Genomic DNA, 144,179 nt, shown 5'->3' on the forward strand with positions numbered 1-144,179 from the left:
TACTAAAGAATATTTACAAGTAACAAAGAGTCGTCAATGAGGACTGAATCTGAGGCCCACTGGATCTCACATCCAAACTTTAGTGCTGGCTGGCATCAGATACCAGAGAATATGTTAAGACATCTCATACTGGATGTCTTCCTAATGGACATTTAAGACACAAAGCATGATATTTAATACCTTCTTCAAAATTGGTCATTCCTGATCACTCAACAACTGCAAGTTCTTTTGTCTACATTTTCCAACTACATTTGACAATAACTTTAAAAATTGAAGTATATTTTATTATGCCTATGATTTTCCCTTTAAAAATTGCTTGAATCAAGAACCTGTATTATGGAAACATTTATCACAATGTAGTCAAATAATTGATGTAAAAGTACACAAAACAGTCCTAGCAGTCTGGAAGATACACTGCTCTCATAACATTCCTGAAAGTACAATATCCATGTAACTCCTTATTAAAGAAGAAATCTGAGTCAGAATTTCAATTAAAAAAAAAAACAGAACTGGTGCAATGATTTTCCTCATTCTTATAAACTTCCTTCCACTGTTTTCAAAGTAATTTTGCAGTAACAACTTATTTGCAGCAGCAATCATGAGAAAAATATTTAAGCTGATACAACAGAAAGAAAACACTATATTGCATATGACCCGTTATTAGCTCATAGACACTGTGGCCTTGCAAGCTGCTCTTCAGTTATAAGACCTGGTTAACAGTGTGCCCCTTGTGGCCAAGAAGGCCAATGGCATCCTGGGGTGCATCAGGAAGAGTGCTGCCAGCAGGCTGAAGGAAGTGACTCCAGCCCTAGTGAGGCCACATCTGGAGTGCTGTGTCCAGTTCTGGACTGCTCAGGACAAGAGAGACATGGAGCTCCCACAGCAGGTCCAACAGAGGCTACAAAAATGATGAGGGGACTGGAGCATCTCTCTTACAAGGAAAGGCTGAGGGAGCTGGACCTGTTCAGCCTCAAAAACAGATGGTTGAGAGGAGCCTCATCAATGTATAAGAGTATCTGAAGGGGGGGTACCAAGAGGATGGAGCCGGGCTCTTCTTGGTGGTGCAAACAACAGGACAAGAAGCAACGGGCAGAAAAACTGATGCACAGGAAGTTCACCTGAACATGAGGAAGAACTTCATTACTGATTTTTTACTGATTTTTTACCAAGCACTGGAATAGGTTGCCCAGAGAGGCTCAAGAACCCTCTGGATACAATCCTGTGCCATGTGCTCTACAATGACCCTGTTTGATCAGGGAAGTGGGACCAGATGACCCACTGTGGTCCCTTCCAACCTGACCCATTCCATGAGTCTGCAATATGAAAACTAAAAAAAAAAAATAAAAGAAAAATACATTTTTACTTATTTAAAAGAATTCTTTTATCTGGATGCTTATTCATAAAATGAATATTAAATTAAATATTTCTAATTCAATAGTTTTTCTTTAAGCAAGCTGATGTAATAGAACACTTAAAACTGTCACAAAAGAAGCAGGATCTAGTACCTAGTAATATTGGCCATTTAATACCTTGATCTTTGTGTCTCTAGAATTTTAACAAGTCCATTTACTGACCTAAAATAAAACAGAAAAATCATTAGTTAGATGAAAATACAACTGTGATATATTGCTTGAATACGTTAACCATGGACAGCACCATGCAAAATAGCACCCCAACTGTTATCAACTTGTAGGTCAAACCAAGACAATTGGTTTGAGATAACTGGTTTCCCCTCAGAGTTGGAAACTACAAGTTCTGACAAGATACTACCAGTGAGAACAGCATTTTCTTATCCAAGGCTCCTCAGGATACACTGTACTGGGTCTAAGCATTTTTACTTTCAGATTTCAAACAACTATACAGCTGTAAAGTATTTAAAAATTTAAATATTTTATTTGGGTTGTCACAGTATTGATAGAAAAGGGTCATGTCTTTGATCACTAATTTGATTCAGACTGGTTCAGATTGGTTCCTCTGCTCCCATGACAATTGTTTGTGACTTCCTTGACATATATTTGCACTTGCTAGTGAATTCTCATTTACCATCAGTTTTTTTTTCCCTGATGCTAATTCTGAAAAATGGCAACAGATGCCCAGAAATGTAAAAGTATGGACACTTAAGACAAAGGCCTGTACTTAGTAAATAACATCAAATCTTACCTAGAGAGGCAAACTGCTAAGGCTGTATAAGCACACAGAAGTATTGAAATTCCATTAGAAAGAGGCAGTCTCTTTGCCCTTACAAGTTAACAATTTGTGTCAATGTAATCATGATATCTAATTTCTGTACCAACAGCAAGAAGTAACTATGTTTAAATTAAAATAATGTTACAGTTATGCCAAAAGCTTCATACCTCACAGATGTTCTGATTTTATTCAATTCTTCCTCTGAAACCAAATCTGTTTTATTGATAATTATAAGATCAGCTAATGCAACCTGCCTGTGTATTAAGAAAAAAGAGACAATGTGAACAAACACTATATCTGTAAGGCAGAAACATCATCTCTCCCATGGCCCCAAAAAATAATATGAACTTTGTTAGTACAGAAGGGCAAGCATTAATCAAACTAGAACGTCATGGAGCATGATTAAAGTACTACTGGCTTCTCCTTGAGGTGTTATTCTACGTCCTAAGAGACCAAATCAAAGCTTGCTAGATTTTTTGTTTCAGGGTGTTTTTTTCAGGGGTTTTTTTTTGTTTGTTTGCTTAGAGGGGTTTTTTACGTCATCTAATCCAAAGTCCTTACTGATCTAACAACTTCAGAAGTTCCTGTCTCTCTTGCATGCAGTCTTTGTAAAGTGATACTTTAAGTCTCTTTGCTTTATGAGAACTTCAGTTGTTACAATTATACTTAATTATTGTGGCTCCACATCTATCAAAAAATATTCCTCTATCTCCAGTTCTACTTTGAGCATCAGATAGATCCTAACATGAAATTTTTTCTTCCCCCCCCCCCCCCGAGACTTTCCCCTCACTTATGCAAAATCCTATCACTTTTAAAGTAGAAGAGTCAGATCTTGGCAGAAAGATCAAATGGAGCATGAAGTCACTTTTCTATATTCTGCCTCATTACACCATAAACCAACTTTGGTTTAAAGCAAAGGAGGAGAAAAAAACCTTATAAAAGAAAAAGAAGCCAGTTCCGATGAACTTCTATACAGTGCAATTCCTAACTGTGATATATATAATTAATTTCTACATCATACCGAGATGCTTCATTGACAAGGCCTTCTGGCTTCTCCTCTGTCAAGTGCTAGATAAAAAGTAAAACAATTGGATTAATCATATTCTAATTACATTTAAATTAATTTGAAACTAAGGGAGGTCAAACCCAATTCAGCTGAGGTTTTTCAACAAGGTATTGAGGAAGATGGCATCTATAATTTTTCTGAAAATTATGGTGAAATAGTATATTTATACATTCACCAATACAGAAGCTTATAATTACTTTTATGAAAACTATTCCAATTAATTTTATTATTATAATGCAAAAAAGTTGAAAAACTGTATTATATTTTAATTACTTTTCAGCTTTATAATGTAGTAAAAAAGTCACCATAACATAGAGTAGCCATGAAAAAAATAAAAGTTCAGTAGTTTCACAAATGAGTGTGACCTCAATTATCTGTTAAAAATGGGTTAGGCTTGCAGTACAGTATTTCATATGCATAACTTGAATCACACTCCTTTTCTCTGAAAGAGCTGACAAACTTTACTTTGACAGCAAAAACTGGTAACTCTTTTTCCAGGTTTGTATGAATAAATCACTACTCCTTGGCAAGTCTGCCTAATATCAGAAGCTTCTGGTCATGCCGCACGAGTTAAGTATCATCTGCAGTTTTGTGCTCCACTTGTCTGCCCAAGCTAATGTCCTCACAGAAGAATCAGTGAAAGGGAGAAAAATTCCTGCATCTCAAGCAGTAGCCTGAAGTTTAGCAATATAAAGCCTTATTTAATTTAGCCACAGCAACAGACCAAGCTGAAGCAGCAAAGGTTTAGGTTCAAATTATTCTCTGCCCCTTAACGTGGAGGCAGCAATCTACAGGAGAGAAATGTTGCAGACGTGGAGGAAGTAAAACTTTAAACCAACACTGTACCATTAGTAAGAACTCGCCACTTACACCTCTGGAAAGACTACACTCCTTGTGTTCCTTCATCAGCTATAAATACACCAGGAATATTACTTTAAAATTTGACTTTCAAGATACAGAAATACCAAATTAAAGTGGAATTAATTGTCATGGAAAATATAGAGATTAAAAGAAGAAACCCAGAAAACTGGTTGTTTTTTTTTTTCTTCGAGTGGAATTATCTAACAATATTTGACTTGAAAAACAAAAATAGATTATTGAGTGAGTCTGTCACCTTAAAAAAAATTAAAGTGTCTTCTGATTGTGCACAGCCTAAGCAGAGCATAACTACAAGATGTCTGTCAGGAAACCTCTCCTCCGACCTTTTCTTTGTATTCCTCTGTGTATTGATTCTATTGAATTAAATGTTGTCAGATTTGTTGTCCTGAAAAGAACAATGTCCATAGTCGAGATGTCAAGTCCTGGAAGTAGACAAATGCAACTTCAAGTTGTCCAGCTGTTCACCCTCGATTAAAAAACTGAGTATTTCAGATTGCTGGGTGACAAATTCATTACAGTGATAACCCATGATATCAATTACCACTTCAGTTTCAATTCAGCTGACTGGTCACAGGGCTATTCGTCAGCTTTTCTTTTGATGGGTTAGTTCTTCAAAGCATGACAACTTAAATTGCAGCCTATTATCTCAATATCATTACCTGTACAGCTTTCAAAATTCTTTGAATCACAAGCAGCTGTTCAGGTCAAGCTTTGCAACCAGAGGAATTGCTCAAGTTAGCACATCCTTTATACAATGCAAAAGTTGTTTACTTGGTATATAACTGAGAAAATCTGGAATTCCTACTATTCTGAGTAAATGTCAGTGTTTTACAGGCTTCCTGACTAGGTAATGTAAGAGCTTTCAGTGAGCTGTCAAAGATAATAGTACATTGAAAAACGGAATGTTTCTAAACATTTTTGTGTTGTTTCTGATATATTACTTTAAAGTTTAAATATTTTTTAAATTATTTTTCAAACAGTAACAATGTAGTGCTGCTACATGCAACACAATTATATTTGATTCAAGACAAGAAGTCAGCATTGCATGAAAAGAAAGACAAATAGAACAACATTTCTGCAAGTAATAAAACACATCTGAATTAGTATGCGGGCATTCAGCTGAAAAGGGGTTGACCTAAGACACGATATGATTTCTTGTGATGGTTGAGCTGATTTAGAAGATGATTCTTGCTTAAAAGGGCCAATCAGCCCTTTCCCCCATGTAAAATGCAGAAATATTAAAAACACTTCCATAGCATGACGAACTTTTCAAACCATGGAGGCATCTTTTCTTGTGGTTACTTTTATTTTGAATCCTGCAAAATTAATACCCAATCAAGGCAATAATTTCCAAACTTATTATGTTGCTGATAACCATATTAACATGTACCTATTATAAAAAAAAAAGTTGAACTATTTGATTTAATCATAAATTTTGTTGTTAATCAAGTTCACTGTTCTGTATGTCTGCTTTTACACTATACTTTATATAAATTACTCTAATGCCTGCCCTTTTTGTCTGCTTCCATAAAATGAAATAATAATTTCATACAATGCAGTACCAGGACACTGGTGCTCTCATCACCACAACTGCCATTACATCAGCACCCTTCCCAGTCTAAGCCCTAATTCAATTGTTATTACATTGGTATGCCTGTTCTCAGTCCTCTCCTTTCAACTAACATGGACCAAAGACACTCTGCAAGACCAACTTCTTCACTGTTTTTACAGTAAGCCAAATGCCTATTTGGAATAAAAGCAAGATTCCTGAGTGAAGTGATAGAACCAGAAGGAACCAAATACTTAGCAACCTGACAACTCTTGGCAAACATTAGTTGTGTCAGTAAGAATCTAAAGTCCTATGAATATCAGTAATCCCTTGTTCCCATTCAAAACACAGTACTAATGAAACACATCCTCATTCACATTAAGAATCACAGCTCCTGTAAAAATTAATTCATCCACAGGAACATTATCGCAATAGGTGTTCTAATGCTGCAGTTTTAAAACATGTAATAAATCCAGTAACTTACTTGCAGTCCATGCTTTGCGTCAACAACACATAAAATTCCTAAAAGAAAACATTAAAATGGAACAGAAATTTGCTGAAAGCAGGTGACAGTTTTAACAACTTGTAAACAATACCAGCACATTTACAATTGGTTATAATAAAATGGAAGCATTGAAAGTACCTGAACATTAGACTTGTCACCCAAACATTTTTTTATTTGTCACTCATATCTGTGGTAACAAAATGTCTACAAAATCAGGTGAGATAAATTCTCACGAAGTGGATGCCTCTTTTTCCACAACAGCAAATTGGCAAAGGTATGCTTTTACAGGATACTGAAACAAATTAAGAGGGTTGTCTGAGGTATGCAGATATTCTGATTCTAGGTGACCAGGAATTTGCAAGTCTCTGGCAGAATTTTAGGCAGCTCTTTCTTATTCAATTCAGTGTTTCCTTCCTTGGGCAAATGGGTATTTCACAGACTGACCAAAGCATTGGTAGGACACTTGTTTAAGCCAAAAATTAAATATTTTTTCCTACATTAAAAAAATACCCTTTAGCTACATATAGTGATGATTTATATTTCAGTAAATGCAGATTTTTATTGGAACACAGCAAATACTAGAGCTAACAAGAGTCCAGTAGGCAGAGAAAGTGAAAAACAAAAGGCGGAATCATCCAGATGTTGACAAGTCACGAGCTCAGAAAAAAAGGAAACCGCTTAGGAAACATTGCGGGGGGGGGGGGGGGGGGGGGGGGGGGGAAAGAAAGAAAAAGGAAAAAGGCATGCTCTAATATTACTCTTAAATAATGTTTTATAACATCTTGGTAATGAGGATCAAGAGACAATCAAGATCTCTCCATAACTGATTCCCTGGCAAAGCACTACAAAACTTCTATTGGATTTAGCAAACTGAAACATTTTGTCAAGGAGACAAACAAGCATCAGAATAAGCAAGGGTATCTCTGTGGCCAAAAGAGATGATGTGAGAACCAAGTTCATGCATTTCAAACATTGTCTGAAACCCTGCCTTAAATGCTAAGACTATATTACACCAAACGCAGATATGGAATGCAAATACATAGGAAAACAAGCTTGCACTTCTTACCATCAAGGTAGATGTCACTTCCCAGTTCAGAATCAACCCAGAACATGGAGGCCACAGCTCCTAAAAAGTGCAGTATACATACAGTTGCAAAATTGAGATTTTCCAGTTAACTACCACCATGCAGACATTTCACAGAAAAACTGCATTTGTAGTGCTGTACTTGAAATTGCTCTCTTCAAACTCAGAAATCACAGCTGTCAAGTACCCTGTGTCAAGCCACACATTTGACCTAACAAAATCTACCAAAGCATTGCACTGGTGTGCACATCCACAGCTATGACTACAAAAAGCTTTAAAAATCTTTAAAATCTTCCTCATTTCTAAATAGCCTGTACTTCCCCTCTTCATCTTTCAGCCACTGTTTATAGGTCATGGCACAGAGACACACACATCTGCTCCCACCCCACCAGCCAAAAAGGAGATATCCACTGACTTTCCATGAAGATGAGGTGCTTCTGAATAATGAAACACACAGTACTCTGTCTTTTTTTGTACAGTAAAATGTAAAATGGCAAATGTTAAATTGACAAGTCAGGAGAAAAAAAGAAGCAAGTATTTGGACAAGTGGGAGACCACATCCTATCAAAGACCTGGAATCTGTGACCTGACACCTGTTCTACACATGGCCTAGCAGTAGGCTACTCCTGTTTTCTGCTAAAATAGCCCTGTAAAGCAGATTCTAGTTCCAACTCCTCTGCCATGAGCAGGGACACCTTCCATTAGACCAGGTTGCTCAATGTCCTATCAGGCTAAGACTGTTGAACATGTCAGAAGAAAAAAAATAAAATCAGTAACTAAAGTCATTCCAACAACTAAAACTGCCCACCTCAAGTGATAAGATGCAGTCCTTCAAACATCACTCTGTATCAACACCAAATACCTGTCAGTTGTTCACAGTGCTTACTCATGCAAGATATAGCAAGGGCAACAACATGTAATGGTTTTCTGATATCTATTGATTTTTTTCCAAAATGCTTAACAGTCTTCCAATTTCATTCAAACAGAATTTGTGTGTAACAGAGGCCAAATCAATATCCTGTCTTTTGAAGAAAATTACTTTACCATGACAACTATTTAGCTTTGAGCTGAAAGGCATCAGTCTCCTAAAGGGGAAACAATTGGATTTCTGATAAGAATTTCCTTCACTCACCATCAACAACACATTTTTAATTGGGATGGTTTGGATAAAATTGTTTTAGATAGTTATTATTAACATGAGCTTAAGTTTAAACACCTTTTTATAATAAATATCACTAAAGAGTACACAAAGACTTTGTAAAATGTATTACTGCTCTGTAAGAAGAATGTATTGGTCTGTTTCACACTGTATTTTAGGACTTCACAAAATATAAGGCCTATCATAATCAGTGTAACAATACATTAGATGATAATAATTTATACTTTAAAAGGAGCAATGTAGAACATTAAAAGTCTACTGAAAACTACTATTTTCAGAGAGTGCTCCTCTTCTCTAAGACCAGTGTCTTTTCTTGATAGAAATATATTTTAACTGAATTTCTGTTAACCTTTAGAGTCAATTAGGAGCAACTTCAACAAAACAAAACACAACTAAACAACCCATTCACAATCCCACATCTGCCCTTATCCAATTCATTGGAGTCTACACAGCAATCAAAGCATATATGCCTGACAACTCACCATTTTATATTACATTTTGCAAAGTGAACTGACTGGTGAGCAAATAAACATTCCATAAAAACAGAATAATTATCATGGTAATTAAAGTCAGAATGTGAACTACCTGGATCTGCCAAACCAGTTGTTTCTAACAATATATAGTCAAATTTTCCTCTCTTTTGCATCAAGTTCTCAATAGCCTTCACACCATTGTCCCTGTAAGAAGAAACAATTAAACCTCAGAACAGAGAAAACAAGCTAAAATGTGCATTAACATGTATCTTTAGTCTGAAAATAGTATTTGCCTACTCTCATCAGGCATAATAAAGGTGACTCAAATGAAGATTTATTTTCAAACACTGAATACTCTGTAAAGGACAGTAGGGACCTGTGTAGATATGTAATATATTTGGCTTGGCAGCTGAGATTACAGAAAAAAGGGATGAAGTGGAACTGAACCATGTTACTCTTCCCACCTTTCCATCTCACCTACAGCAAAATTAAGATGAGCCATTTACTTAAATTGCAGCTGATGAAGTCAGTCTGAAGCAGAAATGTATAGCATAAGAAACAATGTATATAGAACATAGTAGCAATGGTACCCTTCCTTGCACTCCAGCAGAACACAATGCAATAGGGTCTTCTGTTTTCCACTTATTACCTATTATTAGTTTAGGCACAGGACCAATTCTTCCAAATTTTTAGGGTAAACACGCCATGACCTTTATTATAAGGTTAGCACAAACAATTTAGCATTCAAACAAATAGGGTAAAAAACACGCCAAAGAAACAAATACTCTCCTGCTTTTTAACATAACCATCAGCTTACAATTTTGAATATTGTGTTCCATTAGGTTGCAAAACGTTCTCCATTCACCCCTTCTGATGTATACAATATGCAAGTATTAACCACCATACAGAGAAAGAAACACAGAGTAAGTATTTAACGTGAAAACTGGAAAACCTGAGTCCTAATTCCAGCCTCCTTGAATCTTTAGCTCTCTATATGCAAGCACATAATACCAACAGAAGAGGGACAGCTCTCTACTTTCCAGCACCCCAATAGTGTATGCATCAGTATTTAGAAGACACTAACTCCATATCGGTAGGACAACAAAAGGAAATAAATTTCTATCTCCCTAATTCCAATTCTTGTTTCATCTGACAAAAGTCTCAATCAATACTACCATCGGTTTTAGGATATCTTTTCCTTTCCTCAATTCCCCCCAAGACTCACTGTAAGAACTTGTACAACAGTCATTCCTTACTTTACTGAACAGCACAGACAGCCATTTCTGAGCTCCAGCCATTCTTCATAGAGTTCTCCCCCTTGACTGATTGCCAGAGATTTCTCCAAGGCACTTCCTGAAAATACAAGTAGTACTATATTTTTAATCTACAATCTTGCATGCCAATGCCTGTAAGAGAAAGAAAAAGATTCAAGTTGGTACACATTACTACTCTTGAATTATATTCTTTTCTTCTGAGACCATGTTTCTGACATGTGCTTCAGATATTAGCATTTTCCATTTTATGACAAATTTAAAAGCCAAGGTAAAGTTGGTTCTACAAAGACCAAAACTCACAGGATGATGGTACATCATAAGTGCCACAAACTTTGCTAAAAGAAAGGGAATTTAGCCAGTGCTTCCGTATCAAATAAAGGACCTGTCTCTACATTTTATTTTAGGCTCCAGGACCAAAAAAACAGCATGCATCTTTGCTGATGAAAACAAAGAAACAAAGAGCCCAGCACCAACACAGAGCAAACTAAGCAACTCTGACTACGGCACAGATAGGAAGTTACAGCCATAGCAATTAAAAATCCTGAAAGCAAAGAGTTCAAAGAACCATAGATACCAAGCACACATTTCCCCCCATTTCTTGGTCTAAGATGATTCGTGATCTGTAAATGGCTGAGGGGAAAGTAAATAAAAGAAAATATTATCTACCACCACGTTATTTTAATTTCCATTTGCTTGAAACTGGGTTGGACAAACGGAGGTATAGCACTTCCAACAGGGTGATATATTCATTTACTTTACTCTGAGAGCCTGAATTTAAGTGCAAAACAGATTAACACATAGCACTGTTTTAGGAACACCAGCAAAAGGATTTTCTGCACTTTTGAAGCCTATGGGGTATATCAATAATTTCATTACTGGATTTCAAATTACAATGGTCTTGATTACAGCAATTTTACATACTTATTATTTTGTGGCAAAAAAAAGAGTTTCTGCATGTTCACATACCTTCTCCGAATTCATTCAGGATAACGGCTATTCTTTTATTATGCTGTTCTGTCAGTATGTAATTTAGAAGAGTGGTTTTCCCAGCTCCTAGAACACAGACCATATTTCTATTAAAATGTAAAAAAAAAAAAAAAAAAGGTTTAAATTTTCAAATAAAAAACAAATACTGTTATGCACATGCACACTTCAGGCAAATCTCTTCTGAAATATTAGTTCTCATTCTAGTATCCTACATTCTATTGTAACGATGTAGAAATTAATTCATAGAGATATTTGACCTCATGGACCCCATTAAATCTCAGTCTTAAATCATGCATTGTTTTCCACTCACTAAGTGTCAGTGCTTGATAAACTTAAAAGTCCCCTAAGAGCTTGGCAGTCTTTTCCTAGAAAACTAACTTTTGTGTTTTTTCTTAACAAAAGGCACACTTTATCTTCTCCCTCCTATTGCCTTTTCTGACAAACTCTTCTGTCGTCAGCAACCACAGATGTGTCACTAGCTGCCTTTAAACAGAATACTGTTAAACACACAACCCATAACCTCTGCAATACCACCTTACCAACAGTTCCATCCCATACACAAAATCACAGAATTGTTACGTCTGGAAGGGACCTAGACTAGATCATCTAGTTCAAACTGGATGATCATCACATGTAGGGGAACTTGGTAAGGCAATCTTCTTTCCCTCCCCTTAGGGTTTTCCTGAAGGAGCGCGATGCAGCATCAGAAAAGTGTTGGTGATCCTACATTTAACCAGATCCTTACCGTCCACAACTGTGACTGTGTAGCACACAGTTACCGTGTTGGTCTGAGGGAGGGACGCCGAACCTCACTTTTTCAGACTACAATTCAGTCTGCATTTAACTGAGCCAGACATGTTACACCATCCTGACGTTAAGTGGTCAAAACCCATTTGTCAGTCGTAACCCGAACAAGGCGAACAGTGAACACAAAGTGCTAAAAGCAGCGCTCAAAATCGTCCTGCAAACATACCTGCGGCGGTGGGAGGGCCCCGCGCTGCTCCCCCAGCCCGCGGAGGGGCGGAGGCGGCCGCGGGTCCCTCTCCCTCGCCGCCGCCGCGCCGGCCGCGCTGCAGCCCCGGCCCCGCTCGGGGCTCCCCTGCCCGCACGCGGTCCCTGCCATGCGCCCCTCACGCTGCTCACCCAGGTACCCCGTGATGATCGTCACCGGGATCCTCCTGCCGGGGCCCGGCTCAGTCTCCCCTGCGCCGCCGATCGGCACCAGGTCGGGGCACTCCTCGTCCTCCATGCGAGCGGAGCGGCCCGGCCAGCCCAGAGCGGCCGCGCCAATGATACCACCCGAGTGACGTCACACACCCCTGCGGTGGCCCCGCCCCCGCCGGGCTCTGCCGCGCAGGCGCGGCAGGGGAGGGGGGCGGTGCCAAGAAGAGACATGTCGGCTTAGAGCCACCGAACGGGTCGGAAGGGGCCTTAGTAGGACATTTAGTTCTGCCTCCTTGCTCGAGGACACGGCATGGGATTGCATCCAGACGGTTCTTGGAGATCTCCAGTGAAGGAGAGTCCACAACCTCTCTGTTCAGTGCTCGGTCACCCGCACAGCAGAGTTGTTCTTCCTCATGTTTAGGTGGAACTTCCTGTGCATCAGTTTTTGCCCTGTGACTGCTCTCCTATTGTTTGCACCGCTGAGACGAGCCAGGCTCCATCCTCTTGGCACTATCCCTTCAGATACTTGCATACATTACTATGGTCCGCTCTGAGTCACCTTTTCTCCAGGCTGAACATGCCCAGCTCTCTCAGCCTTTCCCCATAACTGAGGCGCTCCAGTTGCTTAATTATCTTAGTAGGCCTCCACTGGACTTGCTCCAGGAACTCTATGTCTCTCCTGTCCAGAGGAGCCCAGAACTGGACCCAGCACTCCAGATGAGGCCTCACCAGGGCTGAGTAGAGGGGCAGAATCAGCTCCTTCTACCTCATGGCAATGCTCTTCCTAATGCATCCCAGGATACCATTGGCCTTCCAGGCCACAGGGGCACACTGCCGGCTCATGGACAGCTAGTTGAGCCCCAGGACACCCAGGTCCTTCTCTGCAGAGCTACTTTCCGGCAGATCAGCCCCAAGCTTGGTTCAGACACACCAGGAGCACTGAAGGCACCAGCCCCCGTTTGATTAACAATCCTGGTGCAGGTGCATGCACTGTCTTTTATCTGTAATCAAATAAAGATAACCAACAAGTTTGCTGGCTTTCTCTGTTCTCCATTAGGGAACGTGAGGGGGCACATCCATGTATAAGACATAGCTATTGCTAATTTTAACAGTGTTATGCATTCCTCAGGTTTTTGTGGGCCATAGGTTTAGCAAATAGGTCACACATCTTCCATTTCTCGGTGTCAGAAGGTGTAAATTTAACAGTATTGTGGGAGGCACAGAGGAGAGATTGGCCTGAGGCATGCTGATACGTGCATATGCCCCAAAACCCAGGTGGGGTTCTCTGCTCTCAAAATAAGGTCCAATAGCCCTGGTTTGAGCATTGTTACGGTAATGTATGCTGGGCTTCATCGTGTTTGTATGTTTATTGGCTAGTATGGCAGTAAATATACTTAGTATTTATCCTTGACTCTTCATCTACTTGTGTAGGTTAAAATAGTTAATACTGATAATATTTTATGACATTCCACTCCAAATAGTTGACTTCTACTTTAGTCATTCTAATAACAAGCATGTGAAAGTCTGCTTTAAAAAACTGTAAAAATAACTTTTAAAAATTATAAAATAACTTATTTAATCTATTGATTCAGCTTGTCTTTGGAGATACAACTGCATTTATTCCAACAGAAATACCTATAGGTACATGACTGTGCATATAAGTTCAAAAGCAAAGTATTAAAATCTCTATTTGTGGGAGAAATGGGATTTTTTTTTTTTTTTTACGTGGGTTGTGGTTGAAATAACTCATGTTGTCCTGCACTATAAAATCTTCTGCCAGCTCTATGTCAGCAGTGGCACCAAGGTGAAACTTTTGAGTTTAGCAAGCCAACAAGGTTAGGTATCTTTTAGTAAATAACGGTGACTGACAAGAATCAGCTGTGGAGTTCCTGTTCCCTTAACTGGAAGACAGTAAATCTCAATCATTCATTATAGGGTCTAAGTATATAGTCTGTTTAGGTCCAATACATGGTTAAATTTCTCTTTTTGCATTCTTGTTTCAGCCACTCAGGTTATCCTCTTGTATGATACATCCTATTTTAAAGGAAAAATCTGATCAGCTTCTCAAAGCTGTATCTGTTAGAACCCTGCCTGATGGTAGTTTTTCCTGTCTTGGGACTGCACAGCTTTTCATAGTTCTGTTATTAAGGAATTGATTATGGAAAATTAGAAGATTTTCACTGCAAGAAGGCTATGAGGTAAAAGAGGAAAAACTCAAAAAGGCATTGAGAATGTGCAGTTCGGCATTGCAGAGCATATAAAAAGAAGGGTGTAAGTTGTTTTAAAATTGAGACAAGAAATACTGAAATTTCAGTTACATGTCAGTGAGACGTTGCGTATTGGAAAACAAAAAGGTGATGAAACCTTTGTCAGGGTTCTTTCAGCAGTTCTGCTTTTCATCAGCTCACATAGCACTGTTCAGTATTTTTTCTTTTGAACAAAATTACCTAAAATAAATACTGGATTTTTGGGCTTCATTTGGTTTCTTTAAAGTTTATATTCAAATACTAGAATTTTGCTATAAGTATTAACTGTCATTTTATTTCTGCTGAACTGTGCAATGAAATCTACTTTGTAAATATAACTGTAAAACCTGCATATTTTATTGTGGTGGCCGCTAAAATGAGCATAGCAAACTAAAATCTGGATGATACAGCTGAAGTGTTTTATGCCAAGATATTTGAAGACAAGACATACGATATCAAAAAACAGTAAAGTGTTGATGGGTACCAGGAAGTTGTATTTAATTATTACCTTAGATGTCTGCAATTGAAATAATGTAGTCTCTTCCCAAATACTTGAGGTCTCAGTGCAAGCAAAACCATTTGCTTCAGACTAATTTGGATGACAGACAAAAGAATTTAAGACTTTAGAGGAGAATTGAGGAAAATGGCTTTCACAAGAAAATAAGGAAGAGGATGCATTGAACAGCACTGCAACTTGCTCATTCCTGATATGGTAGCAAGGGGAGCACAATCACATCAAAACAGCAGGAGAAGAGAATCACTGGCATTTCAATATTACGTGGAATATGAGTCTTAAAGCATAATGGCTACGTGAGAAGGAGGTTCCTATATAGTACAATGTACAAAATTCAGAGAAATGTTCCTCAGAGAAAGGAATTGCAAATTCATACAATGATACCAGTTAACCTGCAAAACAAGGTGGAAACAGACATGAAGTTAAGTTTTGTGATCTCAAAATATAAGCTGGTAAAGAGACGCATAACTTCAGTATCATTTGCATACTCCTTAGAGTAAATTTACTTCCTCCTTTTCTGTTTTCTGTATTAACTATTCCTATATTAAACTATTTTCTTATCTGTACTTGCATTGACAGTTTCTCCTGACAACTAGACTTTATTTTTCTTTGAAGAATGCAGACAATTCACCTGCCATTTAAGAGAAGAAAGATCTTACTTCAGCCAGTGCACCTGCTTTTTAACACTGCTGCTTTTTAGGACTTATGTGCTCAATATGCTGTTACAATGTGAAACTTAGTAAAACTGACAATATTAGAATAAAAGTATGGCTTACTGTAAAGATTTAAATATCATACATTATTTAGCAAGTTGCCTTGTATTTGAGAAGATGGTGACAGTAAGGGAAAATTTTGTTCTGCTTGAGTTTTGTTCACTGTGAAGGTGAACAAAGAAACATTTCTGTTTGAGAAACTGTCTAATGTGAATCTGGCCAGTAACCTTTTTATTCCTCCAGAATAATTTGCACAGACAAATGGACAGTCACATGGACTGTTTTTCCTCTTTTAGAGCTAAGTGTTTCATAAAAAAATCCCAGAAGCCTGAAAAATGATCTGAGTTCCTTTTCTTCTGTTTCACCAACACAAAAATGAAACTTAAACCTAGGAGGTTTTAAGTCTATTTTTTTAAGGGAAGTTCTGTATTTCATTGTCAATCTATTTAAAACATTAATAGGAATAATGGAAAATTACACTTAGTTTTCTGAGATTTAGCCTACTAAATTTCTTATGATATTTTTTATTTAAAACAGTCTTGAATAAATCACTTAGATTTTACTAGATACGTTATAAAAAATATTGAGAAAACTCCCATGGACCTAACTCAGTTGCTGGTCAAGCATCAAAGGTACCTCCTCTACAAATAAGCAGGTGACTTTTAAAACTGAAGCAGGGCTTTGTTGGGATACAATCCATGAGTATGCTGAGACAGAATGTTGTGTTTAATGATGTGCATGGTGGTTTGATAATCCTCCATGCAGTAGCATTCTTTGCAGGGATACCACCGCTAATTTTCTCTTTTAAGAAAAAAGATGTTTGGAAATGTGTGCCTTAACAGAAAAAAAAAAAAATAAAAATCCCCTGGTAGGTGGCATGTAGACATGCAAGTTATTGTCTCTTCCAGTGTTTCCTCTACCCCAGCCTGCGAATTCCTTCAAAACAATACACAGCAGTAATCTTTCTGCCCAGGTACTCATACCCAACCTGTGCTGTCCTTACGACCACTCAGCTGCTCTTTGTGGCTGAGCCTGCAACTCCTCAGCCTGCCCAGGTACAGCAGCCAACTGGCCATGGAACCACCACCTCCAGGTCAGGTGGCAGAAGGAAGACCAAAGCATGGTGAAAGCAATTGAAGCCCAAGAGGAATTACAGAGAAGTGTAGCTTTATGACCGATTCTAGGGCTGAAGTAATGCAGTAAGTTTGAGACCATCATTTGGGACACATGTGTGTGTGATAGAAGGATGGGGATGAGGAAATGGGGAATGTAAGCATGGTTTCCACTGTATTGTATACAAAACCTACCAATAGCTATTGACATCAAAGCATGCTAATTTGGAAAAACATGGCCTGTTCTGAATTGCACTGTTTTCTTTACTTTTGACTTTTTGCTGCCTTCACTGGAACCTGGTTTGATATAACTTTTAAATCTCCTGACTGGAAAGATCTTGTTCTACTTTTTGTTCTAAACGAGTGTTTAGACTTCATTACCTTGTATTTAGTAGGTTGGTTTGTTGCAGAAATTCAAACAATAGTGTTTGTTGAACAATAAACTGGAGCACTAGTATTGGCGATATTTAATTGAATAAGATAGCTTAAAAAAAATCATTTCACCAACTTCTCATCAGATAGTACTCCAATAAGTTAAAACCATGTAAACTTTCTTGATAAAATTATTTCCTTTTTCTTCTTTTTTTTTTCTCTCTGAAAAAGGCAATGTAATTGCTGACATAATTGATGAAAAGAAGTATTTGATGAGTTTTGCTGCTCATATGTTGAAGTAGGCTTCTGATAATTCGGTTCATCCAAAAAGATGAAAACATAAAATAATCTAAGTGTTTGTTCTGTATTTGCTGAATATATGTGCTGGTTTTGGCTATTTTGGGGGGGATGTTTTGTTTTTGTTTGTTTGTAGAATTAATTTTCTTCATAGTAGCTGGTATAGGGCTGTGTACTGGGTTTATGCTGGAAAAAGTGTTGATAACAAGGTGATGTTTTGTTATAGCTGAGCAGCACTTTTCTACTTCTCACCCCACCCCACCAGTGAGGATGCTGGGGCTGCACAAGGGGTTGGGAGGGGACACAGCAGGGATAGCTGACCCCAACTGACCACAGGGATATCCCAGACCATAAGGCATCATGCTCAGCATACAAAGCTGGGGGAAGAAGAAGGAAGGTGGAGGCTGTTCAGAATGATGGCATTTGTCTTCCCAAGTCACCATTACATGTGATGGAGCCCAGCTTTCCTGGGGATGGCTGAACACCCACCTACCCATGGGAAGCAGAGAATTAAGTCCTTGTTTTGTTTTGCTTGCATGCACACCTTTTGCTTTTCCTATTAAACTGTCTTTATCTCAACCCACAGGTTTTCTCACTTCCGATTCTCTCCTCCCCACCCCACCAGGGCAGAGTGTGCGGGAAGCTGTGTCAGAGTTATTTGCTGGCTGGGGTTAAATCACAACAGTACACTGGCTACATACTAGCCAAAACTATAAAGTTTTGGAAACTACTTTTGTGTGTCTCCTCAGGCATGTTTTCCTGCATGTGGCAATCTTTTTGTCCATGCTTACCAAGAATGCATGAAACTGCAAAATAACAATTTGATCACTCCTAAATGAATGTGTTTGTGCACATTGGTATATTATCTGCATTGCTGCTAGCTCTATTTCTGAGGTAAGATTTAGCAATCAAGGAAAGTCCTATTTCATGCCACATGAGCTGCTGAAATGAAGCCCAAACTCTTTTTTATAGCTTCAATAAAAAATGAGGTAATATCTTGCCACAGCCAACATTTATGACATTCAAAAGTTTTCTTGTCACCAATACACACGTCAAATCACAGCTACTGATTTAGCTACAAATCAGTGATTTGTAACTAAGTGATATTTAAGTTTAAATTACATATAAGTAAGTGGCTTTAGCTTTATCTTGGTGACGTAAAGAAAGGATGGGTGTGGTAGATAAGCTCCATGAAATAAAGTGTCCAATTTATTCTTCCCAAAGCAAATATTTGTTAGTTAACAACATTCTATTAATAGTGCTTTTAATATTTTCTTTCTGAAGTTTCTCTGAAGTATTGTAGGTCTTGTTCTGCTGTAGATCCTTGTGGGGGTTTTCTACAAAAGATACCCATATTTATTTTCATTTTCAACTCTTTTTATTTAATTCTGAGTTTTTGTTAAGTCTTTTACCTCTTATGCCTCTCTACACTTCTCTAAGGGCTGTTAGCTACCGCTCTTCCAAGACTCTAGAGGTCAACATTCATATTTGAGACCACACATACTTAATAGTGCTCTAAAGAATAGTGAATCCTACACAGTAAAAGGTAATTGTTAGTCGCACGATTTTAGGCCTTCACTCCTGGATAAGCTTCTGTTCCTTGCCTCATATACTGCTCTTTTCCTCTAGATACTCTTCAGTTTACAATGGAGATGACTGACTTCCAATAGGTGAATCCTAATGCTGTTGCTACCAAAGCCCAGATGTCAAACTGACAACCTAGAACTGAATTGCTTCTACTACCTCAAAAATCATCTCTAGAAACCATGTTTGGCTTCTGTTTCCCCTTTCAAATGAAGTCTGAGTTCTGCTTATCTGCGGCAGCAGTTAAATCTGGACCATGGCAGAAAGAAAAATACCAGTTAGGAAATGTCACTTGGTAACCCAACCTCAAGAGACTCAATAAAAATGGCCTTTTTAAAAATCTGAACAGAAAGTGCTAGTGAAGGGAGCAGCAGTGAGGCCAGCTTTGTGCCAAGCTGAGCTCGTATCTGATAGTAATACTGTGAGTTTTTCTTACACGCTCAGTTGACGTGTAAGAGAAACATACACCCTGGGTGCACCAGTGCATTGGCAAAATATCGCCCCAAGTAAAGAGCGTCCCTACCTGCCCGAACAACTCCATCCCTGGGCCAGCGCGGCCGAAGGAAGGACCGTAACTATCTCTCCTGCCTGAAGGGCGGTAGACGCGGTTCTGCCCTGCTCCGAGCAGCCCTACTCAGGCCTGCCCTGCCCGATCCTGCTTGGCCCTGCCCGGCGGCCACGCCTGCTCCGCCTGGCAGGACGGGCTGGATCGGCGGCGCCCGGGGGCGGCGCGGGGCCGGTCTGGAGCCCGGCGGTGTCCGCTGCTTCCCCACCTGCCGCGGCAGAGCAGCGCTCGACCCCCGGAGGGGGTGTGTGTGTATGTGTGTGGGGTGGGGTGTGGTGGGGTGGAGGCCGAGGTGTCTGACACCCGCACTGCGTTTTCCAAAAGAAAAAGGGCTGGTGGGATGCGTAGGGATTCCCGCAGCTGTGCGCGTCCAGAAGTACGCGGCGCCTTCCCTTCCTGACCGTGCCTAAGCACTTGCCTTCCTCGCTGCTTCCCTCCAAAATGCCCACGGGCAGTTCGAAGTTCGCCTGTGTTAAAGAGGAAGGGGACGTTCCTGCTCCCTCCCAGTGCCCGTGGGCAGCCGGCAGGAGCCCCCGGGGCACAGGGTGCGCGGGATGCCGAGTGGGCGCTGCGGGCGGCGGGGCAGACGCGCTGGGGCAGAGCCCTCCCACTCCAGCCGATTTCGGTGAGGAAGGTGAAATGCGGAAGTTGACACCCAGAACTGTCAGCAGATCGTCCGGTTTTTAGCCCGGAGCATGCAGTTAAGAAAAATAAATAAATGAAATAAAGCCGTCCTTCGTGCGTACAGCTGGTCTCGGTCCTCATCGGCAGGCGACACCCGCGGCTGCTCGCCCGTATGGCGACGTTACCCGCCGCGGACAGGAGGGCGTTCGCCCTGAAAATCAACAGGTAAGGGGCTTTCACGATTCCTCGCCACGGCAGGTGATCGGGTGGCGGGAGTAGGGGCGGAACGGCTCCTTCCCTGGAGACCCCTGGGGCGGGAAGCCACCTGCCAGCTCCAGACAGCTGGGCTGGCCAGCCCTCGGGCGGCATCGCTCCGCTGCTGGGCTGCTCCTGCGGGGAGTTGCACCCTCGGGGTGCGCTTCTGCAGCAAGGTTTGCTCTGACGAAGCCGGTTGTGGGTCCATGTCCTCCGACAGGGACATGACTTGCAGTCTCACCCAGGAGTTTGTTCCCCATCTGTCCTGCCTGAGCAAGTCCCTGGAGGGGCTGGTCGCTGGCTATGAGGTGGGGCGTTGGCGTTCCCCCTCCTCAAGAAGTGGCAAAATGATGTGGTCTCTAAATTAGCACTCCTGAGCAAATGAGGACTTTATGTATGGCATCAATACTGCAATGACATACATCCCCGGGTTGTTTTTTTTTCTTTTTTTCTTTTCATCCTTTCATCTGTGAAAAGAAAAAAATTCCCTGATGACTGAAAATATATCTATATCCTCCCTTCATTCCCTAAATCAAATAAATTAGAGCTCAGCTGTTGGAACACCATACTCTTGAAACTAAACTTGCTGTCTCATAGACTTTGGTGTCTTTTCCCAGAGAAGTGTTGACTCTCAGTTGGTCTGTGCTCTGTGGTGGCTCTATGAAATCAAGATCATTATTTTGATATTGTTAGGTTAAAGGAAAAAACAGGCATCCTTTTCAAGAGTCTTGTTATCTTGAGACAAAAACTGTGTTTCCAGGGTGTTGATGTAAGTACCAGGTATCTGAGTTTGCTGACACATAAAAGAACAAATAGCATAATGGTAATATAAACTGAAGATAAGTCTCTATGCCAGAGAGAAAAGTATGCAGAGAAACTCCACCTCCTCAGCAATTTGTTGGAAGACATGAGGTTTGCAGTCAGAGAGGATAAAATTAGCTCCGCTGTGATGTGCCTTTCCCATGGCAGAATATGCATCAGTGTACCTTTCTGTATCCTTTGGGAGTTATTTTTAAATTTATGGTGGAATATTCACAAGAGTGAGACCTCATATTTGGGAGCTGTCAGATAAACAGTTCACTACAGTATCCTGCCACAATTCCTGATCATTTGGAGACTTGCTTGAACAAAAAGCATAACTAGCTGATATTTAAAGGGTTTGAGTTATTTTCTTTCTTCCTATTTTTAGGGTCAGCTTTCTGGCAGCTTTCCTGAGCTGTGGTGAGGGTCACAAAGCCTTACAAAGTAGTGGAATCATAACAATTAATCCAGCTTCGTTTCACAGAGGCTCACAAAAGTTTTGGTAGTAAGAACTGTTGTGAAATTAAACTACTGTTATAATTTTTTAAATTTCTTTTTCTTCTGAGTTGATAGTGAAATATTCAGTATTTTTCATGGCAAGTTAAATATTGAAATATATTATCAGTGTGTTCTGAATATTATTCCGATTTAACCATATGCCTGTTTATTTTGCAAGTATGAATATTCTCTTTGACACAGTATAGTAGAAAGTAAATATGTTTGCTAGCAAAACATGTTTCTATTTCTTCAAAAGGAGCAGGACATTTTTACATGACTTTAGTGCAATTTGTTCCGTAGAGTGATAGATCTTCGCAAGACGCATTTTTAATGCGTGGTGGTTTAGATTTTTTTTTTAAGTAATCTTCAGAATCAGGGGAATAATAGGTCAATGTGTTAGCTTTCTTCCTATACACAAAAGACTATTTTACAGCTGTAAAATTTTGTTCCTTTCTCTTCAGAGTTCCTGAATCTCCTTCTTCAAAATGCAACTCTAAGTGAAAATTGAATGTTACTGGCAAGGCATCATTTACAGGAGTTAGTATAATTACTCTGCATTCATTACAGATTCGCATGCAAACTCTCCTGGTTTTTTCCTCACCTTTTCTCTTGCCAGTGACTTAACTAAGCTATATACTGTTTTTATGAGGAACAACAGAATTTTAGGCTCTGTTCTGGTTCCTCAGTACAACATCATCAGCCTGCTAGTTACATAAGTTGTACCCTGTATCTCGGTAAGCTGCGATACATATCTGACCAACCTATGAACTATGCATAACACTGTTCTGTAAAAAATTAGCAATGATGTAATCCATAATGTGTTAATGGTCTCATCATACTTTAAATTTAGTGTGCGTTATTGATCATGAGCACCAGCATTGCAGATGCTTCAAGAACAACTTTAGACGTTTGTCTAAAGCTAGGTCAAACCTTAAAAACAGGCCTTCAGATGCCTTCAAACTTGTGTATGCAGCCTGCCCACGTAACCATGTCTTCCTATCACTTTATTCTTCCTTCCACCCATCTGATGTCTGTTGCCCCAGCCTGTTGCTTCCTGCCTTTTTTAATCCTGCAAAGACTTGCACATATGTTTTTAATGCATGTATGTGAGTAGTTCCTTCTGTTTTAATAGCATAGCTTTTATGAATAATGATGTTCATCTCATATGTAGAAGTGACGGAACAAACCTTTAGTGTCCCTCAAGTTAGGCAGCTAGAAGTCAGCATGGGGCGTGAAAAAACAGATCTTCCTTGCTGAGTTGAGTCCGAGATAATAATTAGGTATCTGCATTGTGTAATGTAAATGTATCTACTTTCCAATCACAGTATTTTTACCCAGCAATCAGGAAAGTTGAAAAATAATTTTATAAACTGCTGAGAAAAAAACCAAATTGCCATTGCTAGAAGTGTGGGCTCTAACATGTACCAGCTGAGCAGTTTGAGAGACCAGAAAAGATGAGTTTTAATCAGTTTGCCTCAGCTATGTGTTGGGATAAACACAGTATTCACGGAAGAGATTTTATATTTATTATTATTTTTATTATTACACTTTAGCTAGTGTAATTTACTATGTTACCGTTTACATAGATTTTGCAGTAGTAGTTATTTGTTTTGACTTCAAGTGAAGAAAATTGTGCCCCCCCCACCTGGGACACTGGTCACCAATGCTGTACATTCAAAACATTTCAACATGCAAATTCCAAAACAGAAAATTATCAAGAACAGCATACAGCTCCCTAACATATTTAACTTCCAGTCATGTGACTCCTGTAGTTAAAAACCCTCCCAACAGACATACTCCTCAACTGTCTCTATGGACAACCATCGCCTGCATTTCACAAGTGTTATAAAACAAGTTTTCAACATTTACTTCTATAATTTCATTTCCTTGTTCCTGAAACTGTCCAGTTACCAAACAAAATTTTCTTTTCCTGTTCTAGTTTTAAGACGTGTACTTAAAGATGAGTTTATATGCATAGATTTATATTAAAAAGAACAATGATCCCACACTACCAATATTAAAGAAAACATTTAGCTAAAGATTTCAAATTTTAAAAAGCTTACATTAAAAGTCAAACTTGTACCAAATTCTCAAATTGTGCCATGAATCCTTCTTTCCATTAATGGTTTAATGGAGCATACATTTAAATTATTTCTACCTGAAATGAAAAGGTGAGCTTAAATATTACATTGTATAAAGTTTCAGGTCTGAAGATTCACAAGAAATTACCCTAAATGATAAAGGCTGTTGCAAAGGAGTTAAGTACAGTGCAAGAATTGTCTCGGTGGCAGAACAGGCCATTTCCTATGTACTCTGATAGCAGATTTCTGTTCAGTGCAACCCCTTTACAGGGCTGAGGCCAGCATCTTTTGCTTGAATTTCAGTAAACCCCTGGTTATGTGGATATAATAAAATGTGAATTACTTATAAGCATTGTCCAGACTCCATTGTATACACCAAGCTATTTCTGTTAATTATTTTTTCTTTTCAAACTTTACATATATTAAATAAGCTGCAGAGAGAACCTCAGTCTTTTGTACATGTAATAAATTTATGTAGTAATATAAAAATCTAGTACACACACATACATGTGTGGAATAGTAGTGGGTTTGTATTTGGTACAAATATTAAATGTAACAGATTAAAGAGAAAAAAGTAAGATGTACATGTTTCATATGTTAGGTATAGCAATCTCTTAGTAATAGTTTATAGTAAATGAGCTTTTTTCTTAGACTTGCACAAAAATAAATGAGATTATTTTTTTAAATCCTTTGGAGAATTACATGAAGTTCATGTGCATGGGATAAAAAGATCAGGTTTACATCTCAGAACCCTAAAAAGGCTTGGGTTGGAAGAGACCTTCAATGATCACGTAGTTCCAAACCCTCTGCTATTGTAAGGGACATCTTTCGCTAAATCAGATTGTTCAAAGCCCCAACAAGCCTAGGGCATCACAACTTCTCTGGGCCACTTGTTCAAGTGCCTACTCACCCTCACAGTAAAGAATTTCTTCTTAGTATCTAATCTAAACCTACCCGCTTTCACTTTAAAGCCTTTCCTCCTTGTGCTATCACTACAGGCCCATGTAAAAAGCCCCTCCCCATATTTCCTGTATTCCCTTGAGATTCTGGAAGGCTGCTACTGGGTCTTCCCAGAGCCTTCACTTTTCCAGGCTGAACAACCCCAGCTCTCTCAGCCCCTCTTCACAGGAGGCGTGCTCCAGCTCTCCTCTGGACTCACCTTACCAGGTCAATTTCCTTTGCTGTTCTGGGGACCCCAAAGCTGGATGCAGCACTCCAGGTGGGGTCTTACAAGAACAAAGTAGAAGGGCAGAATCCCCTCCCTCCGCCTGCTGCCCACACTGCTTTTGATGCAACCCAGGATGCTGTTGGCTTTCCAGGCTGTGAGTGCACAGGGCCAGGTCATGTCCAGCTTTTCATTCACCAGTACCCTCAATTTCTTCTCTGGATAACTGCTCTCAATCTATTCATTGCCTGTCTGTACATGTCTTGGGGATTGACCTGACCCTGTTCAGTGCCTTGCACTTGGCATTGTTGAGCTTCACGAGGTTCGCATGAACCCGCTTCTCAAGTCTGTCAGGGTCCCTCTCTCTGGGCAGTATCTCTTCCATCATGTGAATCAGCTGCTGCACTCAGCTTGATGTGCCGGTTGAAAAGTAAATTGGCAGGAGTAATTAACACAACTCAAGAGAGATTACAAGTCAGAGTTGAAATTTACTAAAAAGATTAAAAAAAATACAATGATACAGAATAAAACTGGTATTAACCCACAAAGACAGATGTATAACCCCGCACCCTGGGATAAGAACAGAACGGTGTTTGTAAACCCCTGTGCTCAGCATCACGTGGCCTCCCTGGGTGTGAAGTAAAAGGAAAGGAAACCTCTTGGTCCAGATGATGGTCACAGTTCTGTTGAAGTAATGATCACAATCTTGTTGAGAGTGGCAGTCGCAGTCCTGTTGGAGTTCCGATCCTCCTCTGGATCTGACAAGTGGTACCAGAAGTCCCAAACCCCTAAGGTTATATATGCTTAGGTTCAGGTGGGAATGCCCAGTACCTCCCCCAGAGGGGGGAGTTGCACAATAGGTGATTTAACTCTGTGAGTTATGGGATATTTTTGGATTCTGATGGTCTAGGTCGTTACAGCTGCCTATTATACCAGTCCAGTAGTGCCCATTAGCAGAGATGACCCCTCAGGCTGAGTGTGAAGGTGCTAACGCCTCTCCAGAGGGAGTTATCACAGCTGAGTCATTAGTGTGAAGACAAAGAAGCACTCCTTGCAGAGTTCTTTAACACCCAACTTGTAGCCTGAGCTGTCAGGTGTGCCCTGGGCAGCTGCTGCAAATTATTAACAGTCCATCAGAAATGACATAGAGGGTGTAGAATACACAGTTTTGGTTATACCCACATAGTGATAAGCCGGGCCCCTCTAACCAGAACATCTGCAGGCAAGTCGATGGTGCATTCAGTCCCGCTATCTATGTCATTAATGAAGATATTAATTAATATTGCTCCCTGTACTTACCCTTGAGGAACACCACTCATTACTGGTTTCCGTTTGGACATTGAACCATTCACTGCAGATGAAGCTGTCAAGCGAGTTCTTTCTATTGCTAAGACTCCATCGATCAAATACATGTCTCTCCAATTTAGAGATAAGAAAGTTATGGGGGATCATACAGAAATTCAGGTGGGTAACATCAGTTGCTCTTCCCATGTCACTCCATTGTAGAAGGTCACTAGGGGAATCCAGTACTATTTGTCCCATTTGTTTGAGAATCTTTTAATTTGGCTATAGAAATACTGGAGTATAATATAATTTTCTTCACCTTTCATTAGCTTTTATATTCAATTTTATCCAGTTTTTCAGCTGAGTTCAACATGTGTTTCTTTCCAATTGCCAGACTGCGTATTTTCCATTTCTGGTTTATAAGGATAGATTATAAACTGACCAAAGTATCTGCTTATTTCTTACACAGATTCATACAATAGTTGAGGTTGGAAGGGATCTCTGGAGGTTATCTTCTTGTCCAGCCCTCTGTTCAAGCAGGGTCACTTAGAGCTGGCTGCCTATGACCACATCCAGTTGGCTTTGAAGACCTCCGAGGAGTCAGACTCCACAGTTTCTATGGACAACTTTTGCCAGGGCTCAGTCACCCTCATGGGGAAAAATGTTTCAGGTGGAACCTCTCATGTCTCAGGTTGTGCCCATTGCCTCTGGTGCTGTCACTGGGAGCCACTGAGAAGAGCTTGGCTCTGTCTTCTTTACTCTGCCCCCTCAGATATTTGTATACATTGATAAGATCCCCCCTGAGCCAAGCCTTCTCTAGGCTGAACAGTCCCAGCTCTCTCAGCCATTCCCCACTGGAGAGATGCTGTGGTCCCTTCATCACCTTCATCACCCTTGACCAGCCTCTGTCCAGCACATCCATGTCTCTCTTGTACTAAGGAGTCCAGACTTGGACACAGAACCTAGGCATGTCTCAGCAGCACTGAGCAGAGGGCGGGGATCATCTCCTTGAACCTGCTGTCAGTACTGTGCCTGCTGCACCCCAGGATAACATTTGGCTTCTTTGCCACCATGGCACATTGCTGGCTCATGCTCAACTTCGATGAAGTTGTGGTCTCCTAGGACCAATGTGGTCATGGTCCTCTAGGATCTCTGGGTCCTTTCCTGCAAAGTGGCTTTCCAGCTGGGTGCCCCTCATCATATATGGGTGCATGGGGATGGTCCTGGTTGCAGGGCTTTGCACTTGTTGAACTTTGCAAAGTTTCCATCGGTCCATTTCTCTAGCCCTTTGAGGTCCCTCTGAATGGCAGCATGACCCCGTGGTGCATCAACCTCTCCTCCCATTTCTGTGTCATCAGCAAACTTTTTGAGGGTACACTCTGCCCCATCATCCAGATCATTAATGAAGATGTTAATCACGATTAGACCCACTATTGACCCCTGGGTTTACTGCTATTTAATGGCCTCCAGCTACACTTCATGCCACTGATCATCACTAATGATTATCAGCTCTTTGTGAAGTTTTCAGTCCAACTCATTGTCTGCTCATGCAGCTCATACTTCACCAGCTTTAAATATGATTCCTTTAGACAAATGAAGGACCCAATCTCCTTCGCAGAAAACGTTACTCCTGTCTTCCTGGCTTACTTCAAGCTGTTTTGTCCTAGCTTGTTACAGCATCACTGTTTTGCTGTCTTCTGGATTTGTATTGAGCAAAGGAATAGATTGTACCTGGCTCTAAAGCAGGTGTAGAGAAGAGGGAGAAGACAGGGAGCTCTGCTCCTTCATATGCTACTCAAAAAGGCCAATCCCCACTGATGCCTCTGCAAGTGGATGCTTTACCGTCCCTCCCACCTCCGTTTGGAATCAAGACAATTTGAGTGAGCAGAAGACATAAGGAGGACTTCATACCATGTTTTCATCCCTGCTGTATCAGTTTACAAGTGCTCACTACATGTGAATGACTAAATAGCCATAAAAAGTCTCAAATGGCTCTTATTAACCTGTCTCTCATCTTTTTGCACATTTTTACAGGTACTCCTCCACTTCAAGGGAGGGATGTAAACTGCAAAAATAACAACTTTCTAAATCTACCACAAAGTCAAGAATATTAAAGCACGCTAGGGATGGATCCAATCTATTCTAATAGAGGAGACTTCTTAATGCCTCTGAGATTATCTTTTTGTTAGCCCTAGAGATAGTTCCGTTTGCCTTTGCTAGAGTGTTTCCAGTGAGCAGTCAAATTAGACTAAATCTATGTCAGTGCAACACTTCTAAATATGTTTTACATGTTTTGAGCAAACGACAAACTAATGCAATATACATTCGCTGGTCACTGTGTATAATTGAAACCAGTATCAAAGCCTGTCTGCATCCTCACAGCCTGTTGAATGGTACCTGAGAGCAAGCTGTGCTGTAGGCCATATGAGCTTGAATGTGTCTAGAAGCCACAAGAGAGACAATTACATGAAAGGAGGAACACTGCTGCAGTATTTCTTGTGGCCTAGGCTCGGGTTGCAAGCTGTCTTGTTTTACACAAGCACAAAAATAATAAAAAGAAAAGCAGATAATGTGCAAAGCCATGTTAGTCTGTGCAAGACTGTCCTAATTCTGACTGGAAACTTCCTTCTCTATCAGAGTGAGTTGTAAATCAGTTAAAGGAGTAAGCTGAAAAAGAAAGCAATATCATATATCAAGATTATGCCATAGATTATTACTTCACACTGTTGTTAGAGATTCCTGTATCTCCTCATTTTTCAAAGATAAGGTTATCCAAGATGCTCTTACTACATTTGACATTGTAGTGTCCATCATGAAGATTTAATACACAGACCTTTCCTTTGGCACACTCTGCAAAAGATTGTAACACTTCCTGCCTAAAATACAACTAACTTTTAGGAAGTAGAAAAGAAACGGCAAGAAAATGCCCTCTTAATTACTTTTCAGAGGATACTAGTGCCTTTGGTTATTCACAGGGACTTACTTTTGGTTTGTATTGCTTACCCCAAATTTTATGATTACCCTTTCTGGAGTGGTCTGCCTGCTACACAATCAAGGTGGTAGTAGTCACATTTTTAAATAACGAGTCGAAGACAAACAGAGGCCCACCCAAGCATATCTGTGAAAAATTACAAGTGCAGGAAAGATAGGCTCCATAATACAAGTGTACACTTTATCGGCTGGTAGGCAGCTGTAGAAACAGTCTTTAGAGAACAGTTGGTCATGGTTTACTGTTGTTAAAAGTGAGACAGATGTCACTGACAGCTAGGAAGCTCTCTGACTACATACTGCGTACTTACATAGTGTTCAAAATATAACCATCTATTTTCTATTACAGTTGTTAAAGATTGGTGTTCTATAGTATTTGCTTTCTGTGCAGTCACTGGAATCAGACCTGATACATGATTAGAGTAATAACATTTTTACTTTGGAAGATGGTTGGTGAGCAGGAAATAGACTTTAGGCTGCATTCTAAAATCATTTTATAAGACATTACGTCCCTCCTAGACTTCAGATATGTATATACATGGTAAAGGTTAGGCCACAATATAAGATTGTGAAGTTTTATTTTTTTAGGGTTTTTTTGGCATGTGAAACCCGAAGCTTACCAAAGGAAAATGTAGATGCGAATGAGAACCATTTTTATGTCCACCAGGTTCTGTGTATGGACATCTCTTATTTGTCATTCCAAACAGTTTCAATTTTTGACTATGAAGGGAAAAGTAGCAAGAAAGAAATATTTAATGTTGTATTTTATATCTTCTACTATTTTCAGGTTTTATGGTCATTAAAAATTACAGTTCATGAGCATAGGTCAGTATAGTTGTCCTTTTTTTCTGTTCTGACTTGATTTTTTTTAAATTTGATTTGAAAAACACATACCAGACTATACAGTGGTCTGTAGCAGTAAAAAAAAGGATAGCCTGTGGAAGTGCTTACTGATAACATAATTACACTAAATGCTTGCCATCCATGAATTCAGTTACAGAAAAATAATTTCTGTAATTTCTAGACTGATCCAGGCCTAGATCAGCTTTTGGGCCAAGTTCATGCAAAAAGTCCACAATACTTTTCCTCATGACTTTTGTAGAATAATACTTGCATATGATGAATTACAGTTTTCTGAGCTTCAGTAATAATGGCCTGGAGACTTCTTATAAGGGAGTCAGCACACCTGGACTTAATATTAGTATTTTTCCCCAAAGTCAAGCAAACTGGATTAGGTAAGAGCGCATATTATTTCAGTTGTGACATGATCTGAGCTTTACAATCAGTATAGAACCAAAACATCATGTTTATAAGATTTAGTAAAATGTAGCTTTTCTCCAAGCTTGAAATTTTCCAGATAAATCATTAAGTGAAATTCAGTTTATAACTTATGATGTAAAATGTTTTACATCATCCAAATGTTTGTGAGGGTATGTAATATAATTTCTATGAAATATTTGTCGTTGTAGTGATAGCCAGCAGATACAAAAATACATTCTTTTAAACAGTATAATTGTTAGCATATGCCAGATTCTTTAGACATTCTTATTTTTCAAAGTGTGAGCAAAAGATCCAGCTTTCAAATGTGTCTTAGTTATTGCTCAGGCTCTCACTGAAGTTGAATCAAAATTCCCTGTCCTAGAATCATAAAATCATAGAATCAACTGGGTTGGAAAAGACCTTCAAAATCATCAAATCCAACCCTTGACCCAACACGATTGTGGTTACTAGAAAACAGCAGTATATCTTGACATAGTAGCAACTGGGCTAATTTTTCTTCAGGTATAATGCCTTAGTAAATGATTCTACTTTTGCTAGTTAAACTTACATCTCTTAATAAAAAAAAATGTTATTCTAAGAAGTAACTGGAAAAAAAAAAGAAAACAACCCTCATGAATTTCCCTTCACAGAAAGGTCACACTGAAGCTCCGCAAATTTGTGTTCTTAGGAAATGAGGGGCCAAATATGAACAGAAATTAGTTTTCTACTTCTGTCCCATTTACATTATCTCTTTCTCTGGCTCTTCAAGTACTCAGTATTAAAGACCCATTTATACATTTATTGTGAATTTCTTTGAAGTTGACAGCCATGAAAGAGACAAAATAGACTTTTTTTTGATTGATAAAAATACCAACCTTAACCTTGATAAAAAAAATAAAAACGGTCTTTTAGGGACAAAAAGAAAATTTCCTTAGAATAACAGTTACATGGTCTTTATTTTGGTATTTTTTATTGTTGTTATTAATGAAGGCTTTTTTCACTTATTAATAGTTGTTTCTTATGAAAATAAGGCACAAGAACTATTAAACTTATTATGGGTTTTACAAAATTATCAGCATTACAGTAGCATTTTCTTAGTGAAGCCCTTTGAAGCTCAGATAATACATGTGAGCTGTAAGATAAGTCCTTACACTTATTTAGTAATCACCATGTTGTGAATTGGTGGAATAATGCAGACAAAACAAAAATCTAAAAGACCAAATTGTTTTTTAAACTGTCTATTACTTTCAAACCACGTTATAAAAGGAGGATGGCACATGTATTCAGTGATGGTTTTGAAACTGCCATTATCGTTGTTGTAGAGAATCTAAGCTTTTGGAAGACTTTTAAACAGTTTAGCAAGGAACAAGGGGAAGGGGAAAAAAAAGGAGGGAGGGGGAAAGCAAAGTTTTGCAATAGAACATAAACTGTAGAATCATCTAGAGACTTTAGTGGCACATTTGTTAGAAAGCCTTTCTTCAGACATCTTGGTTGAAAGAAAATAATGAGGCACTAATACTTCAAGCAGAGAGTGTTCTGACGAACCACAGAAAATTATCCTCAGATAAACTGAGGTTAATCCCTTCAGAATGAAAGATTTGCGTACATATTGCTGTATGCTGATAGATTTTAAGGCAGCAGGGACAACAAAAGAATTCTGATGTTTTCACACATTTATCTTCTGTTAGGATGGTTAATTAGCACATGTGAGATATTAATTAGAAAGTTTGTATTGCATATCAGTTTAAGTCTGTAATAGCATGACAGATAAGCTTGATTTATACTCTCTGATTTCCAGAGGTCCCACTAAACTATCATATGAAACATTACACCTAAAATCACTTCCATTGCAACAGCCAACCAGTCACCTGTGCATACGCAGTGTCTTCTCAAATAGCTTTTCCATCGTTTCCATATAGTGAATAAAAAGTGCATAAAAGCATTGTTCATCAGTACCAAATCATAAGTCGTCAGTTTCTCTGCATAGCTAGGATTTAAAAATTATTTTTATGTGTGCTTATGTCTCTTCCTGAGGGAGAAACAGCAAAACTGAAAGGCATAGAAAACCAGTCACTTAATAAATGTCGTACATGACCTGGGACAAAAATAAAAATTGACCTCTTGCCCATTTTACTTTATAGCAAGTTGTAGACAGCATGATGAACTCAACTATTTCCTCTTCTAGATTTCTTTCTTTGTTCCCGCACCATTTCTTGTAGTAAGATTGTTGTTAAATTTCAACCATCTCAAATAGGATCTTTATTGCTTTAGCTGATACAGTCTTAATGTGGTAGACCCCGAAGTAGGTGTGTGCCTGAGGTCGTACAGCCTGCTGGAGCCATCAAGGAAACAGCAGCGAGTTCAGATCGACCACTGCTGTAAACAGTGACTAACAAAGCAGAGCTCTGGTGCTTTAAGGACTAATTAGAAACTTACAAGAAAAACAGGCAGTTCCACTGGCGGTAAGAAAAGGACTTCTAAACAACATTCCCATATTTGCTAGTTAAAGATCTGGATCATTGCCCAAAACTTTGTGTGTGTTTGCATGTGGGAGTGAAGGAGAGCAGTAGGTAGTTGTTGTATTTTTCTCTTCCAGAGCTTTTTTAGTTGCTTGTTTTCAGCTGTAACTGGAGCAGTTTCATCCTAGGGTCAGAAAAAACCAAAAGTTAGTTGTGAATTTTGTGTGTCGGTGTCAGATGAAAGGGATTGTTCCTCAGGGTAGCCAAGACTGAATATTTTACCTGTTAAGTAAAAGTTTTCACTATTTTGGTTTATGATCCCGCCATCTGTGTACATTTAAATGTGAATGTTTCTCCATCTTTGGGGATAGTTCTTGTACTCTCTTTTTATTCGTTTTTTTTCATCTTTCCTTGCTGTCTAATTGTGTATGCAGCTTTTGCAGAAGACAACTCACTGTTCCTCAGTCTGCTGGAAGGGATTGTAAGGTTGTTAAGGATTACACTTCCTGCCTCCCTTCTAATAGTAAGTAACTTTGGAGAATTTAATCCAATAGGCATGTGAAGCCTACTTTTAAAATTATTTTTTTTCTTATGAAGTTTGTGATTTGCAGTTAATGGTGATCTTTAAAGCTGTTCTCTTTCTCTTTTATTTCTAAATTGCTGCTCTCTGTTTAAATTTTCATATTATATATATATTAACAAAATACCCATTGTGCCTGCTTTTAAACTACATATTTCAAAGACCTATATCATTGAGCAGAATTTCAATGAAACTGCAGAACCAGCTTATGCATTATAAGCATTTATATAATTTTAATTATAGAACCAGCAGTATTCGGCCACAGATCTAACATATGTTAAAGGGAGAAAATAAATGGCTGTTTTATTTTCCCTTCCTGATACCTCATCTAGGCCCAACTAATAACCCAAATCTCCAAATTCCCAATCCTTCAATGAGCTCTACCCTGAGAAACATCCCAGAATTTGACCTACAAGATGAATTTAATTTTAAGTACCTCCAGGTGTAGTCTGTTATTTTGGTTATACTGTTGTTTTAATATGTTATGCAAACTCTACACTTTGCATTGGAGAGTATTTGTGAAATACAGATTCTGTTTCAACTTTTTGTTAGCAGTTACTGAAGTTTTACATCTACATGTGGGACAGACACTGGTGAAATTTGGATTAAGCAGCACCAGTTTTGGTTTTGGGTTTTGTTTTGGTTGGTTGAGGTTTTTTGGGTGGATCAGGAAGTCTGGTGAGTTCCAGCTTTTTCAATATTTGCATCAGAGAAGTATGTCATCATCATTCGGGTAGGGTCATGACATCACAGAGTGGAACAATGAATTTGAGTTGATGTTATTTTGCTCCAACACCGTGGTTCAGCCAAGGACCTAAAACCTCCAGAAGATCCATAGGTTGCTATCATCTCCCATCTTTCTACAGGCTTACACTACTTTTCAATATGCCATGTGAATGGTCATGAACTGTGAATTCAGCAATGACCTTTGTGAAAAAATCTTCACCAAATCTACACCTTTTTAGTTTCAGCTAGTGAAAAGGGACAGCTGTCAGTATAGGTGGTCTGTAGAGCTATTGACACTGCTGAGTCCCATTGCTGGTCTTAGAAAGGGTTGCAGTTGCCCAGATGCTATTGCTCCAGGTAGTTCAGAGACATGATTTACAACACCACTGTGCTCTTGTCACTGTGCATTCTTACTTAGCTACTTACTTGGCTACTTAGTATTACAGAATTGTTTGGGCTGGAAAGTACCATAAAGATCATCTAGATCCAACCCTCCCCTTCATTGTAGGGATGCCACCAACTAGATCAGGTCGCTCAGAGCCCCATCCAATCTGGCCTTGAACACTTCCAGGGATGGGGGCATCCACAACTTCTCTGAGCAGCCTGTCCAGTGCATCCCCATCTTCACAGTAAAGAATTTCTTCCTAACATCTAATCTATATCTCTCCTCTATCAGTTTCAAACTGTTCCCCCTTTGTCCTATCACTATTTGCCTGTGTGAAAAGTTGCTCTCCCTTCTTTAAACGTGCTTCCTTTAGGTACTGGAAGGCCGCAATGAGGTCTCCCCGGAGATTTCTCCAGGCTGAACAATACCCGCTCTCTCAACCTGTCTTTGGCTAGAGAGGTGCTCCAGCCCTCTGATCACCTCCATTGCCCTCCTTTGGACCTGCTTCAACAGATCCATGTCTTTATTGTACTAAGGACGCCAGACCTGGATGCAGTAGTATAGGCAGGTCTCACAAGGGCATAGTAGATACAAAATCCCCTCCCTCAACTTGCTGACCATTTACCTTTTGATGCAGCCCAGGATGTGGTTGGCATTCTGGGCTGTGAACACACAGCCAGCTCATGTCCAGGTTTTCATCCATGAGAATCCCCAATTCTTTCTCTATAGGACTGCTTAGTGAGTTCTTCTATCAGTTTGTACTTGTGACTGGAATTGTCCTGACCCAGGGGCAGCACTTTGCACTTGGACTCGTTGAACTTCATGGGGTTCTTGTGGGCCCACTTCTCAAGCTTGTCTGGGTCCATCTGGATGGCATCCCTTCCTTTTGTTCTGTAAACTGCACCACGCAGCTTCATGTTATCTGCAAGCCTCCTGTTGATGTCCTTGATGAAGATATTGAAGAGAACCAGTCTGAGCCCTGAAAGACACCAGTCCTCACTCGCCTCTGCCTGGAGGCTCCACAACAGCCATCGACTGCAACTCTTTGGCGGTGTCCCTCCAACCAATTTCTTATCCACTGGATAGTCTATCCATCATAGCCATGTCTTTCCAATTTGGAGATAAGATGTCATGTGGGACCACATCGAAGGCCTTACACAAACAAAGGTATATGCCAACCATAGCTCTTTAGTTGTGGACCACTGCAGATACTCCATCATAGAAGGCTGCCGGATTGGCTAGGTACAGTTTGCCCTTAGTAAAGCTGTGTTGGCAGCCCTGGATCACCTCCTTGTCTTGCATGTGCCTTAACATTGCTTTCATGAGGATCTACTCCATGATCTTCCTGGGCACAGAGATGAGGCTTGCCAGTGTGCAGTTCCCCAGATCTTCCTTTCTCCCCTTTTTAAAAAAAGAGAACAATGTTTCCCTTTTTCCAGATAGCTGGGACTTCACCTGACCACCATGACTTTTCAAATATGATGGAAAATGGCTTGGCATCAACAACAGCCAGTTCCTTCCTGTTGCAGTAGGAACTTTTTTCCTAGTAACTTATTAGCACTTTCTTGCTTCAATTTAAGCACATTACTTTTTCTCTCCATGGATATGAATTACTCACTGTTTTCTTTACACGTTGCTACCTTTCACATAGTCAAGGACAACTGCTGTCTCCCATCATCTGTTTTATGACACATCTGTTTTTTCAGTCTTTCCTTGTGGGTCATCCTTCCCAAGAGTTTTAGCATTCTGACTGCTGTCTTTTGAAGCCTTTTAGATTTTATTGTACCTCACTCTGCGGTGTTATAGGAGTGTAAATCAGCCTAAGCACTGTCTCATTGGCTTAAATTAACAGAAATAACATCACTTTTTCATCACTTGTGGTACTTTGTTAGTAAGTATCCCCATATACTTCCCAGTAAATGGCATGCTATTTTTTTAGACAGTTAATTTTCCTTTCTGTATTTCTGCATTTGATTTTTTTTTCCTTCCTAAGTTTAGGGGTTTACATTTATTGTTATTGAATTTAGCTTTGCTGATTTCAGACTGTTTCTACAATACTTTACAGAGTATTTTAGTGTAATGTGATCCCTAGCTTTTAGTCCTGTGTTATCTACATTATCATCCATGTTGTAAAATAAAGTATGTACTGGAACTAGACTGAGGAAAAATTAACTTGCTTCTCACAGTAAAATTTCTTTGTAATCTTCTTTTGAGCTATTGATGACTATGCCTTGAATATGTTTTATTAACTAGTTCTGGAGCCAGCTGTGATGATTCCATCTAGCCACTGTCTCTTTACTTTGCTTATAGGAATGTCATGAGGGACAGTATCAAGAGCCTTACTGAACCAGTTAAATTATCACAGAAAAGCATTATTTGGCTTTATGTGACTGCCCTTTGATAAATCCATATTGGCTGTTCATCATCTCCTAATAATTGCCAATAATACACCAATAATTGCCAAACTTTTTGGACCATAGTTTTCTACAGTCCACATTTTCTAGTTGCACACCATGCACTTCATCATCAGACTATTAATAAACAGGCATGTCTAAGGTAATGTGCATTTTAATGTTTAGTGAAATTTCATGCTCCCCTTGCTGTGGATGGAGACCACAGGGTTTTTCTCAGATTTTTCAGTGACTTGTCTTCATTTCTTATTGCCTTTTTTTCTTATGGCTTTTTAGCACATAGATAGACCTTGTTGCATGTAAGGGTGACTGTAAAGCTCTCCTCAGAATCAGACAGGGCTCCTGTACAGACAAGGAGGGTAAAAGTATAGCCATGGCATAGATAGTCTGCAGCCTCCAAAAAAGCTAGGGCGTGACATGCACTAGGTTAATATGAACCACCATTTTCCTGAAGGTACAAGGGACAGTGTCTAAGATAGTTGTTTGGTCAGAAAACAGGTGTGTCACAGACAACAACCATTCTGGCATTATCAAAGAACCATCTAGAAGGACCTCTGTTTACACCTCACTTCTCAAGTTTTCAAAAGTTTCTATGCTTGTCTCTGGCTGTTACATCCACCTTTTCTCCATGTCAGTGTACCTAACTTGTACTTGTGGTTTAGTGTCTTTTAGCAGCTGTGTCTTTCAGTTGTATAATCCTAGCAGATCTAGCCACTCATTTCTGAATTGGTTCAAACAAATTTTACTGTCTTCTTATTGTATTTTGCTGTTATTCTTACTGTATTTCTTCTCCCTTTCTTCCTTCAGTCACAGGAAAACTATGAAATCAATCAACTGAACTATTCTTATCTGAAAGTCACCATTACAGATTACAAAATTTGTTGTCCCTTGGACTGATTTAGTTTGCAGGTTATTTCTACTAATGAGACAGTGGAACTGATGTCAGTGCTCCTGAGAAATGTATTTGCTCTCAATTAGCTGGCCTTGCACAAGCTTTTACCAGACAGCAAATTTGGCACTTCATCAATATTTGTACTTCCTCTTGTGTAGCTGAAAATTCATACAGTTTTCTCTTCAAAGGGTCTGATGACCCCATATCTGGTGTAATTCAGGGATGACTTATATAATTGTTTACAGCAGCAACTTCTGCAATAGACTTTTTTACATACATTAAGCCAACATCTGCTAGTACATCTGTTATTTTCATCAGTAACAGATACTTCTACACAAGGTAGAAACTGACTCTGTTTGCAGGAAATTAATAATTTTGAATAATTTGAGTTTTGTACATACGTTCATTATCAGAGATTATTTGCAGTGGGAAAATGAGTAACAGTACCCCTAATATACAAGCAGGTTTGTTTGGTTTGGGTTTTTTTTAATAGGTCAAAGATAATCTAAGGAGTGCACAGAATTTGTTACTTTCCCTACATGGCTTGTTGCTTATATAATTATTGAATACCCTTTAAAAAAATCCCATTTTTGATTTTTGGTATGTCAGTGATGAGTAGAAAATTCTCTTCCAAATGGACCTCTTCTCTTTGTAGCTCTGGCTTTATTCTGTCTGCAATTACTGCTGCCTTCAGGTTGGAGCGATGTCCTGCTCACACCTGGCATGGTCTTTTGGCCTACAAGGAACTACTCTCATTTATGAAACTTTTGTTTTCTCAGTCAGGCCTAACACCTCTAATACCTTTAATACAATACCTTCTGTAAAGTACCTGTCTCTTAACATGAGCAGAAATGCATTGAGCCAAGTTTAGATTTTTGTCATGTTTGCTAAGAAAAGCAGTAGTAAGTGTCACAGAATAGGTACATGAGTCATAGGAATCAGGAGGCCACAGAGGAGAGAAAGTGCAGACCAAGCAGGCAGACTGTCCAGTGGTATCTGGTGCTTCTAAGATGTCTGGTAATGCTTCCTGGAGTTGGAAGAGTCTCATATGATAGGGAATGTCTTTTTACCTCTCTATTTTCCTGTCTCCCATTTGACTGCCCTGGTGGGCTATTATTTTTAATTGAAATCTGCTTAACTGCATTTTGTGTTAAAAGTCTTATCCTGAACACTCATGGTGAAATATATTGTAGATGTTTTACCATTTCATATCTGATTATTCTTAAACTGATTATTCTAAACTAAATAAATATTAATTTATTAGTTTTCATGAAAAATGACCAAGCTACTCTGATTACTGAATTTTCAGACTGGGTACATTATCATCAACCTGGGATTACTGAAGAATTCTGTACCGGCCTCTTTCTGCTTCCAGTAAGATTGGTTAATTAACACTTAAGAAGACTTTCTCTCAAGTCTTCAGCTGATAAAGTGTAGGCTGATTTTTAAATTCATGCTTGGGTTTGTCTTGGGCTTTTCACAGCAAGCTGCATTATTTGCGTAAGTCTGGGCTTACACTGTTCAGTGAGTGGTCTTGTCTTGTTTTTATCCCTTGATCAATTAAAATATTTGCCTCTGTGATGTTCATTTTCCTTTCTCTGCTTTATTATCCTGTATTTCTGCTTTGCAGAAGTGAATCTTGCAAGTATTGCTATCCGGGTTGCAGTCACACTTCACTTAAGGGCAAGGTTGTTCTTTCTTGCATAGCTTTTCCCAGTTGTGAGGGTTGCAATATAGTGATAGAAATCTGTTGGAACAGTGACAGAATCTTAATTATACAGAACTGCAAATGTTTTTTAAGGTTTGCATCAACTACAAGACGAGTCTAGACCATCACCAAAATACGCTTCTAAACACTGGGACAGGAGACCAGATTGACTAAACTCTGGCGTTTGGTATTTGTATGGGAATAATTATAATTACAGGGATTTTTTTCTGCTTAATTAAAGGCACTCCTCTGCAGAAATAAGAAAACAATTTACTCTCCAACCAGGCTTTACACAGTTCTGTCAACGAAGTTTAAGCACCCCTGGCTTTACTGCACTTCATCTGGTAAGTTTTGCGTTTATCTTCTTTACACCGGTTTGGCATCTACATTGCTTGATGGTTTTAGGGTAAATAAAGTGATTTTCTGAAGTCGTCTTGCTTTCCACTGTCTTCTCTCTGAAACTGGTAAAAAGTACTCTCAGGTGAGCTGAGGAAATTATGCATTTGAAAAAACTGAGAATGTTCCTTGGAGCCTGACATAGATAGTCTTTTTGTATATTACTATAAATCAAAGTTAATTAGTAAATGTTGGAGTATATTACATTCTTTCCTTGGTGGAAACATTCAGGTTCATCAAATAAATGCTTTTTGTGGTGATCATAGGTCATTTGCAAAGGGAGGTTGTGTTGCCAGGCAGCAGGTAAGCTTCAATACAGCCTCTCACTCACACCACCGCTCTCCTCCTGGTGCGATCGGGGAGAGAATAGGAAGAGTAAAAGTGAGAAAACTCATAGGTTGAGGAAAAGACAGCTTAATAGGTAAAGCAAAAGCCTTGTGCACAAGCAAAACAAAACAAGGAATTCAGTCACCACTTCCCACAGGCAGGCAGGTGTTTAGCCATCTCCAGGAGAGCAGGGCTCCAGCATGCATAATGGTGACTTGGGAAGATAAATGCTATTATTCTGAACATTCCCCCCTTCCTCCTTCTTCCCCTTGTTTTATATACTGAGCATGATTCCATATGGTCTGAAATATCCCTGTGGTCAGTTGGGGTCAACTGTCCCGGCTGTGTCCCCTCCCAGCTTCTTGTACATCTCTACACTGACAGGATGGTGTGAGGAGCAGAAGTCTTGGCTCTTTGTAAGCACTGCTCAGCAATAATGAAAACATCACTGTGTTATCAAACTGTTTTCAGCATAAATCCAAAACACAGCCCCATAATATTTACTGTGAAGAAAATTATCTGTACCCTTGCCAAAACCCACACAGAGAGAAAAAAGAAAGGTGGAGGCTCAATTATCTTGACTTAATACACCGTTTGCAGGGCTAGCAGAAGGGACAGCACACTGACTGTTCTTCAGTGCTGTAGAGGAATCATGTTAAGTGAGAAATGCCCTGATTGGCATAGATATAATTGAGTCAACTGTTACATGTCTCCAAATCATCTCCAGCCCTATGACACTGCCCTTATGACAAAGGGGAAAAATCCCAGATCTTTTTATTGCCTTTCAGTAGTATAAGTATTCTACAAACATACTATGGCATAAATGAAACTAACTACAATTTTGGTACTCTTCCTCTTCCTACCCTTTTAATTTTTATTTCTTTTTGTGAGACCTGGTAAGTAGAAGCAGGAAAAGTCTTTGTGCACCAGTGAATGTGAAAGATGTAGAACACTAGATGTAAGCAGTTGCTTCCTGTGTGTTGGGGCCTCCCGCCACTACTCACTTCCTTAATCTGAAATGCTGTGGTGTCTAACTTGTTCCTTGCGGTTAGAGGCTGGGTTCCTTCTTCTGCATGCAGACAACTGCTTTTGCTCCTGAGAAACTTGGTAACGTTGCATTTACCAAGTATTACACCGTAGCCGCCATTTTGTGTGCTGTCACAATCTACAAGCCTCTAATTCATCATCCTTAAAAAGGTATGTTTGCAGTAATGATTTATGGCATTTTCTGTATAAAATTGTTTTGCACACTTCTATGGTGTGTGAACAGGAGTGTTGGCTTCTTAGTTAAACCATTATCTCTGTTTCCTTTGAAAATTTGCACCGATTGTTAGGGAGACCATTACCCTCCACCTGCATTTACTTTTTACACTATCTTTTTTACATTTGTGTCTAATTTACAATAGTCAAAAGCACATATTACTAATGATTAAAGATTATTGTTAACACTTGAACTAGAAAAAGAAGACAATGAAATGCGATGGATTTGACTCATCAGAATGGAAAAGTGTGATTTCTGAAAGCGAGTGCAATGCTTAATTGAAAATTAGATTGAATTAAGCAAAAATATTTTGCATATAAAACATTACATCTTCAGCAACTGAAAAGATGTAGTATATGTACATTTTAAGCAGTTTTGCTTTAACCTTTTGGGATTTACTTTTTTAGTAGATCTAAATATATAAGATATATTTATTTTTAGTATACTTTACTTATATATTTTTTAATATATTTAGATCTATAAATCTCTACATCTCTAATCTGTACATGTATATACACTAACATGTAATGTTTTATCCACTGGCAGTACAGTAGGAGAGCTTCAGGGATATTATGATGATAATTAATAAAAAAAATCGCAGTAGCCACAATATCGTTGAATATAAAGGCAATTTTGATATCAGGGACTTCTTTTTCTCACTCCTCATCAACAGCACCACAGAGGTATTTTTTGCTACCAGCTTCAGAAGACAGCCTTGTGAAAAGTATTTGGGCTAATCGAAGTGCAAGTGCAATGCAACCCTTGCTCTTTACAGACAAGGATGATTTGATAGCTAGTGTTTGCTAGAATTCTTCCTCCTAGTATAAAAGTTATTCCAGTGCTATTATTCAAATGCTGTAACTAATTTTCTGCGCTCTTACTATGCTGAGGTTTCATCAGCCTTTCTGGAACTCACAGAACATTAACTATAAGTTTTCTAAAGCTGTAGTTTTTAGATCTGTTTTTGACTTGTCAAGAAAATCAACTATAAGAGATTTTAGTCTCTGTACTCAACTGGACAGATGTTTTATTTCCTAAAGAGATACACGGTATTTTTATTGACTATATAGCAAGAAAAATAATTTTCAGTTTTATCTGAACACAGAATAACATACACTTATATGAAGTCACATTTATGTGTATATGAAACAACTCCAGGTACCAAATCAAACAAGATTTTCTGCCTCTGTTTTTGACACTAAACAGATGAAAAGAACCAGACAGCTTAATAGCATGTGTGGTAGAGCTTGTACTTGTTGAACAGTTGTACTTGTTCTGATCAGACATTCTGTGTAAAAATTGCTAATTAAATGTAATGAGATACAACAATGCCATGTGGTGTAGAAATGGTGAATATCTCAGGTTTGCAGTAACAACTTTAGTAGTTCCATGTAATATTTTGCACAAGTACCGCACAAACCCTTGACAAATATGATAAAATTAGAACTCCAATAATATACAAATCAGTAACATTCTTACTGAAATAGTTAGAAAAAAAAATAGAAATAATAATTTTTTCTGATTTTGAGTATAGTCCTCAACTTTGTTGGCAGTTGAAAGCACACAGTCTTTAGCTGGTCCTTAACTCTGAAGAGTTAACTTTCTTGTTATTCACAGTGTGTTTTGTCTCCTCTCTCCTGTCCATCGGCAGCTCCCTGCCAGATAGTGCTACCTGTCACTGTCATTTTGGTCACCTTCCCTTATCCTTTTTTATTCCTAGGTGAGAAGGTTAGAAGTTTGTTTCTGATGTTTAATACATAATGGGACAATCACAATAATTAAATAAATAAGCCTAAATTACACTATCAGGAAAAGCCATCTGTTGCTAAAATAAATGCCTCTTTATTTCTCATTAGCCTTCCTTTTATGACGCAGTAGACCCAGTAGATTTTGAAGGCTTCCTAATGACACAGCTGAACAACTTGGATTCAGAACTAGCACAAGAACTTGGGGATTTTCCTGAAGATGACCTAGATGTTCTCTTTACACCCAAAGAGTGCAGGACTTTGCAACCTTCTGTGCCAGAAGATGGGTAAGGAGAGTTTTTCTCCCTCTGAAATGCAGCAGGTGTAAAAATAGTTTTGAAGATGTTGATCCAAACACCTCACTCTACCATCCATCCATCCACTACACAGTTGATGAATGTTTGAACTTTGCCATTCATTCTGTTAGGCCTCTTTGCACGCTTAAAATTATGCAAGTGTTTACACAACTTCCTAAGCTTGCTGGTAGTGGCAGAAATGAGATAGATGTAAACCAGAAATAAGAGTAAAGAAGGGCAGGAGAATAGTATGAAAAGTAATTTTTGCAGCTGTGATGCCAGAGATGGAAGTTGATTCTGATCATGTAGTAAGCACAAGATTAAAGGTTTTTACTATTTTTATTTCTTTTTTTCAGCTTTGTGTTACATGACATTGATCAGATCACTAAGACTCTTTCTCAGTAACTGTCTTGCTTAAATGGGGTGAAATAGTTCATACTTCTCAAGGTTTGGAGAGAAAAAAAAGTGTTAATTTCTAGTGTGGAAGTCACTTTTGGTTTCAGGCTGACACTGATAAAATAATTCCACTGCTTTCAACAGCTTAAATTAAATAGGTAGCATGTGCTGACAGTAGCGCTCAACAGTCCTGCAAATATTTAAACTGGTTTGATAAACAGGCACATCATCGGCAAGAGAATTTTTCAGAATAAGAAAATCCATAAGAGAGTTTTCTGATGTGGTTTAAGCGAGTCTATCGTTTGTATACAAAATACTCTTCAAGGACTGTTTCACTGTAAATGGTACCTTTAAGTAGAACCTCAAAGACCTATTGAATTTTGCAAGCAGTAACCATGAGATAAACTTGAAGTCAGCACCAGTTTAGCCCCAAACTGTTATGTCTGCAAAGATGGCTAAGTGTGCAGTGTGTTTGGGATGGGGAGTGTGCTCCTACCAGTTTATTCAGGAAATGAACAGCACAGTCTATATTCTCTGCTGTGTTGAGCCTGAACAATGAAGGGACAAACAGACTTAGTTTATGGTGTCTTGGCTCACAGGGTAGACCTGCATTCCCCTCTGTTCCTGCAAATGCTACAGGCTGCTCTAATTCACCAGCTGGCTGTATAAATTAGAGACCTATACAACAGTAGTACTTGTTCGGTATTTTCTGCCCAATGTACCAAATGCAATGAGGCTAAGCAGGAAACAAAGTTTGTATGATTTTTGCCAGCTGTATGTAAACTAGCTGAGAATCCCTCTCTAAACAAGGTCTCAGTCTGCAAGTCTCTTCTTGGCCTGGTGCATCTCTCAGTAAGTTCAGGAGAGCAAAGGCAGTAGAGATGAGGTGTCACACTAGGTCACCTGAGAATCATACAGTTCCTAGGGGATTGTCTAACCTTTGCAGAAAAGGTGATTTTCGCCTGAATTTACTCACAGGAAAAGTTCCAATCTTTATAATGAATTCTTGTCTTCCTGTGCATTGGAGAGAGAGAACTGATGTGGGAGACAGTGAATATTTTGCTGCTTGAAGTTCCCATTTATTTAAATGATGAACAAAAATATTTTGAAAAGTATCCATCTTCTGAAATTAGATCTGAAATATTTTTCCCTATTTCCAAGGTTACTTCCCAACATGCCTGATGTTTGAAACAGCAATTATCTGTTTGTTTTTCCAATAGGAGAACGTGTAGACTCATGCTGTACAATCAGTTTTAAGCTTGATTTACACCACAGAGACATCAAGGGCTTTTTTTTTTACACAGCGGCTTGCCATTTAGCTGTTCACATTGCTATCACTGATATTAGTGTTTTCACAGAAAATCCTGATCAAGGATGCGAGGACATGTTAGGGAAGATGAGAACACAGAAGGAGCATGCACCGAAGATTGGCCTGCAGGCAGTGCAGTCTTTGATGTCTTTGTGCACCAAGAGCAGGAAGCAGATACCACTGACTGAACTGGGTTAACATGCTGCCTGCTTGCAAACATACCTCCCACCCAAACCAGATACAGGAACCACGGTGGCAGGGGCACAGAGCAGCCTGGCATCAGCCAAGGCTCCGTCCTGCACACATAAACTCACATCAGTTGTTACCCGGTCTTGGTAATCAGTTGCAAATCTATTACATGGTCTGTATGGAAAGTGTATTTTGCAGCAACATCAATATTATATTTATGAAATAAATAGTGTGGCACATGGTTACCTCTATTAATGTGTGTTTGTAAATTTATGAACACAGTAACAAAAACATGCATCGGGGAATTCATGCAGTACACAGAATTTTTTGAACGTCAAACAATAGTTTAGCAGTAAAATAAATACACAGAAGAGGACTAATAGAGAGTCCTTTTTCTGAATAGCATGTTTATATAAATTTCTTTGTCCTGAAAGTATGACTTAGGTGCTAAAATATTTACAATATGTTGCTTTTTCCACAGGGTTGAACTGGACTCACATGTCAAAGACTGTGTTCAGACATATATCCGTGAGTGGCTGATTGTGAATCGAAAGTAAGCTACATATAATTAAATAAAATCAAAAATACATTCCATCTTATTTATCAGAGAAGAGATCTTGCTGTTATAAGTAATCCTAAAGACTAATGATTTTAATCAGTGGTTGAAGACAAGAACTGACTTTTCATTGAGCTATTGCATCTGCTTCTTAATTATCAGGCACTCTGGGAATTAAGTAGGAAGAAATTCACATCAACTTATATAATGCTGATTTATCTAAATCAGGAATACTGGTACTAGGCGATCCCACTAAAAGAAAAGATAACAGCGATAAAGATTACATTTGCATGCTTTTCTCCTATCCATGCCCTGAAAATTCAACACAATCTGATTTCTAATGGTGTCTGAAAACTCAAGGACTATGGGCTTTCCCAGCAGTGACTGAGTGTATTCATGGGATTATTAGTGTTATAGCCTATTTTACTATTTTATGTAAGTAAAAAAAATTATTTCTGCATTTGAGGTCAGTGTAATTCAACACACAGAACTGCATCTGTAGTCTTTCTAAGTGACTTAATTTCCTTTCATTTACCACATTATATTATATTATATTATATTTTCCATTACATATGTTAAATGTGAAAGGCACTCTCAGTCAGTGTTTTCTATGCAAGGTTGCCTGTCCCCAGACTCTTAGGGGAGTCTGAGGAATGGGGATATCTTACCTCCTTCCCTGTCACCCCATCGTGTTCTTCAGAAAGAGGGGTTTGGAGCTCTATTTTTCTGTAACACTTCCATTCATCCCCTCATGCACTCGTACCCTGTTCTAAAGAAGCAGTAGGAGCCAGTGATAGTGGAGTGCTGGCACATTTGCTGCCATTGTGTTGTACCTCTTCACCCGCCCTTGCTGCTCTCTGCTTTTCTAACATAACGTACATCAGCAATCAGTGCTGTATGGGTTGACTCCTGGTTATTGTAAAGGAATTGCATTGTTTAACTGCGCAGCTCGTGCTCCTCAGCGGAGCAGCTGCTGAGGGTTATCAAGATACTTCCTCGGGGGTGCTGATGAAATTGATTGAATTCTCAGAACTGTTTCACAGTGAGTCACCAAAAATAGGCTCATGGGTTTTGCGGGCTCTCCATCTGTGCTGCTCTTTCACACAGCATTGTTCTGAGCACACTGTAAAGAGCAAGTGTGCAGCTTTGTTTGTGCACTTTGTTGAGTGAACAGTAAAGTAGGTAAGGTGAAAAATAGAACATAGCTGTTTCTGCATTTAGGTGTACTGGTAGAAGTGTGAATAGAGCCATAGAAATACACATATGAGAAAAGTTTTGTTGCGTGTTTTAGTATTTCATTCATTCAGATAAGGAAAATTTGCATTCAGAAACTTTTTTTGCAGTGGACTCTGTGGTAAACATGATGATGGACTATGCCAGAGAGCTGAGCTTTGATGGCTGTGGCTAACAATGCAAGCAAGTTATTAAAAATTGGAAAGAACAAGGCGGTGTCAAATATACTGCAGTGTCACATAAAAAAATTATAGATTGTTATAGGTAATCTCATGTTAGTGCTTGGACACTATTCTCAGAACAGGAAGGAGAAGAAAAGATATCAAGAGAGGAGTGAGAAAAAAGTAATTGTAGAAGGCTTTCCATTGTTTTGAGAAAGGCTGGAAAAACTGGAGTTGCCTACATAGGAAGCAGGTTCATAGGATAGGTTGCTGATTGGTGGAGCTATGGATGAGAGGAGTGCGTAAGTGACTTTCATGCATTCGTGAATGTGAAGGTTCAGAACAGGAGACTGAGGAGTCTTCGGTGAGAGGCGTGAGCAGAGGTGGTCCTTGTGCCTGAGAGCAGAGGTATGTGGCAGAGAAGCTGGACACAGGTGGAGTCCATGTGTTTTTGCCAGAGGCTGCATGGGAGGCTTGTTCCTGTGCCTGTCTGTTTCTCCTTTCAGTTGTCCTTTGTTCCTTTTCCTCATTCCATTTACTTAATTCAATGTGTGGCCATTAAATTGACATGTGTGGTAAAAGCATGGTTTGCCACTTGGTGAGTTCTAATTGCTACCATGCTTTTCAAAATAAATAAACAATATAAATAAATTTTCCAGGAGTACTTTAGGGGAAAGGCATCTCTATTGTAGCTTGTAAACCAGAGGCAAAGTGTGAACTCAGGTACATAAATTTCTTGATTAATCGTTTGCCACTGGAGGTAGCGAGAAAATTATCTACGCAACCTCTTTTGGATGCTTAAATATCTTAAAGTCATGCAGAATTCCTGTCTTCCATTCTGGAGTATTATGGTGGCTCCAAAACAAGGTCACATCCAAGGAGAGCTGGGATTGTCTCTTTTATGACTTCAGTTTTCATTGCAGTGAACTGGTAAATTATTAAAATGCAAACAATTAAAACTAAAACACATCAGAGCATATAATTCAGTTACTCCCAAAATGTAATAAAAAATTGCTTATTGTGGCTTCTTTATGAAAGTACTCAAATGTTTAGCCGTCGCCTTGGGAGTGTTATGGAAAGGCAGATGAACAAAGCAGGATCATGTAACTAAGGTGGCTGATTGCAAAAAGGCTATCAAAGGATTTAGCAAATTGTATACTAAAGTGAAAGAAGCAGAGCTCTGGGTGCATCTGGTATCTTTTTTTTCAGGATTTTCCATCTGCCTCAAAAATGGAACTTGAAATTGGTACCTTGCTGCAAAACTTTGCAAAGTTGCCCGCAGAGAGCATTACATTGTGCCATAGCAATAGCCCTCTTCAAAAATGGGCATTGTTTGAAAGGTGTAGATTGTTGCCTGTGTTTAACTTGGGATGCTAGGTAGGTCCAGGATAAGAGCACTAAGCTTTTGGATGTATAATTGCAGAAGCAGATCCAGCTAAAAGATAAGTGATCCAAATCCACGTTCTTAAGGTCACTGAAGTAATCACTGTGTCTAATGAGGAGATCAGGGCTGAATTTGTACCTAGGTCTGGTTTTGGTGCTGTCTCAGGCTCATGGTCTTTGCAAAAGTGATCTGAATGAATCTTCTTCCTTTTAAGACTGTTCTTAATATACATGATAGAGTTGCAGTGGTGTGTTAAAAGAAATTAAAGTTGTAAAATGTCACATTTTTGCATAAAAGCTGTGCCGTGCTGCTCTTTTGCAGAACAATGTTTACAGTTCTTTAATATTTTTTTATTTGTCTTTTCTGTTTTATTTTCCCTTAACTCCTCCTCATGCTATCCTGACTTTCTTGGGCTTGTCCGAGAAAGGAACCAAGGGAATTCAGATACATGTAGCCTGAAAAATAGGGGATCCCGAAAAGATTTTCACAAGACGCTTCAAAAACAAACCTTTGAATCAGAAACACTGGATTCTGGCGATGCAAGTTTCCAGGTACATTTTCTTAACTTTGGGAGAAGTAACCAAATACTGCAGCTTCCCTCAAAAGAATCATCCCAGGATCTCTGTAATGGCATCAAGCGGAGCACCATGCTCGCCATTAGGCTTCATGGCAGAGGCGGCGTTAAGATCCCCTCTGCCAGACCACCAAGAGTCGTTCCCTGGCACCCTGGTGCTCAAGCCACAGCTTGCCATTTTGCTGCTTTCCAACAGGTGGGACCCCAACACGTCCATGCTCTCCCTGAGGAGGCCTCCAGGACGACCCTTGCCTCCTCTTACTTCGAGCTCCGCAGCCTGCAGCCAGACCCCCGCTTGGAGAATCTGCTGCGGCACGTCAGCGCTGAGGAGTTTGAGAGGCAGAATGAGGAGGCACGGCGCACCAACAGGCACCCTGAGCTCCTCGCCCTCTACCCCTCTGTGGATGAGGTGAGCTGGGAGGCTGGCTGTCCTATTGGTTTTCCCCAGCTGACTGTCCTGGCATTAGTCAGGTTAAAGCTGCACCACAGTTCAAACACAGGGTTTATGGCCTGGATAGGTGTCTCCCTTGGATAATAACAGGGTGAAGGCATGTCATCATGAGCTCCTGTCAGCTGTCTTCAGTTTTCGTGGGGGGTTTGAACTTGGACTCGCACTGTTGCCTGAGGCCCTGTTGTACCCCTCTCAGTGTGAGTCAAGCCACATGCTGGTGATAGGGCTATGTGAGGGTGTTACCCTTCCCTGTAACTCTCACTGGGGGTCCAGAAATGTAAATATTTGGTGTAAATGCCAGATAGGGGTCAGGAATGTAAATATTTAGAAATAGTAAATCAATTATTTTTCATCTCTGGAGAGATTAAATGCCCACTGAGTGGGGGAAGGTGCTAGTCTGTAGCAGCAGCCCAGCTATCATTACATAAAGGTTTTATCCAAGTATGTAAATTTACAGTTGTTTTGATTGAGTATTACAATAATTACTGTGTAATTATAGGAAGATGCAGTGGAAATACGACCAGTGCCGGATTGCCCGAAGGAACATCTGGGCAACAGGATTTTGGTGAAGCTGCAGACTCTGAAGTAAGTATCCTTCACAAGCTTCAGTCACCATTTGTCAGAAATTCTCTTCCGACTGCGATACCACTGAAGGTGTCCTGTACAGCAATTCACACGCTCACGTGTTCTTCCTTAGGGTAGCAGAGGACTATTTCTGTTCCTCTTTACAGAACTCTTTAACTTGTTAGGGTGAAAAGGAGTTCGGAGTGAACCCAAATTATATATTTCACACAAACCAGATTGGTTCCTACGCGCTACTGGACTTTTGTCATGGTTTCACCCCTGCTGGCAACCAAGCCCTACGTGGCCACTCACTCACTCCCCCACCAGTGATACTGGGGAGAGAATCAAAAAGCTAGAAAACTCATCGGTTAAGACACAGACAGCTTAATGGGAAAAGCAAAAGCTGCATATGCAAGCAGAGCAAAAAGAAAGGAATTAACGCACTACTTCCTGTGTGGGCAGGCATATCCAGGAGAGCAGGGACCCATCACATGTAACAGTTATGTGGGAAGACAAACACCATCACTCCAAACATCCCCTCCTTTCCTCCTTCTTCTCCCCACTTTTTATACTGAGCATGATGTCATACCTGGAATATGGTGTGGAATATCCTTTTCATCAGTTGGGGTCATCCGTCCAGGCTGCGTCTCCTCCCAGCCTCCCATGCACCCTAGTCTCCTCACCATCATGGCAGTATGAAAAGCTGAAAAAACCTTGGCTCTGTGCAAGCACTGCTCAACAATAACAAAAACTTTTTGGTTTTGTTATTATATATTATATATATACATATATATAATATATATAACATCCCTATATTATCAACTCTGTATTCAGCACAAATCCAAAACACAGCCCCACATCAGGCACTGTGAAGAAAATTAATTCTACCCCAGCCAAAACCAGCACAACTTCATACACAGAAAAAAAAAAAGCAAGAAAGATACAATAATTTTAATTGATATCTGAGATCAGTTTCTGTCAAATTTAGAAAATACGTAGAATGCAGTTTACTTCCATTCTTTTCCTCTTGAAATCTTATAATATAATGCACTAATAAAAAAATCCTCCACACTTGGAGAGAACTGAGGTCTGGAACTAAGTATTTCTCCTTATTTTCTAACAAAAGTGCCAGTCAAAATAAAGCCCTTTTATTTTTTTTTGTTATACATAGCCGCAGGAGTGCAGTATCAATCAGTGTCTTGTGTGTCTGTCCCTAACAGGTTTGATATAGAGATCGAACCTTTATTTGCATGCATAGCTCTCTATGACATAAAGGAAAGAAAAAAGGTAAGTGTGCATACAATATTCTTGTGGAGTTGGCTTGGGTTTTTATCTCTGGAGTAGTAATTTAGGAAACCTTACAAAAAAATCTGCAACTGTTTCACACATGTAGTCTGATCCACGATTCCTTTTATTTAGTCAAGGTCACATGCTTGCAGTTGTTTGTTTTGTAGTTCTGCTTTTGTACTGCTTTTGACTTGTTTTACAATAAAATTTGAAGCATTTTTTCTCTGCAATGTATTTTAATCCTTTTTCTTTTCAAGATCTCAGAAAATTTTCATTGTGACCTCAACTCTGACTCATTAAGAGGATTCTTGCGTTCTCATACACCCTCCATTGACTTGTCTACTCAGGCAAGATCGGCAGTATTTTCTGTCACATATCCTTCATCAGATATATATCTGGTAATAAAGGTATGTTACAGCGCTGCTTCAACACCCTTCTTCCAGTTTTCAGCTGCACCTGTTGTCTGAGTTCATGAAGCCGACAAACACGGGTTTCCTCTAGATGAGATGAATTCTAGTAGTTTTTAATAGTATCTGTGGTGGTGTCCATTTGGTATATCTTACTTTAAAGCTTAGAAGTTATATCGATACCCTGTCTTCTAGTTATACAAAATACTTAGAATTTCCTATCTTTGCCAAAAGGAAATTAAAAGTATAGTGAAATAAGGCACTTTTAAAAATTTTATTTACATTCTGTGGAAGTTTTTTGGCTCTGATTTATTTCTCTTTGCATAATTTTGTGTGTTTAATTCTGAAACTGATTTAACCTGAACCACTTAATTTGGAATGTGTTAATTTTCCTGATTTCAGTGAAAATGCAGTAGTAACTGATTGATTCAGTGTTGTCACATATATGTTTTGTGTTGTCACATATATGTTGTCACATATATGTTTTCTGCCCTCCAATGGATGGAAGACTAAGAGGTCTAGTATCAGTCACTCCATAAACATTTTGTGTTGTACATTTAGGCAGGCTCTTTCATACTGCTAGAGAAACAGTATGTTACTATTTGGGTGATATTTTTTATTTGTGAGTGTCTTATTTTCCTGGTTTTTGTAGATAGAAAAAGTGCTTCAGCAAGGAGAAATTGGAGACTGTGCAGAACCCTATATGGTTCTTAAAGAAAGTGAGGCTGGCAAGGTAAGTAAATAACCATAAAGAATGTTTGGATGAAAAAATGCATGATCAAGGTGAAAAAAAAAAAAACAAAACAGATAAAGATCAGACCCTTTGGAATAGGACAGAATATCAGAAACACTGGAGGGGAAGCCAGTTAGTGCATCCATGGTTTGGTGTCTGTGACCAACAGAAGTCAGGAGAAGGGAAGGTGCATTTTCATTACTGACCCCTTTGGAAATTAATGCTGACAAAGTCTTGAGTTATGAAGCAGGTAGGGGTGAGCAAAAGAGATGACTAGAACGTAGAATTCACAGAAATATTTGTACCTCAGAGACATGTTACTGGTTTGGATGGGCAGACAATCTGTTGTGGTGTGTAGTGGCTAGTTCAGTACTGTCATTCATAGATAACATGAGCTCTATTCAAGGAATTCATGGTCACTTACCTCCATGGAACAGGCTGAAACTGTTTGTTGGACTTCCATACGTCTCACCTTTAGAATATTGCTTTCAATAGCAATAGAATATTTTTTCAATATCTGATGAAAGACACAGAACCTGCTAACGTTTCATGGTGATTGTTCATACTGGACTTGTGGGTCACTCCAAAAAGATCAGATGCAAATGAACTCATTGAAAAGAAATCTAATTGAATGTACAAATCAAAACAGCTACAATTCTGACAGTGATGTATCAAGAAAACATGAGAGATAGCTGCAAATTATTTACTAAACTGTAAATACGTAATTTACATTTTTATCTATGGTAACATTACAATAACTGATGGCGCTTTTTTTAACAGTCATTATTTTATTTGTCTTAGACAAAAGAAAAGATTGAAAAACTGAAAGCACAAGCTGAATCCTTTTGTCAGCGTTTGGGGAAATACAGAATGCCATTCGCCTGGATTCCCATAAGCCTAACTAATTTCTTCAACCTTTCAACACTTGAACGAGAAATACCTGACACTGAAGGTTTAAACGGTAATTGTCCAACTTTTCTAAGTAATGCAAAATTACTCTTCAGTAGGACTGAATATAGGAAACAATGTCATTCACTCTAGCATCAAGAGTGAATAACAAAGTCACATCTTCTCAATCTTCCTTGTCAGTGCTACAACCACTTACAAGTCAATGTCCTCACTGTTTCATCTCTGCATATTAATTTTTATGTCTGCTAAATATTCTTTATTGGTTTAGACCTGATTTTCATTGAACACTGGCTTTGTAGTAGTAAAACTCCCTTTACCACATGGAGTTCATTAGCTATACTGGGCAATCAAAATACCTATCATCTTAGTTTCTAGGGTATTCAGGACCATTGTTCGACACCGTTGACTAATGTGCTTCATAACCCATGAATTAAAAATTTGAGTAAACTTGTGCTCTGCAGCAGAAATAATGTCACTTCTCTAGGTGTGTCCTGACATTCCACTATTTCACATAGTCTGAAATAAAAGTTCAATGTTTTAGGTACTCTATCCTCTGATGTTGCTGGGAAGTTGTGGTTTTCTAGGTATTCTTGTAATCTTTGTACTGCAGCAAAAGCGAAAAGCAAGATGATGTTTCATTTAATTTCCATTTGAAGGGAAGGGATCCACTAGTGACAAGAGGGCAACACTGCTGCAGGCAAGAAGGCCTTCTGAGAGAAGTCTCAGCTCAGAGGACAGCTATCCAGCATCCAATTTCAAAACAATCTCTCTTACCCTTGGCACCTTCTTTAAACAGGTACTGGATTCTCTTTCTGTTTTTCTTAGAAATTTTTCATCTATGTAATGTGAATTGTGTTGGGAAAAATTACCAATTGTATTTGTGTGGAGACAGAGGATAACTAATGTCTAGTACACAGTAATGCACTTGCTTTGCATGCCTCAGGAACACGGTTCACTTACAAACCTTTTCTCAGTGTTATGGAGTATTGTTATAAATGTACTGATTTTTGTCTTTCTCCTGGTAGGAGGGAGACAGGCTCAGTGATGAAGATCTGTTCAAATTTTTAGCTGATTTCAAAAGATCATCTTCCTTGCAAAGACGAATTAAGACTTTACCAGGTATGTAGTTAATTGTGGATGGAAAGGGTTATGTGTATTTTTCTCCCCTAAATTGTTCTGTAAATTCCAACCCCAAAATATAATTAACTTGGGTTTAAAGCCTATAATGGGTACCATTTAGGAACTTCCTGGGTTCCCAGTGTCAACCTGAACACAGATGATTTTGAATTTTTTTTTTCCTGCGTGAATTAGTATGCAGAGTTATATTTAGCTTGATATTCTAAATTATTTGCTTTCCTTGCTAATTTACAGTGTATCTACTGGATGTCTTTTCTTATTGTTCAAACTGTTTGAAGACAGTACTTTAAAGCAAATTTCTAAGATCCTTGTCATTTCCCTTCAATACTTTGAAATGGCTCCTATTTTGTAGAGAGAGATTAAAATATATACACTGTTCATCTCAGTTTGGTATTTGAGTCAGTGTTAGTTAGCAAAGGAGAGAGGCAGAGACAGTGTTTGGCTGCTGTCAAACCCCTGACGAGCTTAATTTTTCGTTTTATATAAATTACAGCTCAGGCACTTCTGGGTCACAGAGGAACCTTAAAAAATATGAACTGAGGGCAGAGCTGCTTTTCCTTTCTAACTGATTGCCAGAAATGGCAAGTCTGAGCTCCACAAACGGTTTTCAGTTATCACAGCACAGAATTTAAACAGACAGTCTGTTGATACTTGGGTAAATGTTATCAGTATTAACTGTTTAACTGCTGACCACTACAAGCCTGGCTGTCCTGGTGGGTGGTGTCTAATTTGGCAGAGATTAATCAGAGCAGAATCTGAGGGGAATGATTAGAGTGAGAGAGAACTGTATTAGACAGCAACCCTTTTATCTTTATTTGTCTCCCAGACAAATGTTGTATTATTTGTGTGTGAAAGATACTAGAATGTCAACCCAGCATACAGTATTCCTTCCTTTTTTCTATTTACTTGAAATAGTACAGGGTAGGCATAAAAAGCCATATTTTGTCCTGATGTAAAGGGATGTGTATAGGCTACTTCCTCTGTAGTCTTTCTACACTTATGCTTTCCTTCTCATGCAGCCCAAGATCCACTTCTTATTCCTGCACTGTTGCTATGTAACCTCATATATTGTTTTCATCTTTCCTTTATTATACATTGATTATTTTTTATATTTTTACTGAGATTTTGTGGTTTAATTTTAAAGGAACACTTAAACTGGAGATTTCCCCAGCTCCAGAAAACCTTAGTTATTGTCTGACACCAGAACTTCTGCCAGTGAAGCCATTTCCAGAAAACCGTAATCGTCCCCACAAAGAGATTTTGGAATTCCCGGTTAGAGAAGTGTATGTTCCCCATACCATTTATAGGTAAGAAAGAATGTATATTTTTTACATTTTTAAAGATCTATTTTAAAAAATAATTGTGACTTAGATTTTTTTTCAGAAATAGAAACTAAATATATATATATAAAAGAAAGACTATGCATTAGGCTGACAACTTAATCGTATTAGCTATTTCAAGATAAAATACCTGCAGGATATTCTATAATGTATTTATTAATCTAATTGTGTTGTCCTTTGAAAATTTTTCTCTTTCTCTTTTTCTCTCTTTGTCTTTTTCTCTCTTTCTCTCTTGGAGTCTGAGATTAAACTACGCAAAGTAACTCTGAATTTGAATAGAGCCACATATGAAGTGTTTTTCTTATTTTATTCCCTTTCCTCTAATCTGAAAAGTAGAATCATCCTGTCTTATTTAAGCAATTTAGTCATAACTGATTCTCATGGCCTCGTAGTGTGATACAGCTGATTTAATGTTTCCTAATTTTTTGATTGTAAGTTCTGCAAACCATTGCTATGCATGCAGACATTAAAAAGAATGAAAAATGAATAAAATAATTACCTGTTTTCTATCAACATTACCATGAATATAGAAATGTACTTGAATACCAAATAAATGAAAACCTATAAAAATACAAACTGGCATAACTATACCTATGCAAATGTCCAGACAAATACTAGTGAAACACCTATCTTCAGTTTTTCTCCTGAATCTTTAGAAAAAATGAAAAGGTTGTGTTTACTTCTTTGTTGGTTTTTTTTTTGCCAAAGTAAGGTATTTCAGAGGAAAAAAGTCTCCTTTTTTTCTAATAATAGCTTTTTCCTTTGTGATAGGAGAAGTGGAGTCTTCTGTTATAGTCTTTGAACTCAGCTCTTGCTAGCTTTTTTTGCTGGTGTAATGCCATTATTTTAAGTTATGCTATTTCTGATTTATGCCAGAGAGATCAGCCAGCCCACTGTCTTTGTGCTCTGTGAAATTGAGCACTTATTTTTGTTGTGTACTTATATTTCTTTAATAAAAATACTTCCCTGAAAATGTCAAAACATTCCAAGATTTATTTCTTTCATACCCTTCTATTTTTAATAGGAAAAATCATATAATTTAAAGGTTGTTTGTCATTTTATTTTTTCATTAAGTATAAATGAAAATTATGCTGTTTACTGCCGCTATGAAATGTTGGTGCTGAGGAAGAGGGATTTGTCACATCGCTTCAGCAGTAACTCAGCTTAACCAGCACAGGAAGTCCTCTCTTTAATGGGGAAGTGGCTAACATTTCAGGGATTTTTAGAAGGGGGAAAAAACCCTTTCCTTTGCTGTTTTGTTTCATTTAATTGCAGACCACTCAGTGCTGCGCTCAGACTTACTGTAGTCTGCAATGTGAGCTGGAGGCCTTCTGCTTTGGTGGTAGTCATTCTACCCCATTCTTGACTAGTTTGGGATGAGGAAAGACTATTGGTGTATAATGGTCTCTCATTCCTGTTACTGCTGTCACAGCATTATCTACTGTTTTCTGCCTCTCTGCCCGTGGACTCCAGAGATAGCACAGTAGCCCTATGAGTCTTCTACAGGCCCATTGGTCATCTCTTCAGGTGATTCAAAATTTTAGCAGCATGAGAAAAATTATTCAGGTGCTTATCCAAATTATCTATGGTAAGATACAGAATATATGACACATACTCACCCTCTTGAATGTGACAAGTTGAAGTTCTGTCATTGTGCTGACTAGAGCAGGTTTCTATATTCAGTTAACTATTTATGATGTGCATTTTAACTTTCAATATTTTTTTTCCCTGAAGATTCCTCACCAAAACTGTAGAGGAATCAGCGAATACTGAAAATTGTAACTAATGGATGTATCAGTTTTTGTTTCTAATACCATAAGTTTTACATGTCACTGTTAACCCATCCATCATTGTTCACCTGCAGAACATTCTGGTTTGTTTCAATAGGGACTACTTGCACATATGTTGTATTTTGCTATGTATGGAATTCTTGTCACAGTCATCAATGAACATTCCTACTATTCATTGGAAGTTTGAGATGCGCTTGTTGATACCTCAAACAAGGTGTAATCTAGCAAGGGGAAGGATTTTGTTATGTCACACGTATGAACAAGCAATATTTACAAATAGGAATATTCAGAGAATATTCACAGAATGTTCACAAGAATATTCACAAACTTGAAACTCTGAATAGATTTTATTTTGGCAGAAGATAGGTCTGCATTGCTTTGCCCATAGGAAGTGATCAAATCCCATGAAAGTGTAGGAAGGTCAGCAAATTTGAATGAGAATTGCTGCATGGTGTCCTGTACGAGGCTGGGTGGGCCCTTAGCTTTCTCCGCAAGTAACTGATTCCGAAATAGCCTCTTCTCTATCATACATCTGCTGGGTCAGTCTCCAACCCAGAGAAGCTGTCTGGATCTGTGTCTCACCCAGGACTCTGCTGGCCTTTGGAACTCTGTTCTCAGTGATGTTGGGTACTCTGCCATGGCTTTTGTAGACTCATGCTGACGCCTGAATGGCTCTTTTGCCTTTTAAGCACATCTGACTGTATCTGGAGGTAGAGCTCTGCGCTTTCTGTATGGGGAGTGAGGGGAGAAATTTAATCACGCTGAACAAAAGTAATTTCTGTGTCATGTTGTTTGAATATTTCTGCTCAGTGAAGAACCTCAAGGGAAATACAATGCCTCCTGGAGCTCACTACATTCTTATGGGTATCCTAGCTGTCCTGTTATTTAAAAGACAGCAGTATTTGCTGCCCCAATGCCCCTGCTAACTGCCATGTGAAATTCTCCTTGTCTTTGCTTCCTCTCACGCCTTTGGAGTTTATGGATGCTGGCAGGCAGTAGGACTTAGACAGTCGTCAGCAGTAGATCTACAATTCATGCCTGTGTCAGGGAACCTCTTTTGATCATCTCCTCACCTTTCTGCTTTAGAAGTCAGCCATCACTTTCATCTCTTCAGAATATCCAGTCAGCATTTATCTCTATTCTTCTTCAGTGCTGATGTGTTTAATACACATGTAAGCAAAATCTTTAAAACTGCTTGAGCATAAATGGCACCAGCTTTAGCTTTTCAGTAGAGTACTTACTGGAATAATGCTTCCTTGGTTGTGTAGTCAGCAGAGAGCTCTCTATGTTTTTACATATCTTTAATCTCAAGCCACGTCTAAAGGTAAAATCCAGTGCTCAGGTACATTATATGGATTTGTGACATCGTGTCCCAGGCTACAGATTAATGAAGCAATGCCTGGATTATTCAGCCTCCCCTACATGTATTTCTTCACCTCTGGCAGATATAATATTGACAATATCCTTCATTTAATATGTCATTCCCCCGAGTATAATTCAGTGGAGGTTACCGATATATTTCTCTCTTTCACTTAGCTTTCCTTAACATCATATTGGAGAGAGTTTGACAAAGCAGAAATTGCACTTAAGATGGTAAGGAAGAAAGTGCATTAGTGTGACAGGCAGGAGTACCATTCTGAAAGAAGGGAAAGGCAAGTTATATGCTATTTTTTTTGTGCTAAGGCATGCCATGGACCATATAAGGTATGTTGGTTAAAAGAAGTAGCTTGGACTGTGTAGTATCTGTTGTGACACATTGCAATAAGGAGAATCAACAAGAGTTTTCCAGGTCTTGGGATACAATAAATGGAAAATGGACTGTCTGACTTAAGGGCAATATTCTCCAAAGCTGCTCACCCTTGTCAGCTGACAATGGTGCTGAGGAGATGTCTGGGATAAGAACAGAGCGATTCTGTGTGCAGCTTCTGACTGTCACAAACAAAGAGAAAGCATGAAAACCCATGAGAGGTCCTCATTGTTTCTCACTGAAAGTGAGCATGCTTCCACCAACACTAGTCTTATTCCTAACACTTGGCAGATGAACAGTGAAAACCCTATACCAGACTGGGAAAACAAGACACTAAATAGACATAATCATGATTCCAGAATGTATGCGTAATCCCGACTTACCTGAAATCCCATATTTGCCATAAACTTTACTGGAGAAAAATCTTTCTATTAGCATTTTGACTCTTCTACTAGAATTGTTGGGTTTTGAACTTGGAAGACTATCTACGCTGCCAAATTCCTCATAGAAATTTGAAGTGTAGTGATGTATTCATGTACAGAAGCTAGTAAACAGCAAAGTATGCTGTGTTTCAAAGCATTATTCATATACATTACTTTAAAAAGGAAGTTTATAGAATTACAGTTCAAAATTTCTTATTTGTATTTGCTCAGGTTCATTGATACTGCTTTTTGATTTGTATAATCTAGAAATATATGCCTTTTTTTCTGCTATAAGCTACAAATGTATGAACTTCGGTTGTTGTTTTCCTTGTTTTTATCACCTCTGAGTGATTCCTTCCCCCTTCCAAAATCTTATTGTTCACATCTCAGAAAGGAGCTGCTTTCTCAAGAGGTTCCTACTTTTCATTACATGAAGCAAAGACAATAGTTCATTTGTAACAGGGAATTACATGTTAAAAAATAAAAAAAAGAGGCAGAGAGGAAGACTGCCTTCTCAAAGACATAGCTTACTGCATGAGAAATCTTAAACATAGAATGTTCTGTGTGTCACAGCAAGAAGTTAGCTTTTCCTTGTGAACTTTTGAAATGAAATTCTGGCAAATCTCTCACTATGTAGGTGGAATTGAAGGACAGGGAGAGAAGTCAGCAAGATGCTAGTTTGTGCACTTAATTTTCAAACAGAAATGCTTGCCATTTACCCATTCTATTCTTCCTTATCTTTCTTTCAGAAATCTCCTGTATGTTTACCCTCAGAGGCTGAATTTTGCTAACCGCCTGGCGTCTGCAAGAAACATTACCATCAAGATACAGTTTATGTGTGGTGAAGAGCCTTCCTGTGCAATGCCGGTAATAAGTGCTGACATTTCTTAGCAGACTTTTGTTTACATGTATTCCTGAGGAACCTCTGAAGAGAGGAATCATCATTCACCACAGTTTCTCGTGGGACCCTAGGAAACCTAACATCAGAGAGCTTGTGAAGCTTTCCATTCTCATCAGAAAGCAGGGCTGTACTCCTTACCCACAACAAGAAAAACTTGTCATTCTAGTGGAACCAGAGGCCTCTCTTTCTTAGATAAGTCTTCTTACCTTTTGACATCATATTGCATCAATATTCTGTTGGAAACTCCAATGGTAAAATTCACAGAGCTTCAGAGATCTTTTAAGAATAGGTGCACAATCATGCAGTGTAGATAAAGTTTTCCATGTTTGGAACACACTGTGTTTGAAGGCATATATATACACTACTAGCAGAGCAGGCAGTACTGTCTGTATTTAGGTTATGCAACATCTCTTATTGTAACATCCTCCATTCAAATTTACCAAGCTGGAGATCTTCAGTTTTAAGTGTTTAAACCCAGATGTCTCTTCAGCCTGAATTTTTGGGGACGTTTTCTGACAGTGTTGTTGACTATTTGAGAATGACATTGAGAAAAAAGTCTTCTGTGATTTTATGTGTTAAAGAAGGAAAAAATGAGTGGAAATATTACTTTGAGGTCCAACAATTTGTTGGACCAAGGACTATCACGCAACCAGCCTTTATCAGTGTGCTGATGTTGCTTCACAGCCTTACTCCACATGACCTGTGGAACTGAAATCAGTGTTTTCCCAAGCCACACTTATTCCAGAGCTGGAGCTGTGCCTTTTGAGTGTCACACCTTTTACACAATACTGCATTATTAGTTTCCTTAGACTCTGCCCATGCTATGATTAGGTTTTTAACAAATGCTTGGGACAGACACAGTTCATCTGGCTTCCCTCTCCACTGTGAGCTTCATCTCAATACATATGGATACGCACTGTACAGAGATTCTTGTATAAGCTCATCTCTCAGGGCTCCCTTTAGAGTCACTGGGTTCCAGGACCTTACCATGGGCCTGAGTCTGAAATGAGGGAAGCAAATCTAGCACCAGAAATGCCTATTTCTCCTCATTGATTGTAAAGGAACTTTAGACCTCTAAGGTAAGATGACATGTGTCTCACCCTAAATAAACAGACTACAGCTGAAAAACAAAACTTTAAAAATTATACTTTAAATTTTAACACTTAGTTAAAGGCAGTGTGACAATGTATAAGTGGCTTACCATAACTTTTTTCCTGCAATTTCTAACTTTTTAGTGCATGACTGGAGAATGATGTGAGGGAGTCAATGACTCTGAAGATAACTGCTCCATTTTTCTGGTGTTTTACCCTGAATGGTGTGTGGGGAAGGTGCTTGGTAATAAGATATTTGTGCTAGTGAACTAAGATAAAATTGAGGAGTCATTTTAAGTCTTCAGATACTGTCTTAAAATTTACAGAAGATGATGGTGATTAAATGCTTTAGTTCTGATTGCTGTTACTTTCTTTTCTTCATAATGTAGGTAATTTTTGGGAAATCTTCAGGTCCAGAATTTGTCCAAGAAATATACACGGCTATCACATATCATAATAAGTAAGTATTGTTACTATTCCTAGGACTTGAGAAGTATTAATCATTATCTCTTTACATAATTGTTAGCCTACATAGTTCATCAAGGAATGCTGTTACTAATCCATTTTAAACAGTTACATTTTATGCGATTTATCATATCTAATTAGATTTTGCTACATGTATTTGCATAAGCAACCATGGCTTTTTTTGTTTGAAGCTTTTCAGTAGTTGAGAATATTCTTAATAAGAAGATTAATGAGCAGGAGCAGAAAGCAGTACAACTTTTAACATAATTCACTTCAATGAATTCACAGATCTAAAAGAGCTGATGGGACATTGTTGTTCTCATTCTCATTAATGTGAACTTGGGATTTAGGATTTGCACAGCAGTAATTCTGGAATCCAAAATTAAGATTGCATGTTTTTGAAAGTATAGAGAAGGGGGTGAAACTAAAACAGACCAGCTGATACTATCTGTTCTCTTCCTGATTCAAAGCTGTACATAGTTCACACCTGCTGGCAAATTTGCCTCTTGTTCCGTCTCATGCTTACATAGGAAACATGTTTGGCATTTTTTTAAACAGGTCCCCTGACTTTTACGAAGAAGTGAAAATTAAGCTGCCAGCAAAACTCACAGAGAAACACCATCTATTGTTCACATTTTATCACATCAGCTGCCAACCAAAGCAAGGAGCATCTGTGGAAACCCTCCTAGGGTACTCAGTAAGTTCCATGTGATGCGTAAGTGTGTGTATGTGTGTGTGCATATCTACATCCCATGCAAACAGACTCTTTGCTTGTGAGGAATTTTGTCATTTATTCTCTTTCTGGTTATGGCAATACATCAAAGCAAATGGAAGGTCTTAATGTGAATTCATAGAAACTAGATGCAACCTGAGCTAGATAATATCCTCATCCCGTAATTTTACAATGTTAAATGCTTAGAACTTAATGAATTCACCTGAATCAACTGAAGCATGTACCGAAACATTTGCGACAGCAATGCTTTATAGCATATAATCTAATTCTGTTAGATTCCATTTACTGCAAAAAAAAATACCTTAAAACATATGCAATTACATTTATTACTGTTATGTTCATACATGAGGCAATAGCTAACAGAATACTCTAATGAGGTTTTATACGGTGCATAATTTCTGTTCTAAATTGTCTTTTATCCACATAAAAATTAAAAACCCAGGAAGAATCTAAAAACTAAAATGTAATTCCTTTGCATTCTTTATCTTCATGTTGAGACTAGCATGTTTTAGGTTTAGAAGTACATATTATAGCATAGTCTCTTTGACCTTTTTCTTTATCAATCAATATTTCTAACTGGAGAGAATATAAAAGGAAAGCATAGAAGATGATAATACTTCAGATTTGAAAGTGTCCTAGAGCTGTGGTCAGCAATTGAGCTGTAGGGCCAGAGAAGCACTTTCCATGTGTTCCCACAATGAAGTTTGGGTGGTTTTTGTTTTTGTGGATTTTGTTTGGTTGTTGTTGGCTTTTGGGTTTTTTTAATCCCAGTACTGAAAATCCTTTCAAATTGGCTTTATTTTATGGACAGTTATAGTCCCACCAGTGTCAGTGGAATTGTTAAGAAATAAATTAGGTTGTAGCTCAGGAGCAAGGCTTGACATAGGCGAGGACTTAATTTTCAAGTTTCTGTTAACCTAAATACAAAATGTTTCTTCCCTGTGATATTCAAATGCACAGCTTCTTTCAGGCTTGACTAAGACAAAAATTAAATGCATCCAAATATGAATGCAGGGTCATATGAATATGAATGATAAGTCAATCTGGCTTTAATCCTCATAGTGACCACACTGAAGATGTTCAATTCATGATAAGCAAAACTTCAAATATGTTGCTTTGCTTCAAAACCAAGGATCAGTGTATTCAAGATACACAACTTTTTATATAAAAACATGAACTCTGCTAAATCCTTCTGGTAGGATTTATTAGAAAAATATGTGTCACACATGAGAAGCTCTGTGTTTGTTTTCTTCAAAAGAGATGGTTTGTAAAGCAGCCTTTAACATTTTTGCGCAGTAGCTATCAGTGAATTTAAAATACAAAGAAATTACTGTGGAATACATTAGAGCAGTGAAACTTGGGTCAATATCTCATTTGTTGTTCTGTTGACTGTACCTAACAAATTAGATAAATAGCTCTTACCATATATCATGCTGAATATTGCTGTGTTTTCTCTTCATTTGTTTCAGTGGCTGCCGATTCTATTAAATGATCGTCTTCAAACTGGACATTATAGTCTTCCTGTTGCATTGGATAAGCTGCCATTACACTATTCAATTCACTCCCCTGAGGTAACAAACAAAATTATTAAAAGATAATATTTTCCTAATGTAAGTGTTTTACAAACTAACATTGCTGTCTGCTTGTAGGCAATGCCTGCTGTTTGTCCTTTAAAAGGAGGAAGGTCTGGAGAAAAATGTTGTTGTTATTATTGTCACTGGTGTTATTATTTTATGTTGTTATATTTTTTTTTAAAGTTAGTTATTCAAGCAAATTCTCGTAAATTGTCTAATCAGGGATACATTTGTTTAGAGACTGTCAGGTCAATAATTTGATTTCTTCCATATAAGCATGATTTGCTCAGGTTTCATTGCGGCTGTGTGGGAGAGGGAATCAGGTACTGCTACTGGAGGAGAAAACTGTGCCCTCTGAGTAAACATAGCAAGTAGGAAACTGTCCAGAGGGTTTAAACTGCACCGCAGCACCATGGACTGCCTTTGACAGTGCGTTAACTGGGAAATTTTAGCCTTAAAAATATCCTATCAGAAGATGTATATTCACACAGTCTGCGCTAGGCATCCCACTAAAATTCTTAAAATTTCCCTGATCAATGCATCAACTTCTCTCTAACTACTGTATCAGAACAAGGTGATGCCTAGCTGTGGACCTCTGTGTGGCACTGAATTTGGACATCTAAAGTGAAGTGAATAGTGTGAATAGACTATAGAACCCCATGTAAACAGACTTTCTGTTTCGTTAAAAGGAAGATGACTCCCATATTTCTTTTCCATCACAGAAGATGCCATCTCAGACACCACCTATTAAGTGGGTTGAAGGACACAAAGGTGTTTTCATTGTTGAAGTGCAAGCTGTTTCGTCTGTTCATACTCAGGTAATCCATCAGAAGCAACACATAGCTGTAGTTTCATTTCACAGAAAATTCAAATATCCTAGGTCAACTTTGTAGGTTTATGAAATGAAGATGTTTAAGCTCACACAGGTTTAAAAAAAACTTAAGAGCTTTGGAAATAACCGGATATCCTTGGTGAATGAAATCCTTTGGTGAAATGAAAGAGATACTAAGCAAGTTTAGAGATGACACAAAACTGGGAGGAGCTGTTGACTCCCTCGAAGGCAAGGAGGCCCTGCAGAGAGACTAAGACAAATTAGAGGACTGGGCAATCACCAACCATATGAAGTTAAACAGGGGAAAGTGCTGGATTCTGCACATGGGATGAGGCAACCCTGGATATACATACCGATTGGGGAATGAGATGCTGGAAAGCAGTGCTGTGGAAAGGGACCTGGGAGTGCTGGTTGATGGCAAGTTGAATCTGAGTCAGCAGTGCCCTGGCAGCCAGGAGGGCCAACCCTGTCCTGGGAGGCATCAGGCAAAGCATCACCAGCCAGTCAAAGGAGGGGATTGTCCCGCTCTGCTCTGCACTGGGGCGGCCTCACCTTGGATATTGTGTGCAGTTTTGGACACCATAATGTAAGAAAGATATTGAGCTATTAGAGAATGTCCAAAGGAGGACAACAGAGATGGTGAAGGGCCTTGAGAGGAAGGCTGAGGTTACTTGATCTGTTCAGCTTGGAGAAGAGGAGACTGAGGGGAGACCTCATTGCAGTCTCCAACTTCCTCATGAGGGGAAGAGGAGGAGCAGGCACTGATCTCTTCTCTGCAGTGACCAGAGACAGGACGCCAGGAAATGGCCTGAAGTTGTGTCAGGGAAGCTATAGATTGGATATCAGGAAGAGGTTCTTCACCCAGAGGGTGGTTGGGCACTGGAACAGGCTCCCCAGAGATGTGGTCACAGCACCAAGCCTGAGAGAGTTTGAGAAGTGTTTGGATGATACTCTCAGGCATATGGTGTGATTCTTGGGGAATGGTCTGATGCAGGGCTAAAGGTTGGACTTGATAATCCTTAGGGGTCCCTTCCAACTCAGCAAATTCTGTGATTCTGTGAAATCTATTGATAGAAGTGAACAAATGAGCACTCTCAGCAGCAAGTCACATCAAACAACAGGGTATCCTGGTGTCCTCTCAGCTTAGCAGGACTGAGAGCTTAAGCTGTGTTTGAAAGACATTGGCAGGGCACAGTGCTAGTTTCTTCAGTCTGTGTCTTCTATTCTGCAAGGCTGATTCAGATACTGTGTCCGCATCTCCAGAGACAGAGCACCTCCCTGCCTCCATGGACAGGTTCTACACTGCCAGCATGCATTAGGCAGCTCACTTGTGAAAGCCACGTCGTGTGGTAACACAAGCTTAGTTCTGGATGAGAACTCAATGATTCTGGTCATTCAGGACATTGGATCTTTGCCCATCTTATTGAAATACTGGTTTGAGGCAGAGCAGCCTTATTTTATTTCTGCTGCTTTTCAGTCTCTTATCCATCATGACATTCTAGTTAATCCCGATAGCTAGTCCTATCAGCTAGAGCCTTGTGTCTGATGCAGGTCCATCACCTCTTTGCAGCATGCTTTTTAAATACATACAAGTAGGGCATACTCATAGGGCACATAAATTATATGCAGCTGGAACTTAGATGTGAGTTGCAGGGGGACTATAGACGTATGATGACAGAGTTTTATCTGATAGAAGGAACAGTCTTTTCGATAAATGAAGCAATCACTTTAGTAAGGGCTTTAACTTTTCTGCCTTTAAGTTGGTCTAACCACAGCCTGCAGCTGAGCCAGATGAAAAAGAGCAAACAAAAGGCTGTGACAGCTGCTTTACAAATTGATCACAAAGAGCAGCCACCACTGAAAGCCAGGTTGAAAATCTTTTCTTTCACTCATCAGATGGTACAATAAGGCTTTGCTTAGCTACCAGTAGCCTGAACTGTATCAACTTTGTTAACTGTGAGTGCACTGTATTTGCAGGACAACCACCTGGAGAAGTTCTTCACTTTGTGCCATTCTCTGGAAAGTCAAGTGACGTTCCCCATTCGACTGATGGATCAGAAGATTACAGAGGCTTCACTGGAACATGAATTGAAACTCAGCATTATTTGTTTGAATTCTTCACGCCTTGAACCTCTTGTCTTGTTTTTGCATTTGGTACTAGATAAACTTTTCCAGCTGGCTGTGCAGCCCATGGTTATAGCTGGCCAGACAGGTATTTACTGGTTCATGGCCTTCAAGTGGCAGTGCAAGCAACCTAGAAATGTGGGGGAAATGATTGCTAAATATCCAGGCTCAGATTTAATATTTGGGGTGGTCCACTGCAGAAAGAGTCGTGCTTCTCAAGACACAGTTTCGCTGCACAATTTAATCAGGTTTAGCTGAGTTCCTGCCTTCTCTCCTTTTCCCCTACATATAAGACTCTCAGACTCTGACTGGGAGATACATTAAACTGTAGTAGTTTACTTACCTGAAAATACAGATCAGAAAGTGGTTGCGGTTCAACTTTGTATGGAATTCAGTTGTTTTGCAAGCGAAATCATTATCGTACAGCTGACACTTGCTGTCTGCACCATATCTTCTGTCCAAATATCTTTAGAGAGTGTTGAATGAGCACAAAACCAGAAGCTATAGTAGTGCACACTGATTTTTCTGTTACTGAGGGTGCCAATTACCTATCACACATGTTAACTCTGGAGGGGAGGCATACTTGGAGACACTGGTGCAGTTCGTTTCCTATCTTATTTTGGTAATCAATGCTTGTCATCTACTACAATATTTGTGCAAAAGCTTGCTACCTTGTATTTGTCGGCTGGAGAACAATGAGTCTTAATGTTCTTCAGGTAGGTAGTTTTTAGGAAATGTGTGAAGGCTGCTAGAAATTATGATTAACAGGTAGAATCTGCTTTTATGTAGCACAGAGTGACAGAATAGCAGTGATTGTGTTGAAAGTCAGTGGATCTGCTGAAGAGTATTTATTGGCCTATGTAGACTTTGGGTCTGGTCAGGTACAGCACTTACTGTCCAGAGCTCTGAATTTTTAAAGGATTGAATTGAAGCTTATAGGATTAGTTGTTGCTGCAAAGAATGCCCTCACTTAATTACATTATAGCCTTCAGCGCTGACACTAATTCTTGTCTTTGTTTCGCAGCCAACTTCTCACAGTTTGCTTTTGAATCTGTGGTTGCAATAGTGAACAGTCTTCACAACAGCAAAGAGCTGAGCAAAGATCAGCATGGGAGGAATTGCCTCCTGGCATCTTATGTGTACTACATATTTCGTCTGCCAGAACCTCAAAGGGAAGTGATCAAACCAGGTATTATTGGTGCAAGGGTTGCAAAAGTATTCTTTTTTCTTGATACATGCTATTCAGCATGATACTTGTAAGAGGAGGACCTAAGGAACTGATCTATAAGATAGCAAACAACTTTTCAGACCCTAACTGCATACTGTTTAAGCACTGTACTGTTCTGATGTATCATTTTTCTCAGAGGTAGCTCAGGAATATCAGCGCTGCAAAGAGCAACATGGACTTGCCGCTCATAATCTCCATCTCTCAGTTGTTCATTTAAGATGCAGGGTTGAGGTGAGAAAACTCCACAGCTTCAGGCAATGTTGTAGCTTAATGAAGATGAAACCAAGAGATGTTGCCTAAACTGAAGCTTTTTCTAGAGGAATTTCCTTCATAAATTAAAATGACCATAAGATTTCAATTCATTGGTAAATTACTTTCTGTGCAAACTAACTTACTGCCAAGTGGTATAGGGCCAAGCTCAACCAATTTCTCCGTTGTATTAAGGATGTCATGAGAGGATAAAATGCTGTATGCTGGCCAGCTGGTTGAGACAGATGATCCTTCTCCTCTTCTCAGCCCTGCTGAGGCCGTACCTAGGGTGCTGTGTACAGTTCTGGACTCCCCAGTACAAGAGACACATGATCATGTTGGACAGAGACCAGCCAAGGGTGACAAAGGTGACAAAGGGACTGGAGTGTCTCTTCAATGAAGAAAGGCTAAGAGCGCTGGGACTGTTCAGCCTGGAGAAGAGAATGGTCAGGAAGGATCTTCAGTGTACACAAGATGCTGAAGGGAGAGTGCAAAAAAGACAGAACGTGGCTGTTTCCAGTGACACCTAGTGACAAAATCAGAGGCAATGGGCACACACTGAAACACAGTGAACATGAGGAAGCACTTCTTTCCTGTGAGGATGTCTGAGTGCTGGCACAGGTTGCCCAGAGAGATTGCCCAAGTCTCTCATCTTGGAGATAGCAGAAAGCAGTTCATGGTCTGGGCAGCTGACTGAAGGTGACCTTGCTAGAGCAGAGGGTTTGGACCAGATGGCCTTCAGAGGGCCCTTCCAACCTCAACCACTCTGTTATTCTGCTGCAGTCATTGTCCTAAAGCCTACAGGATTCATTTAATCAATTGGTATATATTAAATGACTTACCACCAGGCAGCTGTGCCGTGGGAGCTAAAGATATGTATGCCTTTTTCTCTTGCAAGTATTCATTTAAATCCCCCTTGAGGGACAGTTAGGCTGATGTTAGGATGTGCTAAAATCTCTGAGCTTGCATACACTTGGAAATTCTTTATCCTGGGAAAATAAGGTCCATAGTAAAACTGAAAATTAGATAATCATTTAGTCAAATTCCTGATGGCAGTGCTCTCTGCCTCCTTGGACACTTTGCATGTAAAGTTGAAGGTGGTATGTTGAAGGCGGTATTTTGTGTTTAGGCCTGTGAATATTGTCTTAATCTACAGCAAATTAAAAGGATCTGAAGGGAAGAAAGCTATTGTAATAGTGCTGCTGCTCAGGTAGCCATATTAATCTTTTGTTACTACTTGTGCAATCACCCTGTGAGCTGTCAACTACGATGATATCTGCACCTTGTCATTCAATGCCTGTGTAATTTGTTAATGAAGCAGTTGGTGGTGGGATTTTCAGGAGCTTTCATCTTTCCAAAATGCTATAACAGCACTGAGGAAAACTGGCTTGAATCTCATGTTTGTCTAACATATATGTCCTTTAGTCTTAATTCAAACATCTCCCTCTGGGCAGGTGCAGGCAGCAGTACCATTTCGACCGAGTCTCGTTATTACACATTTGGACGCACTTCCGCAATGTCTGTTGGAAGTAAACTCCTGCAGAGCCGAGTGATCAGCTGCAGCAATCCTGACATCACTGTTACACAAACTGCTACTGATGAGGAGGTCAAAAACATCATGTCATCCAAGGTAAGAGAACAAAGTCAAGTATCAGGAGAGTGGTACAGTCCAAAATTTAATAATCTAGATTTTGTCTTTGAGGGTTGGATTTGCGTTTTGTAAATGCACTGTATGTATCACCAGAAGCATTTGCTGTTTATCTGATGTGTCATAGACCCATGTTAAATCTCAATGCTAAATTCTGATGTCTCTTATCAGTGAAGAGCAAGAGGTAGGAACTCTGTCTCTTGTTTGTGGCTCAGACCTCCCACTGAGGGATTTGGGTTTTTGACATGCCTCACTCTCCTGTTATTCCAGACATTTAGGTTCTGTTCATATCTGCTGACCTGGTCTGCTTCAAGTTGCACAGAGTCAGTGCAGCCACAGACCTTCTTTCTTTTTTTTTTTTTCTTTTTTTCCTTCTTCCATTTTTTTATTAACATATTTATTTTTATGTTTGGTATTAAATAGTTTCCTGTTTAAAAAAAAAAAGTAGGCAATTATATGACACTGGCCCTATAATTTTATATTGGCTATAGTACAGGTGCTATGTGCATAGTTTGTAACTGGTCTTTTCAAACTACTTCACTCAACCACAGAATGAAACACAAGTTTCTTCTGGCTTTCTCATCTGCAACTACATATGCCACCAACAGTTTGCAGGACGGAAAGGTTGATGACATCTGAGAAACGGGATTTTGCTTCCCTGTTTGGTACCTGGTGCTTCCTGGTCTGCAGCTTCCCAGGCTCATCTCAGAGCTTTATGAAGAGGGTTATGCTCAGCTCTCTGGGGAACCAAAATCTAGAGTTTCCCATTCAGCTGGATCTGGGAAGCTGTGCCTCTGACAAAAGCAGGATTTTTTTGACCTGTACAGGGAGCCTGCTGTTAGCTGCAGCCCTGGCAGTGCTCTACAGCAGCAGGTCTGATGAGCTCTGAACCCTACCCCACCTCGCTTTTCTTTGAGTTACATTTGTAAAATACTGCTTCTCAAGTAGGTTATTTTCAGAAACATTTTGAAGTCTTTTCTCCATTGAATGACCATGTGTCTTTCTGGTTAAAGTGAGTGAGTGCCTGTCTTTGGCAAATGAAACCAGAACTAGTATGATGCACAGGCTTTGACAGTTTATTTGGTTTGTTCATATGGGCATATGTATTCACCCATAGCAACTTTTAATAACATAGACTTGAATTTAATAACCTTATGACTTTTACTCTAATGTACTCTGTCCTGGGGGGGGGAGGGAAGGGGGGCAAAACCCCCAGAGCTCAAGGCATGCTTCCAAATTAACACAAAATTAAAATGTTTCATATTACAGCTCCATCACATTGATAAATGTGGCAATTTACAATTGGCTACTGCTGTTTCACTGCCTTTTTAATTTGCATTGCTTTTAATGGAAGGAAGACTAATTAATTTCAGATGTAGCACCAGAGGATAAATTTACACCCTTTTCAAGGGTGAATTGTATCTTCATAAGTACAGCTGCAGTGCTGCAATTGGGCACGCGATGGCAGTGCTGGCATTTGCACCCTCCTGTGGCTCATGCTTTCAGGGGGTCTTCAGCCTCCAGTGGGAAGAGGGACGGGGAGAAGGAAAGAAAAGAACTGTTTAGGTGAACATCTGTGCATACCTTAAAAAAAAATCCAACAAACTACAAACAAAAAAACCAAAACCAAACAAAAACCCTCAAAAAAACCCCAAAACCAAAACCCAAAACAAAACAAAAAAAAAAAAGAAAAAACCAACCAACAAACAACCCGCTGCTGCTGATTTCTTCTCTGTTAATGAGCTTAAGTCATTTATTAACTTACTATTATGTTTTTCTTCTAACTGTGTCCCCCAGCCTGTGGATCACAGTTCCAGTCGGATGTCTTACTATGTTGAAGGGACAAATGACATGTCAAGTATTTGTGCAAACCCAAGACCATCCAATAAAAAGGTAGGCTAAAAAGGTACCATTATGTGTGAGGGAACTCATTAACAGAACATGGAACATCCTGTGGCAGTGCTGGCAATTGGCATTTCTAAATGAGGAGAGGGGAGAAACAGAACAGAATGACAACCAGTTTTATCAAACAAGGCATTTGTGGTGGAATATTGAATCATTGGGTAAATATTTCTCAAACTTTTCTGCTTCTGCTCCAGAGTCTTTAGACTGTTTTTCCAGGACAGATTTAGACAAGTAGCAGCCTGTTTGGATCCTACTTTGCTCTCTTTCTCAAGATCTTAGAGCTTTTCCACTGCTGTTTACCCTTGGATACTTGCCTTTACATGTTACAGTAAACTCCATTCAGAAGTATTTGCCACCTCTTTCTTCTGTAGAGTGCTCTTCTTAGTCCCTTTTTGTAGCTTTTAGAACCAAGAAATTCCATCCTGACCTCTATACAAGGTCTGCTGTGGTTATTGCTGTATCCTTCCCTCCCACCACAGACTCAATCTTACTTCTACCTCCTCTCAAAAACACATGGATGTGCTAAATGAAAACACTTAGTGGGTAGTGGGAAACATGACTGCTCTCTGTCATACACACAGCCAATGGCCTGAGGATAGACCAAAGGCATTTCCCTGTTCAGTTATTCGGAGTTCTGGATCAACAGAAAAATGGGTCCCAAAGTCTGTGTGTCACCAACATTCTTTAAATGTCGTTTTGGTCAAATCTACCTTCTTATCCTACATCCACACATCCCCATCCAGCTGTAGACTCCCCAGTATGGAGGAGTTTCCCACAGGGAAGATGGGGAAATGTTGAAAATGGAAGACGAGCTGATTGAGAAGCCATTTTCCAACAGTCTGTGTTTATTATCTAGCATTTCCATGAGGAGCTGGCACTGCAGATGGTGGTCAGCACAGGCATGGTGAGAGAATCTGTCTTCAAGTATGCCTGGTTCTTCTTTGAGCTCCTGGTAAGATTTGACAGTGATATTTCACAGTTAGTTAATGGTGAAATGCAGTAGGTACTTCAGGCACAGATTTAGTTGGGTGGTGACCTCTTTAGTTATTCAGCCACACTGCATAAAGGAAGGTCTCAAATAATGGAAGTACAACTAAAGAATTCTTCATATTCACCCCCATTCCACACTGATGGCTGTGGTGCCAAAGTTCTGCATGAACTACATGAGCAGTGGTCCACAGCTTCCAAAAGACTGAGACACTCATCAAACCAAGCCCTTCCTTTTCTGTGAATACCTGTTCCTGTCTTTTCCATTTTGTTAATAACATAGGAGCAGTGACAAAGCTCCACAAACATACAGTTTTACAGAGCCCTGAGGTGATGTATGTCAGTGGAAATTGCATACTGATTTCCACTGGCAGCATATATGTAACCCAACATCAGGTCAAAAAATAAGAATTCCACACATGTCACTCCCTGTCCATCATGGAGGGAAAAAGATGCAAACAGCAGCATTTCAGAACTGCAGATGTAAGGGTCTGGGGGAGGGTGATTCTGATTTCAGGTGCTGAGAGTAGCCAACTGCATGAATATGGACAGAAATCAATGTCTGTCTGTGAGTCTTAAGCTCTCTGTTGTCATTGCCGCTACAAGTAGGATTTATCACAACAGCTCTGAGAAGACAAGTGATTACATTCAGGGAAAAAGAAGTAGGAAATCTTACTTCCATGAACAAACTTAAAGCAGCATTTTACCCCCCGTTTGGGCATTTTTTAAGTATTTTTTTCTGCTTCACAGATAAAAAGTATGGCTCAGTATGTTCATAACATAGAGAAGCAAGACAACCCACGAAGAACTCGGTTCTCCGATCGCTTCAAAGATGATATTACCACTATAGTTAGTGTGATTACTTCAGAGATTGCTGCACTTTTAGTCAAACCACCAAAAGTAAGTGCATGGAATAATCAGCATGGATCCTTGCTACTGACCTTGTGTAACCCTGAGCTATATTTAATCCCATTTAAACTTCAGGAGTCTTGCTAGAATTAGGCCAATACTGAGGCAATATTTTCACATGGATCTTACGCTAGAGTTGTGGCAAGGCAAAGGTCAGCCTTGCACTCCTTTGGCAGATCATTTTTCTTCAGCTCAGTTCCCCAGCTTGCTTATCAGTGTGGCTGAAACGTACAGGGAGAGAACTCCCTTTCCCATTGACAGGAAAGGCTGAGCATCGATTTTCAGTGGCAGTGATGCTTTATGCCAGGTTAGCCAGAGCATCAGACTGCAGCCCAAGCAGGGCTTCTTGCTCTTATCCCCCTTTACAGTCACCCTCATTCCTACTGCGTTGTGTTTTATTCCTCGTTTGAGTTCTCTGTAGCAGTGGACTCTGCAGTATTAAGGCAGAGTTCCTCATGAGGGTTGCAAAAGCAAGTGATCTAACCCCTGATCTCTGTAAAGAGGCACTGGCTACTTGAAAATTAAAGACAAAAAATAAGACCTAAGTCCCATGAAATTCTTTCTCTTTTTAACAAGTTGCACTGATATAACAGATTATAAAGTGGAAGGGATCAGAAATTGCAATTTATGTTTTAACATTGCTACTGTCAGCTACTACTGATACCACTCCACACTGGCCTGTAGACAAAATTTAGGCTACAGATAGGCATTGTGTCACTGTTTGTTTAGTTGTTGCAACCAGCTTGTTTTCATGCCCCAGAGCTGCCAAATGCACTGTGCTCGCCCAGCAGAGTGCTCTGCCACAGAACAGAGCAGGCTGGAGAGCTGACCTGCCACATCACTTATCAACCAGCTCAGTTTCCTGATCCACTTTCTGCAAGTGTGTGCTGCCGTGCTGTTGAGGAGCAGAAACTGGGAAAAGGCAAGACCAGACAAATGGAAGCAGAGAATGGCAGAAGGGGTTGTCACTGTCCACCAAAAAGTTGTTCCTAAAGCTTTAGCCTTTGCTCAGTCATTTGGTGTGCTTCCATGATAGCCACGTGCAGACAAATCATTTCCACATAAATGTTTACTTAAGGCACCAGTGGCTTTTTTTTTTAAATATGTTATGAAATAAAAATTTGTTACATTAAAAATATTTTAACAGAACTGTAGTCTCTGCCAACACACTAGTATTTATTGCTTCCTTACAAGAAATACACCAGTTTTTGTGGCCTGTTAGTTCAATTTTTTTGATAGAGTGAGTTTGATAGAACCTGCTTATGTGTGAAAATCCCACTGCAGTCTTTTCAGAATTAGGGCCATTGGTTAGTTGTACAAGCAGTAGGTAATGGGTGTTTGATTTTTAAATCCAAGCAGTAATAATAAATGTTATGATACGTGGTTGAGCATGTCAGATTGCCCTGGATTTCTACAGTTATATGTCTGGCATATGCTAGCCTATCCAATAAGGTAATGGAAACTAGTTTTTTCTTCACACAGAAAAATATTTTGCTGTGTAAATTCCGTACTGTGTATTCCTGAAGAGCAACAAAAAGGTTGAAAAATGAAGAACTAAATTGTGGCCACCCTGAGGTGAGGCACGCCTGTTCTCACTAGTCAGAGGTGCCAGTAGGGGCAATATTTTTCTCAGTCATCTCCTCTGTCAGTTTTGAGTGAGCTCACCTGAAGGCTCTGACATTAAATGAGTGCAGATCCCTCAGGCATCTCCATTAATTCCTCTTGGGAAACTACATATGCTACTGAGATTTTATGATTTAAATTGATATGTTTGAAGTAACTGTAGCCTCATTTTAGAGACCACATTAAGTTCTGTGTGATTGTTATTTGAGGCTGTGTATCTCTGGTAATCAGGCCAATTCTAAGCATGCAACAGCTTAGCTGCTGAATGATAAACCTCTCAAGATTTATCTTAGAAGTGTTTTGTTACTGTAAGTTTTACACTTAGAATTTCTAAACAAAATACTTGGCATTCCATCAGCAAAGACAGCGCAGGTTTTTATTAATATTTTCAAGCAATATTTTATGTTTTAAGTACCTAAACCGGCATTCTCTGAGACTCAATAGGCAAAAAAAAAAAAAAAAAAAAAAAGTCATATGCAGGATTGCAGCCAATAGGGAATTCAGAACAGTCTCACATTCCATTTCATTGTTGTCACCCCAAAGGTTTACATAGATGAACTTGTTCATTCATCCCATGATATTGCTCTATGAAAGCTACAAGACTTGAAATAATTTACAGAAGTGATTCTGTGCAATTTTAATAAGATTATGTGAACTGGAGAGCTGAAACAATCTTGTTCTTTATGTCCCATGAGATAAGGGGAGCTGGCCGCTATGCTACTTTTTCATGACTCTAAAAAGTCTTCCACCTTTATGTAAGTTTTATACATCATAACTGATTTTTTTTCTTCTTTTTTTCTCAAGGAAAGCGAACAAGCAGAAAAAATTAATATCAGCCTGGCATTTTTCTTGTATGATCTTCTTTCTTTAATGGACCGAGGATTTGTGTTCAATCTCATCAAACATTACTGCAATCAGGTAGGCACCATGCATGATTGGGATTGCATTTGGCTTATGACCAGTCCTGTATTCTGTTCTGTTTGATTAATTTATCCATCAAGATCCTTTGAGTTGTGTTAAAGGTCCAGGTAAATTTCCTATTTCCTATTGCATATGCAGTGAGTTTAAACCTCTTTTGATTTGTAGTCTGCAGGAAAAACAATTGAGTGGAGGTGAAGACTCTTTTAGAAATGTCATACTTTGCACTGCTGCAGAGCATCCATGGAGCCACTTTTCATCCCTTACTCTTTTACATCCCTTAGCAGTAGGGTCTGCAGGCCGTACAGATCAACTTTTAGTCTCTGACTCCTCTATTACAGTGAGGACAGTATTTAGATTTGGGGTAGTCAACCAAAATGATACATCTCTGTCTTCTCCAAAAAATTAGAAATAGATGATGATGCAAGATGTTGTGACGAGATTATCTGTTGTATTTGAAGGGGAATGTTTCCTTCTATTTTGTGAACTCTTACACATGCTGTAGTTTTCTGCCAATGGAAGGCCCTCTGTCTGCTGATGGTAGGAGAATGCAAGGTGGCTACCATCCCATTTTCTGTAGTATGTGCAATACTTCACTGATGTCACTGCTGATATGAAGAGACATGACAAGACCACTGATGCCCTGTGTTGCTTAGCAGGACTTTTTATGAGTTTGCCACAGACTCAGAAAAGTTTAGTTTGTTTTTCATTTTTGTGTTAGGCAAAAGAGAAAAATATTGTCTGTTTTTCTTTTGGGACGAAAAAGGAAAGAAACAATTTATTATCTCTTGGGAACTTGGGAAGTCAGCTGGGGAGCGGGGAGAGAGACACCATCACTGTGAAACAAAGAGCAGCTAATATATGGAAGCTAGTTAGGTACAGTGAACGTTTTAATGTATGCTGGGCTATATGTCTGTTTCCTTTTCAGGGAGCAGGATATTTAACTGCATGGTAATTGCATGTAAATGCTCATCGCTTTACACTTTTTTGTTTGTTTTTCTAGCTTTCAAACAAGCTGAATTCACTCTCCACCCTGATTTCCATGAGACTTGAGTTCCTGAGAATTCTCTGCAGCCATGAGCATTACCTCAATCTGAACTTCTTCTTCATGACATCTGCATCTGCTCCAGCATCTCCTTCTCCCTCCTTATCCTCCCAGGTAGTCATCCATTTGATCATATTGTATGAATGTCACATGAAGCACACATGTAGAGAAAGACTTCTGTTGCTCTGCATTCAAATATTCAGTTTCAAATTAGGCGCTGTTGGATCAGGGAGAAAAACTTCCCTCTTGAAAGAAGGAGGAGGAATAGGAGTACTACTGCAAAACTGCATCTACACAAGTTAAAACTTAACATGACCCAGATATGTGCTCTTCTAGAAACATGCACACAGAAAATGACTGTTAAGGTAGACATAGCAGGTCGAAAAGGAACATAGCTCTGAAGGCTAATTTACAAGCACACCTTTATCCCATCCATACACAACCACAAGTTTGGTTACAGCGTGGTGCTAATAACACCAAGATTGGGGGTTTGAATCCTGTATGGGCCATTTAGTTAAGAATTGGACTCGATGATCCATGTTGGTCCCTTCCAACTTTGAATATTCTCTGAATTTTGTGAATTTCATTATCTGTTTTGGAGAATTATGGCATGCAGCAGTGCACAGAAAACTTTCTGTGTGTTTGCCTTCTGACTGATCTTCTTATTCTCCAAGTGGATGTGGATGTTACCACTTTTAAGTTAGTGACTAATACACTGCATTTTTCAATATCCTGGAATAGTGAATTTCTGTTGCACCTTCCTGTTGCTTAGAGCAGGATTATCATACTTTCTTTTTCCAGTAGCAGCATTCTTTGTTCTGGGTTCCTCCCCCCTGCAGCAGTACACATGATGCTATGACTTTGTCCATGATTTCTCTGTGTTTGGACAGTGTTTTCCTTTTTATTTTTAACTTTATGATTTTCTGTGTGGAAACACTCAGGTATCCTGAGTAGATCTCTCCAAGCAGTATCCATCATTTCTCATTTCTCCCAGGATGTCATCCCCAGTACATGCAGATTTTTCCAGACTTGGCCTGATACTGACACAACTCTAGATTTCCTGAATATCAGGACCTCCCATCCATCTTGCTGATCATGGAGTTCATGAACACATTCAAAAGAGAAATTGTTGACTGGCATGCCACACACTATTTTGCCAGTCTTGTGCTCTTCTCCTCTACATTTTACTTAGATGGTATCTTGCTTTTTTACTATGGGACAAACCCTCTATCGAAGGGTGCTAGCCTGTCTGTTTTCCACGTCAGTGGTTTTGCAGGGATCAGGACTGGGATGAAGCAATTCAGTGTAATGCTCCATAACTGCCATAACCCTGGAGACAGGGGAATAGAATTGAAACTAAAAACAATGGGAAGTACAAAAACACTCAGAGTAATGGAGCAGTTAAAATTCATGGTTTCTTTTTCAAGTATCATTGCCAAAGAATTGGTTGGATGCTACATCTCATACCTTAAGGGTTCTCACAGGTCAATAATAGTATACAGTATTTTCTTGAAGTTTTTCCTGGTCTTAAAAGTAAAGCTTGAAGGTCTTAGAGTTGAAGTTTCCCAATACATTTGGTTAATGCTAATCCCAGATGCCAAAGAACTAGAAATGTGACTCTTCTGCTTATGAGGCAATAAAAGGTCAGCATAGCTTTTATAACTAGTTCTAGCAAGTTAGAGCTGGGAAGACACCAGTTTAATCAATCTTTCCTTCAGGCAACATCCTCAACTTTTTTTCTCCTTTAGGAGTAACCTATTTTTTTGGCCCTTGGATGATTTAATATGTTAGCTGACCACCCTTGCAGTAATTTTGATCTGTCAGCAGGAGTGCTGCCTACCTAGAGTGAGATTTTAAGTAGAAATATGGCCTTGTGAATAAATCTTTTTAAATTCTTGGAGAGAAGCCAAATGCACTTAATGGGTGCTCTACACTTTAGTGTTATTCCACACAAACATAGTGCAGCCATAGTACAGTCTGCTTGAGGTTGAATTTGAGTGGGTTGAAGCACAAATATGGGGCTGCTCAGAGACATGCATCTTATTTGACCCCATATGCTGGATGACAGCTGCCGCTGTATGGTATACTGATACTTTATGTGTTTGTGTTTTGGGACTATTCTTAGGTGACTGGCAGAAATATTGGGGAAGAATACTGAAGAGTATAAATTAAAAGCTAAATCTGGACTCTTACAACCAAGAAGTTGCAGTGGGAAATAGAGTTTAAGACTTCTACTCACCTGATCAGGGTCACAAAAACATTCCAGGTGACCTGTGGCACACACCGGTGATTGGAGAAGCTAAGAAGTTCACAATACATATATAGCAGCAACTTTCCGTTCCTGGGCTGGCTGTATATCAGTCAAAGCTCTAAGTTACAGCAGTTTGAAGGCTGTTCTAAATTATGCCAGCTGCCAGCAAGCTCAGCCAAGGATTTCCAGGCTGAAAGGAAACACTGTTAACATCTTTCCTGGCCTTACTTCCATGCTAGGCATCATGGATGCTGAAGACACCAAAGTCCCACTTAATGTATAGGCAGCCTCTTGCTGTATGATACACAATGGCTGCTCTGCAATATTAAGAGCAATATTAAGAATTGTAAACATGGAGAAAATTTTCACTTTGCATCCTTTCAAAATGAGTGAATACAGACAGGGTAGGAATTTTACATCTCAAAAATGTCAAGTACTTGAGTTGCTGGTACAGAATGAAAAGGATGAGATTGCATCCTAGCAAGAGACTCATTTGAAATTAGATAGTTTTTATTTCACACGCAGTTGTTTTCCTCCAAAATGTCCAACCTTCCTTCAAGTCTGTGGTTTTCCTCTGGTAGAGATTTTCTGTTAGCTACATAGACTGTGACTAAAACCTCTTTAAGAAGCCTTGATTTCGGTGATCATACTTTAACACTTCTAATATACTTCTGCAGAACTCCAGCTCCTGCTCTAGTTTCCAGGACCAGAAAATCACTGGTATGTTTGACCTCTCTGCCGAATATCGCCAGCAACACTTTCTGACTGGCTTACTTTTCACTGAATTGGCAGCAGCGCTGGACGCAGACAGTGAGGGGTGTGTATCTCAATTTGCAGATTTTAGAATGGAATCGAGTCACATTGTTACTCTTGGCAAGGTCATACTTTGATTCCAGTGCAGTCTTGTTTCCCGCACTCTTTTCAATGAGTCACTCTGTAACACAGCAATGACCCAGTCATTGTTTTATCTGCTCACAGTGAATAAAAATATGCTATTTGTTGTGATTGTATTGGCTAAGTACGTGAATTGAGGACACAAAATTTCGGTTGCTCTTCTCTCTGAAACACTTATGCCTTTGTCTGAGCTTAAGAGTTTAACCAAACCTTCACCAGAGTTTGATGCTTTTCTTTAAGCACCTCTCTTCACCATACTGAATTTTTATGGGAAGTTTGAAAGACTTAGGTACTCCTTGATTGTAGTAAAGGAGCTTGGAGATTTAAGATACCTGTCTTTTGAAGGAAACATGAATCTCTGATCAGAATGGAAGGGATTATCCAATGAATATTGGTGTATTAATTTGTTTCTTTAATCTCCACTGTTTATTACATCTTTGATTTATAAGTGAGTTGTGCATAATCCATAAATGGAGCTCATGGATGGTTTTTGTGTTAACAGGATTAACAAGGTGCAAAGAAAAGCTGTCAGTGCTATCCTTAGCCTGCTGAGTTCCCATGACCTAGATCCACGTTGCTCCAAAAAAGAGGTGAAGATTAAAATTGCAGCTCTTTACCTCCCTTTGGTTGGTATAATTTTGGATTCACTACCACAACTCCATGATTTTACAAGTAAGACCTTTTTCCCTTTGGATTTTTTAGCTTTTTAGTGCGACTTGTCTAAGCAGTTTATCAAACACAAAAGAGATCACGCTAAGTGCAGATATTCCCTACAGTCTAGTAAAGCTGAATATTTATTTACTTAGAAGTAAACTGGATTTTTACAGACAGGAAAAGCTTTGGTGTCCTCACTTCATGAGTAAATGATAGACCAGAGATGAATCTGTAAGTACTCCTACATATCTCTTGGTGTAAATTTTATGATCTTGCAAATAAAGCCTACAGAGTCTGCATAAAATATTGAGATCTAGGTAGGCTTAACAGACAGTAGGGAAGAAAACAGGAGTGATACTGACATCCTGTTATATCGCAATTAAAGAAATTGGATTGTATTCTTTCTTTTTCTATTGCTCCTTAGTGCTATTAACATGATACAAAAATTAATTAATTAAAGGTATAAACTCTGAAGAATATATTTTTGTCACTGTCCTGAAAATATTTTGTGTTTAGACATCTGAACAAAAAACTTACTAATGTGAAAGTATTATTTAGCACTTTCAGTTTGATAAGGTCAAAGTATTTAGTCTACACTATCTAATTGGATCTCACATCATTCATCAAATCTAAGTATTATCCTCATACCATAGACGAAAAGAGATATTATGAGGAAGCCCAGGTGCACCCATATGGCTAAGTTTTAGAGTGTCCTTCTTTTTGAGTATCTGTTACAAGAGGGTGCTGATCTCATTCTGAACATGCAGGGTCCAACTGGTCACTCAGTTTCACTGAAACACAGGACTTGCAAAACACAAAATGGATGTCAGAGGAGATTTTTACAAAACTTAGGTATAAGTAACTTTATTTGCTGATAGTGATGTCAAGACTAGTAGGGAATAGAAGCAGCTAGACGCTTGAAATTAAACTTTTTCTTTAGTCATCAAGCAATACTGGCTCTGTCACCTCTTAGTACTGACTTACGTACTTTGTTGAGTATCACCAAATCCATGTATGGCTTCTATGTTTATTCTTTTCTTGGAACTGAGTGGTTCCAAGTCTTACAAAGCACTGGCTTAGCTTTGAATTTCAGAGACAACCTCACATTTGCTACCACCTTTTATTTATTTGAATAATTTGGCAGTCTTTGCAGATAGCTGCAATCTGTCTTGCTAATGCTGTGCCTCTTTTACGGGTTGGTACATCAGCCAAACACTCTCAGGGATGGAGGTACTAATTGTTTTGTTAGGTTACAGACCAATGGAAAACTGTGACGTGAGCAGCAACTGGATTGCTCCTGAAGTTCCAATGGGATATTTGAAATCTAGTTTCAGATATCCGCAGTGGAAAGGGACGCACAGGAAGCCCAGAAGAGGAACAAGAGTCTGCAGGTGCAATCAACCAAAATGTGGCCCTTGCCATTGCAGGGAATCAGTTCAACATCAGGAACTCTGGAATACCTCTGGTGTCCCTGGTATGTCCACTGCTCTACCAGTCTCCTTTCTTGTATCTGTTTTCCTTTCTTTTTTTTCTCCTTTTATCCTTTCTTGTCACTAATAACTACAGTCATGAGAAACTGCTTTTTTTTTTCCTCCAGCCCCAAAGAATCCCTCATATTCCACCTGTCATCTTCTCCTCTTCTCTTCTAGTCATTTAATTACTGCTTTACCACACAAAGTTCTCTTTTTCTCCCACATTTGTTTTGATTTCCACACCCAGCCTAGACTCATTTCCAGATCAGCAAATGAGTGCCACACTGCTTCCCAGTTCCAGCCTCAGCTGAATACATGGATCTAGGACTCAGATCCTTCTTTTTCTCTCTCTATCTCTTTCCTCATTGTTTTTTTAATCTACTGTGCAATTTGACACAACTAGATGGCAGGAGGAAACCAAACAGTTAAAGAATCTTCTTCTACATTATTCCAGGGAAATTAAAATACAAATGTCTAGCAAACAATGCTCTTGTGCCTCTCTCAGTCTTTCAAATGCATTCAACTGCTCCTTTCACTAAGATACATACATTCAAAAAATACAATAATTATAACCTGGAAGAGGTCAAACTTACTGAAGTCCAGTTCTGAGATTTTATTTGACTATCATTTAAATAACATTATTTCACCTGACCTTCTTCTCCTTTTTCTTCTTTCAACTGACATTTATCTGCTTCTAGCCCTACAGACAGAGCGCCACATTAAGTCCTGAAACTACTCGCAATCTTTTGATCTGTTTCCTCTGGATCATGAAGAATGCTGATCAGAATCTAATACAGAAATGGATTGCAGACCTTCCACCCATGCAGTTGAACAGAATTTTAGACCTTCTCTTCATTTGTGTCTCATGCTTTGAGTACAAGGTGAGTGAAACATGGCGTGGTTTTGTGGTCCTGCTTTGGTTCGGGTTTTTTTCCATAAATTCCAGCTGTTTGGGGTAAATTTGTTATCAGCAGTGGTTAGATTAGCACTTTTCTAATCTATACTGCAAATGGACAAATTAATTGAGATAAAATAACTGACGCTAGCCTTCAAGCAAAATACAGCCAAAACCTTCAAGAAGTCCTATGACTTTGGCTTAAGCTGTTTTATTATTTTCCTTTACCTGGGTATTTGAGGGCTATTTTTGGTGGGAAGTATATTGACAGTTCCTGTAAGTAGTGGACAGGACACTAAGGATGACTCTAATTAAGAGCTGGGACTTGATTTCAGGACTCTCTGAGAGGGTCTGTCTGAAACTGATCAAATAACCTTCTCTCTGATTTCTCTCTCTGTAGTACTGAGCTACATCTTTGTGTCTCTTAGCAGTACATATGCTACCTCTTTCCTTATTTGCAACATTTATTAGCCTTTGTATGTTAGTCAGTCATATTCGTTGCTTTCTGCCCTTTCTACAGATCTCTCCTCTTGTGTCTCATTCTGGAGATGTAGTTTGGACTCAGGTCCAAAGATGGAGGCATTGGTAGCGACTGGTTTGACTTTACTTTCAGGGCAAGCAAACCTCAGATAAAGTTAGCACCCAAGCACTCCAGAAGTCCCGAGATGTTAAAGCCCGACTAGAAGAGGCTTTACTGAGAGGTGAAGGAGCCAGAGGAGAAATGATGAAGCGCTGCAGAATACCAGCTGGTACTTCATACCCCTCTTTCCCCGTGTCTTTTGAGAGGAACTCAAATGGTTGTAGACATAAATGAGTTTGTTGGGTTTTATGCACACTACTCATTTTCATCCTTATATTTTTTACCCACAGTCCTTTCTCTTGCAAACCATTGTTGGTTTTGCGTGGATAAAAATGTCTTTAACTTTCAGCTATCCAAGGTGTAGCTAGGACTGAACTCTTTTCATGTGAAGAATATGATCCAAGAAAGAAGTTTTAAGATGTTCTGAAAAATTGTGGTGGTGTCTAATCAAGAGCCAAGAAATGGTGTCAAAATTATCAGTAAGAACAAACTGTTCATAGCAAAAAAGGTTGTTTCATTTAATAAATGGAATAATCTGTGGTTTGATTTTTGAAGACATTAAGCAAGCTAATGTTCTAAAAATCCTCAATGAAATAAGTGATGGGGTCCTGTCTTTTTACTAGAGCCTTGAAGCTGTAAAGTTGAATGGTTTTAATTCTGACAGAATGCTACAGAAATATATCTCCTTCTCTTGCTGAGTTATCAGACTTTAGGTGTTGCTTTTTGCTTTAATCTCACTGACATATGTTGCACTCTTAGGGAATGACAGATCAGCGGGGCTAAATGAAAACCTGCGCTGGAGAAAGGAGCAGACTCAGTGGCGGCAGGCAAATGAGAGGCAAGATAAGTAAGTAATTTAATAAAGACATATTGCTTTTATTAGAGCCAAGCTGTTTGGGGATTTTATGTTTTATTCTTTCTCTTAGGATATTTTATTACAAAATCAGCAGTTTCAATCCTTTCCCTCTTCTGTCAAAGAGGACAAAATAGAAAATGTTAATGTAGCTGTTGCTATAACACAACAAAGAGGTCACAAATACGTGAATGAGAAGTTTATATAGCTATCTATGCATTTTTTTCCTTCTTCTTAACAGTGTGGAAAACACTAGTTAGTGATACAGGTTGTATCAAGTACTCCACAGAGGCTTGGTATGACATTTATTTTGGTGTTGCTGTGGGTTCTTCACTATATACAGTACTGTAGTATATGCTTTGCCACATGAAATCAGCTAAGCTGGGTTTGACATGCTGTGTTAATATCAAGAAGCACTGTTAGCAGGAGTCAGGGAGGATAATGTTTTGGGATTGTAGTAGCGGCTGTAAACTATGTGTCATGTCAGGGAAGATCTATTCAGCATGGTCAATGTGCAAGGCTCCGTGGTTGCTGGAAATGGTTCAAACAGCTATACTGTTCGCTCAATTTGTTCAGTTCTTGCTCATGTTTAGTGATCTCTGGCTTGATTAGAGCACCATCCTTTTGGCAGATCCTTCTGTTCTTTGTTGCTTTGAGTCAGTCATTGTAAATAGTAACCATATTACTACCCTGATTTCCTTTCCTAGCCGTCAGCAGAATTATCTGTTTGTGCCCTAAAGGATGGCTCTACTTTTCTGGTTTTTTTTTTGGGTAAATGAACGTAGCAGAGCTGCTACAGATTTTGAAGTCTCTCAGAAGTGTGATTGTAAGAGCATTGCTCCAACCACAGAAATGCACCTTAGGAAATTTGTCCCAAGTCAGAGATCTCTATTCTCAAGCTATAGGCATCCTCTGGCCAGGCAACATTTTTTGAGCAGTTTAGGAGAAAGTACAAAGCCTCCTCCTCTTTGCGTTTCTGGCATAAAAGAGATGTCTGAAAATGCACTTTTGTTAGGAGCTTCACCTATGCTTAGAATATTCAGCTGCACAGGAGCTATGTTCCAGACATTGTCCTTAAGTCTCAATGAAGAAGGTATTACGCATTGCCTTAACCACCATTTTCTATATCTTTTATACATATTTCAGTTCTCTTTTAAATGGCCTGAGGTACTGCTGTATTGACCCCAGTGGACCTGCTGTCTCAAGAATCAACATTTTAAATTGCCTACATTAAACACTGCTTCTGTGGCACTGAAGCAATTTCCACTTTGTCCTAGTCTGCCATTTTTACTTTTTTTCTTCTGAAATTGTCAGAGCAGTTACCCTTATTCCATTTCGGGTTTTTGTGTCCTGCTACAGGCAATTATTTCTGAATACTACAGGTATTCAGAAATTACAGTGCAGTTTATTGAACAATTGAACGTGATATTGCGTAGCCATTACCCAGAGGACAATTAAGGAAGCAAAAGGATCTATTTGAGCTATCTAGAGGCCTAGTTTTGGATGTCCCCGTTGAGACTTTCCTTCTACAATATCAGCTATCCTCAGCTGACTCTATAGTTTTGAAGAAACACTGTTGAACACTATTGTCATTGTTTGCTCTTACAGGATCATTCAGAATGGTATCATTTCTATTTTGGCTTTGTTTAAACAGCTATCTGTCTGCAGGGTACTGTCTGCATGCTTAAATTAGGACATCTTTTTGCAGGACCAAAGCTGAGCTAGATCAAGAAGCCCTGATCAGTGGAAACCTGGCAACTGAAGCTAACCTGATCATTCTCGATATGCAAGAGAACATCATCCAGGTGAGAAACGGCAGAGCTGGCTTGGTACCAGTCCCTGCTCCCTCAGAAGGCAGTGGAAGCAAGATTCATTTCTTCTTTTGTTTCTTAGACAATGCAAAATATTTTAATTCAAGAACTTCTGTAAACTTGTATAGTGTTGCAGAGAAAAAAAAAGAAGATAAGAAAAATATGAATAAGAATGAATCCAAAGATTAAATTGCTACCTGTCTTATGCTGTCGCTACAAGGCCTTTCTGCTATAGGTATTGCACTACTGTGAATAAAAGGGAAATCTACCACCTTGTCTTCAGCAGATGTTTTTGAAAGCCTTTTCCACTGTCTTACTATGATCCTGGAGTTTGGAGAGGATGAGAGAAGAAAAACCTTCATTTATGCTAGGAATGTAGCTGAAGATATTAGAAATCTAGAACTGTAGTGCTGGATGGCCTTTGGTCGTACTCACATGTATGATCCTAGACATAAGGATTTAAGAGACAAAAGGATTTAACCTTGAATGCTCTGTGCAGGAAAGTATCTCCAACCTACCTGGAGTCCTGAAAAGAGATGTGCCCTCCTAAAGCAATGTAATGTGCAGAACGTATTTAACAGCTAGGAGTCAGATGCAGTAAAATTTTGCAGGTCCTTTGACCACATTGAAAAGAGATAGTTGACTCTGCTTAGGTATAACATCCCAGTTTAGGAGAGACAATCCAAATTCATGGATATGGGAATACTACTGTGGGACCCACACACGTAGATAGCAAGGAGAAAACTTGGTGCTTGAAAACATATTAGTAGAAGAACATTTAGCTACTAGACTGTTGTTGTACTGGGCATTGTTTTCACATGACTCCTAGTCTACCCAGTATTTGGGTTGTGGGTTGGATCAGAACATACCAGTATGCCTATTAGCCTAGATGCCCAGGAAATCAGAGCATGAGGAGGCAAGGGCAAGGATGGTGCTTGCCTATCACAGGATCAGTTCCTAATACAAGGTACATGAAAGATTGGGCAAAATGTGAACAGAGCTTCAAGAATCACTGCAGAAACTGGCTGAGCTTAAAAATGCATTGGAGGGGCTGCAGAAATTGGGAAAAGTTTGGGACATTTTCTGCTCTGTCTTCCTGATCACTACAGAATTGTTTTGAAATTCCTCTGAAGCAGATGTTAACAAGTGAAAAAACTGCAAATTCTAAACTCCTGGATGTCTCATGGACTTGAAAGCAGAACTTCAGCTCCTATATTCTAGTTCCTTGCTGAACTATCTCATACAGTTATTGTTTTTCTCCTCCATATGTAGGCAAGCTTTGCGGTAGAGTGCAGAGATAATCTTTTGGGAGGAGTTTTGAAGGTCCTGGTAAATTCTCTTGGCTTCGATCAGAGCACCACTTACCTGACTCATTGTTTTGCTACACTCAGAGCACTCATTGCCAAGGTATGCTCCTGACATATTTTTGTTTTCTTGCTTCCAATCAAATTATTAGAGCAGCATTTCTAGAGCAGAGCTGTGTGCACTTACTACTTTTCTTTGGCATTCATTAAATATATTTTGCATGTGTAAATACAAATTACTGTCTATAGGGTTGTTACGGGATTTCTACAGCTATTGCAAGGTTATTTCACTGAGCACACGATGGAATAACTGAGTCAGAATAATCTTGTGAGTTTAGCAGTCTGCTATCAAATATAAAGATTTACTAATAGAAAGATAAAAGACTCCACCCATTTTATTTCAAATGCATTCTGATTTTAATTAGGAATCTTAATGCCAGGGTTTGCACAATTTCCATAAAGTCAAATTTAAGTTATTATATCATCAGGACTTGTTTCCAACCAGTTGAGCAGCAGAGAAATCAAAGATCATGAGAGATCTGGGGCATCATACTAGGTTTCTACTTCTAAGATATGTTTCAAAATTCTAAGTAGATTCTAAGATGTTGACAGATTCCATCTTTGTTCTACCTGAAAACTAGGCCAAATACTACTCTCCCTTTTATTTCTCTATCACCAATTTACAAAACCTCCAAAACACAACAACCACCAAAACCAAAAGATCAAAAGAGAAAAAAAAAAACAAAACCAAAACAAAATAAAAAAAACCCATGAACTTAAAAATGTATATGGGGATAGAAATTGACCCAGTGTTTCATAATGTAGGTCAAAATGGGTTGAGTGCTTCATGAAGATTCTAAAATCTTTTTAAGATTCATTCTCCGACAAAGAAAAGCAATTCCGCAAAGGAAGAATCCATGAAACGTTGATTTTCCTCTAAACTATTCTGAAATGCAAATAAGAAACAGGATACTCCTGTCCAATTAATGCCTGTCTGCTCTCAAGTGCAGATTGGGTGACAAAGTCTAATTGGTAGATTGGGTAAATATCTGAGTAGTTATGAAACTAATAATTATGTTTTCATTGTACTTTATCTTTAAAAGCTAACTTCCAATTACAGTAATGAATTTTGTGAAGCAATCATTATTCTCATTGAAATAGATCTTCTAGTTAAGCTGACTCAGTTCTGTATTTTCTGAAGCAATCATTGTAATTATTTCTATTACTTCTATTACACTGTAGGCATATAGATGTTATTTTACAAATAAAAATGGTAAAACCCTGTGCCACTGGGCTTGTAATATAAATTAGACATAAAACAGTGAGATAATGGACTGAAAAAAATTGAGAACTGGAAAATGGGTCTGCAAATTAGACCCATATAATAATATCTTGTGTTCACTCATCCACCTTTATCAGTCCTATGTGTGTGTGTATGGTACTGGTGCATTTGTGCTTCTATGGTGAGAGTTTCTTAGGACAGACATCTTGCCCCCTGAGCTTATTGTCTGCTGTGTGCATTGTGAAGACGCTGTAAAGGAGGCTCTTGTGTGAAAGCTGGGCAGTGGAAGTTTTGTGGCACACTGTAGGTGGAAGAACATGCTGGAGGCCTGGGGAAGGGTAGGGCGTTGGTGTAAAAAGCTAGTAATTGCTCCATATGCTTAAGGAAGTATTTACATGTTTCATCAACCATTATGTATTCTGAAAATAGCAACTCTACATGCTTCTAAGAATTTTACAATATTTGATGTTTTTGAAAGTGCCTGGGGCCATCCCACTCTGAGAAATGTTGTCATTCTGTCTCTTTCTCTCTTTTTCAAAACACGAAGGCTATTTCCAAACCCTTCTTTTCTGTAGAAAAGCTTAAAAATCGAACTTATAGCATCACAGGAATCAGAAGTCCAAATTTAAAAAAAAATATATAAAATGTTGGTTTTGAAAAATTTAGTCTTTTGCTGAATCCCGTGATTTTTGTGCACTAAGCTAATGATGTTTTAATGCTAGAAATGAGAGTAATGAATGTTTTCTTCTCTATCTCCCTTAGTTTGGAGATTTGCTGTTTGAAGAGGAGGTTGAACAGTGTGCCGACCTGTGTCAAAGAGTTCTCCATCACTGCAGCAGCAGCATAGATATTACACGGACTCAAGCCTGTGCCACTCTCTATCTCCTTATGAGATACAGTTTCAGCTCTACCAGTGTAAGATTTTTACAAAGCAGTATGTTTTGTGACACCTTTTTGTGATCAATTGAAACAGAGACTGCAGTTGCCATAGCAAATAGAATGCATCTGCAGACAATCACGTGGCCTGCTGTTTCACACATTTGAGCCAGGAGAATTGCTAGAAGTGTAGGGGGAAAGTAGTTTTAATTATTTTTCATTGCCTTGTTTAGGAAAATGTGACTTTTTCCTGCAACATCCGTAAATGCAACTTCAAACGGAATGGCATTAGGCCTCTGACAGCAAAGCCTATACAATGCTTAAGCAATACTCTTCATTCTCTCACTTTTTTCTTCACTTCTGTGTCACAACTACTCAGTCTAGTTCTATTCTAATGCAATTACAATCTCAGTAGTACTGTATACTTGTATTAATGGGAATTCTTCACCAAGTCCTTGGTCTTTGGATGGGAGTCTGATTTTTGCCACACATATGAAATAAAAATGTGTACATTATGCATGTAGGTTCATAATGTTCTAGCATGAAAGTACATGCATTAGCATTTTGGACAGCATCTGATCTCACACAATCTAAACTGTTAACAATCTTTAACAGTTGTGAAAGTAACAGCTCTACTAGTTGTTACTTTAAAGGCCTTGGATATGTAGGCCTTGGATATTTCTTCTTTGCAGAAGAAAAATGTACTGTGGAGACACTGTGATTAGCAAGGTGTAATGCATCACCGATTGAAGCCCTCTGAGACCTTTTGCTTCTCAGACTTGTTTCCAGAATGTTTTCCCAGTCATGCTTCCTCTTCTTCTCCTCTGGGGGTGATCTGATCGTCACACCCACTGGCCTGTGCAGAGAGGGGAAGGGGTGCTTCTGACTTCCCTTTGTCTCAAGCAAGCATGTGTATTCCAAAGAACACTCTAGTCCCAAAGAACAGACATGTCAGAATTAGGAAACTTTGGCTTAAATGAGTAAAGCAGGACTGGATTTGAAGTACCACAGGCCACTTGTATGAGTGGCGAGTTTAATACACTCAATGTGGGCAGGACAAAGTGGGTTTGTTTTAAACAGGAGACAGAGATATGCATGATGCCGTGCAGCCATCATTCTTTCATGTTGTTGTTTTGTCTTCTGAAAGAATTTTGCAAGAGTGAAGATGCAGGTGACCATGTCACTAGCTTCTCTGGTTGGAAAATCACCTGAATTTAATGAGGAATTCCTTCGACGGTCCTTACGAACCATCCTAGCCTATGCAGAGGAAGATGTGGATATGCAGGCAACTCCATTTCCCATCCAGGTAAAATCTTCTTTAACACGTATGTCTTCTATCAGGAGCTTTCACATAGGAGTGTGCTTGAAGCAAGGTCTAGATTTTGGTCTATCAAAGCAACAAAAATAAGGATGCACTGGTTATTGCATGAGTTTGCACAACAATAAGCAGGGAAGAAGTGGATGACTTAATTCCTTAGTATAAACTCTTAAGAATGTCCTATGAAATCACATTACAGGAGAATCATCTCTCAGTTTTGAGTACAGCTTTCTTCTGGACCCCAGTAGGAACTGCAAGAATATCCCAAGGTGGAATTCGATTCATTATGTTTTCAGACAAGTACCATGGAAACTTCTCTCTCTTTGCCAACTCGTAAGGTGTCAGCAATAATGAAAAACATTTCAAACAATTGTCAGATGATTTGCTAAAATTCTTACAGTAACTCAGCTTGTGCTGAAGACTTACAAAAACATCTGGTTTATTATCAGATCAAAGATCAACTAAAGCTGAACTCCATTAGCACATAGGTTTGATTTTTTTTCATTCAGAAATAAATAGATCAAAGGATTTCAACTCATTTTGATTAATAAAAATATGTGTGTGAGATTTGCTTTGTCAGCAGTCTTTGCTCCATTGAATATAGCTGAAAAAAAAAACATCTTGCAGCAATTCAGCATCCTGACATTCCCTTGGGTAAAAGAGACTTAAAGAGAGGAACATGAGCTGGTGCATATGCTGTTATTTTTCCAGAAGGAAAAAATGAACCCCTGAGAAATGCACATTGATCTTTATATTACTGCAGGTAGAGGAGCTACTGTGTAATCTGAACAGCATCCTATCAGATACGGTGAAAATGAGGGAATTTCAGGAAGACCCAGAGATGCTGATGGACCTCATGTACAGGTGAATCTGTTTAGAATTGCAACTGAGGGAATTCTGCAGTGAGGTGAGCACAAGAACTGTGCATTTTAGGGACATGCTGTGGACAAACCCTCTAGCTGTTCTGGATTTGTACGTTCCCTCTTTAGCATGGCTGATCTGTCACAGTGAGCCCAGGCTGCAGCAGTGAGCACAATTGCAGTGGAGCCACTGGGAGGTCGGCATATATTTGAGCAAGGATGGAGTCAGGGACTGGTAAACACTGAAGAGTGTTAGGTGCAACAGTTTTACTATCCTCATGGGCCCTGGGTATCCTGCCTACCACTGCCTAACCATTTCTTTTGCATCGTGTTTAGTGAATTATACAGAATAAAGACAGAGATGGCTTCCTCCATTTCACCCAGGTGAAGAATTATGAGGGTATTTCTGTTATTTGAGGAGTGATTGTTCACAGCTCCTTTCTGCCCTCTGTTGTTAGAATTGCAAAAGGATACCAGACATCACCAGACTTGAGGCTGACTTGGCTGCAGAACATGGCAGAGAAGCACACCAAGAGGAAGTGCTACACAGAAGCAGCCATGTGCTTGGTCCATGCTGCAGCACTGGTGGCAGAGTACCTGAGCATGCTTGAGGATCGAAACTATCTCCCAGTGGGCAGTGTCAGCTTTCAGGTAAAAAGCTTTGACCATATAAGGCTGGGATGATGTGTTCTGATGTGTGTATTCCTTCTTGTGTTAAGTAAAGTAGAAATGCATGTATGAGGGGGAAAAGTTACAATGGCAGTGTAGCAACACTACTCTTGGTAGGTTATTCCAATGATTTATGCTGATAAAGCCTAGTCCTTTAATATCTAGCTGCTTCTAACTTCTATCTCCAGCATTTCAATACTGTAATTTCTGACTTGCTAAGTAGAGCCCCTCTATTTTCACATGCCTTTTCTTAGGGCTGTTACTTGTCAAACGTGACAGATGCATCTTTCAAACTCCTTTCTTATAATCTGGGTAATTGGAGCTACTCAGTTCTTTTAGGCATATTCTCCAATCTTTGATGGTCCTCAAATTACTAACCAGCCCTTTTTGATTGATGAATAACACAATCACTGTAGTCTATACACAGTACATTGAACTCCAATAAAAATGTCCCATGAATTCTTTCAGTGTGAGAAGTAGCTCTCAGATTATCTCTCCAAAGACTCCACTGGTTCTTTTGGGGTTGTTGAGCTCTTTACTAAGTAATACATTGGTCTTTTCCAGACAGTTTTCTTGTGTTTTGTTTCTCACCTTACTCTTCTACATCACATAGATGAAAACATAACTCTTGATTGTTAAAGTTAGACATTTTGAAATGTCTACTTTTTTATCAAGTTATGCAATTTTTGTTACTCTTAACTGAACTGTCTTCATATGCAAATTCAATGATTTTACTACTTTTTTTTAACATACTATTAAAAATAGGAATAGTCAAACCCTTAATACATTCCCATGTGTTAATAATTCCTCCTTTATCATTATTTGCTAAGACGAGTGGAGACCTTTGTTAATTTATAGAGAGTGTTGGCTGCAATGATTATAAATCATTTCAACTAATTAGTGGAAATATTTTGCAGAATGAGCTTAGATGTTGTATGGATATCTATTATTATCTTTATAAGATTATAATCTCTTTTTTTAGGAAGTATCAGGTTTCTGTAGTCTAGTGTTGATTCAGACTAACTACAATCCCTTTAATGTTTTCTTTAGTAATTTTGTATCAGTATTTCCACCATTTTGTCCTGGTGTAGTCTGGTAAACCTACCACTATCTGCTGCATCTTGTACACTTTTAACAAAATGTGACCCCAAAGGGTATTTCCTCTTCTGGAACTTCTCCAGTTTTCTGAAACATGGCAAGTCTGTATTCATTGCTTGACTACCCTTTTGCTGAGCTCTTTTGAACAGTTAAAGAGCACATTTTATTGTCAAGGTGATTTTGAAATGGCTAATTCTAAGGTTGGTGCATTCATCATCCCTTGATATAACTGTACCACCTGGGGTTTTTTCCCTTCAAAATAGTAAATGTGAACATGATTGAACCACTTTGCATTTTGCATTTAGTTTGTTGGGCATTAGTATTTGCAATTTCTCCTTAGCAATCAGGTGATGGACTAGTGTTATTCTTGATTTTCTTCAATATCAGAATATCTGTTTGTAATCTTTTTATTGGCTAAACTTCCGGCCATAGATTTATACTTCTGCCATTTTGCATCCCTTATCAGTTTTGTATATCTTCTAACTTCCATTCATTACTTCTATTTACTTCTTTTCTCTCTGCTTGTTACATACTATCATTATGTAGATATAAGTAAACTCTGCATTCCCTTCCCAATGTCATTTTGCTCCCAGGCTGCCTTGAGTACTTGTAAACTCAACACATTTGACCAGAATGCAATTCCTCCCTCCATTGCTCCTCAACTATGCAGATTGCTATGAATGGATATGTTTTCATTTATTTTAGCAATCTGAAGTCTATTCTACAAGGCACTAGGAAAGCAAAAATGTAGGAGTTTGATAGCAGCAAATCAATCTCTCTCATCAAAATCCTTGTGTAAATACATATTTGCCAATGGAACGGTTGCCTCATAGGAGAGAGGTAGTAAAATGCCTTAATGACCAGAACCTGATTGCACAAGTCTTCATCTGACAGCATAATTTTGAATTTCAGTTTGCTCAATAACAATAATTAACTATAATAACACTTTGCATTTCTACATAGGCTTTCAAGAAAAGAGCTCCCATTCTTTACAAACAGGTTTGTGTTTTGTAGCACCTGTGAAGTTCTTACTCAGGTGACCTTGTTAAAAGAGAGAAAGACCACGCAGATTGCCTTGGCTTTACCCAGACTTACAGATCTCTGCCCTAGACTCTTTCTGTGATCATTTCTTCATTTGGCTCAGATATGAACTTAATTAATATCAGTGATATATATTTACTTGTGGAATTGAGGATGATAATAATGTGTACAAAAATATTATTCTGGATGAGCAGAAGTGTTATCTCCTCTTTACAGATGAGTAAAATAAGGCAGCAAAGGATCAAATCAGTTGACCTAGGTCTTCTGCAGTGAGTCTGTTAGCATTCAGAAAACTGATTATCACTAGACTAACACTTTTCCTTTTGTGCCAGACAAAACTATCCCTCAAAATCAGAATGGAGTCACTTTCAGTGAAATTCCCTTTGAGCTTAATTCATGTTTACGCTAAATCCCCTTTGCAAGTGATAAAGCAAAATTAGTGAGAGTATGAATTGCATATGGAATGATTTTAAAGTCATTTTATATTACCACAGATAAGTACTTAGTGTGTGTGTGTCTACCTGATGAGACAGAGCTAATTAGTCATGGCTCAGCAGTAGCTTAATTGGACTTTGCTGTTTTGGGGATCTAGGTTGCAGGTTACCATGGCCACATTTAACATGGTGATATGGGCTGGGGATCACAGGGGTTTTTGAGTTTACATAAGTGGTTCTTTTTCTTAAAGAAAACTAGGCTTGTGAAGTCCAAAATAATTGCTGATGAAGTACATGGCAATTTATATATTGCCTTTACTATATAAGGGACATATAAAATTCTTCAATATGAAAGGTAGATCAAGGCTATAGTTGGTGAGGCATGCCCACTTTGCAAAAGATCACACAAGCACTAGGAGTACATCATGAAGGCTCTCTCCTGCTAGAGTGCCCGGACTGTAAAATACCTGACATTAGTTAAAGGTGAATAAGGGATAATTGGTGTCTGTGACTTTCTTGTTACTTTCATAAATAAATCATTTCTCTGGACTCTTTTCCATTTGCTACAAAGGGGGGGGGGGGGAAGGCCACCAGGATCACATGAAAATGGTCACTGTTAAAGAAAGGAAAGCCAGAAATTGATCTGCAGCACAGATTGCGAGTTGCCATAGGTATGGGAGGCTAAGTCTGGTTGAAGCCACTATCTTCAATGAGACTGGTAGGTAAAAAGTGGCATAGGTGTGCTACATGTGCTGCAGTTTTCCCTCTGGCCAAAATTCAGACATATTCTTAACTCCAGTGAATATTTTCCTGAGGTTTATGCTCACCCTTCCAGTGGAGCTGACAGGATGTGCAGATTAGGCACTGTGATGGCAGCATGGTTGGAGTAAATTTCACCCATGGAGAAATAAATACATCCACAAAACCCAAGGGGGAAGTCCAATGTTTCTAGTGATGTGTGGTGCCAATTCTTTATCTGAATCTGATCAATAGTAACAGCCCTCAGTGTCTCTGCCATTTTATAAAGATGTCTTTAAGGACTTAGCTAGCTAGCCAGCTGGCATCCATCTTGCACTCAGACAGATTGTCATTGCCAGTTTCTGCTGAAGTGAGACACTATGACACTAATATAACTCCTTTTAATTAATAGCAAATCGAACCTTAGCATTTCTGCTGCTGTTGAAAGTTACATATGCCAGTCCCATACTGTATGCACACATATTTTGGTGTTAATGTACATGTACTTCTATGTATTATAAAATTTTTAATGTGGATGCTACCTAGTGTCATTTATTCAAAGGAATCCTGAAGAACAATAGGCATGTTATTTCATGGTTTAGAATCCTGAAACAGTGACTGACACTGTGTACTTCATTTAGTTCTATTTAAATGCATGATAACTTTAACAAGAAATTCTGCAGGATCAAAGTGTAATATGGCAGAGGATGAAACAAGAAGCAGCATTCAGTTATTGGGGATTTTAGAGCAATACTGTCTGTGTCCTACTTCTCCTTTGCTTGCAAAAGTCTAATCAAAACTTGAAAACTCAAGTCAAGCAGTAAAGTTCAAGCAGGTGGCAGGAGGTCCAGAGTGCAGCTTGGAATTTCCCACCTCCAGGTGCCAGCAGCAGGAAGGGCACATTGGTTGTGACCGCAGAGGCATTGGAGATTGACCTCACTGTAGCTCCATGGAAATCAACCCACCAGAGGAGAGCCAGTTTGAGATCCACAGGAGCCTGCCTTTTAAACCTTAGACAAGAAAGAAAATTCATGATTCTTGTAGCAAAACTCATGATCCGCCATTTATGGAGATTTATGATGTTATATTCACTTCTAAAAGGAATTTAAATGTGTGTCCCCCGACTGCACTTGTATAACCTCATTCTTCTTCCTATCATGTAAATATGTTGAAACTGTTTCTGCCTTGATCTTTATGATATACTGTTGATATAGGTTTCTGATTTCTGTGCTCTGTTGTATTTTAGAACATTTCAACCAATGTGCTGGAGGAATCTGCTGTTTCAGATGATGTTTTGTCTCCAGATGAAGATGGCATATGTTCTGGAAGGTATTTCTCAGAAAGCGGACTGGTAGGGCTGCTGGAACAAGCTGCAGAGCTCTTCAGCACGGTGAGTGAGGGCCAAAATCACCAGGAGGGGATAGTGGACTACTTGGGCCACATCCATATTTTCTTGTGCATGAGGAAACAAAGTCTTACTGCTAAACCAAGTGCTACAGATCTGCCACACTCCAAATAACAAGAGGCCACATCTTATAGCCATCCCAGTCCTGCTTCAGTCAGATCAATGAAGCTAGGCTTTTCAGGTAGCCTAGTTTAGCCATATATCTACCTCTACTGTGCATACTACAGGCAGCATCAAGAGAAAGTGATTGTCTCAGGCATGAACGAAGCTTTTTGGTTAATATTTTCATGGGATAGTACATTTAAGAAAAAGTCTTGCTTAAACTGTAATTTTTACAAAGCATGTGAGAGTTACTCCTATGTTTTTGCACAGCATACAACCACCAGTCTCATAGTTTCCACTTACCATGTAAAGAGTCACGATATTGATACTGAAGTAGCTCATCACTTTAACACTGTGCTAAAGAAGATGTGTGATTTAGCACCTCTAAAGATATCAGTTGGGCTCCTTTTGTCCAGACACAGCTCTGGTTGTCCTGCATTTCTAACTCTTCTAATCCTGAAGCAGAAACCATGTGCCTTACACAGGAGTTTAGGCTTGAGAGCCCAACAGATCAGAAATCCCAAATACATCCATATTGTTGTTTGCTATTCAAAACTACCCATTTACTATTACTAGTTTTTAGAAAGCTAAAACAAGCAACATAGCAGATTAACAGATGAGTCCCATAAGTTCTCTTTTCAGCCAAGGCATTAATGGAGATGTAATTTCTTTTCAGAGTGCATGGGGACTAATTTCTTTTCTTCTTTTCTTTTTTTCTTTTTTTTTTTTATTTTCTCCCAAGGGAGGGTTGTATGAAACTGTGAATGAGGTGTACAAAATCGTCATTCCCATACTGGAGGCACATCGAGACTTCAGGAAGCTTACCTTGACTCACAGCAAGCTACAGAAGGCCTTTGACAGCATAATTAATAAGGTACCTGTGAGGCAAAGCACTGCTAGCAAGACACATTGCTGGGTCACGCTGTTTGTTTAAGACTGGTGTTAATAAAACTGTGAACACTTGTGTATTGGGTTTGTGTGGCCAGCTTTTGGTAGTGGAGGGGGAGGGTTACGGGGATGGCTTGTATTAAAAGCTGCTAGAAGCTTTCCCCGTGTCCAGCAAAGCCAGTGCCAGCTGGCTCCATGATGAACCTGCTGGTGGCCAAGGCCGAGCCCATCAGAGAAGGTAGTAGCACCTCTGTGACAGTATAATTAAGAAGGGAAAACAAGTTATTGAAGAGATGTAATTGCACTCAGAGGAGAAAGCAGTGAAAATATGTGAGAGGAGCAACTGTGCAGACACTAAGGTCAGAGGAGATGGAAAAGGGAGGAGATGCTCCAGGCACTGGAGCTGATATTCCCCTGCAGCCCATGGTGAAGACCGTGGTGAGGCAGTCCCCCTTCAGTCCGTGAAGGTCAGTGGGAGAGCAGAGATCCACCTGCAGCCCATGCAGGACCCCACGTGGGAGCAGGTGGATGCCTGAAAGAGGATGTGATGCTGTGGGAAACCCACACTGGAGCAGGCTCCTGGCAGGGACCTGCACGCCCATGGAGAGAGGAGCCCATGCTGGAGCAAGTTTCCTTGTAGGACTTGTGACTATGTCAAGGACTCACTCAAGAGCTGGCTGTGCCTGAAGGACTGCACCCCCTGGAAAGTGACCCATGTTGGCGCAGTCATGTAGAGAACCATGGGAAGTCATGTAGCCCATTGGAAGGACGAGCGCTGGAGAAGTTTGTGGAGAACTGTCTCCCATGGGAGAGACAGCACAGTGCCATGATGTAATGGTTTGTGATCTCTGTGCTTCTAATCCATCTGCACTGTTGATATATAAAAGTGGCTTTGAAATGCGGAAAATGTAGGACTAGTGGGTTTTCTTATACATCAATTGGGAAAAAAATGGCATCCAAATACTACGATGTTCACATAAAAAAAAATCAGTTGTAAACTTCCTCTTTCTTTTTAATTATTAGGGTCAAAAACGAATGTTTGGAACTTACTTCCGTGTTGGTTTCTATGGATCCAAATTTGGGGACTTGGATGAACAGGAATTTGTTTATAAGGAGCCTGCAATTACCAAGCTTCCTGAGATTTCTCACAGATTAGAGGTAAAGATAAAAACATTATGTTAAGATGGTCTCAAATGTTATGTTATACTTTCCAATGAACCCACACACTCCCAATAGTATTATTGCTATATAAAAAACCAGTAACTAACTGATTTGTATCATAAGATACAATAAAAACATTCTAAATAAAAACATTTTGGGATAATTCTGTTCCCTTTCCAGGGATTTTATGGCCAGTGTTTTGGGGAGGATGCTGTGGAAGTGATTAAGGACTCTGCTCCTGTCGACAGAAGAAAGCTGGATCCCAATAAGGTAGGGAAAGTACTACTAAGAGTGTTGAGTGCTTTGTCACAGAAGAGAAAGGAAGAGAGGGGGCCCCCCTTGCAACTTTTATGCTTAAACATTAAGGCACCAAAAAAACAAAACAAAACAAAACAAAAAAAACACCTGACTATATCTCTGTGCCCAGGAGTGTTAAAGCCTCTGTGACAGGCTTTGTTTGGTAGCTTATCAGAGAGTATGAAAATTAGAAGATCTGATCTCTGGTCTCTGCTCTGGTCCTGATTCAGGTTAAGCTGTACCCTCCTAGATGCAAGTTTCATCAACTCTGAATAAGAGAAGGATCCCTGAAGGATTTGCAGCTCTGTGCTCTTCCAGACCATCCTTAGCCAATGCAAACTACAGGATATTTCACGTGCCATTCCTTTTACACTCCTTGAGCTGTAAAGTAGTGTAATGGTTCTTCCCTCTTTTCATAGGCATACATACAAATTACTTTTGTGGAGCCATATTTTGATGAGTACGAAATGAAGGACAGAGTTACCTATTTTGAGAAGAACTTCAACATCTGTCGGTTCATGTACACTACGCCTTTCACCAAGGATGGGCGACCCCGAGGAGAGCTTAGTGAGCAATACAAGAGGAACACCATCCTAACCACAATGCATGCTTTCCCCTACATCAAAACTAGAATCAATGTCATTGAAAGAGAAGAGGTAATTGGGTTTTGAAGACAAGATCTAATTTCTCAGGGGCTGAATGAGTCTCTGGACTCATTAATTTGAAAGGAAGACTTTCAAATTCTATGCTTGGCAGAAAAAAGAACAATGCTGAATTTCTCAGATGTTGCTCTCATAAACAGGAATGTTACAGAAAGGTAGAAAAATGCAAAGTAGATACTTACTATGGAGAAGAAAGGATAGTAATTGTACATTCTTCTTCTGGCCTCCTAGTTGTAATGCTACGTTGGGGGACAAGTGGAGTTCTGTTTATAGCTGATAAAGTAGAATTAGCTAGAAGTACAGTCAGAGAACTAGATTGGGATCAGAGCTGGTTTAGAGATAGGAAGCTTTATGCTGTAGAAAGGGCAATTTCAGACATGAAGTCAGCAGAATAATAATGAATTTATGCAAACAGGGAGTCTGATTCACACCCTATTATTGCAAATGATAAGATGGGAAAGAGCTTTGGATCAGATGCAGTATCTTCCAAGATGACATTTAGATCGAACAGTCTTCCTGGGTTTTGCAACTATTGCTTTTGACATGGAAGAATGATAGTGATATTGTCAGATTTAGAACAAGTCAACTGCATGTATGATTAAGGTAATGAAGCATCTTTTCTTCCATTTCCATTAGTTTGTTTTAACCCCAATTGAAGTTGCCATTGAAGATATGCGTAAAAAAACACAGGAACTAACTGCAGCCACCAACCAAGAACCACCAGATGCCAAAATGCTCCAGATGGTTTTGCAGGGCTCAGTTGGAGCCACTGTAAACCAGGTAAGGGACCCAAATAAGCCAGATGAAGAGCTTCTGCGTACTTCTCTCATTGTTTCTTTTTTGCTGTTATCTCTTGCACTGGAAGAAGTACATCTAGTCAGATAAGTTTAGTCACAATGTGCATTTAAACTTCAGCCCTTGATATTTAGTCGTTGTATATTGTTCATTCGGTATGCTTTTGGTGAAAGTGCTCGTGGAAACGCCGCCTTGACTGTAGGTGCAGATGCTCACAGAAGCCTTGTGAATGCAACCAAGTATTTTCCATTTCTAACACGCTAGCCATCTCAGCCATTTTGTTCACTCCAGATATATCCTTGGGCAATGGGAATAATAGTAACAATTCTGCTGTGGGACCACTGCAAACTCAGTTTTACAGAAATTAAGTCAATAAATGAAGTCAAAACCTGAGTGCCCAAAAAGAAAGCTGAGATGCTATAACTATAACATAAATATACATGCTAACAAAAAACCCCAGGCAATTAAAATTTTTTTAATGAAAGCATGGAGACATAACTGAGCAAAAACTTAGTATTATGCACAGTTTCACAAAGCTTGGTTTCTTTGCTAAAATCCTAAATACTCTCAATTTCTCCAGATTCTTCATCAACCAAAGTGTCTAGTCTGAAATAACACGTTCCTATAAGCTTTGGAAAGAGTGGTCCTTTTTTGTGCTGGGCTTATTTAACTCCCTTGAGATCTTGTAATACCACACATAGGAGCTGTGTTTCTCTAACCTAACCGAGTTTATCAGTATCCCAGCTCTTCTCTGTTGAGCAGGATTTGTCTGTTCCCTTTGTTGTGGGGCTGGAGGAGAAATAAAAACAGGAGAGGATAAGATATGATGGGCAAAAACTCTGCTTGCAAAAGGAAATATCGGGGGTAAGGGAGCAAAAACCTGTCTGTTACGGTAACTGTGCATGTTTTTTTTTTTTCTTTCATAATCCCAATCGTGAAATAACAAACAGCTTGAACAACGTGTGGTCTGTTTTCAGTCTAAGCAAGTGTTTTAAACATTTTCCTGTGTTATTCCTATAAGGGACCGCTAGAGGTAGCACAAGTGTTCCTGGCCGAAATTCCAGCAGACCCCAAACTTTATCGACATCACAACAAGCTGAGGTTGTGTTTCAAAGAGTTTATAATGAGGTCAGTAAAACAAAATTGAAATGCTGAATTGCATCAATAAAGTCAATAATAGCAATAATTCAACGATAATATAACTAGTTATTAATTATACAAGTTAGCATCATGAATCCTGGCATCTCACACTTTAGACACTTGAGCCAGACTTGTTATCTCTGCTTCGTGTCAAATGCTTAGGTAGGCATTGCATCCCAAATGGGAGAAAATTTTAACACTTCGAACAAATAATGTATAAATTAAGATGTTCCATTTGGTTTATCTTTTGATATTTTTACAGAAATCAAGCATTTCAGACTACAGCCTTGATTTTACTTTCAATGAAGTGACATTTAGAAGATATAAAGAAAGGTGTTCATAAGAAAACATTTGACCCTATCTGTCAAACACAGTGGTAGTGGCAGACATATATGTCCTTTGCTTCAGATATGCTGGTAAATCTTAACAAGCATACTCTTATACCAAAGTACTCCTCTCCTTAGTCCAAACAAAGCATAATTGCTGAAGCATAAGCTTGAGTTAAATAATGAGTCTTATGCAACAGATACAGCTTCTGCTTTCTGCTGTTGTCACTGCATTTGTTTATGATAAGTAGGCAGCTAGCTCAGTATTCTGCAGTCATTATATTTGTTTTTACTAGGTCCATCATGCTTTTCTGATGTTTAAAAAATATAATCTCAATTTGTGTACTTGGAAAAGACAGAGGTTTCTTATTAATTCATTATCACTTTGGTCTTGACAAGTTATCAGAGGAGTGCCTAGATCAAAAGACCTGTATCCTTGTCTGTTCAAAATACCTAATACAAAGTGAATAAGTTTAACAGAAGTAGAGATGATACATGACATTCCTTTTTGATTTTTCTTTTGCCTAGGTGTGGTGAAGCAGTGGAGAAAAATAAGCAGCTTATTACTGCTGACCAGCGGGAATATCATCAAGAGCTCAAAAGGAACTACATGAAGTTGAAGGAGAATCTTAGGCCCATGATTGAGAGGAAGATTCCAGAGCTGTACAAACCTGTAGTGAAAGTCCATAGCACAAGGTACAATTAGGGCAGGGTTATCTGTTGTGGGTATACAAAAATATGCTATTTTTTGCAAGGAAGAAAGGGAGTTTCACTATCTGCTAAAACCAGGCCATAATATACACTGCGAACTCCATTCCTGATTAAAGAAATCTGCTGACTTCCATTGGAGCTGATTGTAGTGTTAACTGTGTTTCTCATGCTGCTCATTCCTGGTGTAGAGGATTTATGTAATTTTAATGCATCATTAGATAAGACTTCCTCCTTACCCTAACGAAAAGATATTGGAAACATTTTGTGATTTCTTCTACATTTAAAGCTAGAAGTAGATAGAACAGGTATGGCACCGTGTGGTGTTAGTTAGCATGAACTAAGAATGATCCTTTCATTTCAAGAAAACATAGATCTTTTTAGTCACATAACTGAGACAGAATAGTCTTATGTTCTTATGAATATATGCTGCTCCACAAAGCCACTGTGCCCAGTGTGGGGTGAGAGGAGAAGAAGGAATGACAACTCTGACCTGCCAGCACATAACATGTTTCAGCTGAAGATTTGTCAGCTGCTCCTTTTCACAAGGCAGGTATTTCTTGGACTATTTTTCATCTGTCAACTTTATTTCATTGCAGGGAATCTTTTCGTAACCACAGTTTTAGGAAATACGATGCCCAGACTTCTTCACAAAGCACCTAAGAACCAGCTGCTTTAGCCAAGGAAGAGCTTCATGCTGCAAGCCAGAAGTGATGGAGTATTTTATTCCACATCTATGAAATCAGAAAACTCTCACAGGACAGCATGTGCACTTTCTGGGCAGCATGCAGAAAAGCATTTACACAAGATCACTGAATGAAAACTAGGGGATAATTCCTAATCAAGCACAAAGCATGAGGGCTTGGAACAAAGGGGATGCTTTTTAGATACTTTTGTATATACTGTAAAATAATCACTTACTGCAGAAGGGGTGGACAAGTCATCACTAACTAACAGACGTAGAACTTGGCATGGTTTGGTTGAGGTGAATCCAAATAACATGTCTAAAGAATGACAAGTTGTATGTGTTTGTGGTCCTTTTCCAAGGCAGCATTTATCCATGTGCTTTTGGCAATGCTGCACATGCTGCAAGTTAATCACATGCCTAAATGTTGTCTTAATGAGGATAAACATGGTCCCCTGCCCTGTGTTTGCTGAGTTGACACTTCAGGAAAGAATAATTTCCTCAGTCAGTTTCTGTCACCAGTTTCTATCATGATCCTTAACTGCAGGGAGTTCTGCACAAGTTTTCTCAACCAAAGCTTGAAAAGCAAGAAGTAGTACTAAATAATTCTTATAGATCTTCTAAATTGTTCTCTAAGTATACGGACTATACAGTTGGGTTTCCTAATAATCTGTGACATATTTAGCAGAGAAGCTAACATATAATAGTTTAAAAAGAAGATGCTAAGCTATGAGTGATTGTTTTATTATACAATGCTTTTATGTAGATAGCCTTATCCAAAATTAGCTACAGGAGCTCACAGTGGGGATTTCCTGCAAAGCGCTTAGCTCAGGCTTTACTGCAGCCTAAGAGAAATTAGCACATAATTTATAATACCTAATAGTTAGTATTTTCTGAGCCATAAGCAAACATTTTGCTAAATAACCTTTAGAGCGCTTCTCTGAAGTATGAAAATGTTGTTACAGTTTTGCAGATGAGGATGCTGAGAGAGATTAGAACTCATTTAGTGAGGCCATGACAGAGCCACAATTTGTATTGTGACTATGCTTACCACATAATATTTGTATTTTGAAACCAAGTTCCATAAAAGCATCCCTCAATATTACTTCCTCCCATCCATTTTTTCAGTGTTTTGGAAATTATAATTTAATGCTGATTAGAAACCAATTCCATTTGCCCAAACACAGAATTTAATGTTAAATTTAATGGTGGAATTTTTTCCTTTATATTTCATTTTAGAAAATGACAGTGAATTTTCTGTGAGCTGATGCCATGTGTTTCTAAAGGCAAGGCCTATTTGCTCTGAAAGTGTAAGGGAGATTGAGGCTGTTGATTTTAGGGGAAACATTTTGACTTTTTACAGTCACCTGCAGCCTTGGCATTTGGTAATAGGAATATTCCAAGCACTTCATTGACATTTGTGTCAGATTTTGAATGTGCTATGTAGAAGATTCACAAGGATGATCAAAAAAGATGAGACGTGGAAATAGGCAAAATAAACCGTACTTACATGGCACTTGGAGTGTAAGAAAAGAATTTTCCTCCTTATTAACAATAGTATTGTTAAATGCACTAATCAGGAATAAGTACTCTCTGATTTTGAAGTGAACACATCCAAAGTACATAAGCAAATGGTATAAAAAGCTCAGAGCAAAGGATGCCTCCATGGCAGAGTGGCTTCTCTATATTCAAGTTGGTTTGAAACAGCTTTAAATTAAAAAGTTTACTAATTTCCCAAAGTTTTGAAGCTGTGAGATGTCTGCCTATCAGAACCTAGCCCTTCATCTATCACTTTTAACAGCCAGTTGAGGAGAAAGGTCAGAATACTGTAATCTATCAACCCTATATTGCAACCTCATTGTTTACAAGATGCGTTTACTTTACAGCCTAATTAACAGAAACCTCAAGTAAAGAAAATGCCTTGCTGGTGTACAATATACTAGGTAAAAGTAATGAAGTGTTTCCACAAAGTGAAATAACACTCAAGATAGTATGAATACTGAAGCACTCTTCACTCACATTTTACAAGCTGAGCACCCCTCAGTCAGTTGGCCAGTCTTGCTCTCAGTTTGTATTTCATGTTGTCCCTTCTACAAATGGAACATGGCTTGTACATTTCTTTCAAAAGCTGAATTATGTCAAATGTAAATTTTCTACCTTATGATACTCATTTTGCAATAAAGTGACTGTTACACAGGATATTCAGAAGTTCCTTTGTGTTGCACCTTATACCTCAACAGAACACAGCTAGAAAGAAAATTTCAGTAGGAACAATCTTTTCTTGTAGAAGCACCATTTTGCAAAAAATACAAAAATCTGGGCAGAGAACGTGTTGGTCAGTCTTTAGGATAAATTGTGTCTATTGCAGCAATGACAGGTAACAAGTTGCTTCCTAACTGTTTTTTCATTCAGTGTTCATGAAAAATGTCAGTGGGACACTCAGTGATAGGAGAGCCCTCCTTTCTTCTTCTGGTCTGTAGCTGTAGAGCAGAGACATTCCTGATTCCTGAATCCAGTGTCTGGGTGATTCAAGACTAGGTAGAGTTTTGTCCACACTAGGTCCAGGGCTAAACTGCTGAGGCTGTCTTAGGGAACCAGCAGGTGAGGCACAGAATTACACCATCCTGGCCTAGACATGCCCAGAGCTCGCCACAGCTCTCTTACTCCTTGCATTTAGCATCAGCAAGCACCAGTTTTAGGGACCATGGTGCTGGTTATGGGGCAGGAATCCTCTGGCTTAGCATGGGTGCCTCTGTTGACCACGCCAGCCATGTCCCATCCTCCTGCAGTGCACAGGGGCAAGCAGTGACCAGCAGTGAAAATGGGTGTTATTATCACTCAAAACTGGTAGGTCTGGGTTACATGTCTGCTTCCTGGAAGCTGAATTCTTTCCTTTTTGGTTTCTCACCAGCTGTGAAGGTTTGGAAAAGTGAAAGCAGACATTTAAACTTTTTTTGTTTTTTCTTTTCCTTTTTGTCTGTTTAAAGTATCGTCTCAAATATTTCATGTAAGGGAATTAAAGCTTAGCAGAGAGCCTGCCACAGAGCCAGCTAGGAATTTTTTAGGTCCTACAATCTCTCAAAGCAATGCTTGTTATGAAAAGGAAGCACGCAATAATAGTGTTTTACTGGAGTTTACTGCACTACAGTGCTGATGCCTTCTGGTAGAGAGATACACATACAAAGAGTGTTCATAGGGTGTTGCCCCTAGGACTGAATTTGGGAGTGAGGCAACTCAGGGAGTAGCTTGGCTGACTATGTTTTAACTGTCTTCTAAACCGGTTAAACAGAGTGATTAAAAAATAATCAACAGGTCTTGAATAAGTCATCTCAGGTTGGGTAATGCTCCAGTCTAATCAGTGCACTGAAAGGAGAAGGGCCCCTGTGAAAAAAGTTGTTTATGATTACATGAATAAAGGCAATACACTCTCACAGTAGAACCCAGTTAGTGTTTGGGAAGGTTACAGTGAATTCTGGCATTTATTGAGCACTTGACATAGTGAATTGAATATGTTTCTGTGACTCTTCATGTTCTTAGTGAGGTTTAAATGACTCATTTTTCATTCAAAACCAGACTGTTTTCCAAGTGTTCAAGAACCAAAAAAGTAACCTTGAAGAAGTTTTTTACAAAGTCATCATTCAGTAATGCTCAGTAAAAAATCCTGAAAACATCAAACTAAGTGTTTAGCTGATCGAAACAAGCAAACTAAACCTCCAAAGATCCCCAATAGTAATTTTTCTAGGAATACTTTAGAAAGCTTTGAAAGTTGTAACATTTTGTTCTGCTTCTCTGTTCTAAGCAATCTGCTGCTTTGCACCCTTCAAAACAATATCATCCCTTTAGAAAAAAAAAAAAGGAAAGTTGAATTCTACTTTTATTTTTCTTTAAATTTCCCTTTATGAACTTAGAAGATACCTAAATCGTTATACAGCATTTTTTAATACTATAAAATTGATTTAATATTTCTGTCTATCTCTGAATCTAATACTTCTTTTAGAACTATGTCTTTTTACAGGAATAAGGTTTTTCCGTATCAACTTCTATTAATGGAATATTTCTAAACATGCACTGGATGCCTACTACTCATGAAATCCAAATTACAAAGAAAGTTAAGCCCTAATAATCAGAGGGACAAGGTATTTCAGCTGAATGAAAGGAGGACTATGTCTCGTGTATTTAACAGACACTTGCAAAACAACTGGAAGGGAAGATTTTCTGTCACACATTTCCAGCTTTCCCAAATATGAACATCTGTGGAAATTTGTGTTCGCCTATTAGAGCTCAGTGGGGAAAAAAAAAAAAAGGAAAAAAAAAGGAAAAAAAAAAGAAAAAGCAAGCTTAGCATTGCTGATAAATCTAGAATTTGAAAGTGACACAAAGCTATCTTAAAACCTCAAGCAAATAAGTTTTTCTGGACTTAATGACGAAAGGAAGTAGGCACAAAACCATATCCTTTCCTTTGTTTGCAGCTCAACTTTTAGGGAGAAGAACCCCTTCTCAGATATCAAAGTAAGGTTGGAAATGCTCCCAAAGGAGTGTGTTCCTTCTTGAGTTAAGACATAAAATCCTGGACTTAAACCTAAATCCTTGGGATGGCATTTTTCCCAGTGGGGGAAGGGGAAGGGAAAGGGAAGAGGCTGCCAGCAAGAACAGCTTTACAAAAATTAAGTCCATAGTGCTTAACTCAGAGGCTGGAGATTTCTTGGCAGCCTAGAAGGATGGCATTTTCACTGTACTTCATCCTGCTGGCTTTTAACGGTGTGAGAATAACATTAAATCAATAGTGTCTAAAAGATTTCAAAGAGGTTGGTTTAGGTAAGAGGCTTCAACAACTTAAATTAGGAAGAACAAAACTCTTGTAATCTGTGGCAGGTTAAACACTATTAAAGTCAGTCTTCCATGACCGTGTAGAAAGGATTGCTCAGCTCAGGTTGTAGGGAAACCCAGTTGCCTCCAAGGCCTGCTGCAGCCTAGGGCAAAGGCTGCAGCCGAGTGAAAGAAATTCATCCATAAAGAAATTAATAAGCAATTAGAGAGCAAAATATCAAAAACCCAACACACTGATGGGAACAAAAGAAGTAGTACTTTAATTCTATGGAAATGGAATTAAAGGCAGGATAAGTGCTGAATGCATCTTACTTTCTAGACCATGTGGGGCACTTAGCACCAAACCAAGGACTGTTGTGCTTTAATGAAAGCTATCAGGCAAAAAGTAATCACAAAAGAGCTAAATAAAGAAATAAATACAATAGAGAAAACTCTATGTTTTCCTAATAAAAATATTTTTAGCTTTTGTGGATTTGGTGGGTTTGGGGGTTTTTTTGGTCTTATATTTTTAATGCTGACTGCCTGGATTTTACGAGTTTCCACCAAGAACTGGCAAAGTGCAAAAAGCAACAAACAAAAGGCACACTGTGCCTTCCCTTTGCTCCTTTGAAGGAAGCAGACTAAGCACTGGGATTGTTGCTTCCAGTGCAAGATCCAGGCTGTCTAGGAGCAGTGGCATGGCCCTGCAAGTCTCCTGCAGTAACAGATGCCAAGAGTGACTACTTGTTCCATGTCTTATGTGCAAAAGGGATGCTATGAATGGAAATACAGTCATAAACAGGCATAGTCTGAGGAAACAGAGGGCAAAGGCAGCATGTCCTGTTATTCCCACTAGTTTTGGTTCACTGATAATTTTATGTATTACTAATTAGTGGTGGATGCACCCAAATGTACCCACCAGTGGTTTTGCAGTTACTGGGATACTGCTTACAAGCCAGGTACAATCACTGGGGCACTGGCCCTGCAGCACCAGCTGTGTTTCACTGATAGAGGAAATCTTCCTAGAAAGGCCATCTGAGCCTTCCTACAATGCTGATCATTCCCACAGCCTGGTAAGGAAAAGCATTTAACATAAGGAAAAGCATTTAACATCAGGTACTCATGGCTGCAAAACTGGAGCTTGTTTAATCCTCTGTTTAACTTCAGCAGTTCACTTTCAAACAGTTCCCATCCCTGCTCTCCATGACACTGCTGTAACTCACCCCCTGCCCAAGATCCCTTTACTGGACTTCTGTGAGTGTATGTGTGGTTGGGTAGGACACTCCAGTGTAGGAGGGAGCATCCATGGGAATGGTGGTGTGGCTCACAAATCTGCGGGCTTGGCTGCAGGAGAGCACTGTGGGGACTGCGCAGAAGAGCCAGGACACGCCACTACATGCCACTGAGGGGGCTGCTCCATGCCACTGCTGGAAGGAGGGTGGAGAACTCAAAAAATGCTTTGGGGATTAACTCATTTTTTTGAATCCTCAGCAGTGCTCTGCATTAGTAAAGTACCAAAGTGCGCTTCCTGCATCCAGAGAGGAGAATTGTACACCATTGTGTTTGAAACGGGGACTCTTCATGTGTTCCAGGGTGGTCTGAAACAGTGAGGGAATGCCTGAAACAGTGAGAAAACCTGTATTCATACAACTGCCAGGTCCCAGATAAGCCATCTGGCTACCAAAAATGAAGTGATGAGTTAGCTTAATGGAGGAATCTGCACATTGTCAGAAGGTACATTTGAAGGCTGAAGGCTTACACTGACAGTCATGAGTTTGCTGAAACAGAAATGTATTGTTACTAGACCAGGCATGTTGTACCCCTACTGGTGCAGAGCCAGTATTGGATGAAGAATCTCTGTGAGTTATGAGAGCAGATCTAAATTCACATCCAGTGCTATAAATCACAGATTAATCAGTATGGCATACATTTCAAGAACATCTCAAACTGTCACCAGTCTCTGCAAAGCAGCTTCACACTGATGTCTGCGAAACATGAACAAAGGACCTGTTCTCTTCTTCAGCTTGATCTCTAGTCAAGGCAAGACCTTTAGCGTTCAGAGTTGTCCCCAAATGACCACCAGATGGGCCCTTAGTTGTTAAGTCAGTCATCAGATAAGAAAAACAGAAGATATCTCCACCACCCTTCTAAAAAAATGCCCAAATACAGCAAGTTTTTTTCACTTTTACAGGCCCTCGATATCCCAATCACATTTTTTTAAAACTGATACCATGCCTTTAAGTTTAAATCCTCTAGTGAATTTGGAACTAGAATGAAGGTTGAGAAACCCCATTCGAAGACCAGAATTGGCGAATGAATTTGATGAAATCAAAATACCATTACAGGAATCAAGTCATCATTTGTACAAAGTAAATAAATCTGTCTGTGCATAAGAGCAGTCCTTGCTCACCCAGTTCTGGCACAGAGCACATTTTAATTTGAGAATTTGCAGTGTACGAAGATAGAAAACCCCAAATATCTCATATGTAAAATGCAAGGGTCCTCCAAAATGTCCTTCAGGGCCTGCCTATCTCCTGATGTGGAGCCAGCATGAGGGAGGAACTCCTCCAACGACCCATGCATCAGGGAAACAAATGCTAGGGTCATTAGTTTCCCAATTCTGCCATTCCTTGGTGTGAACATGCACAAATTTATGATCATGCCAACTGAGTCTAACTTTGGGAGTTAACTTTACGAATTCCTTGCTCCAACAAGAAATCGCCAAGGCTTTTTCTTTCCTACTTTCTTCCTGTAGTTGTTGCTTTTGCCTTTTACTATGGGTCTCAAGTGTGCTGTCAGGGTGCTGTGAAGTATTTTCTGCTTGCCCTGGCATGTAAGACAGGTGTCCTGTGAACTCAGTCAAGCCAACTCTGCCTCTCATGAGCTGGCATGCGGACCTGCTCAACTCTCCTAGCACAGGCATCCAAATAGACTTTTGATGAGAACTTTAGCATGAGTTCCCAATGTACTTCAAGACCCCAGTTGCTGTATGCACATACCCATTAAGGAAATTAATCTCTCAGACAACTCATGATAGACATTAAGTCCTAGTAAAGCTTTTTGCAGAGACTAAGCCTGGTAATACAACTTCATTACAGGCTGATACAACTACATAAAACTGCAGTGACCTCTTCACCCTGCTCAAAAATAAAGGTCTGGAAGCTCTGGAGAATCAACCATACTTTAAAATATTTCAGGGATAAAAGGTTGATAAAATCTAGAAAGCAAAGTTGTGGCAACTTTTCCTCTATCTTATTAGAGGTGGTCGTACCTTGGGGAATGTATTTTGACACTGCTCCTTTAAAGATAAGGGGAAAGGCAAGTGCTACATTGCACCTAGTAAATAATTTCTGGAGTTACATTCCTGTGCATTCATGCACAAATCAAGAACACTGCTGTGCCTCAAATATCCATAGGCCTAATGGTGAAATCCAAGACAATGTGTGGCAAACAGCAACACATACCCTCTAGCACTGAAAACTCCAATGATGGAAATTCAGGAGCACTGCTGTATTCTTTCATTTCACTGTGGACTGTCAGGCAAGCACATGGTACTGTTTCCCTGCTGCCACCAATGTGAGCCCTGAACCAGAGCAGAAAAAATGCCTTGCCTTCTTTTGTGTTTGTGTAACATCCCTCCTTTGCAGATGGGGCTCAGAAACCAGCCATGCAGTGTGAATTGCCACTAGTGTGCTGTGCTGAGACAGGAGAGTCAGAGTGTACACCTACTGAAACTGCTCCATCCCTAAAAGCAAGTCAGAACAGCAGGTGTAGAGAGAAAGAAAAAGCTGGGCTTTTACAGACTTGCCAGAGGAGAAGGTTACTGTGCTTTCTCAGCTGCCATGCCCACTGTGTGGGGTCATTCACGCCAGTGCAATGTATTACTCCTGCTTTTCACTATAGTGTGCAGAATATTCAGGTCCAGTACTTTTAAAATTGAGTTTTACTTAATTCCTAAGGTTCCTACTCAGCTTTGGCATTGGCAGCTGCTTGGCAAAGATCAGCACTTCAAAATGTCCTTCAGAGGCCAAGGTGCAAAGCCCCTGATAGGGAACACTCCCAGCAGCACAGCCTTGCCCTGCTCAGCCCCTCTCTGTGTGAGACACCACAAAGGCAGGAAGGATTTGTGGGGGCAAGGACAAGGGTCACAAGGACTTTATTAAGGTCTTGTCAGGCTTAGGCAGGTGCTGCGAACACCACTTCCTACATGCCAAAGCTTCTTTTTGTGTAAAAAAATACTGATTTTTTTCAGGTAAGCGTTTTTTTTTTTTAATCTAGAATGGACAAAATAAGGCACAGAAAAGCATTATCATTTCCTATGGAATGAACATTTCAAATTTTGTTTTGTTTGGCAAAACCAGAATGGTTCTTTTCATAAAATTTTAATAGGATTGATTTGGTTACAGGTAGGGCTGTTTCCACTACCCCAACAAATCAAGTGAAGTGTGCTGCAGCTTCAAGGGCTTCCCTGGAACTGTGGGCCTTGTAGGACTGACAGCATCTCAGATTTTCTGAATGTTGTGGACGGGTGGGAGAAGGGAACATTATACAACATGTGAGTTAGCCTGCTGAGTAGCTGCTTGGTGTGGAGCCATAGACATACATCCCAGTTCATGGAAGACCTAAGGCAACTCATCTAAGATAACTGTGGCCACTCATGCTCCTGCACAGTGGCAGCAATGCAAAAAATTGCTGTCAAATACAGCAGCAGAGGGAATATCTAATACCTCTCCTTCCCACTCTTCCAAAAAGGCCATGGGCCACAGCTGGGAGCAGGGTTGCTGCAACCTGCCTCTAAATTTATCCCCTAGGTCACATGCACTTAGGTGCACTTCCAGAATGCTGATGTGATTGACCTTCATGTTCCAGCAGCCCAGTGGCTCCTGAGTAAGCTATGTGGGATGTCCAGCACAAAACAGGTTTCAGGCATAGTAAGTATTAAAACCCAGAGGGATGGGGCCTGAGAGTCCATGGGAACTTCATTCTGCCTAAGCCTCTACTCAATGCACAGCAGAAGGGTGGGATGACTTCTCTTAGGTCTTGTATTTAATATATGTGCTATGTGTGCAGAGGGTTTATCTGTATTGTGGCAACCTGAAATCTCACTGAAAACTCTGCCAAAGCATACAAGACATTTATCTGGACCAGATCCAGATCATAGAAAAATGCAACATGTTCTCTCTCTTCAAAGTATTACCTTTACTTACTTCTAGACGTGCCACTTATCATTTCCTACTCACAGAGACAGGGCATCTGGCTTTTTGAAGGAAATACATGGGTTTGGGTTTTATGGGGGTGGTAAGAGCTGTTTTTTTCTGAATGGTTAATAGTCCAGACTTCCTACCTGCCACAGAAGGTCCCAAATAAAAACCACTCCAGGGAGCTAGAAAAACCCTGCAAAAGCACCTATTCCTGCTCAGTGTCTCTTGCTGGTGCCTAGGCTGAACAAAGCAAACTCACTCACTCCCACAGCCCCAGGTAGATGGTGGGGGCATCTCCAAGGGTCACAAGGCCAGTGCCAGTGCCCCAGCCAGGGCAAGCCCAGCTTCAAAGGAGCACCCTGCTCCTCACGTCTCACACCTGTGAAAGAGTAGCAACACACTGACATCATCCTCCTCCACTCTTCTTGAGGCTTTGCCTGGGTTAATTTACACTGAAGCCAGTTTCTTTTTTGGTGCTGTACGCGGTGGGGTCTATGTCTCCTCTCCCAACTTTCCCTGTATGCATGTGCTTGGGAGACCAGGGCAGATGGAGCAGATTGGCAGGTGCTTACTGGCCCTTCTCACTTTGTGCTCTGCCCCACGTGGCAGATCCCCAGGCTCCCAGTTCTGCACTCTGCAAGATCTCTGCAATGCCAGATGAGCCCCAGGAGCTGAAGGGTGAACAAAGACCTGCTGGTTTTAATTGCACCATCAAAGGAAAAAGTCCCATCCACTGTATGACCACACTGAAAGTTTTTCCCTGTCACTGTTACATAGGTAATGCAACAATTGACTTCTTCATTTAATTTCAGTTGTTTTAACTGTCAAGAGCTGGCAGCTCCTGAAAGAAAGGATTAAGTGAGAGAAGTGGAAAGAGTCATATCTGCTTGCTCTGTGCTTTCATTCTGTGTTTGTACAGTTTCTGGTATGACATGGTCCTGACCCGACTGTTCGGATCAATAAGCTGATGGTAAGGAGTTGTTTGCTGGCCCGAGTATACTTTCTTTTTGGTTGTTAATATAAATAATGGTAAGTGGTGCTCACTGTTGTTTCAACTACTTCTTTCATCAGTACCACATTTTTTCTAGAGCTGGTAACTCAGCCATAAAAAATAGTCTCTGGATGGAAAGTTAGCAGTGAGGATTAATAATTATTAGCATCTTAAGGAGCTGCAGGGCAGGGGCTGTTTGCAGATTTGGACTGCAAATATTTCTAAAAATATATGGGTTTGAATTAAAATGTATAAAAGCCTATGTTTTTAATAAAAGCTCAGTTTTTAATAAAAGCTCATCTCTCAGGTTTGAGATATGGTTTATATCAATGTCACAGGAGTTTTACTTACAAAAATACTTGATGTGATTTAATCTCTAAAATTTCAGAAGATTTCAGAAGAAATACTGGAAACTATTTAGATGGAAATGTCACTGAGCCTATTAGCTTTTTATGGAACCATTACTCACATGAGGTCCACTGGAAAAAAACAGAAAGATTTTCAAATTTCCTTAATATACTCCTTACTCTATTCTGGAATCAATATTCTTTAAGAGAAACTTCGCTGGTCTCCATTCATGAGCTTCAGGTATCATGTCTGAAAAAAAATAAATCTGGAAATATGCATTGCTTCTGGAAAATTAATCAGGGAAAGGAAGAAGAAAAGCAGAGGAATAACAGAAAGAAGGAGATGAGAAGGGAGGATCAGTAGGTCCCAGCATTTCACAGCACACTACAGGGAAAATCAGAAGAAGTGAGAAAAGAGATACGACAGCTCTGTCCTTTTGCACTGCAAAGTAACAATAATCACCTGGCAGGGTCTCATATCCAGAGCTGGAAAACAAGACCAGATGTTGTCACATTCCTGACTTTGATGAGTCTCCTGCATTTTGCTTACTCCTAACCTGTGGATTCACTTTCTGACCTGTATTTGGGACAGACTGTCCTACTCTGTGCTATGAAACCCTTCCTGGCATCACCACAAAGCTTCTGAGTCATTTGCTCCTGGAGACCTTGGAGCCCTGGAGCAATGAAGATAGCACCTGAGATAAGAGAGGGAGGGGTGAAACAAACCATTCTGAATATTCAAGCCCTTAAGCAAAAAAATTCAAGGCACACAAAACCAGGGACTTCTATCATTTCGCAGCCAAAAAGGTTTTAGAAATGGTCTCTTTTGGCCAGTAAAGATCAAGGTACAAGTTTAAAAACTTTGCTTCTAAGCTGAGGTTCACAAAGCAGTGCAGAGGGAGCTGATGGTAAGTGGTGCTCTTTTTGAAAGCCTTGGCTGAGGACCCCGTCCAGCCCTGCACAGAATAGCTGGCACCCAGAGGGCACATTCTGCCGAGGCCCTGACACCGATAAAAGCACTTCACATGACAGCCTTCAGTGGGGAATCCCAGTCCCTTGGCACTGTGCCGTACCAGCCTTGGCCAGGTAGTGGATTCGACCCCAATCCTGCTGAGGCCAACGCTCCCTTCGTGGGCTTCGAACGACTCCCTCCAACAGTGCAGACTTCAGCTGCGTTATCTCCAGGCAGGTTTTCCCAAGGATGCTGCGTTTCCAGGCGCAGCCCCGACGGCAACCCTGCTTTCCCTGGCAGGGAGCTCCTGCATCCCGGCGAGCCGCTGGCCCAGGCTCTCAGACAGGAGGCAAGAACGCTTCTCTCTGACGCCGCCGGCGGTCCCCGCACTCCACCACATCTCCGATGCTTCAGGGGGGTAGACGCCGCGGCCACCCACGCCGTGCCGTGCGCCCACCTAACCTATCCAAAACCCTCCCCACACCCGCGGCGGGGCAGAAGGGATGGGGGAACGGACGAAGCCGTGGAGAGTCCGCACTATCCGAGCACTGCTAGGATGTGGGAGGGTTTGCGCGGTCGGGGGTGGCCCCAGGCGAACACACGTCCCTGCCGGGGCGGGCGGGTCGCGGGTCCCCGGAGGCGCCGTGTTGGTTTTGGGCAGCGCGCAGTCGCAGTGCGGCCGCCGGCGGGTACAAAGCGGCGGCCGGAGGAGTTTGCGGAGTCCCGGCGGTGCGGGCTGCCGGGAGGTAGGGGCTGAAGTTTTGCGGAGGTCCCGAGCGCCCCCACCACCACCATCCCGCCACTGCCTCCTCGCTGGGGCGAGGAGCCCAGAGGTGAGCGGCGGGCGGGGTTTGGGATGGGATACGGCGGGAGAGAGGCGCTCGGTCGAGGCGGGGGGCCAGTGGCAAGGGCGCTGCTGCCGCCCCTCTCGTCGGACGGAGCAGCATCGTCGCGGGGAGCGGACGGTCTGCTGCCCCGCTGCCAGGGAGGCGGCGGTCCCGGCGGACCGGTATGTGAGCGTGTCGCGGATAATTGTTGATATCTATCCCCGTTTTGAGTAAAAACGCTTGATTTTGCCGAGCGGGGCACGGCCGCGCGTGTTCGGTGCATCGCTGCATCCTGGCGGCGCTCGGAGCAGCGGAGGCGCGTCCCGGCCCCGCGCGGGCCCCCGCCGGCCCCCAGCGCTGGCTGCCCATGGAAGTGCTACCATGGAAGCACCTGGGCGGGGGAGAGGAGGGAGACCGGGTACCGCGGTGGACGGAATGGATCACGTGTGGGAGCTGTGTTCACCGGTGCTTTGTTCAAATGGACCGTCACTAACTTGTGAGCTGGCACTTCAGAAAGAGTAGAGACTTTTTTTTGGGGGGGGGGCTGGGTTGGATGGGACAAGGGCAAGGCTTTGATGCTCAGCCTTAACTTTGGCTTCTCTTCACAGATCTCAAAAAAACGCCATCCCCCCCCACAAACTCTTACAGACATCCTGAAGTGTTTGAAAACTGCTTTATTATTTTTGAAACAACATTGTGAGACCCTATAGCTTGATACACACTTATGTGTAAAATCTACTTCAGGCAATTACAAGCTTCAGTAATGACAGTGGCTTTCTTTGTGACTGCTTTGTCCCTGAGTTACACATAAGACCAATTTTTCTTGTACTGCTGTTAAGGTCAGGTGTAGTGTGCTTTTTGTTAAATCGAAACTCTCAAACATTTAAATAACGGCAGAGTCCATCTGGCAGTTCTGTAGCATAATTGACAACATTGCATCTTGGCAAGCCATAAAAGGTACCGTGACAAGTTGCTGATTGAAAATATCGGGTGTATCTTACCCTTTTATTTCACTGTTTCTGGCAAGATGACTGGGTCTAACTAAAGGTTGTGCAGGTGTGGGTTGTGAAGAAAGGAGAATATGGGAAAAGTGAGAGGAGGCTGATTGGGTTAATGTGAGTTTTAGAAAGGTCAAACTAATAAGTGCTCCAGGTGTGCAAAGAAGGACGTGACATTTTTGTTTGGGTGGGGTTTCAAGCCCTTAGAAATGCTGCTTGGGTGTTCAGGTCTGGAGTTAGTTTTTCAAAGCGAGTGGGTGCCAGCAGGGCTGTTTGGTTGGAGTCAGGCTGCACCCAATCCATGCTGCAAGCAGCATCTCTGAAGTCTTGTCTCTCTCCTGGCTGGGAACATCTGCTAGACATTAGTGATTAAGTGAAATGGGATCCTACCCAAAACCTGCATCCTCAGCAGGAGATGGGGTGGTGTTGTATGGCAGGGAAGCCTGGGTCCTTCCTCCACTGGTTTTGAGTGAGAGAGGTTGCAGTTCTGGTGCATGAAGGTGTGGGGGAGATTAGGTGTGGAAACTTGTTGTGTGAGCATTCCACAGAGTGCTGGGTGTAGGTCATACCAGCGCTGGGGGCAGCAGCACAACCCCAGCAGCTGGAGTGCAGCTTGGGCTGATGTGTGGGTGGATATAGGCTCTTGTGCGCCTCAAAATCTGTGACTTTGATGACAGTTTGCTTGGTGGGATTTGATGCTATGTTGAAGTCTGTTTCATTTATCTGACATCACAGCACAATTTATCATCCCGTTTTATTGCTAGAGATCTAACTAGATGGAAATTCATACTAAGGTGGATGTTCCTTCTAGTGTCAAACAGGATACTGCCATTAAATAGATTATTGGTGACCACTCTGTGTAATTTAGTGACAACTTCTGTGGCATTCCAGCCCATATGGGAGTCCCTAGTGTCTTAGTTTTTAAATTTGTATGCATCTGCTTTCATTTAAGATTAGGCTTTACTTTGAAATTTCATTGGTTAAACTGTGAATAAAACTGGATCCTTAGATTGAAAACTGAATATGGACTGGTTTTATGTGGCAGTTTAGTGTGTCTCTAAAAATCCCACCTCCTTTGGAGAAGCAGCAGTGAAGATATTTCTCATACAACAAATGACTTCTGCATGAGATGAGTTGGTTCAGTTGCTCCCTCTCAGTATCTGTTTGCCTTTTTCCACTCTGGAGGTTTTCTCAGGTTTGTAAGCTTCTGGTACAGCTTGTGGTCTCAATTTCTGCAGTGCCCTGCATGTCTAAATAATAGATGCTGAAAGTGAAATGAAAACATCTAAATGAAGAGTCTATTTTGCAAATGATGCAGAGCCACTGTGAAGAGCTGTCAGGAATGGGCATCTGATCATGCTTTTAGTTGCTAAAACATTAGTTGTTAATTGAGAACAGTTGCAGATTTTCTTGTGGTGTCAGCACCTGTTGTAGCCTAGGTCAGGGAGAAAGAGGGCTTTTTTCCTAGTCATTTAGCTAATGGAATTGACTAATGGGCCAGAGGAGGTGTTTGAGGCGTCACTGCTCATGCTGTCCAATTCTAAAGCCTCAATGCTTTAGAAAAGGAAGTGGCTTGAAAGCCTGTGTGACTGTAGGTGCAGGGGTATGAATTTTATCTAAAATTTTTGTGGGTTGTGGCAAGATGACAAGTACTAAGCTAATAACTAGATTTTCATGTCATAATGATGTGGAGAAGTTCAGGTGGAATTGGAACATAAAATAGCAGTGAACAACTTGCAAAGTTTTGATTCCACCTAACTTCCTAAAGTTGCAATACATGTAGTTTACCAATGACTTGAAATGACAGCTGTAATTTTTTTACAGGATTTACTTGAAAAGTTTTCTGTTTGAGCTATATAAAAATATACCTAAAAATCATAGTATTTTTTATGAACCATATGCATATAATCTTATTTCATAAGTCTTTATGAAATAAAAAAATTAATGAGCATTATGAAATAAGTTTATCTTGACTACAGATTGAGGTCTATGATGAGATTTATAATGTGCTTGGTTCTAGTGGAAAATTATTAATTTTAAGTATCTTTTAAGTATCTTAATAGTATCAGCTTACATGATACTATTGAATAATTGGCAGCGCTGTAAAAGGCATTTAGACATCTCATGGAGAAATAAGGGAAACAACGTAGGCTTGTCAACTCTGATATGTCACAGTTGTGTCTTGCTCCCGTTATGGAAGCTATACATCGAGAGGAAATAACATGCAAATTATGTGACTGTTCCCAGCTGTCAAAAGACTAGTACCTGAAGAGAAATAAATATGTGTTAGGAATGAACAGTCAGCTAATTGATTTTTTTTTTTCCCCAGCTTATATATTTTATGCAGACTACTTACATATACAGCAGTGTTATAGTATGAATTATACTCTACTGAATGGTACCTGTGTATTTTACCTTGGGAAACTGTGTCTGCAGTCATGACAATAGTGTTGAGGCTTATGGTCAAATCTGAATACTGATTTAGGCCATTTTTACATTTTTACTTTGCCAAAGGTTCCCTGTCAAATTCCGCATAGCAGAAAGATATATGTGGTGATAGTCACTTTTTCACCATTAAAGATGTACTTATCTGTGATAAGGAAAAGGGGAAATTACATACAAGGTGCTGTGGGGAGTACTGGAAATGTTTTCTGAGCTTTGCCAGCAGTGAAAAAATTTTGTCATTTCAGAAAGGGTGGCAAAGGCATCTGATCTTTCTTCCAGGCTGCCACAGGCTCTGGGCTCCTAACCTTGTATTAAGCCCAATAACTATTTTGGCTAAAGCACAGTTTAGAAGGCGGCATCCTGTTAGACTTAAAATGCACCCACAGGCTTCCCTTGTCAGTAAATGCCATTTTTTTGGTGTCTTTCTGAGCTCAAAAATTTGTTTCTGATTTCTAATTAGAGCTGTACTGAGGAGGGATAGCTGACAATTAAACATGAGTCATGAAAACATGTTTTCAATGTCCCTTTAATTCTTTTCTTTATAAGACAAACTGCTGTTCACATACTTTTCTGGTGTATGGGCTCCCTATTGCACCCAGGAGCCAAAACTAGACCTGGATATCTGCCCTGACGGGTTTGGTTGGTCTTTCCCTGAAAAAGGCACCTCCACAAAATGTTTTGGTGAGGGTGATGGTAGGAGGGAGGATATTGGCCAGTGGGAGTGTCCCAACCTGTATTTTAGGACTCAGGGATGGTGCCTCTGTTCCATTCCATACACATATGGAGATGTCTGTGCTGTCCTGGAGCACTGGGGTGTTGCTGCATGACACACACAGCTCAGGAGGAAGAAATGTCAGTGAGAGAAGTCTCCTACATGCAAAGCATGGACTGTTTCTCCATCTCCTCTACAGCTGTGCATACCATGAACTACAGGCATCTTTGGTGGTGTTTGGAGGTGGTTGGTGTCCAGGAGGGCAGTGGGGACACCCTGTTGGGTTTCTTGGGCAAATGTTTATAGCACCACACTTTCTGGGATGGATCGCTAGTCTGCTCTGGGTTAGTGGTGTCTTGAACCTGCTTTATCCTATGCTAGTGCTCTGAAGTAGAGGATGTCCTTCCTGGCTGTAGATGCCCTGCTGTTGGTTGCGGAAATCCAAAAGGATTTACTGTTGAGTTCTTCACTGCACAAATGTACCCACTCCTCATCCCAAGGACCTGAGGTTTTCTTACTGGTCTACCATCTTCTATGCCCAAAGGGTCTGATATATTTACATGAACCAGTATTGCCCTGGCAGGAGTGGACTGTGCTGTGCTGCTGAGTTTTCCAAGGAGATGCAAGCAGTCAGAATGTTGGTTACTGGACAAGGTGCTAGCTCTAGTAAAGTTGCTTTGTGTTGAGAGGTTTTTTACCAGAGGCCTTTAACAAATTTGAGGTAGCCATACATGTAAGACTAATGAGGCATAATCTACTCATGTCTTGTACATGTTTGTGATTAGTAAACATTGACTTTTAAACCCTAAGTCCCTGGACTCTTCTCTTTTTTTTTTTCCCTGAATACTTCAGGTAGTGTTCCTAAGTTTAGCTCCAGACAGGGCTGTTACCCACACAAGTGACCAGTCCTTCTCATGGTCTCACTGAGCTGGTAGCCTTCATGGCTGCTATGCACTGATAATGACTTCTGTAATGTGTGCATGCACACATTTCAACCTCCTAATTGCATAGCTTGGTCATCCCTTCTTGACATAAGGACAAACACTGATTTAGCTTTTATGCACCATTTGTTATTTTGCATAATCCACCACCCACTTCCAAATAATGTCTGTTTGTTCTGTGAAAAACTGAAGTGTTTTTTTGAAGCCTCTTTCATGATTTATATGTATTTCTGATCCCTTCCCAATTCTGCAGTGTCATTAAGGGGAAGGATGCTGCCCAGATTGACTCAGATCATTTTGCAGCACGAATTCCTAAGTGGCGCCAGAACTGTTTCTGTTTTATTTGGTATCCATACAGATCTCCACATCTCCTAGCTCTTTTCCGTTGACTGCAGCTGCCTATGCCAGAGGGGCCATACAGGGACTACAGGTAGGCAGCAAACCTGTGCCTGGCTGAAAGCAGCGAGCTCTCCTCTTGCACTTCTGCTGCCAGCTTCTTTGTGCTGTTCCTAATATTTATATGGCTCCGTGACAAAACAGATTGGAGCACTGATCTGGCTGGAAACAAACGTGCTAAAATATGCACCCCCCACCCCGGCTCTTTGCTGTCCCATGTGCTGTGCCAGCATAGCATGAGAGGGTGGGAAGCCTCAGCAGTAGTACAGGGTTGTGTCAGAAATTAATAGGCATGAAATCATGGTGCTATGATTGCCTCCCGAGCCTGCAAGCTGTTGGAAACCCATGTGATGTGTTCTAAAGTTTGGTCCATTGGAATCTTCTTGGCAGATGCTGATCAGAAGCACCCCGCTCCATGGGTGGGACTGGGAAAGCTCCTTGCTTTGCATTTCCTATTCAGCATGCCACCAGCCTGCAACTTGTTATTCTCAAAGGTAGAAGAGTTTAGTTTTAAACAATTATTTCCCCCGAGTTATTCTGATTCTTTTTTTTTTTTTTTAACTGCAAATCTTTTCCCAGTTAACAGCTGGAAGTCTTCCCTGACTTGAGAATGTCAGAGGTTGAATGTGTTTGTTTAGGTGCATAAACATGGCTGTGCATGGTGGGGCTTCCATCAGTGTTTTCATTCACTTTGTGAGCTGTTAAATAAGAAAAGGATGGTGCTCATTCCTGAGCTGTTTTGGAACAGCTGTGTCAAAAAGCCCCAAGGACCTCAGACAATAGTGAACTCTCTGCAAATGATGCTCTTTTCATCCCTGTCTCAGCGTATGGTGATGCAGAGGATCTCTAAGAGTTATGCCAAATGAATCTATTTTGGACAGTGACAGAAAGATACATGAGTGTTTTATGTGGCTCTTCTTCTCCAGAGAGAATTTGCCAAGTAGTGCACTGATTGGGGAACATAATATTTGGATTCAGACTAGAGAGCCTTTCTCTTTGTGGCTTTTGAGTGTTTTAAAATTGCTGATACCATCCAAGGAGTCTTTCTGCTGTGCCTTTTGCAACCAGACTTGCCTATCTCGCTTTGGCCTCTTTAGCCACCAGCGCGCTTGTAGCAAATGTGGGTAGAGTCCTTCCCAAATCTTTGTTCACAAAGCCCAGCCATGATGATGATAAAAAGCAGCAAAGGACAGTCAAGATGTTGATTGTGAGACAAAAGTATGGGCACTTGACCCATACATAGTTATTAAATGAAACAATATTGCAGAATTTTTCTCCCAATTTCCTGACTTCCAACAGAAGAGAAATTGGAATGAAAGAGTCTCTGTTTTGCAGCTTGGCAAATGCAATTTAAGCCTTTGGGTGTTTTCTCACCAGTGCTTTGTTATTAACCCTACTGCTAGTAGACAGGTATTGTTTAAACTCCTCCTCTTCAGAATCCTTGCAATGTTAATAGATTGATACATTAAGACATAATCTTCTCCACTTCAATCCAACTTTTGCAGGGCTGCATTAGAGCACAACCTTGCTTTTTTTTTGGTTTTTTCCTTTTTTTTTTTTCAGTGTGTATTTACCTCAATAGACACAGCAAAATACCTGCTGAGAGAAGATGCTTAATTTAGCTGAATCTTTCTTCAGAGTAGAAACTGATGCTGGGGTCAACCCTACTGTGGTGGGTTTTTTTGCTTGGTTGGTTTGTTTATTTGTTTTAGCAGAGTGCTTCAATGGATGATGACTCATATATTGGAATTTGACTTTTCACTCCAATTAGCCACAGATACACCAAGATGCATCTGCCATTCTGCAATAGATAACTTCAGTGTGCATTGTTTACATTCAGATACCGAACCAGGGTGAAAATCAGGCTGTTCATTCATTGGGACATGTCATGTAGCTGAGTGTGAGTGCACATCCCTTCAGGCTCCATTAGCATGAGTTAACTTTGTAATTGGGTTTCTGGGGCAAACAGGGACAGGAAGCAGAAGTAATTTGGCAGGCAAGGCTTAGCTTTTTTTTCTGGGTGGTGTAGGTGCGCCAGAGAGCAGAAGTAAAAGATGGGTGCAGAATGGCTGGAGAAACCCTAACAAAGTGGAAGACAGTTGTGTAAACTTCATGTGGATATTATGGAGTATCATGAAGCTATACCAAGGTGGGATTTTACAGCTATATTAAAGCACGATTTCTGTAGCTCCCATGCTTCTCTTGCTGCTCTGTTTTCCAGCTTGCTATCTGTCTGGCAGTAGCACCGTGTTTTGTAGAGTCTAGCAACCAAAAATGAGTTTGCTGAATGAAAAGCAGTTGTCACTGAAACTGCTTAACGGTGAAAGTTAAAGAACTGTAAGTTTTGAAGTTGTTCTTAAACTCTGTTCATAATCTCTAGTTTTCCACGACCAAACCAAAAGGGGGGAACAAATCCAGCCCAAACTGTAAATTGTTAGCGTCTTGGGCAGGGGAGTCAGGTTTTTTTGTTTTTTCTTTTTTTTTTTTAGGGCACTGAGAGTCATATGGCTCTTTTCAGGTGTTCAGTCTGGATTTCATGCCTAGGCTTCGCAAACGAAGATTTGGGAGTCTGGATTTATATGAGTGTGATTAGAATTAAGCTGCTTTATGGTATTTTTTTTTAAAACCACACTTAACATTTTTCAATAAATAACTTCACTTTTAAAACAATAGCCTTTATCTCAGACTAATCTTAAGATTTAAGCTAAAAATCTCTTCTTGTATTGCTTTTTCCAAGTCTTAAGATTCCATAAAGGTCCATTCCTTCCTGACGTGGGGCTGAACTTGTTCTTAAACTTTTAACTTTCTGGTTGTTTTTTTTATTTTCCCCTAATGATAAACTCCTGAAGGGTTTTCTTTCCTCGGATGAATGTCAGTCTTACTCTGGCATCCTGGCCATTTTCTCAATGTGTATTCTACCAGCAGTCTGCTCAGACTGCTTTCTGTGCATGGCAAGTCGGTAACATTCACAGATAATATAAAATCACCTTCGGGAAAACTAAGATCGAATCTCTCTGAAACCTGGAGATGCTGGAAACGATGTAGGCATGATTAGCTGCAGTTTATGTATCGTCAGCATCGTTTAACCGGGCTGACAAACTTGATGCATACTTACCACTTTTTTCTTGTGGTGCTGCTTTACTCATGATTTTTTTTACCAGTAGACAAGGGCTCTGCTGCGTGCCCGTAAGTGGAGTGAGAGTTGCCTTAATCTTGATCCTGATCCCATCTGTGATTTATCACTGTCTTTGTCTCCTTTGTGTTTTTCTTGCAGTTTCTCACCCTATCACTGTTGGTGCTTGTGCCTGCTGTCATGTTTTTAGGAAATGTTTCGAGATCACATCAACGAAAGTACTAGTGGCTGCCGGGAGCCTTCTCACTAGGGAAATTTAAGGAAAACAAACCCTTCTTTGTGTCGGTGCACACATCATGACTGTCACGAGTTATGCGGTAGGCGTGCTAAGGAGATGCAGTCGGTGCTCACTCCGGCCAGATCCGACAGTGGGAGGTGCCCACCGGCTGCTGGCATGAGCCCCTTCTGGGTAGCTGCTTCTCCAGCCAGATAGGCAGTGCTCAGTGGTTGGACAAGGACGGAGAAAATGTGGTAGAAATAAAATGGAGTTCTTCAAGAACCTTAAAAATAAGCAGGTGACTGAATGTTTTGGATGTTGTAAGGGATTGCTGGTTTTGGCTGAATTAGAGTCAAGAGGGTTTCAGGTCTCTTATCTGTAGCAACTCTATTTTTTGTTAGCCTGGGGGAGGAAAAGGTTTGTTCTTGTGCAGCTGAATATTAAATCTCTGGCTCAGGAAGTGTTAAGTGTATCTGTTTATTACTCTTAATGCTGGTATGTTTTTCATGTCAGCAACTAGCCAAAAACTGGAGACATTTATGCAGTTTTTTTCAGCTGGTAGAAATTAATGACACAATGCAATAATGATTTATTGCAAAGCTACATGTGAAATTTTGTTTCCGCAAGCATAGGGTGAGTGGGACAAAAAGGGACCCTTGCTGGTTTGCAGCCTGTAGTTGAGCCTTGTGACCCCTCCACAGGGAGCCCTATAATTCTGCAGCAACCCCAGCTGCCTCTTGGTCTTTCTGTGTTGTTTCCCTAGTACGCACTCCCATCCCTCTCTCCCGGGCAGCAAAGCCCCCTGGCCCTCAGTCCACATTGCTCACATTCCCAAGCTCTGTGTGCACACCCGTGAGGCAGCTAAGCTGGTCCTCTGCTCTGGCTAGGAAACGGCTGTTGTGAAGCAGCCTGCCTGCTCCTGTCGTCCCTTCATACCCATCAGAGCCCCCGCTGCCCACATACCTCAGATTCCTGAGCCGCGTTTTATTTGGGGTGGTGTTTTGCTTTGGAGGCTGTTACTGCTTGGTAAAGAGATTTCCTTGTAGCTACATCTTCATGGAAGGGCAGTGATTTATATGCCCTGGTTTAACACATTTGGTGCCCGTTCTGGGTGGTTCAAGGTCTGTTCGGTGACTGCAGCAGGAGAGCGAGGTGGCAGATGCATGCAGCAGCGAGGAGAGTGCAGTCAGGGGCCAGAGGTTTGGCTGTGCACAGACTGAAGGAAAGTGGAGTCCTGGAGGAGGCTCCATAGGAGCTGGTGTCTGTGACTGTTGTGTAGGGAGGAAGTTTCATTGTAATTTTGCTTAAAAGACTTTTCCCCCCTCACCTCTTCCTCTAAGCAACTTGCTAATTTGCATCACAAAAGTGAGCTGGGGTTGTCTCCTTACTGTGTAGCAGAAAATATCATCTCTTCAGCTCTTTGGGGGACAGTGAGACAATTTATGGGTTGCTTTATGCATACTGCTGTATTCGAGTGCAACTATAAATATTGTTTTACCATAATGTCCAGTTATGGCCATTCTTGCATCACTGCTGAGAGAGTCTCATTGCAAGGAGGAGACCTGGCTGGCCTGTGATACTGTTGTTGCTGTGTAGAAGAACCAGCTGGGTATGTAAGGCACATCCAGTCTTTAGAAACAGTGGGCTGATACTCTCCATTTCTTACTAAAGCTCTGCCAGAGATTCTTTGAGCAAATAAAAAATAGCAATAATGTATTCATACACAGCTAGGAGTACAGTACTGCTGCTACTAACAATTTTCTGTCATCCAACAGCCATTTTGTATCTATATTAAAGCTTAGTCAAATTGACTTTGGTGGAGCTGGAGCATCTCATCACTTTGATTTCAGTGCAGAAGTTGTCAAGCCACAAAGCTGTTCTGATATTCCTGCCTGGAGTTTCTGTAATATATACCGTAGGTATATATTCTGTGTATATACCGTAGGTCAGAGGCAGTAGTTACTCTGTTATGTGCCTTTTCTCTCTCCTTTGTATAAATCTCTGGACCTTTACTGAAAACCCAGAGTAGTACAGAGACTACAAAAGGGACCAGAGCTAAGGGATGGAGTCTGTGTTCTGCATTGCCTCAAGATTCGTGTTTCTGTGCTGTGTTGCAAAATTGTCATGTTTAATGCTCTTACTCTGAACGGAAAGCTTCTTGTGGCTGGCTAAACTTTGGAAAAGCAGTAGGTTCAAGGAGGAACATTTTCCTTCCTTCCCCAGGTAAAATCTTCTCCTATACTGATGCTTGAATGCTTATGTTCAGCTGTCTTTGCCCTCTCAAAATCCAACTGTTTTTCTTTGCTAAAAATTAGGTAAGCTCCAGATAAAACTTCACATGTAATGAGTTATCTAATTCCTTTAAGAACTGTGTTCTCTCTCAGTGAATTACTCACATAAAAGCACTTGCTAAACCATGTCTAGACTGCAAAGACCTGGATTTGACTGAATCTAATTAAAGCAATGGTGGCTTTCAGGTGCGGATTTAACTGCAGTATGTTATCCTGGCTTTTGCTAGAAGGAGATTGACCTTAGCTGAGGTGGGTTTGACTTGCATGCAGAGGTAAATTGAAGTCACATACCTGAAATGGTACTTCTTCCCACCTGCTTAGCCTGCCCCATGTAGAGCATCATCTGCCCACAGAAGGATGGCTGAGCAGCTCATGGAGATATGGGTTTCAGCATAGTCTGAGAAAAATTGAAATCAACTTCCTGCTGGTTTTGGAGAGTTAGTTGAATAATTTTGAGAGTTACCAGGAAGTTTCTGACTGCACTGGAGAGATAGGAGGCTTAAAATATCACTTCTAGAAAGACTGGTTTTGATACTGGAGGTTAAACATGCTTGGAGCACAGAGCTCTAACTGGTCCATGCTGGCCAGCCACCCTCATGACTAGGCTTATGAGTTCATTGTCCCATCTGTGCCCATCGCCTCATCTTGACTAATTAAGCCAGGGTGATGACCAGCTGCCTATTGATTAAGAGGGATTAGAGGAGGCCTGGATGTCTAACACAGCTGGTTTCTCCATCTCTGAATAAGCTGCTGGATTGGAAGTTGCAGGGTTGTCCGTGGATCCCTCCTGGGAGATATTCAGGGTAGGTTTTACTGCAGTATGAAGAAGCACAGTGTAACTCCAGGCTTCTGGTAGTTTTACCTCGCGGCCTTGAACATTTGCCCAGACACGTCTGTGAAGCATCTTGGCTGTTCTCATGCTTTTGCTATTCCTCCGTCTCGGCTCTCTGGACTCCTTTTATTTCCTGTAACTTTTCTATCTAGTGCACACTTTGTTCACTGTCCATCAAGTTGTGCCTGTTCCTCTTCTTTCACCCTGCCCCTGAATGCTTGCTCTGTTTATTCAAAGTCTCTAAGACAATACAGAAAAGGGGGGGCAACAAGAAGAAAATGGAAGAAATAAAAGGGAGAAGTGAAAGAGCTGTCTCTGACAGAATTCAGGCTCCTCTGTCTAATCTGACAAGTAAAACCTTTTCTTGAGAAACTGTTCTTTGCTTTACATTTTCAGCCTGTCATCAAATTTCTGCCAGTTTTAAACTGCAGGAGCAGAAGTAATGAGCCAGTAGTGCAATTCCTTTTCTCCTCACTGCAAGTGTGTGTGTGTGTGTGTGTGTGTGTGTGTAAACACACAGCTACCTCTCACTGTAACAGCAGTAGTGTGTGACTACCATGACTTTTCAGACTGCTGCAGTCTTACAAGATGTTCTAGTTTGGAAATGGAAAAAGAATACATACCGGACTATTCTTGATACAAAGTTCAAGGCTCAGCATTGCAAAGAAAATTTATGTGTGGCTAATAAAAGATACACATACTACTTCATGGCAGTGCACAGAGAGGAAATTTTTCCAGGCAAGTAATGTTGGCCTGACCTTGTCTTGTCTGTAGGTGTCTTGAGAACTTGCATTTTTGTCATCTTCTTAGCAAGAGAACAGAATCCAAGGTGGGATAAACCACATAAGGGCCAGGGATCATAACACAGATACTCAGAGGTACCACAGTTGCTTTAGTGAGTACTCCCTAGCCTCAATTGTTTGCAGCTGGGTAGTGGGGGCTGTGGACTAGCCCCCTTGCTGCCCTCTCCTCTGGCCATGGGCTGTGACCAGCTGTGCCTGTGGCACAAAACATGTGCTTGCTCTGCCAGCTGCTCCCTTAAGCTCTTCCTGCTTTCTGCAGGAATCTGGTGTTTTCTTAGCTGTGAACACTCCTCCAGCCTGAGTTATGCATGATTTTTTGAACTGACCTTTTGATTTCCTTTCACTATTAACATGCTAATTGAGAGCTTGTTGTTACAGGGCATATGTTCTGGGTGAAAAATAGCCCCAAATTGTGTTGTACATTCCTGTATTATGTCTTGTTACTGTGGAAAGAAGGCTGTTGTGCTGCATGACTGGTTTATAATTCCTCTTGGATGGCCCAATCAGGACTGAAGTTGGATGAAGTGAATGGTGGCTGGTGCTGATGTTGAAGATGGAGTTACAGGCAAAGAGGCTCCAAGTTATCTTTCTTACCATGAAAAAAGGGATAGTCTTCATTTGCTAGACAGAGATGCTGTGCTTCTCTCTGATCTAGAAAGTCTCCACTAGCTCCATCCATTTCCTCAATAGTTTCTTGAAAATTTAATTTTAAATCATGGTTGTTTGTGGGTTTTTTTGTGTGTGGTTTTTTGTTTGTTTGTTTTCCATAAGGGAGAAAACCTTGCTTACTTTTGTCTTGCTGTCTATCAGAAGTGACAGAAATTGCATCAGAGCCTGGATGGGGTTTTTTTGTAGATGAGTTTGTCTTCCTTGTGGCTCTGGCATTCATCAGTTCTGTTCCTGATAGAAGTTGCAGGTCATTGAGATATTTTAACTCCTGACCTAATACCATGTGAGTGTTTTCTCTGCTCTTGCCCAGTTTGCTCAATTCCCTGTTTGGTCAGCAGCTGGGGAGCTGCTGGGAGCTTGGCTGGAGATGGGCTGGTCTTGGCTCCAGGTCACACACAGAGCTGGCTTGTTGCTTGTTGCTGGTATTAGCTTGTCTGCCGGCCAGTGTGACTGGCGGGCTGAGTAGAAGGCTGCAAAGTTAAAATACTGTCAATGCTCTCAGCCCACGCGCAGGGCTGGGTGACAGGGGGAAAGGGTGACATGAGTGAACACCTCATACTAGGGAAGCAAAACCGGCTGAGCCTGCGGTCGTCATACCTGTGTTTCCTTACGTTTGCTGAAGTGTAATTGTAAACAGCTGTTTTCTATTTTCTTTGTAGATCTTTCTTTGATGTTCCTTTTAACCCGGATTTTTCCTTCAGCTTGCCAGTTACTTATAACTCCTAATTCCAGTTTAATGACTTTTTTGTGTCTGGGGATTGTACATTATTTGCATCACAACAGAGCCCCATGAAAGGCTTGGAGTAATGTCAGCTCTGGATCTGGTGTTAGGCAGTTCAAAGTGCCGAGCATGAGTTTTGTCAAGTTGGTCCCTTTGTGCTGCTAAGTGTAAAGACACTGATCTCGTTGGAAATAGGCAGGTGGCAGGTCAAGCAGCACATCTGAGAGTTGCCTGAAAAGCAATAGGTTTGTCATAAGGAGAACTTTCAGGAGTTCTATTTTACGACATCTCTAGTAAAAATAAGCTAATAAACATCAAGAGATCAAGAGCATCTCAAGGGTTAGTCAGTCCCCTCTTTTTCATTTTGTGTATTATGGCCTATCGATTTAATGGGATTGTAGAATCAATTTCTCAAAGGCTGGTGATAAAACACATCAGTTAAAAAGAGAGTGAGATTGAAGCTTGGAAGGAACCACATAGTTCTGTGGACTGTTTCTTTCAACACTTTGAATTAATATTTTCTTTAATTAAGAGTTCATCATACTAGAACTATGTAGCAAAATATGTTTCTAATCTGCTTCCCCCCAAACTGCATTTCTTTTTAATTGCCAAGTGCTCTATTTGCCAGAAGTGCAGGGAAATATTAATATATCTGTACTGAAAATATTTGAAGAATAATGTTGAAGTCTGCTAGCATCAGGATTTTTTTTAAGGTACGAGTGTGTGAATGCTTCATTTTAAGCAGGAGGAAAGGAGGTCTGCTTTCACTTTTCCCAACTACTGTCTCAGATCTCTGTTAAGCTCACTTCTTGTTTTCTTCACTCAGCTCAGGCTCAAAGGTTGCAAATGGGTCATTGCATTTTGAAATCTTTCTATTCAATTTCTAAGCATCCCTTGGAGAGCAAAGCAAAAAAACCCCATCTCTAGCTCACAACATCCCCAGCTGTAGTACATCCAACAAGTTTTGCAGTACAACATCCCCAGCTGTAGTACATCCAACAAGTTTTGCAGTACTTCAGTACTGTCAAAGTAGTGCAGCTACTTGTTTTCTGTTGGTGAGTTTTGATGGATCCCCGTTCTTTCAGCTTGCTTCAGATAGGTAGCAAGAGCAGGAATCACCTCTCCAGAAGGAGTTTCTCACATGCTGTGAATGCAAAGGGACCATTTGGTCTCCTCCCACCATCTAAATCTTTCTTCTTGGCTGTATGGGATTTAGTGCCAGCTCACAACACAAGTGTGACAGCTGGTTGGTGTCCAAAGTCCTTTGTATTGTTCCATCTTTAACGAGGAAATGTTTTATCAGAGGATCAAAATGCTCTTGGGTGAATTAACTTTTTTTTTTGCCAAACTGTTGTTTGATACATATGTAAATATTGTCTAATATTTATAGGAAGTACCAGTACTCCTGGCACAGGAGTGATTTTTGGCTATCACCCAAATAATACTGGGGTTTACACTGCTAATTTCACAGAGTAGCCTGCATGGACTGTTAGAGATCACATCTGGAAATAAGATCAGGTGTGCCAGTAAGTTGCATGCGGATAGGCAGGTGAAAGTCTCCTAACTTGTCTCATGATACAACTCTGAAAGCAGCAAACCAGTTTCCATTGTCAACTGTGACTTGTCTCTTTGCCTTCTCTTCTGCTTCTGTTTCTGAAAGACAGTCACATGTCACTTGGCACTGCCCTGGCCTTTGCAGACTTTGTGAAGCTATGGATGTGTGACATCACTCCTGCTCCTCTGCGAATTGCAGGGTTTATGAGTGTTCCTTGTGCAAAAATGCAGTAAAGGAAGACCCCTTGATCAGGACTTTGCAAACACAGAAGCTGTGAACACTGCAGTATTTTATTGGAAATGCCACACTGTGGAAGTAGAATGAGAGAAGGGGTGAGATCCTATGCCTGGGATTCCCTTGTTCCCCAGGACACAGGTAGGGTGCTGCTCTTGGAACAGGTTGTGTGCATGCCAGTGGAGGTGTCAGTGCTGTTGGGAGAAGCATGAGCTGCAAGCAGAGATGGAGGTGGTCTTCAGCTCAAGGCTGTGTGCTGAGAGGAAATGAAGCTGAATAAGGTTGTGTTGATGCCTGGGGAAAAGGTGGGAGTGGGGAGGTCAGGTTGCAAGGCAGTGAGGTACTGCCTGGGTAACACCACTTCTCAGACTTTTCAGCAGCTGTTACTGGAAAACTCTTGGGGGAGGTGATGCCTTTTGTCTGTACCAGCACATAGCTTTGGATGACTGTTCAAGAGAGCAGTCCCATTATGAAAGATAGACACCTTCTCTTCAATATTTAGGAACAGGTTGATTTTTTTTTTTTCTATAGAAATTGAATTTGGGTGAAATAGACCTAAAACTGAAGTATGCTGTTTTTCCCTGGTCTCTGATTTGAAGTATCATGTTTGTCAGTCACCTTGAAGTAACTCCCCTCCACGTACAAGCACACACACACTCTCTGGGCAGGAGGCCCCGGCCCCACTCTCCAGAAACAAATGGATGATACACTGCATGGTGATTCAGCTGCAGGTATCTATGAGGTGTCTGCATGTACCATCCTGACACCTCTTCTTCCCATCTTATGCATGGAAATCTGGGATGGCAGCACTGTTCTGCTGCCTGCAGTGCCTTTGGGGATTGAAAGGCTTGTGCCTTTGAAAGGCTTGTGCTGCAGGACTGTGTAGTTGCAAGAAGGTGGGGTTTGTCCTCTGGAGAGGGGGGAGAAAATTGCTGGTACATGGTGAACTCTGGGCTATTGAGTTAGTATTTGTCTGATACACCTGAGGGCAAAATCATAAGAAATGCATGGTGTCAGGATGCCTGACAGATGTGAGAAAAGTTGGACTGAGGCACGAAGAAAAGACTTGAAGTGAGATGTTAATCAGTAACAAACTGAGTCATCCTGCAACAGCTTGCAATGCCAAGTAGAGATATACACAGTATAAAAGGAAGGAATGTGCACAAGTGTGTTTATTCCAAGTAGGAGAGGACTCTCCCTCACTCTTACACTCAAAACCAGGGCATTTGATTGCTTTTGAAAAGAAATAATAGAGTTCAGTAGGAAACATGTCCCTATACCTTTTGTTCTGTCATGTTCTCCAGATCTGACAGCCTTGGCGTGAAATGCCTGGTAATCACCCAGAGGGTAGCTGTGTTATTCCTCCTTACCCCAGTCTGGGTCCTGGCCACCAGCATTCCTGATCCAGCCTGCTGGAGCTTCAGAGTCCTTTAGCTGACCTCTTACTGGTTACCTGTCCAAAGAAGAGCTTGAAGCCAGTCAGTTTGTCAGAGAGAGGAGCTGGTACAGGGGAACTCATTAACCTACAATGGTGTATCCTGCGGTGGAGCATTTCTGCATTAAAAGGAAAGAACCCAAAATAAATAGTATTCCTATTGTTTGCCTGGCACAAAATCTGGTTTAAGAAAATATCTCGTCCTTGACATTTTCATTCCCCTACTTTTGGCTCTGAATTACACACCTGAGACTGAACTGCAGGTGTCTTCAGGTTCAAATGAAATAAAACATGCTTGCTTCTCAGATTTCAGTGAAATTTTTGTGCTGTGGTAAGGCCAGAAACTATAACCCTTTTTTTTCAGGGTAAGATAGCTGGCTGAGATTGCTGTGTGAGTGAGTAGAAAGAAAAGGATGGGGACAAAGGGATGATAAATTGCTGTGAGAAAACACAGCTGGCTAGGCTGCACATCTCCTGTGCTTTGAGCAAGCACTCTGTATACCCAGAGGGTGATAACACAGAAGAAAAATCCTTTCCATTGCCTGTGTTTATCCACTTGGCCTGTTGCCCACTTGCACTTATGCAGTTGTGAAGAGGTGGTCTTGATGCTCCTGCCTCACCCCGGGTAGTAGCAGTAGTGAAGAGAAATAGTGCTAGGAGCATTTAAATGTAACTGGAAAAGGATGGTGAGATTAGAGCTACTTTGGGTATGGCACAAGGTTATAGCCTGTCCTGCCTCATCCAAAAAAACCCACAATCAAAATATTAATTTAAATAACTCCATGGTTTTTGTCCCAGCTAAAATGAGGGACATCTCAGTCTTAAATAAAGTGAGAAGAAGGAACATATTTTGGATTATTAAGTCTTTGCTCATGCAAGAGGATTGTTCTTCAAATTTTTAATGACTGTGGTGTCTCTTTGGCACTCCAAAAGGCTACAGCTGAGCTTCAGATGTCTCAGATGATATTTAACTTTGGGGCTATATCTGCCTAATGACAGCTGGGAGTTTTGACTCTTGCTATTGAGTGTTGTTTCTACTGTGATAGTACTAACAGTGCAGCCTTGATATGCAAACAAACTATTGCTAGTTGCAGAATGCTGGAGGTCCTCAGTGCTAAAAGTGTGCTGAACTCTCTTTTTGTTGGGTCCATTGGTGTTTTTCCATTATTATTCTATCTGACTCATCTCTTGTTTTAGTGCTATATCCAAGGAGCTTTTTATAGCCTTTGATCCAAGATAACTGAGCACCTAAGACAACAGTCTTGCTTCCTTTAGCTGCCCATGTCTTAAATTGGCATGTCACTTGCAATTGCACTCTGGTTCTGCCCTTATGGCAAGGCACCTCTATGCTGTTCCAACTTGTTCAGTAATAGTTTATTTCAGGGAAACTTGTTCAACTAAGAGATGATACAAAAACTCTTCCTCGTGTAAAGTTACACTTTTGAAAGCATCTATGCCTGTGGTGTGCTGACCTCCCATCAAAATCACTGTGCATGGTAAGTTGGTGCTCTGAAAACTAATCAAGCAAGAGTGATGTTGCTTTTCATTCACCTTTTCTCACTGCTCATAGGGAAAATCATCTTGTGAGATGATTTAGTCTCTAAATGGCATTTTTCAGAACAATCGAAGCTTCTCTTTTAATGCTGTCAAGTGCTATTCCTACATGAGCAGCTACTTTGCAGCTAGAAGCTTTGCCTGGGTGAGGAGGAATTAATTAGCAGCCCTCTTGCTAGATGGTGTCCTCTTTCAGTCTTCTTGGATTGCAAAGGTTAAGAATGAAGAGGAAAAAAACCCTTCTGATTATCTCTTTTCATGACTTGATGCTGGCCAACCTGAGACAGTTTATACCAAGCATGCTGAGTAGGGTTTAGTTAAATTTTCCACCAGCCAGAGCCTTTGCAAAGCTGAGCTGTTGCCATTCTCACCTCGCACACCTCTCCTGCCTATGCTGCCCTTCCCCTGGAGCAGTCCTTGTTACTCACTGCTGAGAAGTGCTGGGGAAGGAGAGCATGGCTGCTGTGGTATGAAGGGCAAGTAGCAGCACTGTCACTGCAGGCTGCAGCTTTGCTTGTGCTCATGAGATTTCACCAGGGATTTACTGTGATGTGGCCCAAGGGCTTAAAAACCCAACACTTTTTCTCCAAACTCTCCCTCTCTCTGCTTAGCACTTCACTGTCAGAGCAAGAAGTAGCCTTTCCCTTGGCTTCATTTTGTTCACTAATAATTGCTCTAAGAAAACAAGTCTTTTAATTCATTACTGCTTTGATAGGGTCTGGATATTTGTTGAGAATAAAACATGAAAGTGAATCTAAATTTTTTTCCACCTGCAGAGTAAAAATGAAATACCTGCAACTGCCTTCAGAAAAACAACTTTTAATTTATGGTTATATATAAGCTGTTGCATGGTCGTCTTTGAGTGTATCTGCATGTCCCCCCTTACCTCCCTAAAACTTGTTGGCCCTATTGTTAGAGAAGGGTTTTGCTGATAGTACAGATATATTAGCTTTGTAGCAGGGCATGCACAAGCTGCTACTCTTGACCCCTAAGGTTTTTGTGGAAGGTCACAATGAAGAGGCTGGAATTCCTGCTTTAATTACATTGAAGCAGAATATCCATGCCGGTTTTCCCAAAAGATTAAAAGAATGATACTGCATTGCTTTGAAATGTGATCTCAGAGCATCCAGCTCTCAGGACAGCTTCTCTCATGTTTAACACATGCATGAATTTTGTGTATTTTTAAATGTAATTACTACTCATTGGAATAAAATGTGAAGAGTAGTTTATCACACTGGTCATCTGCTGTTGTCTTTGTCTTTCTTGCCAGAAGCTTTAGGTGCTCTCCTATGGTGCAGCAGTGAAGCAGAAGACTTTGTTTCCCTGGTTTTATGGAGGGAATATTTTAAGGTAGCTAAGCTACACCTATTATGCAGTTACTGTAATATGCAGGAAGGTACAGCTCTACAGGTTTGAAAAATAAACACGCAAAGAATTGCTCAGTGGTTAGGCTTGATAGACTGCAAAGATGCCTACCTGCAGGACTGCAGCTAAACAGAAGGCCCTGGTGTTGCTGTTCTAGGACTTTGTGGAAAGCATGCTAGAGAGAACTGTGTGCCTTTCCCTCCTTATATATAGATTGGCTCACACAGCAAGTAGATTCTTGCCTCCATCCAGCTATGCTGTGAAATGTAGTATCAAACTATCTGCTGCATGGTGAGCAACTGGTTTATTAATTGTGGGCCTTTGCATGGTCAACACAGCTTTTGTGTCTTCTTCTTAACTTCTGGATGTCAAGAGCACTTCCATACCGGACTGTATCTCCAGGGCAAAGCTGAACATACCTATTTTCTCTGCTGTTTCCCCCCCAGAGCAGTCTAGTCTCCAACCATTCTGGAAATAGTCTCTTTTTAATAATGATACAAGGCTCACTCTTTCTCAGAAGTTAAGAACTGATAAGGAAGATTGGAAAACTTGTTTGTGCATCTGAATTAACCCTCCTCCCTTTCACCCCAAACCCTTGTGTACGTATAGACAAGCTACAGATGACAACAGTTTTTGGATGGAAGCCCACAATAATACCGTTTTCTTTTTGTCACTGTTGATGAAACAGTGTCATGAAGATGCTGCAGGGCAGAAGGGGGGAGGTATTCGAGGTTCTCCTGGGTACTCCAGATGTTTATGTAATATGCCTAAGCTTGCAGTGGAATACAAACTATTTGTGAAAGGCCCCCAGGTCTATCCATGGATAAGCTATTTGTCTAGGTTTCTGAGCAGAGGAGAAAAAAGAGCTTAACTGACAAGCCCTAATTAGCTCTGTGCTCTAGCAACTCTTTCCCAGGAAAATGACTTGAGGAAGGCTGTTACCAAACCACTAAACTGAAATTTAAAACTCTAACATTGACTTTTCCCTTCTTTTGTGTTTATTGGAATAGCAAATACTGAAATGGACTGGAGAAATTCCTGCTTTTACACAGTGGCAATTAAATTATTCCAACCAGGATTTGATGCAGACTTGGATCTTTACTCTGTTTCCTCTCTTTTCACCACAAGCCACTTTTGTTTGACTTAAAGCATTTTCATCACATTGCTCAGACATTCTGAATAATATTTTAAGTAGGGCTTAAGATGGTTGCTCTGTCACCTTTAAATTCTTTTTTAGGTTATGTGGAAGAAGGAAAGAACATTCAAAATAAAGCTATCTGCAGTTTTCACAAGTGTGTATGAAAGAATGCAGGGTTTAAACTCTGCATAAACCATTATTTGCAAAAACAGATTTAAAACTCACAAAAAAATTCTTCAGCAAGTTCTGTTTATATGGTCATAATAATTAGACAATGACCAATTTTCATATCTTGAGATTTCAAATACATGTGGAAAATAGTCCCTGAAGTATTACCTTCTTTCTACATGATTACTGTGGCAACTTGTGTTCCCTGAGATACATAGTTATCCTGCTTAAAGGGAAAACACAGGTCATTGAAACTACGAAATCTGACTTAGGGAAGTACCTCTCAATATTCTATGTGCATTGTTATGAATTCCAAAGTTTTCGAGGTATATAAAGAAGGGCAAGAAATACAGGCAGCTGGGCTGCTTGAAAAACAGGAGAAGAATGATTCTAGAATTGTTCATGTGTCTCTGCTGGAGCAGTGTTCCAGATGCATGCATTGTCCCTAGTGCATGAGGAATCAGCTGAAATAAATACTTTGTATTACATATGTGTTTGTACAAAGCACCAAGAATGAAATGAGCTGAATCAAGAATGCTGGAATTTCCATCATAGAAAGGGGATACTTGGGTTAGTTGCCCAGAACAGCAACATACGGATGCTGGTATCAAAATAAGTTCAGGGGCAACTGGGATCTCAACAGCTATAGATACTGTTGCATCTCACTTGTCAGGAGTGCAGCTAGGTCTTGGTTTTGAGGAATATGAAAACTTAATATTACAGAAGACTGTAGTTTGACACGTGTATGCAGTTCTCTTGTTTGAATTGCATTTTCTCTCTCTGAAGAAAAAAGCTGCATTTTTATGTTGTCTTCTAGCCTTAAAAGTTCTGAAAGTTTTGTGTATTTCACTAGGTTTCACCTGTGAATACTGGATTATGGTATTTCACTTATCTTCTGCTGCCCAAAACTTGAAAGGTGAATGCTGTTTTCTTCTAAATGAAGAGAAGGCTATGTGCAGAGGGCACCCTGTATGCTTGGTGAGAAGGGGGTACTGCCATAGGCATAAGCAGCTGTGAAGTGAGTCGTGGATGCTGGTGGAGTTAGGAGCCATGGTCTCTTCTGTTCATACATCTGCCCTGTTTGCCCTCCCAGTGGGTCCCATCCAGTCCTATGGATGGTCTGATTCTGCCATAAGTCCTTAGTTGTGCTGAGGAGCAGGCAGGCACCACGCAGGAGTGCGAGAGGCATCACAGTGCCGGAAGAGGTGGATGGTGAATGATGGGATGTGGCTGGTGCTGTGGCAGGCATCCTCACAAGTGCTGCATAAATGGTTTGTGGGGTCAGAGGAAAACAAAGTGACACTTATCACTGGTGGGCAGAAAGCTCAACATCCATGGTTTAGCCCACTTGGCTTTGTGCTTCAGCAGTGACATTTTGTCTTTGTAATGTATGTACAGTTAAGTCCAGAGAAAATTTCTCCTGCCCAAAGAATTCTGTTGTCTCCGGAGCTCACGGGAAAAACCTTCTTAATTGATGGTTTGGACATAATCTAAGCCTGGAGTGTCAGTGTGACTTTTCCATTCATATTGGTTCACGGATGAAAGAATGTGTGGCAAATACCCAGCGTAATTATGCATGTTTCTAATGTTTCAGCTTGAATAATACCGCCCACCTTCCCAGAGAGGTCAAGTTACTGTTTCAGGCATTGCAGTTAAATAATGTACGTTTTGGTGTGCCAGAGAAAAACGGTGGACTAGCAGACCTGTAAGTTTAGTATTTTATTTCTTGCTCTTTCAAGAAATAGTGAAAGCTGATCTGGTTTGTGTCACTGAGTAGGTTTTGGTGTTGCAATCTAATGGAATATTTAAATTATATCTAAATGAGAGAGTACTTGTAGCTTGAAGTGGTGATTTGTTTCTGAAAGGCAGTACTTAATGTCGAAGGTGTATTAGAGTGTGTGTGTGTGTGCACGAGCTTGCAAAATCCCCTGGTTGGTATCTCTTTCTGGTGGACAAACTGTTTGCAAACTGCTGCAACAAGCCGGATAGTCCTGCACAAATCAAAGTCTGCTCAACAGAAACTGGGGTGGGACAGCAATTAAACTGGTAATTTTTCATCCACAGTGACCCTGAGTACCCGCAAGTGTGCTGAGCCCTCACACCGACGTGATAAAGCAGCGCTGCAAAGCTTGCGCTGGCATTTTCATCTGCTTTTCCATTCTGTCCTCTCCCTCTCCTGCCTTTTTCTGGCTGCCCTCACAAGGGAGAGCCTGCAACTTTTCAGGAAGAATCGTTTGAGGTTGCTTTGCTCGGTGACCTTCATGTTTTATGCATTGTGTGAGTAGAGGGGACTTTTGCAATTTTATATGGCATATTTTTTAGCTGTTCAAGAGAAATATATGTTGAAAATCACACTGTACATGCATGTTTTCCCCAGTCTAGTTTGAGACATTATGTTGTTAGACTACAACCTTAATGTCTGTGAGCTGGAGCATGAAAATCTAGTGTTTAATGTATTTTTTTTTTCCTGTATGTGGAGAGAGAGAGTACTAATATTGTTATGAATCTCACTACTTATTTTTTGGCAGAAAGGATGGGAATATTAGTGGATGAGAGGCTGGACATGAGCCAGCAATGTGTGCTCACAGCCCAGAAAGCCAGTTGTATCCTGGGCTGCATCAAAAGCATTGTGGCCAGCAGGTCAAGGGAGGTGATTCTGCCCCTGTACTCTGATGAGACCCCGCCTGGAGTGCTGCATCCAGCTCTGGTGTCCTCAGCACAGGAATGACCTGTAGGAGTGAGTCCAGAGGAGGGACACCAAGATGATTAGAGGGTTGGAGCACCTCTCCTATGAGGAAAAGCTGAGAGAATTGAGTTTGTTCAGCATGGAAAACAGATCTAATTGTGATCTTCCAGTACCTGAAGGGAGCCTACAAGAAAGGTGGAGAGGGACTTTTTACAGTGGCATGTAGTGACAGGACAAGGGGGAATAGATTCAAACTGAGAGTAGGTTTAAATTAGATATTAGGAAAAAATTCTTTACTGTGAGGGTGCTGTGCACTGGGACAGGTTGCCCAGAGAAGTTGTGGGTGCCCCATCCCTGGGAGTGTTCAAGGCAAGGCTGGACAACTTCTGAGAAACCTGGTCTAGTGAAAGATGTCCCTACCTAGAGCAGGGGGAATGAGATGATCTTTAAGGACCCTTCCAACCCAAACCATTCTATGAATATTGCTATTTGTGGAGTTCCCAATCAATGCCATTGCTAAATATGCTATTCATAATAACCATTTCAGCAGAGAAGAACATCCTGACCAGCACTGCCTGTGTCCTGTTTGTCCTCCCCTTGCTAATCCTTCTTGCTTATGCTAGGACTCACTACTGTACTGCTTTGTTTCTGAGGGACACTGACAAATGCCTTAGAGTGATAGGACTTGAAGTTTAATTGGAGAAAGCTGTTATCTTAGGAGCTACTAGTGGAACTCTGAGGAATAATATGTCCTTTTCCTTGGAGGCCACATGTTTGGTTATTTAATTTTCCTGGTCATTGAATCCCTGGAAATGCTTGTTTTTGTCTACCACCCCTCATCCAAAATGTCTTTTTTACTGTTTTGTCTAG

General features: G+C 40.2%; 3 protein-coding genes and 1 long non-coding RNA gene across 15 annotated transcripts in view; 2 read left to right on the forward strand and 2 right to left on the reverse strand.

The window, feature by feature from the left end:
- Positions 1 to 12,476, reverse strand: part of LOC116780621 (COBW domain-containing protein 1-like) — a 19,967-nt gene extending 7,491 nt beyond the window's left edge. Inside the window, exons 1-9 of one of the 5 annotated variants that reach the window (XR_004354541.1) lie at positions 12,307 to 12,475; positions 11,143 to 11,229; positions 10,159 to 10,255; positions 9,015 to 9,106; positions 7,253 to 7,312; positions 6,166 to 6,203; positions 3,209 to 3,255; positions 2,355 to 2,441; positions 1,530 to 1,574 (exon numbers count right to left, since the gene is read on the reverse strand). Coding sequence is in view for 4 of the 5 variants with exons in the window: in XM_032675824.1 (XP_032531715.1) it covers positions 1,530 to 1,574; positions 2,355 to 2,441; positions 3,209 to 3,255; positions 6,166 to 6,203; positions 7,253 to 7,312; positions 9,015 to 9,106; positions 10,159 to 10,255; positions 11,143 to 11,229; positions 12,307 to 12,412 (659 nt within the window). In the remaining variant the exon portion in view is untranslated. Of the gene's footprint in view, positions 1 to 1,529; positions 1,575 to 2,354; positions 2,442 to 3,208; positions 3,256 to 6,165; positions 6,204 to 7,252; positions 7,313 to 9,014; positions 9,107 to 10,158; positions 10,309 to 11,142; positions 11,230 to 12,306 lie in introns of all 5 variants that reach the window. The other 4 variants (XM_032675824.1, XM_032675827.1, XM_032675826.1 and 1 more) reach the window with 4 other exon arrangements.
- A 7,781-nt stretch (positions 12,477 to 20,257) lies between these two features.
- Positions 20,258 to 108,109, forward strand: DOCK8 (dedicator of cytokinesis 8). 5 transcript variants are annotated; one of them, XM_032676164.1, is made up of 48 exons: positions 20,258 to 20,579; positions 40,089 to 40,191; positions 43,688 to 43,863; positions 46,248 to 46,319; positions 49,528 to 49,651; positions 49,871 to 50,083; positions 50,625 to 50,710; positions 51,910 to 51,976; positions 52,234 to 52,383; positions 53,036 to 53,116; positions 53,918 to 54,077; positions 54,682 to 54,821; positions 55,051 to 55,144; positions 56,307 to 56,469; positions 61,211 to 61,328; positions 62,843 to 62,913; positions 63,477 to 63,615; positions 65,121 to 65,222; positions 65,948 to 66,043; positions 68,035 to 68,269; positions 69,206 to 69,370; positions 71,113 to 71,288; positions 73,104 to 73,199; positions 74,068 to 74,163; positions 74,949 to 75,098; positions 77,535 to 77,648; positions 78,652 to 78,807; positions 81,622 to 81,761; positions 82,341 to 82,510; positions 83,821 to 83,966; positions 84,663 to 84,845; positions 85,473 to 85,608; positions 86,199 to 86,286; positions 88,001 to 88,097; positions 89,376 to 89,510; positions 91,452 to 91,604; positions 92,713 to 92,871; positions 93,647 to 93,747; positions 94,202 to 94,394; positions 98,970 to 99,113; positions 99,973 to 100,104; positions 101,142 to 101,276; positions 101,460 to 101,549; positions 101,996 to 102,232; positions 102,875 to 103,018; positions 104,055 to 104,161; positions 105,028 to 105,195; positions 105,807 to 108,109. In XM_032676164.1, exons 1-48 carry the CDS (start codon positions 20,527 to 20,529, stop codon positions 105,868 to 105,870), a joined length of 6,318 nt encoding a protein of 2,105 aa, XP_032532055.1. In that variant the 5' UTR covers positions 20,258 to 20,526; the 3' UTR covers positions 105,871 to 108,109. The 5 variants fall into 5 exon arrangements, with proteins under 5 accessions (XP_032532055.1, XP_032532057.1, XP_032532056.1 ...); XM_032676166.1 differs by having other exon boundaries at positions 20,541 to 20,579; positions 40,133 to 40,191; XM_032676165.1 differs by lacking the exon at positions 20,258 to 20,579 and adding an exon at positions 34,521 to 34,563.
- LOC116780819 lies at positions 33,139 to 34,425 on the reverse strand. The gene is made up of 3 exons (XR_004354641.1): positions 34,162 to 34,425; positions 33,428 to 33,614; positions 33,139 to 33,329 (listed from the first exon to the last, which is right to left on the reverse strand). It is a non-coding gene; the product is annotated as an uncharacterized LOC116780819 (long non-coding RNA).
- A 10,757-nt stretch (positions 108,110 to 118,866) lies between the features above and the next one.
- Positions 118,867 to 144,179, forward strand: part of KANK1 (KN motif and ankyrin repeat domains 1) — a 129,840-nt gene continuing 104,527 nt past the window's right edge. The window contains exon 1 of one of the 4 annotated variants that reach the window (XM_032675372.1): positions 118,867 to 119,022. The gene's annotated coding sequence lies outside the window, so the exon portion shown is untranslated. Of the gene's footprint in view, positions 119,023 to 126,586; positions 126,658 to 142,284; positions 142,329 to 144,179 lie in introns of those variants that run through there. The other 3 variants (XM_032675371.1, XM_032675370.1, XM_032675369.1) reach the window with 3 other exon arrangements.

This window comes from Chiroxiphia lanceolata, chromosome Z (assembly GCF_009829145.1).
Source record: "Chiroxiphia lanceolata isolate bChiLan1 chromosome Z, bChiLan1.pri, whole genome shotgun sequence".
Lineage (NCBI taxonomy): Eukaryota > Metazoa > Chordata > Aves > Passeriformes > Pipridae > Chiroxiphia > Chiroxiphia lanceolata.

What these genes read in the sequence shown, in the direction of transcription:
- DOCK8 (XM_032676164.1), top strand. Translation starts at nt 20,527, where the DNA reads ATGGCGACGTTACCCGCCGCGGACAGGAGGGCGTTCGCCCTGAAAATC. An exon ending in ACAACTCCATGATTTTACAA is followed by an intron (nt 82,511 to 83,820) that starts GTAAGACCTTTT and finishes TTTGAAATCTAG; the next exon opens with TTTCAGATATCCGCAGTGGA. An exon ending in TCTCATGCTTTGAGTACAAG is followed by an intron (nt 84,846 to 85,472) that starts GTGAGTGAAACA and finishes CTTTACTTTCAG; the next exon opens with GGCAAGCAAACCTCAGATAA.